This window comes from Lactuca sativa, chromosome 9, assembly GCF_002870075.4.
Source record: "Lactuca sativa cultivar Salinas chromosome 9, Lsat_Salinas_v11, whole genome shotgun sequence".
Lineage (NCBI taxonomy): Eukaryota > Viridiplantae > Streptophyta > Magnoliopsida > Asterales > Asteraceae > Lactuca > Lactuca sativa.
In genome coordinates, this window is record NC_056631.2 from 130,549,017 (window position 1) to 130,693,195 (window position 144,179).

The window sequence follows — 144,179 nt, forward strand, 5'->3', positions numbered from 1 at the left end:
TAATTCATGGCCTTAAGGTAACGGTATTTCACCAGCAATTTACACTGTATGCTGGAAACCCACTCTCAGAGTCACACTGTTTTTAGACCTTGCTAGATGTATCTTTCATTTGATACTGCATGGTGTCTGTATTCTATGTTTTTAGACCTTGCTAGCTGTATCTTTCATTTGATACTGCCTGGGGTCTGTATTCTCTGTTTTTAGACCTTGCTAGCTGTATCTTTCATTTGATACTACCTGCGGTCTGTATTCTCTGTTTTTAGACCTTGCTAGCTGTATCTTTCAATTGATACTGCCTGCGGTCTGTATTCTATGTTTATACCTTACTAGTTGTATCTTTCATTTGATACTGTCTGGGGTTTGTATTCTCTGTTTTAGACCTTACTAGCTGTATCTTTCATTTAATACTTTCTGGGGTCTGTGCCTCCTCTTGTTAGACTGAGCTAGGTGTACCGTTCATTCGATACTCCCCTGGAGTCTATGATTCTTTTTGCCTTAGTCAGCAGTCCTCACTGCCGAGGCATATGTTATTTCCCTGATATTCTCCGACTTTCTAAAAAGGCAAATCCCGTATTTTGATAATGAAAGTGTTTAAGGGAAAACTACTTTTTACCACATAACTCTGACCAGTCTTGGTAGAAGACTGCTTTTAAATAGAAAATATAGGATTTTCTGGAAAGGACTCCATTTCACTGTATACTTGAAAACTACCACTTATATATAGTTAGTTGTATAAAATGTCACTAAATGCTTATGAACTCACCAGCATTTGTAAAAAATGTAGATACTCGCTTTTCAAATAACTTGTATTCTCAGGTAAGCATTAGACTGGTACATCTCAGGAGCTTTTGATGAAGATAGCTTAGTACCAAGATGCACTTATATTATTGCTTGTATTAGTATGATGTATTGCAATGTAGACCATGTAAAACTATTACTATTAATGCAATGGTTGTTGTACTTTGATTTACTATACTACATATGTTGTGATACTTGACATGACGTCATCCACCCCAGAACGTTTCCGCCGTTCCGGTTTTGGGGTGTGACAATTGCCCTCGGGGTGAAATTCAGAAGCTAGAGCATGAACTCTAGAACCTGAAGATGAAAGGTTCCGATATTGCCACTTACACTTCAATATTCGATGACCTGGCATTACACTGTGCGGGAATGGTTACCCCGGAGAGTAAAAAGATTGAGAGGTTCATCTGGGGGCTGACCTAGCCAACAATAGGAAATGTCTTAGTTGTGAGGCCGGACACATATGACAGTGCTAAATGTCTTGCACAAACTCTGATCGATCACGAAGACAACCCTGATGAGGAGGCTACCACTCCTGAGCCAGTCACAAGTGGAGGAGGAAGTAAAAAGAAATTCTGGAACAAGCGGAAGGCCCAAAGTATGCAAGGATCCTCTAAGAAACAACAAACGGTAGCAGTCCATGCTGCTACTGCCCCTGTTGCTGTTTCTGCTGTAGGATCCACGGCTCAGACTCCTACCAGTGGATACACTGGTACCCTTCCTTGGTGCACAAAGTGCAGCTACCATCACCGTACTCCTGGTCCATGTCGCGAAAGAATCTGCAACAACTGTGGCAAGAAGGGCCACCTTGCTTGAACCTACAGAAAACCAGCCAAATCAACAAATCAATCTTCCAGAGCGGGCGACGGTCAGGCCTGTTATAATAGTGGTGAAGTTGGACACTTCAAGAGGAACTACCCCAAGGCAGCAACAACTGGCAACACAGGAAGAGTTCTAGCAATAGGACAAGAGGAGACAACCGCTTATCCCACTGTCGCCGCAAGTATATTCCTCTTTGACAACTCTTATGCCTGCAATTCTTTTCGATTCTAATGCTAAAAGAGAAACCTGTTAACTATCCATTCAAACATCTTTCTAAACTCAATCCTTCGTTAGTAATCGAAAATCTGTACCGTCAAGATGGCTAACCAGTGAGAAGGAGAACGCTAACGTCATACCCATAGATTGTATCCTCAATCCAGACGATTATTCTGTTCCATTCGATTTAATGGCAAACTTTTCACGAAAAGCTTTGATGCTATTTTTGACATGTAATGACCGAGTCTCATTCATGTTGTTATTCTTGGTTCCGAAAGGGTCGCCCGTCTAAATCTTTCCCCCGACCCGACTCTCGTGATCTTCGGCATCAAACCTAAATCCAACCTTCGCATCATTTCGTGCATCAAGGCTTAAAAAGTTTTCCTGATAGGAGTGTTATGCATTTTTGTCCGTGTGATCATCCAAAAAAGGGAAGTCTGCAACTCTTTCCCTAATGTCTTTCCAGAAGAATTCCCGAGAATTCATTCCGAACGTCTAATCAAGTCTCGCACCGACCTAATCCCTGGAACTACCTCGTAACCAAACCTCAGTAAGGATGATGTGTCCAAGATAGTAACCAGGGCTTGATATGATCACTATGAGCCAGTAGTGGTGCCCTTCGGTCAAACCATTTTCCTGGTCATGTAGTTAAGCAAAGCAGACATACTAGTGGACCTTTCCAAAAACTAAGACGATAATGAATTAGTCGGCACCGGAGATACCCATAGAAACCCGTCAATTCTTGGGTCCCCCCGGCTATTATTCGCAGACCCATCTAGAAATTTCCTTTAGAACCATCACACCCTTAGCTACTCTGCCACATGAAGATGTACCCTCTTGTTGGAAGTCTTACTCTGGAAAGACATAGTACGCCTTGGGAAGTGCGGAAAACTTAACTCGTGGTACATTAGACCCTTCGAGATCCTCGTTAGGAATCAATTCCGTAGCCCTCTCCGAGCTATCCTCAGAACTCAGCAGCAACCATCTGGTATTCCACATCTTTGTTCATAAGGAGTGCTGGCTCGACGAAACCCTAGTAATCCCTTTGATGAGATCGAAATCAACGGAAACCCGAACCTCCATGGAAGATTCAATTGAGATCATAGATCAAAAGGTTAAACATATGAAACAAGCCGTATCACGAAAAGTGAAAGGCTACCCGGAATGCCATGCGAGAATCTGAATTCACTTGGAAGCATGATGACCCAATAAAACAGAAGTATCTATATTCTCCTTCCAAATCAGCGAGTCGCATCTAAAGTTTGAATTTCTGGACGAAATTCCCTCTAACAGGGGGATAATGTAACAACCCGAAGTTGTTCATCGCCGAAACCTATTCCGTACATAAAATCCGTCTATAGTGGTTCGTTCCGTTTTCGTTTTTGGGCTAAGTTATTTAAACTTATATGTTTATTATAATCTCATGAGTGTTCAAACCCGTTAGAAACTCATGAAAATGGCCCAAAATCATTAATGTGAAAATTTCTAAATTCAATCCCGCCGGATTACGATAACTTAATCCGGTGCGACCAAAAGCCCCGTTTAATGTCGGTATCGGGTAGAATTCCACCGTGTCCAAATCTTAGACCCTATTTAAAGATGATTAAGCTTCCATTTGAAGCTTTTGCCCTCTTTCACTACTCTCTCTCTAACCTCTTTCCTCAAATCAAGTTTAAGGGTCCAAAATCACAAAATTCAAGCTTCAAATCATCAAGGTATCTTCCCTAAATCCTTGTATATCATCTTTGGCCTTCAAATTCGCGATTTATCTATGATTTAGGACCATGTTTATGTGTTTACGGCCCTTGGGCCGTAAACACACATAAAGGGGTCTTTTATGCCTTAAAACCCTTCCAAAACACCATTGAGGCTTAGATATGGCTTATAGTGTAACAATTAGTAAAAATAGGAACGATCGTACAATGCTATGTTTTGATTATTAAGCAATATGAGTATTTTATCAAGAATGGTTGAAGGAATTTAACCTCTTTTATTTAAATAAGTTCTTGTGAAATATAAAACAAGTAACTAATGATAATTTCGTTATGATGTATGACTATGAACCATCACCGGTTTGTGAAAACTAGCATATAACATCATTTGAACGCAACAAACTTAATTTTTTTATCAACATGTATCTAGTTGATGACCTGAGAATACAAGTTATTTTGAAAGAGTTTATCAACATTAAGCTGGTGAGTTCATAAGTATTTTAGTGTCGGTGTTTGTTATCAAAAACGTTTGAACGTGTCTCAAGTATAAGTTTGTAAAATGTATGTAAGTGTTTGTACAAGTTTGAATCTCTCAGAAAAACCTATATTTTCTATTAAAGTAGCCTTCTACCAAGGCTTCACTGTTTTGTATGTTCGTTTGTTGTAAAGGTGTGTAATTTCCCAAGTGCAACTATCTTTTAACAAAATATAGTTTGTACATTAAAGTTCAAGTGAGGTTATCACTAAAAATATGTAATGGGTAAATCATTGTAGTACTATAGCTTAGTTTTATAGTAACTACTGCTGTACTAACTACCTTAATCCGGATTTATATTAAGGTAAAATGTGATAATTGCACCATGCTATCGACTGGTAACAACGACATACGAATGGTCGTAATAACGGAATGACGTTTGGCACCCGCGGACCTGCAGGTCTGGCTATAGCTAGCAGCAAGGTGTAGGATAGTCAATCCAGTATAGATCTATACACAAACTCACGCTCTCCCTCCAAGAGAATTATGGCTACAACTCGGGCCATGACATTTAAGGCATGCTCCGATACAGTGGATCACAATTGTTAACGTATTAATGTAAGGGTAATGTTTCTCGTTCTAGTATAGTTGTATATGTTATCTTCCTTGTATAGTTGTATATGTTCTCATTGTATAGTTGTATATGTTCTCTTCCTAGTATAGTTGTATATGGAACTCATGAATGAACTGACTCATTGATCTAGCAGTTGTAATAGTATGATCCTGTGTTACCCCGATGGTAAATTACTAATGGTGTGACTAGTACGTATGAATATGGAAGTACTTTTATGTCTATATATGTATATTTGATATATAATTAATATTGAAACGACCTTCGGATGGTCACCCGAAATCTCACCAGACCACATCCAAATCGAGAAAAAGGAAATAGGGCGGATGGCCTTCCTAAGCCCTTTAAACATTATTTATACATCTATACATATATGGGCATGCAATTTATAATATAAAAGCATAAATAAGTTTTATAAAACATTTGAAACATAAGTATTATTTTAAGAAAAGATCGACTTGATATCAATCTATAAAACAATTTGAAGGCATAGGTTTGATAAAACAGTTTAAGTATAAGGAACATTTGTTTGAATCACAGTTGTAAATAAGTTTGAAAAGTAAAAGGGTTTGTAAAACATTTTGAAGTAAAATAGTTTGATAGACAATTTGAACAGTGATAAAATCACTGGTTTCCCTAGTTATTAATCACATGTGATTAATGCAATCACATGTGATTGAAGCAATAACTATATGTATTTAACTTGTATTCCCCCCCCCCCCCATAAAGTATTTAAACATTTAAAATCATTTCAAAGGTTGATTTAAGGGGTATGAACTCACTTGATTGAAGTGGTTGATTTGAAATAGTCTATAGAAGAATCGAGCAGAACTTCGACAGGAAGAGTTGAAAGCGGGGGAAAAATCTCGGGATTCTCGGGAATCTCGGGAATCTCGGGAACACAAAACCATCCTTCGGGACTTGAAGGTGAAAACCAGGGCTTCGGGAGGGCTTCGACAGCTTAACCGCAGAGTTTCAGCACGAGAGATGGAAGAATGGAGCACCTAAACCCGGCACCCCAAGAGTTCTATTTATAGGGGCATTTCTGGTGTGCCACGTCGTGGGGAGCAAGCCTTATCCCCTTCCATTGATTGGATGCCCTCAGTCACTTTCCGGGTCGCGGCCAAGCTGTGCCACGTCGTGAGGGCCTGATAGCCTCAGATTTTGGACCCCGAACTTGTAAAATCCGTAACTTTCGCATACGAGCTCCGTTTTTGACGTTCTTTATATGCACGCGTAGCCCAAAATGTTATCTAAAACTCTCATTTAGACTTCATCGGCAAATTTTGACTTTATTTTTAATTATTTATTTTTAACGGGCCGGGACACGAAAAGTCTGTTAAAAATCCATAACTTCTTCATCCGGTGTCCGTTTTCGACAGACTTTTCGCCGTTGCGCTACTAATGTTGAGACCTTAGATTCTCATTTAGGTTGTTTCGGTCAAAAGTATCTCGAGCTCTATTTTGAGTTTTTAGCTGTCTACTGCTATACCCGAATCTTGGAAAAATCATAACTTCCTCATCCGAAGTCAGATTTGGACGTTCTTTTTATGTACGCTCACGGTTTGAGGTTATCTATAACTTTCATTTAGCTACTTAAGGCTAAAAACTATTGTATTGAAACTTCGCGTTTTTCGTTTAACCGGTGTTGCCGGTTTTGCCGAGAATCTTCGGTTGGTCATAACTTCTTCGTTATAACTCGGATTATAGGGTTCTTTATATGTACGGAAACCTTGATACGATTCCTACTACTTTATTTAACCCAAATACGATTTTAGGAACGTTATATTTTGACCTAAATTTGATTGGTTTTACATTACATTGTCTCGAAATATCGGGTTGTCACATCATCCCCCCGTTAGAAGGAATTTCGTCCCGAAATTAGAATTTAAGCAAGTAAGAAATTACAAATAAATAAGCAAAAAGGTGAGGGTATTTCAGTTTCATCTGATCCTCACGTTCCCAAGTGAATTCCGGTCCTCGTTTGGCGTTCCAGCGAACCTTCACGATAGGGATACGGTTTTGCTTTGTCTGCTTGACCTCACGGTCCATGATCTCTACAGATTCTTCCACGAAGTTTAGGCTCTCGTTGATCTCGATCTCGTCGAGTGGGATTACAAGAGTCTCGTCGGATAGACACTTTTTCAAGTTAGATACGTGGAATGTAGAATGGACGTTAAGAAGTGCGTCTGGTAGGTCGAGTTTGTAAGCTACGGGGCCGACTCTTGCAAGAATCTCGAAAGGCCCTATGTACCTCGGATTAAGCTTCCCACGCTTGCCGAAGCGTATCAAGCCCTTCCAGGGTGAGACATTGAGAAGGACTCAGTCTCCCACCTGAAATTCTAAAAGGTTTTCTTCGTTTATCAGCGTAGCTCTTCTGTCGGTCTCTAGAGGCTTTCAATCGTTCACGGATCTGAACGATTTTCTTTGTCGTTTCCCGAATGATCTCTGGACCAGTGAGAGCATTGTCGGAAGCTTGCCGCCTGGCTAATTGGGTATCACCCATCTCAGCCCAGCATAGAGGGGATCTGCACTTTCGGCCGTAGAGAGCTTCAAATGGAGCAGCCTTGATGCTCGTGTGATAACTGTTATTATAGGAAAACTCGACAAGTGGTAAATGAGTATCCCATGCCTTCCCAAAGTCAATCACACAGGCTCGCAACATATCTTCCAGTGTTTGGATGGTCCTCTCACTCTGTCCGTCGGTCTGAGGATGGTAGGCTGTGCTCATGTCCAGCCTTGTTCCTAGGGAATGTTGTAGTGATTGCCAAAATCTTGAGGTGAACCTACTATCTCTATCGGAGATAATGGACATAGGTACACCATGTAGCCATACGATTTCCCTAATGTATGTTCTCGTAAGTTTCTCCATCTTGTCGGTTTCTATGATAGGCAGGAAGTGTGCAGACTTGGTCAATCTATCAACGATGACCCATATGGTGTCAAGTCCACCCGTTGTCTTGGGCAACTTGGTTATGAAATCCATAGTGATCCGCTCCCACTTCCATTTCGGGATCTCTGGTTATTGCAATAAACTAGAGGGCTTCTGGTACTCGACCTTAACCTTTGCGCAAGTAAGGCATTTACTTACGAAGGTAGCAATCTCTGGGTGGACGGAATACCGAGTATTGTGCGCCTCGGTCATGACCAAGTCTCGGAAACCACTGTGTTTCGGTGTCCAGATCCGGTTCATGAAATATAAGGCTCCGTCACCCTTGGCTTCTAAATTCTTGTCCATTCCTCTAAGGGATTCATTTGTCACATTTTCAGGTTTCATGGCTTCAAGTTGAGCCTCCTGAATTTGCTTAGACAAGTGTGAATGGATGGTTATTGACAATGACTTGACTTTGCGACCAGAATATTCCTTCCAACTTAGGGCGTCTGCTACTACGTTGGCTTTACCTGGATGATAACCAATATCGCATTCGTAATCACTGAGTAGCTCGACCCACCGTCGTTGTCTCATGTTGAGCTCCTTTTGATCGAAAATGTGTTGTAAACTCTTGTGGTCGGTAAAGATAGTGCTCTTCGTTCAATACAAGTAATGTCTCCAGATCTTCAGAGCAAACACTACTGCTCCTAGTTCAAGATCGTGGGTCGTGTAGTTAACCTCGTGTGTCTTCAACTGTCTCGAGGCGTAGGCGATGACCTTACCTCGCTGCATCAGGACACATCCGAGCCCTTGATTCGATGCATCGCAATAGGCTACAAAGTCTTCTATTCCTTCGGGAAGGGATAGTATTGGTGCGGTGCACAAGGCTCGTTTGAGCGTTTGGAACGCTCTTTCTTGTTTCTCTTCCCAGTCAAAGGCCACGCCTTTCTGGGTTAGGGTTGTAAGAGGTTTCGCTATTCGAGAGAAGTTCTGAATGAATATGTGGTAGTAGCTCGCGAGACCTAGAAATTGACGAATTTCTGTAGGCGTCTTAGGTGCTGAACTTTTCTCAATGGCTTTAATTTTGGATGGGTCCACGTGGATTCCCTCTTCGCTTACCACGTGTCCTAAGAATTCGACTCTCTGGATCCAAAATTCACATTTCGAGAACTTCGCATAAAGCTTCTCTTTTCGTAATGTCTCTAGAACTTGTCGCAGGTGATCACCATGCTCTTTCTTACTTCGGGAGTAGATCAGGACGTCGTCAATGAAAACGATGACGAATTGATCCAAGTAAGGTCGGCATACTCTATTCATCAGATCCATGAAGACTGCGGGCGCATTGGTCAATCCGAATGGCATCACCACGAACTCGTAATGTCCGTAACGAGTTCGGAAGGCTGTCTTCGGCACATCCTCCTCTAGCACTCGTAACTGGTGATATCCGGATCTCAGATCAATCTTAGAAAAAAAGTTCGCCCCTTGCAGTTGGTCGAATAGATCATCTATGCGAGGCAGAGGGTAACGATTCTTGACCGTCAGTTTATTGAGTTCTCTGTAGTCAATACACATACAGAATGATCCGTCTTTCTTCTTAACGAACAAGACCGGTGCTCCCCAAGGTGAGAAACTCGGTCTTATAAAGCCCTTGCTGAGCAGTTCGTTAAGTTGACTAGAGAGTTCCTGCATCTTAGCTGGTGCTAAGCGGTAGGGCGACTTGGCTACTGGGGTAGCTCCTGGGACTAAGTCGATTATGAACTCGACCTGTCGTTACGCAGGTAACCCGGGTAGTTCTTCTGGGAAAATGTCGGGGAAGTCGCTCACTACAGGGATGTTCTATAGTTTTTTTGTTTCGAGGCTCGTGTCGACGACGTGAGTAAGGAATGCATGGTATTCCTTACGCAGATACTTCTGTGCTTGAATACTTGATATAATACAAAGACTTGCACCGGGTTTGTCGCCGTAGACTATAAGGGTTTCGTTAGACGGAAGGTTTAGACAGACTGCTTTCTCGTAGCACATGATGTCGGCGCGATGAAGGCTTAACCAATCCATGCCAATGATAACGTCGAAACTCTTTATTGAGACTGGCATGAGGTCGATTGGGAATGAATGGTTATCTAGAGTTAGGGTACAACCTAAGTATATGCTACTCGTACTTTCAGTTTTTCCATTAGCCATTTCTACTGTGAATAGTTCTTTGAGTGCGTGCAGTGGTTGATTAAGCATGCGAGCAAATTTATGGTTTATGAAGCTTCACTCCGCTCCACTATCGAACAGAATGCATGCATAGGAGTTATCAAGGAGGAACGTACCAGTCACCATGGTCGGGTCAGCAACTGCTTCCCCGTGGCCTATAGCTAGTACCCTCCCTGCTCCTCCAGCATTCCTTGCTTTGGGGCAGTCCCTCTTAAAGTGGCCTGCTTCGCCACATCCATAGCAGGTTGGGCTCGCGCCAGAGCCAGGGACTTGGTTGATAGGTTGTGCCGGGAACTTATAGAAACGGACGGTGTGTCCTTTTTTGTTGCAGTTTGAGCACTGCATTTTGTGGCAGGGGCCGTTGTGGTGGTAGTTGCATTTGTTGCACTTGGGCAAACTTCCAGCATACCGACCAACCGGAGCAGTTGTAGCAGCAGCAGGGGTTATTACGGCATGTATTGCCACAATTTGCCGCTTTTTGGCAGCCGGTTGCTTCTTCTTTTCATCCCATAATTTCTGCTTAGTATCAGTGGGTTTGGAGGGTTCCGGGATGGCTAGGGTGGTTGTGGTTGCAGGGGTTTTGACTCCATGGTCAATGAGTCGTTGTGCCAATCGTTTGGCACTGTCGAAGGTAGCGGGGTTTGATGCTAGAACATTCCCATGATACGAAGGCACTAGCCCCCATATGTAACTCTCGATCTTCTTCCCCTTGGTGGTAACCATATTGGGGCAGAGGGCCACTAGCTCGCTAAATCGGGAAATATAAGCGACCACGTTGGTGCCCTTCATTGTCAGGTTCCAAAGTTCCTGCTCCAGTTTCTGGATCTCGCCCCTCAGGCAGTATTCCTCAGTCATGAGGTCTTTCATTGTTTCCCAGCGTATGTCGTTGGCTACAACGAGAGTTAGTGCCTTAACATGGCCGTTCCACCATGTCAGGGCCTTTCCTTCAAAGGTGAATGCGGCGTACTTGACTTTACTCGCCGCAGGGCATGAAAAGATTTCGAATATTGATTCAGTCTTCTCGAGCCATTGCGAGAGGGCAATGACTCCACCGGTGCCGTAAAAAGGCTTTGGTTTGCAATTTGTGAAATCCTTGTATGAGCACTCTCTCGAGCGCACAAGGGTTTCAACCGGGGTTGACTCCACAGGGGTTCCACCTCTGCTGGCATCAGAAGAGTGATACTAAGCCATGGCAGTTGCCACTGCTGCAGCTACGGTAGCATTCAGGGCTATAGTATCGATGACCGGAGGCGGAGGAGGTGGTGGTGCAGGATTATTCCTAGGAGATTTGCGAGGAGGCATCTTTTAGCTATAAGTTTATAAAGATAAGAAAAATGGTAAGAATCAATTTGTAAGCAACGTGAGAGTGACACATGGACTAACTAACCATAGCCTAATAGTTGAATGAGTGTTTGAAATCACAATAAGAATATTAGTAGGAAAGCACAAGTGTATAGATTTTTCCCACAGATTAGATAGATTTCAATAACACTGGTATTACTGATGTAATAAGTTCAGGGAAAATCGACCTAACAGTAGGTCTTACATCATACCATATAGAAAAGTTTGACAGTTCTTAGATTCCTAATTAGAGTACTGAAAGTTAGGAATATTTTACAGACAAGTGCTACTTAGAGCACAAATGTTAAAGGCTATTCTTTAATCAAAAGACAGAGATGTACTAGACATCATCTAACGGCGATGGGAATTCCCCGGGCGAGCCCTGAGGTCGGACACTTGACGAAACACCTCTTGAAGGTGTCGATCCTGAGCCCTCTGACGAGCTCGAAGTTCCAAGATTTCAGCTTGTGAGGCAGCCAACTGCTGCTGCAGAGTTTCATTGGTTCTCGGGGTCCGTTCCATGTCTTCTTCAAGACGGTGGATGCGGATTGTGTTGACACCTGAGTTGGCATCAATCTCCATGACCCGGTCGATGGCTGCTCGACCTTGCTCGACATTACGAGCTATTCTGCGGATAATGACAGGCAGAGCTCGGTCAGCAGAGCCACCATCACTGACATTGTAAAAGCTTCGGTCCCCAAAGTATGGTAAGGGTTGACCTTGTTCATCACTCCAGCGATTCAAGTTGTTTGCCTACAAGGGAGTAGGACCTGGAAACGCTGGTCGAGGGTTGTTGTTCGGGGCTTGACCTACGAGCGGTAGGTTGTTGACTTCAGGCTCGGAGTCGGATCCATCAGAAAAGCCTTCTGCGAGGTGATCATCCAAAGGGATTGGATGCTCATATTCGGGCTCTTCATCGATCCACCCGGCATTGCCTTCATTTGGAAAGTACGGGTCGCCGTGATGGAATCCAGCCATTTATATCTATGCGAGAAGAGAGGTATAAGAATATAGTATACGTGTAACTAGTAGTACAAAATACACCTAGTATTTTAAGTTTAAGTTCTACTGATCTTCTTGTGGTATTGTTGGTAAGTTTTTAGACTTGTTAACCTATCACAACCATTCTAGGGCATATGCTAATCACTCCTAGGACCAGCATAGTTAATCAGGCTATGCCATTCCCAGGACTGACCAAACATCCCCGAGCTCACTTGTGATATTTAACAATCGTAATACTTTTGTTCTTGTCATTGTGACACTGATTTTAGTATGAATGCAGACTAGTATACTTAATTAAATATTTAAATATTTAAAGTATAGAATCTTGGTCAGAGTTTAATCCCTAATGGGTTTATAGTTTAGTATATCTTTTATGGGTTGATTTACTTGATACACTATAAACAATGCTCTGATACCAATATGTCACACCCCAAAACCAAGAACGGCAGAAACATTCTGGGGCGGAGGACGTCATGTAAAGTATCACAACACAGTAAATGTAAATAAGCAAACAACATCATCCATTGCATTAAATATATAATTTTAATACAAGCGTGTTCTGTACAGTTTTAGACACCAAAAATATAAGGTAAATCAAAATAATAATATGATGAGTCTTGAATGCACTCCATCCTCTCAAAAGCTGGCATCGGTACCTGTCTACTGATGACCTGAGAATACAAGTTATTTTGAAAGAGTTTATCAGCATTAAGCTGGTGAGTTCATAAGTATTTTAGTGTCGGTGTTTGTTATCAAAAACGTTTGAACGTGTCTCAAGTATAAGTTTGTAAAATGTATGTAAGTGTTTGTAAAAGTTTGAATCTCTCAGAAAAACCTATATTTTCTAGTAAAGTAGCCTTCTACCAAGGCTTAACTGTTTTGTATGTTCGTTTGTTGTAAAGGTGTGTAATTTCCCAAGTGCAACTATCTTTTAACAAAATATAGTTTGTACATTAAAGTTCAAGTGAGGTTATCACTAAAAATATGTAATGGGTAAATCATTGTAGTACTGTAGCTTAGTTTTATAGTAACTATTGATGTACTAACTACTTTAAACCGGATTTATATTAAGGTAAAATGTGATTATTGAACCATGCTATCGACTGGTAACAACGACATACGAATGGTCGTAATAACGGAATGACGTTTGGCACCCGCAGACCTGCAGGTCCGGTTGTAGCTAGCAGCAAGGTGTAGGATAGTCAATCCAGTATAGATCTATACGCAAACTCATGCTCTCCCTCCAAGAGAATTCTGGCTACAACTCGAGCCATGACATTTAAGCCATGCTCTGATACAGTGGATCACAATTGTTAACGTATTAATGTAAGGGTAATGTTTCTCGTTGTAATATAGTTGTATATGTTCTCTTCCTAGTATAGTTGTATATGTTCTCATAGTATAGTTGTATATGTTCTCTTCCTAGTATAGTTGTATATGGAACTCATGAATGAACTGACTCATTGATCTAGCAGTTGTAATAGTATGATCCTGTGTTACCCCGATGTTAACTTACTAATGGTGTGACTAGTACGTATGAATATGGAAGTACTTTTATGTCTATATATGTATATTTTATATATAATTAATATTGAAACGACCTTCGGATGGTCACCCGAAATCCCACCAGACCACATCCAAATCGAGAAAAAGGAAATAGGGTGGATGGCCTTCCTAAGCCCTTTAAACATTATTTATACATCTATACATATATGGGCATGCAATTTATAATATAAAAGCATAAATAAGTTTTTTAAGACATTTGAAACATAAGTATTATTTTAAGAAAAGATCGACTTGATATCAATCTATAAAACAATTTGAAGGCATAGGTTTGATAAAACAGTTTAAGTATAAGGAACATTTGTTTGAATCATAGTTGTAAATAAGTTTGAAAAGTAAAAGGGTTTGTAAAACATTTTGAAGTAAAATAGTTTGATAGACAGTTTGAACAGTGATAAAATCACTGGTTTCCCTAGTTATTAATCACATGTGATTAATGCAATCACATGTGATTGAAGCAATAACTATATGTATTTAACTTGTATTCCCCCCCCCCCCCCCCCCATAAAGTATTTAAACATTTAAAATCATTTCAAAGGTTGATTTAAGGGGTATGAACTCACTTGATTGAAGTGGTTGATTTGAAATAGTCTATAGAAGAATCGAGCAGAACTTCGATAGGAAGAGTTGAAAGCAGGGGAAAAATCTCGGGATTCTCGGGAATCTCGGGAATCTCGGGAACACAAAACCTTCCTTCGGGACTTGAAGGTGAAAACCGAGGCTTTGGGAGCTTAACCGCAGAGTTTCAGCACGAGAGATGGAAGAATGGAGCACCTAAACCCGGCACCCCAAGAGTTCTATTTATAGGGGCATTTCTGGTGTGCCACGTCGTGGCTAAGGTTGGCCACGTCGTGGGGAGCAAGCCTTATCCCCTTCCGTTGATTGGACGCCCTCAGTCACTTGCCGGGTCGCGGCCAAGCTGTGCCACATCGTGGGGGCCTGACAGCCTCGGATTTTGGACCCCGAACTTGTAAAATCCGTAACTTTCGCATACGAGCTCCGTTTTCGATGTTCTTTATATGCACGCGTAGCCCAAAATTTTATCTACAACTCTCGTTTAGACTTCATCGGCAAATTTTGACCTTATTTATATGCACGCGTAGCTGAAAATTTTATCGACGTTCTTTATGCCTTAAAACACTTCCGAAACACCATTGAGGCTTAGATATGGCTTATACTGTAACAATTGGTAAAAATAGGAACGATCGTACGATGCTATGTTTTGATTATTAGGCAATATGAGTATTTTATCAAGAATGGTTGAAGGAATTTAACCTCTTTTATTTAAATAAGTTCTTGTGAAATATAAAACAAGTAACTAATGATAATTTCGTTATGATGTATGACTATGAACCATCACCGGTTTGTGAAAATTAGCATATAACATCATTTGAATGCAACAAACTTAATTTTTTTTATCAACATGTATCTACTTGATAATTAAGTTAGTTTCTATGTAAAACGTGTGCTTAATAGTTGTGGAGGATCTAAATTTGACAAATATACGAACCAAAGTGACAAAACGTGTTTAACGATATGGTTAACCAGTTAAATGTCACGAAATTATACACTGGTCAATAAATTTTATATTTAAATAAACTAAAATATAAAATGAATAATTATAAGGTATAATTAGAATGTATTTAAGTGTTTTTGAATAAAAAGAATAAAACATAAACATTAAAGTTCAAATACACAAAAACTACATTGTTATTTTATACTAAGTATACATGTATGTATTTGTATATATGTATTATTATCTAGTGAATGACTAGTTATGGGTCATGACTTAAAGTGATTTCATGTATGTTTTATGATGTATAAATGAATTAAGATAAGAGAATTGGTGGAGATAAGTGCCAACTTAATTAATAAGTGCTTAATCACTTAAGACATTTTACTAAAAATGCTTCTTAATCCCTCTTCTAATTTTCGAGAATAAGACCTTCCCTCTCCTTAACTAGAACTCCTAACTAACTAAATAACTAGTAGTTAGTTAGTTAACTAACCCTATCTCTAAGCAACCACCCAAGCAAGTGGCTAGACAAGATCACATCACTTAAACTAACATCCCATCACAAGCTAGTCAAGGTTTTGTCCCCTTATCCTCTTCCACTCTTTCCTCCTTCATATCCACGAAATTTTCTCTTCATTTTACCCTCATTTGACCAGCCAATACTCCAGGGAACTACTCTCAACCTTCATCTCATTTTCAAGCACAAGAACTTCCTTCCAAAGCCATCAAAACCATGAACTGAAGAGCTGCTGTCCCTTTTGTGTTTCAGCCACCATTTCACCTATCTACACCTTCCTTTTGCTTGATATTTTTACCACCAAATACCCCTGGAAGTTACTTGTTATGATACACAAAATTATTGATTCAAAACGGTGAGTAAACTACCATTTTTCTTGCTCTTTTGCTGTGAAATTTTCATGACAGCAACATAGCCAAAAGAGTGGCTGTTTTGGAGCATCAAACCAACAACCAAAAGTTCATCTTCAACCTTCCATTCTTCAAGTATTCACATAAGGTGAGTTCATACCCCTACATTTTCATGTTTTCTTCAAGTTTTAAGGGGGGGGGGGGGGGGGGGGGAATACAAGTTAGAACACTAAACATAACTTAAATTTAAATGACAGCTTTCTATAGAAAAGTTGAGTCCTGTTCACGGACTGTTTTAACCATCTTAAACTTAATATCTTTCAAAACTGTACAATATGCAAATATTTCAAGTTTATACCTTTCCAAGGACTACTCGCACGCATTCATATGATTTTTCTACAATTTATGGCGATTTTTATAAAACTGTCTGTCATTTCAGAAGTGATTTCGGACCAGTCTTTGAATATGTTCATTTTCACACTAGTTTGAGACCACTAAAAATCATAACAAAAATTAGGAACAAAGTAGACTCATTTTATAAACTCTCAGAGGTGATGGATTCAGTTTTTGACTTATGATGATTTTTCTAAAAACAGGGACAGTAAAGGGTAAAACTGTCAAAAGTGGTTTATAGATTTATTAACACCTTCTAACATTTTTGAGCAATGTTTATACATTAAGGAAGTTAAAAACAAAATCATTTAAATATGTTTAATTACAATTTTTACAAAAGTGATAAGTACAAAAAGGTCTTAGTATCAAACTTATGGATTATTTCATGCAGAGTTTCTAATAAAAATGTAAGAATATGAACAACAATTACGAAACATACCGAATCATCTTTTAAAATTTATACATATATATAACCATTTGCATATATATGTTTTGTTTACAAACTTGTCTTCTACATCAAAAATATACATATATAGTTTACGAAACTCTACTCCATTTGTATCCTGTTGAGCAAAGGGTAAAATATTGTCAAATGCATATCTAAAGATTTCACGTCATTTTTCATAGTTATCCCAGTCTTAGGGGATGATCATTTATACAAACATTTTCACACGTAAATCTGTTTTTTTATACTAAGTTTTGTGAGACATCAACTTCACGTACGTTCGAGTACGCATTTCAAGTCCCATATTATATACCAGAATCCCTTGGAGGGGAGCATGGTGTTTGTGTATAGATCTATACGGGCTTGACAACCCGCGCCCTGACTGTTAGCTACAGTCCACCATTTGGGGTGACAAACGTCAGAACATTCCAACGCCTGAAGAACGTTGTGTATAGGCATTTCTAGTCAATAGCATGGTTATAAAACTCACATGGAGTATTGAAAACACATTGATTTACGGGGTTTTTCAGACATATTGGAAATTTTATACTTACATTTTTAGAAACAAACATTGGTCTTGAGAGAAGGCTACATTTATACTAGTAGAAAATATAGGATTTTCTAGAAGCAAACAAACAAGAACAAAACATTTCATTTCATACAAACATTGTCATTTAATACTTATGAAACTCACAAGCTTAAATGTTGATCTACTCTTTCAAAACTACTTGTATGTCCCAGGGATTCAGTAATTACAGGAAACAAAGAGCTTTTGAAGAAAGGACGCTGCGGCGCCAGTTTAAATTCATATTTTGGCATCATATTGTAATTGGTTTTGAACATGTACCTTGTAACTACTTGTATGTGCCTTAAACTCATTCCATGGTTTTTTTGAATTAGCTAGAAAACTCTTGTAAAGGCCTATGACAAACAAAACATCAAAGAAATGTGTGTGGGGGAGTTTACGGCCGTAAACTCCATGTTTACTGCTGTAAACTCCAATAAATGGTCCATAAGTGAGAGTAATCCATTCCAAGGCCCTAGATTTGATCCTAGCTAATTTTCCCAAGTGATATAAGGCCATTTAGCATCATAAAACACCCCACCATGAGTTTACGGCTGTAAACTCATGGGGAATGGTACATTAGGGCCGAAAACTCTTGTGTGATTTTGACTCTTGAAGAGTAAACTCCATATCCAAGCTTTATGTGTCCTTAAATGCCACCCAGGTCCTTCCAAACACTTGTAATGGAGTTTTTCCGCAACTAGAAGTGTTTGTCCCAAACTAATAAATGATTCAAGTCCTAATTAGATACAAATGTGTATCTTTTCATAATCCATAGGAACCTCGTGCATTTGTGTCACACCCCAAAACCACGAACGGCGGAAACGTTCAGGGGTGGAGCACGTCATGTACAGTATCACAACAGTGTAATATAATAAACAAGAAACAACATCATCCATTTCATTATAAGTAAAGGTTTAATACATGTGTGTTCTTTCATTGTAATAAGACACCAAAAATATACAATCAAAATAAAAGACGAGACTTGTCTGCTCCGTCTTCTCAAAACCTGGCCATCGTACCTGTCTACTGCTGAACTGAGAATACAAGTTATTTTGAAAACGAGTATCAACTTTAAAGCTGGTGAATTCATAAGAAATTAAGTGTCGTTGTCTTGCTTATGAAAATCTGTTATGAAGTCCTTGTAAGCCTTTAAATGAAAATGTTGATGTAAGTATGAAATCCCTAGAAAAACCCTTATTTTCTATAAGTATGAAATGTAGTCTTCTACCAAGACCCAAATGTTTTGTTTGTAAAATGATAGTTTTCCTCTAATTGTTTAGTACTAAAGTACTTAGTCTAACTCATCGTTCATGTGAAAGTATCACAAAATAAAGTAAACAGGAAAATGTACTAATGTAAGTGTTGTCACTGGGTACTAGGAGTAACACAACATCACAATAAGCGAAAGATATAACCTAATGAACATCCGAAGATTGTTCAATTTAACCTCTGTGGCGAACAGTAGATTCCAGGAGTGGTTAGTCCCGTAACTGACTTTACATTGATGTAGTCGAAGTAAATAACCTAATGAACATCCGAAGATTGTTCAATTAACCTCTGTAGCGAACGGTAGGTTCCAGGAATGGTTAGTCCCGTAACTGTCTCCTAATATATATAATAACAACCCAATGAACATCCGAAGATTGTCCAATTAACCTCTGTGGCGAACAGTAGGTTCCAGGAATGGTTAGTCCCGTAACTGACTCTACCTTGCTATAAGCGAAATAGATAACCTAATGAACATTCGAAGATTGTCCAATTAACCTCTGTAGCGAACAATAGGTTCCAGGAATGGTTAATCCCATAACTGTCTCTTAATATATGTAATAACAACCCAATGAACATCCGAAGATTGTCCAATTAACCTCTGTGGCGAAAAGTAGGTTCCAGGAATGGTTAGTCCCGTAACTGACTCCCGTTGAACTGGGATGGGCAAGACGATTTACTGAAGATACTAATAATTCATCCTAATGAACCGAGGTTCAAGTGTTCATGTAAGTATGCACAGGTCGATGTATCTACGTAAAGGTATTCATGTAATGTGATCATGTAAGCATGTTCATGTATCATGTAAGCATATGCAAAGGTACTCATGTACCAGGCAATGTACTAGTAAAGACTCATGAATGAACTGACTATTGTGCGATTCGTTGTAATAGGAATAATGTTTGATATCTTCAGATTATCCCTATGATAATTTACTGAAAGGTAATTAGTTGTTCAAGTATGTTTATACACTCTTACTACTCAAGGGTGTGAGAAACTAAATGAAAGATGTAAACTATAACATTAATACATATATAAGAAAATATAAGTGTATATGCATAGTTAGTTCAAGAATGTAAAATGGTTTCGTAAGACATCATATGGATTTTGAAGAATAATTAACAATGACTTGATGTCATTTTAATAAACATTTCAAAGGTAAAACATTTGATAACAATGTGTTTTTAAGATTTAAAACCATTTCATGCATCACATTTTGTAGCATGTGAAATCTGTTAAATGATAAACATAGTTATAAAATACATACCAGTGATTCAATAACATGTTTGTTTCTACTTGTATTCCCCCCCATTAAAGCATTTAAAATCATTTAAAATATTGATTAGGGGTATGAACTCACCTGTGGTTGGTGATTGGGATGAACTGAACGGTATAGGATTGCTAGGTGTCAAGCGAGGACTTGTACACACACTACATTCCTAATGAACATATAATCACACATATATGCACTCAATTAGTCTCAAATCACTAATTGATAATGTTAAGACATCCTAGACATAATAAACACTTTATATAAGTGTTTTAAGCCCTAAGGATTGCATCTAAGCTATTGTGGGACAAGGTACTTGTGTTGAGGGTTCCAAAGGACCCCATATATGAGTTTACTCCTCATATACTAACACACATGGAGCTTACGGTTGTAAAGTCTTGAGTTTACGGCCGTAAACTCCCAACCATGGAGTATTTGTGTGTTTTGAAGTCCCAAATGCTATCTATAATTGTTCTAACTTGGTGGTTCCATCCTTGAAGGGGTTTAAGGTCTAGAAACACTCCATTTAGGAGTTTACGGACCTGAGGCCATTCCCCTTAGAGTTTACGGCCGTAAACTCTATGTATGGTGTGTTTTTGATGCTTTCAAGTCCTTTGCACTTGTGGTATATGTTCTAGACTTTTATTCCAAGCATATGAAGGCATTAGGCACACCTTGGTGCCCCTTTTAGGAGTTTATGGCCCAAGAACCATGTCTTGGCCGTAAACTCACTTTGTTAAGTGATTTTGATGTGGTTCAAGCCCTTGATTAAATGGGAACAAGTCTAGGTAATTGTCTAAGGCTTTAGGAGCCTTAAAAGTCCCATTTTGAGTTTGAATTTGGAGTTTACGGCCTATGATAATCTTGGGCCGTAAACTCCCAAACTTGGGTGGATTTTGGTTGTTTTCTTGTCCTTAATACACCTACAATTTAGTCTAAGGCAGTTGTATAACACAAGTGTCGGTTTTGGCTTTGTTTCGGGAGTTTACCGCCCAAGAACACCTTGGGGAGTAAACTCCTAGATCTAATGATTTAGCCATCTAAATCATGTTATAAGCACATAATAAGCATTCTAACACTACTAGAAAGAGTTACTCACGTTTTGGTATAAAAACTCGAAGATCCGTGAGAGAGAAAATGGCTTTTCTCTAGTTGGAAATGTGAATAATGAATAAATTTGGTTCAAAAACTATTTATAGTCCTGAGATATTTTGGCAGAAAATATTTTTATTCCTGTAATGATCTCTAATATAATAGAGTGTTGGAATAACAGTGTTGCACAAAACCCTAGTGCACCCACTCTCCTGATATTTCCTGAAGTGTAAACCCTGAATTACTCAAACTTATGCGAAAAGTCAGAAAATTAACTGTGACCGCTATAACTTCTATTAAAGTGATATAGTTTGTACAGAATGGAAATTTCGGATTGTCATAGTTTGCAAACCCAGAACTGACATTTAGGATCCAAGCAGACACGTTCCTTGTCCGGTGAGTTCATACCCCTACCCTTTTTCAATGGTTTTTCAATGTTTTCAGGGGGGGGGGGGGAATACAAGCATAATAGAAATGTTTTCAAAACCTTAAATTGATGTATTTCAATAAATATATGGCAAACTTATAAATATCCTTACCCCTTATGTATTATGTTGAGCATAAGGGATGTTTTAAGAATATATAAATTATTATGGGATCCTTAGCTCTTGTTTAACTCGTACTGATATATGTAAAGTTATTAGATAAACTATGTCTGATTCAGTTTATCTCTGTTTAATTTAGAATATATTGCTAGATAATTTCATCATATATAACTGTATTCACTGTATTATGTTTCATAACGTTTAGTATGTTTGATATCGTCTGAGAACACCGTGAATAATTTAGTACTAGCTTGTCAGTTTCGTCATTACCCTTTGGGTTATCAGTAAATCCTCCCCGGAAGTGTAACCAGAGTCTCCTGGAGGGAGAGCGTGGAATTTATGAATAGATCTATTTGGGACTGACAATCCCACACATTAACTGCTAGCTACAGTTAGGCGGGCACGTCTGGGGTGACAAATTCTGGATATCGTCCAACGTCTGACAAGCATCAAGGAGGTCTCGTTGTCGTATCAGCATGGTTACCCGGCTCACAATACGTATTAATATAAGTTTATTCACCGTTTCGTTTTTTGATTTGATTTTATATCTATTTTCTATCTATAGTTCCTATATCTAGTACGGGATGATAGTCCCAATGGTTTTCAGTCTATAGATTTTGTATCTAGTGCGGGATGATAATCCCATGATTTTCAATCTATATCTAGTACGGGATGATAATCCCATGATTTTCAATCTATATCCAGTACGGGATGATAGTCCCATGGTTTTCAATACATATCTACTTCGGGATAGTAATCCCATGCTTTTCAATATATAGTTTTATGTATTAAACTATACACTTTGATATTCAACCAAACTTACACTTAGGAAAATATGGGATTTTCCTAATGTGACAATCCGAAACTTTCATCCTATGTAATTGGTCCGTGTATTGTCTTTAAATCTTGAACTCATCACCCTTTTTAAATCTTGTGGTTCCGAATGCGTGTTTTGGACACAATATAGTCTAGTTATGGGTCTTAGGAGGTGTTGGAAAGTGTTTTGCATCATGAAATTGGATTAAACACACCAAAAGAGGTGTGTGCAGCCGCACTATTGTGAGTACGGCCACACACCCATGTTTGCGGCCGCACATCCAACCGCACACCCTCCAGCCTCACACACACTTCTAGCCGCACACACACACTGAACGGCCGAACACACTTGTGTGCAGCCTCACACACACTTTTGGCCGCACACCTCAGCCGCACACTCAATTTCTAGGCCATGCACTCACTCAAATGCCCACTTTTGGCCCTAAACTTGCATGAATCATTAAGTATGGATCATGAGACACTTGTATTCAGTAATGCCGAACCCTAAGAGTGTTTATCCATCATGTTTAAGCATGAAACATCCTAGTTCTAACCTAATTGTGTGTCATCACATGAATTATAGGAACCATTGGCATTTAGGGCATCCGTTGACACTCGAACCCTGCGATAAACTGTGAGTTCATACCCCTTTAATGAACCTTTCAAATGCTTTTATATGTTTTAAGGGGGGGATACAAGTCAAATATACATGTTTATGAAAATTAATCACATGTGATTCACTATCCTTAACTCAAATCACATGTGATTTATCACTATGCCTTATAAAAAGAACTTTACGTTTTAAAAACTATTTTGGATAAATAAACTATTTTCTAAATGTTCCCTTTGACAAGATTTTCCTTAAATATATTTTCTTATAAAATGTAACCACACTAATATATTTATATAAGTAAGACTTGAAGGACTTAGGACCGATAGCTCGCCTTATTTTCTGTTCTTGTTTGATTGTGGGCTTAGGGTAGTTGTTATCCGTCCGACTGTCGTTGATTTCTTAGTTATATATCATGTATATTGGTTTTGGATACGGGCCTTTTCATTTCAATCAACTTCTACACTACATAATTGCCAAGAATTACACCCACTAAGTTAACTATAATGGGTATAGTTAAGGTCACTACTACTCGTTACTGCTACTATCTTACATACTATAATACACACTAACACGAGACGACTCACTAGTAAGAGAACTCACTATGAACTATACAAAAGACTACTTCACTATAATACAAGAGAAAGAACTAATCAGGGGATAACACACTAACTCACTATGAGATACGCTATTCGCTACATACTATGCCCAGAGTTTTCCGGCAGGAAGACGACGCTACATGTATAGATCTATATGGGGCAAACACTATTACATCTCGACTGTTAACTTCAGTCCGAGCCGTGCAGGCCTTGGGATACCGCTACTTCTCTACACTATGCATGACCGGGAAGGTCATGGGGTACTCTATTACTCACACTATCAGTAGCATACAAGGAATACACTACATTCACACTAAAATACTAATACTAAAGAATAAGTTTAAAATGCCAAAGTAAATAAGTATCTAATACTAATGAGAGTTTGCACCACTATTACTGATATCAGGCATAACTTTCTTATTACACTACTTATTGGGGGTTCACTAATATACTTTTATTACAAACGATCTCTTTAAAATAATGAGACTTACATGCAAGTTACAGGTTTTTCAGTTACAATGTATTTCTGGAAAAATATAGGATTTTCTAGAGTTTCCGATTACTTACGAATGCATGTAAACTACAGCCCTCACACTATCTATACTAATGCATTTTATACTAAAACTCACACTAAACTCTTATGAACTCCCCAACTTTATGTTGATACTCGTTTTCAAAATAACTTGTATCCTCAGGTCAAAGATAGACAGGTACAGGTGCTACATTTTGGAGAAGGTGGAGCATACAAGATCCATCTCTTATTTTTGCATACTTTTGGTGTTTGTGGAACTTTACATAACACACTTGTAATTACACTCACTATGTAAATGTAATGGCTGCATGTTTCTTGTTTTTACTATTATGCAATTGTGATGATACTGTACATGACGTCCTTCACCCCGAAACGTATTCCGCCGTTATCGATTTTGGGGTGTGACAGATTGGTATAAGAGCTAGGTTTATAGTGAATCAAGTATATCAACCTATAAAAGATATATGAACTATAAACACTTCGGGACTAAAACACTCTGACCAAGAATATATACTGTTAAGTATCTAAAAGATTTAACTAAGTATATATATATATATATATATATATATATATATATATATATATATATATATACGCATAAAACACAAGAGCCAGTATCACCCTAGAACAGAACAAAAGTATTAAGATTGTTGGATAGCATAATTGGGCTTAGAGACATATAGTCACATTTGGGGGAATGTAGCCTGATCAACTACATTTTCATGAGAGTGACTAGCATGTGATTAAGCTTGGTTGTGATGTTGCAACAAGTCTAAAACTTACCAACACTACCATAATACCGCTAGCATAACAATACTATATGAGTATTGTGTATCTCTAAAACATACATATGTGATAACTAAAAGGGTCGTTACTGGTGGGACAATAGTTGCTAAGTGAATACACCAAGGTTACATGTGACTAGGGCGCTATAGACTCAAAATCTATAGCCTTTGCTTCATTTCCTGTTCTTGTTTGATTGGGGATCTAGAGTTAGGGTTGCTTATTCGAAGGACTATCTTGCTTCGGTTGCATGTAATTGGTATGCACTACGCAAGTATTGGGTCGACTGGTAACGATTCATCTTATAAGTAATTTAGGTTAGTACGTCTATTAATCTTCTTTTCCCCTTTCTCGCATAGATAGCATGGCTGGCTTCCACCTACCCGACGATCCGTACTATCCAAACCAGGGCAATGGAGGATGGCTCGATGAGGAGTCAGACAATGATCACCCGATCCCTTTGGATGATCATCATGATAAAGGCTTCTCGGATAGCTCGAGCTCCGAACCAGAAGTTAACAACCAACCTCCTGAAGCTCCGAACCCCAACCCCCGTTCGGCATTTCAGGGTCGCACTCCTATGTGGGCCATATCCTTGCACGGATGGAGCGAGGAGTAGGGTCAGCCCTTACCTTACAATGGAGACCGAAGCTTCTACAACGTAAGCGAAGGAGGATCAGCGAATCGGGTTCTGCCCATCAGGATCCGAAGGATTGCCAGGAATGTCGAGCAGGGTCAAGCTGCTATTGGTTGAGTTGTAGAAGTGGATGCTAACTCGAATCTCAACACGGTTCGCATCCGCCAACTCAAAGAAGCCATGGACAGGACAAGGAGGACCAACGAGGCTCTGCAGCATCAGCTGGCTGCATCCCGAGCTGAAGTTAGGGAACTCCGAGCACGTCAAAGGATTCATGATCGACACCTTCAGGAAATTATGCGTCGACTAGCGGATCTGAGGGTTCGCCCAACAAGTAACCGTCGCCAGTAGAAGACATCTAATTACCTCACTCTTTTGTCTAAAGGACTAGCCTTTTCTCTCAATGTTCCGTAGATCTCTTGTCTGTAAATAATCCTAGCTCTAGAAATCACTCTAACCAGATCTCTAAACTGCCAACATTTTCCCTATGGTTTGATGTGAGACCTTCTGTTAGGTCAATTTTTCCTGAACTTGTATTACATCATCAATACAGTATATTGGCAACTAACTATTCTATTGCTATGACTCTCATTCTGATTTTTGGATTATGTCGAATTAATCCATGAAACACCCCATTCCTATTTCACAATAGACTCTTACTATTGCTATCATTCCTGTGATCTTCCAGTAAAAGATGTCTCCACGAAAGCGTCCAAGCAGAGGAAGACCAACAACTCAAACCTCTCCTCCTCCACCACCTCCTCCTCCGTAGTTCGACCCAGTGCTGTTCCAAACAGCTATGACCGCGGCTGTGACAGCAGCCATGGCTCAAATGAACTCCGGGGACGCGAGCGGTGGTAACTCTAGATTTGGTGAAGTCCATCAAAGAGTGCAGGGATGCACTTATAAGGACTTCATGAACTGTAAAACTACCTTCTTCGATGGTACCGGAGGAATTCTAGCATTATCCCAATGGTTCGAAAGAACTGAAGCTGTCTTTGAAATATGCTCTTGTCCCGAAGAGGGAAAAATCAAGTTCGCTACTGCCACCCTCACTAACAGGGCCCTGACATGGTGGAACGGCCATGTCAGTGCACTCTCCTTGGTAATAGCCAATGCCATGGGTTGGGACACTCTAAAGGACCTCATGAGAAAGGAGTACTGCCGGAGGGGCGAAATTAAGAAACTTGAGGAGGAACTATGGAACCTCAAAATGATAGGGACTGACATAATAGCTTACACGGCCAGGTTCTGCGACTTGGCGGCTATGTGTCCCAACATGATCCCTTCTGAAAGCAAGAAGATTGAACGATACATATGAGGTCTAATGCCTCCGTATCAAGGAAACGTTCTAGCCTCACGCCCTACCACCTTCGACAGTGCCAAGGAATTGGCCTAGAGTCTGATCAACCATGAAGTCTCTTGCACTCCAACAACAGCAACCAAAACTACCACTGCACCACCCGATTCATCTAACAAAAAGAGGAAGCGATGGGATAAAAAGAAAGGCAAGAAAGCTCAAACCTCCTCCAAGGACCAGCAAATCGTGGCGGTCCATGTTGCCACTACTCCAGCCACTCCTGCACCGCCAAAAGCTTATAGTGGGAATCTGCCCAAGTGTTCCAAGTGCCTTTTCCACCACAATGGCCCCTACTGTGAATTGCAGTGTTCCAACTGCGGTCGGAAGGGCCATACGGTGCGATTCTGCAAGGCCCCTCCCAAACCTATCTCGCAAGTTTCCGGTTCGGGAGTGACCCCGACGTGTTATGGCTGCGGTGAAGCTGGTTATTTCAAGAAGAACTGTCCGAAGACTGCAAATGCTGGGGGAACTGGTAGGCTACTCGCTATTGGTCACAATGAGGCGGTAGCGGATCCCACAATAGTCACGGGTACGTTTCTTCTCAACAACTCTTATGCCTGTGTCTTATTCGATAGTGGTGTAGAAAGAAGCTTCATAGATCAAAACTTTAAACACTTACTCAAACAATCCCCTCAACCACTAAAAGAAACATTCGTCATAGAAATGGCTAACGGGAAGACCGAAAGCTCTAACGAAATCTACATAGGTTGTACCCTCACGTTAGACGACCACTCATTTCCAATCGATCTCTTACCAGTCTCTATCAAGAATTTCGATGTCATTATCGGTATGGACTGGTGGAGTCTCCATCATGCCGATATCCTATGCTCCGACAAAGCCATTCGCCTGAATCTTCCGAACCACGAAACTCTATTGATCTATGGAGATAAACCCGATACGAGCCTACCTATCATCTCCAATATTCAGGCTCAGAAATACTTGCGTAAGGAATACCGCGCCTTTCTTGCTCACATTGTCGACATTAGCCAGAAAACGAAAGATCCGAAGGACATTCCTGTTGTATGCGATTTCCCCGATGTCTTTTCGGAGGACCTTCCGGGTCTACCTCCCAAACGTCAGGTTGAGTTCAGAATTGACCTAGTCCCAGGATCTACCCCCGTAGAGTCTCCCTATCGGTTAGCGCCTGCCGAGATGCAAGAACTATTCGGTCAACTTAACGAGCTACTCAGCAAGGGCTTTATAAGACCGAGTTTCTCACCTTGGGGAGCTCCGGTCTTGTTTGTGAAGAAGAAGGACGGATCGTTCCGTATGTGCATCGATTATAGGGAACTCAATAAACTCACGGTCAAAAACCACTACCCTCTCCCTCGTATCGACGACCTATTCGATCAACTACAAGGAGCGAGTTACTTCTCCAAGATTGATCTTCGGTCCGGGTATCACCAGTTATGGGTGCTTGAGGAAGATGTTCCGAAGACAGCTTTTCGAACCCGTTACGGGCACTTCGAGTTCGTAGTGGTGCCCTTTGGACTGACTAACGCTCCCGCAGTATTCATGGACTTAATGAATAGGGTATGTCGTCCGTATCTAGATCAATTCGTCATCGTATTTATTGATGATATAGTCGTCTACTCTCGGAGCGAGGAAGAACATAAGGATCACCTGCGACGAGTCCTAGAAACACTGCGATCAGAGAAGTTATATGCGAAGTTCTCTAAGTGCGAGTTTTGGATCTGAAGAGTTGAATTCTTAGGACACGTGGTTAGTAAAGAAGGAATCCACGTGGATCACTCCAAAATTAAAGCTATTGAGAACTGGTCAGCACCGAAGACGCCCACGGAGATTCGTCAATTTCTAGGCCTCACTGGCTACTACCGCAGATTCATCCAAAACTTCTCTCGGATTACGAAACCTCTCACTATGTTGACACAGAAGGGCATATCCTTCAACTGGGAAGAGAAACAGGAGAAGGCATTCGAGACCCTGAAGCGAGCCCTATGCACCGCACCAGTAGTATCCCTTCCCGAAGGAACCGAAGACTTCGTGGTATACTGCGATACATCGAATCAGGGACTCGGCTGTGTCTTGATGCAACGAGGTAAAGTCATCGCTGATGCCTCAAGACAGCTAAAGACGCATGAGGTGAACTACACTACACACGACCTCGAACTAGGAGCGGTCGTCTTCGCACTAAAAATCTGGAGACACTACTTGTATGGGACGAAGAGTGTAGTGTATACCGACCATAAAAGCCTCCAACACATATTGAACCAGAAAGAACTCAACACGAGATAGCGCCGATGGGTTGAGCTACTCAACGATTTCGACTGCGAAATTCGATATCACCCGGGGAAAGCCAACGTGGTAGCAGATGCCCTGAGTAGGAAAGAGTATTTAGGTCGAAGAACCAAGTCATTAACAATGAATATCCATTCAAATCTATCCGCACAGATCAAGGAGGCTCAGCTTGAAGCATTAAAGCCTGAGAATGTGACGGGAGAATCTCTGCACGGAATGGATAAAAGTTTGGAAATCAAAGGTGACGGAGCTTACTACCTTATGGACCGAATCTGGACTCCGTGCCACGGAGGTTTCAGAGAGGTAGTCACGAAGGAAGCTCACAACACTCGATACTCCGTCCACCCAGGTTCGGATAAGATGTATCTGGATCTCAAGAAGCTATACTGGTGGCCTAACATGAAAGCAGAGATCGCTACCTTCGTGAGTAAGTGCCTTACGTGCGCGAAGGTCAAGGTCGAATATCAAAAGCCATTGGGACTCCTCCAACAACCCGACATACCTGAATGGAAATGGGAGCGGATTACAATGGACTTTATAACCAAACTGCCCAAGACAACGGGTGGGTTGGATACCATTTGGGTCATCGTCGACAGATTGACCAAGTCTGCACACTTCCTACCCATCAAAGAAACGGACAAAATGGAGAAGCTCATGAGAACATATCTTAAGGAGATAGTACGGCTGCATGGCGTCCCTATATCTATTATCTCGGACAGAGATAGTAGATTTTCCTCGAGATTTTGGAAATCACTAGAAAAGGCTCTAGGGACGAGGCTGGACATGAGCACAGCTTACCATCCGCAGACCGACGGACAAAGTGAGAGAACGATCCAAACTGTAGAAGATATGTTGCGAGCTTGTGTGATCGACTTTGGTAAATCGTGGGATACACACTTACCTCTTGTGGAATTTTCCTACAATAATAGTTATCATATGAGCATCAAGGCAGCTCCATTCGAAGCCCTCTACGGCCGAAAGTGCAGATCACCTCTGTGCTGGGCTGAGGTGGGTGACACTTAGTCGGCTAAAGGACGAGTTCCTGACAGCGCTCTCACTGGTCTGGAGATCATTCGAGAAACGACCAAGAAGATTGTGCAGATTCGTGAACGGTTAAAAGCCGCTAGGGATCGACAGAAAAGCTACGCGGACAAACGAAGGAAACCCTTGGAGTTTCAGGTAGGAGACCGAGTCCTTTTGAAGGTCTCGCCTTGGAAGGGCACGATACGCTTCGGAAAGCATGGAAAGCTGAACCCAAGGTACATAGGACCATTCGAGATTCTTGCTAGAATCGGCCCTGTAGCTTACAAACTCAACTTACCCCATGAGCTAAGTAACATACATTCTACCTTCCATGTCTCGAACTTGAAGAAATGCCTATCCGACGAAACTCTCGTGATTCGCCTCGACGAGATTGAGGTCAATGAAAACCTCAACTTTGTGGAAGAGCCTGCGGAAATTATGGATCGAGAAGTGAAACGAACGAAACAAAGCCGCATCCCAATTGTGAAGGTTCGGTGGAACGGTAAGCGGGGACCGGAATTCACTTGGGAGCGCGAGGATCAAATGAAACTCAAATATCCCCATCATTTTGCCTAATAGTTCCGTAACTACCCTCAGTAGGAATTCTAAATTTCGGGACGAAATTCCCTCTAACGGGGGGATAATGTGACAATCCGAAACTTTCATCCTATGTAATTGGTCCGCGTATTGTCTTTAAATCTTGAATTCATCACCCTTTGTAAATCTTGTGGTTTCGAATGCATGTTTTGGATACAATATAGTCTAGTTATGGGTCTTAGGAGGTGTTGGAAAGTGTTTTGAATCATGAAATTGGATTAAACACACCAAAAGAGGTGTGTGCGGCCACACTTTTGTGAGTACGGCCACACACCCATGTGTGCGGCCGCACATCCAACCGCACACCCTCCAGCCTCACACACACTTCTGGCCGCACACACACACTGAACGGCTGCACACACTTGTGTGCAGCCTCACACACACTTCTGGCCGCACACCTCAGCCGTACACTCAATTTCTAGGCCATGCACTCACTCAAATGCCCACTTTTGGCCCTAAACTTGCATGAATCATTAAGTATGGATCATGAGACACTTGTATTCAGTAATGCCGAACCCTAAGAGTGTTTATCCATCATGTTTAAGCATGAAACATCCTAGTTCTAACCTAATTGTGTGTCATCACATGAATTATAGGAACCATTGGCATTTAGGGCATCCGTTGACACTCGAACCCTGCGATAAACTGTGAGTTCATACCCCTTTAATGAACCTTTCAAATGCTTTTATATGTTTTAAGGGGGGGGGGATACAAGTCAAATATACATGTTTATGAAAATTAATCACATGTGATTCACTATCCTTAACTCAAATCACATGTGATTTATCACTATGCCTTATAAAAAGAACTTTACGTTTTAAAAACTATTTTGGATAAATAAACTATTTTCTAAATGTTCCCTTTGACAAGATTTTCCTTAAATATATTTTCTTATAAAATGTAACCACACTAATATATTTATATAAGTAAGACTTGAAGGACTTAGGACCGATAGCTCGCCTTATTTTCTGTTCTTGTTTGATTGTGGGCTTAGGGTAGTTGTTATCCGTCCGACTGTCGTTGATTTCTTAGTTATATATCATGTATATTGGTTTTGGATACGGGCCTTTTCATTTCAATCAACGTCTACACTACATAATTGCCAAGAATTACACCCACTAAGTTAACTATAATGGGTATAGTTAAGGCCACTACTACTCGTTACTGCTACTATCTTACATACTATAATACACACTAACACGAGATGACTCACTAGTAAGAGAACTCACTATGAACTATACAAAAGACTACTTCACTATAATACAAGAGAAAGAACTAATCAGGGGATAACACACTAACTCACTATGAGATACGCTATTCGCTACATACTATGCCCAGAGTTTTCCGGCAGGAAGACGACGCTACATGTATAGATCTATATGGGGCAGACACTATTACATCTCGACTGTTAACTTCAGTCCGAGCCGTGCAGGCCTTGGGATACCGCTACTTCTCTACACTATGCATGACCGGGAAGGTCGTGGGGTACTCTATTACTCACACTATCAGTAGCATACAAGGAATACACTACATTCACACTAAAATACTAATACTAAAGAATAAGTTTAAAATCCTGAAGTAAATAAGTATCTAATACTAATGAGAGTTTGCACCACTATTACTGATATCAGGTATAACTTTCTTATTACACTACTTATTGGGGGTTCACTAACATACTTTTATTACAAACAATCTCTTTAAAATAATGAGGCTTACATGCAAGTTACAGGTTTTTCAGTTACAATGTATTTCTAGAAAATATAGGATTTTCTAGAGTTTCCTATTACTTACGAATGTAAACTACAACCCTCACACTATCTGTACTAATGCATTTTATACTAAAACTCACACTAAACTCTTATGAACTCACCAGCTTTATGCTGATACTCGTTTTCAAAATAACTTGTATCTTCAGGTCAAAGATAGACAGGTACATGTGCTACATTTTGGAGAAGGTGGAGCATACAAGATCCATCTCTTATTTTTGCATACTTTTGGTGTTTGTTGAACTTTACAGAACACACTTGTAATTACACTCACTATGTAAATGTAATGGTTGCATGTTTCTTGTTTTTACTATTATGCAATTGTGATGATACTGTACATGACGTCCTCCACCCCGAAACGTATTCCGCCGTTATCGGTTTTGGGGTGTGACACCTGGGATAACATAACAACTCGTAAACGAATTAAGAAACTAATGGATAACTAAACTATTAGGAAAATATGGGATTTTCCTGGGATAACATAACAACTCGTAAACGAATTAACAAACTAATGGATAACTAAACTATTAGGAAAATATGGGATTTTCCTGGGGTAACATACAACACGTAATCGAATTGGTAACAAATGATAACTAAACTGTTTTGCACAAGAAAATATGGGATTTTCTTGGATAACAAACCTTTTTAGAAAACTAAAGGAAAGTGGTACATTTTTCAGAAAACAAACATCTTATGAACTCACCAGCTTTATGCTGATTTTCAAACTGCTTATATTCTCAAGTCCATATTAGACAGGTACCCGATGATCCCTTTTGGCGAAGACAGAGTGCATAGAAGACACTTCTTACTTTTGTTCATATATACTATTTATCACACTTGTACAACTTTACTTTTGAAAAAATGTAAACTTTTATATATGTAATGTAATGGTTGTTTACTTTGCTTACTATGTGCATTGGATTTGATACTCAACGTGGAGTCAACCCCGGAAATGTTTCCGCCTTCGGTTTTCGGGGTGTGACAGATTGGTATCAGAGCCCTTGTTTATAGTGAACTGAGTATACCAAACGTTACATGGTATAAGACTATAAACACTAAAGGGCCTAAGTGCTCTGAACTAAAAGTATACCTTAAAGTATAAGTATTTTCAAAAGTATACAAGTATACCTAACCGTCAAAATCCGTAACTACAAGTAGAACAAAACATAAGTAAATGGGTGTTGTACGTTGCAGTTAAACCTGGGCAGTTATGTAGTCGTGTCTAGGATCAATATAGCCTGTCCAACTATATTCATTCGAGACACGGCCAACATGTGCTTGGGAGTAACTGTGGTATGTGGCATGCCTAAACTTACCCATTGCCCAAACAACGAGCCGTCGTTGCAGCGAATCATGAAATACTATGAGAGTATTTTACGAGCCAAATCCGTTATAGAGATCCTTAGCCCAGCGTTGCTCCTGAATCATTCCTTTAACGATAATTTATCTGTTTTGAGGACTTTTCACCCTCTCTTTCCCGATATTTTTAGATCAAGATGCCTCCAAGAAAGAGAACCAACTCCAAGACCAACAACCCTCCACCACCACCTCCTCCTCAAATCGATTTGGTAACACTTCAGGCAGCCATTACTACCGCAGTGAGAGCCACCATGTCACAAATGAACCCTAGTAGTTCAGGAGGTGGTCCCCAGCCCCAAAACCAGGAAGGTAACCAGGGACACCGGAAGGAGTGTTCCTATAAGGAATTTATGAGTGTGAAGCCTACGTTCTTCGATGGCACAGGATGTGCCATTGCTCTAACTAGGTGGTTAGAGCAAATCGAATCTATCTTCGAGATCTGTGCTTGTTCAGAATCCGACAAAGTAAAATTTGCCGCCTGCACTCTCACCGATAAAGCTCCGACTTGGTGGAACGGTCGAGTCAAATCCAAAACTCTACATGTAGCCAATGCTATGGGTTGGGAAGTTATGAAGGAACTTCTGCGCGCAGAGTATTGTTGTGACAACCCAAGTTTATTCCGTTACATTACCCCGTTACCGTTAACGGAATATTCCATTTTATAAAAGTTCCGTTAATTAGAGGTCGCCAAATAAATAAATGTTATATATATATATATATATATATATATATATATATATATATATATATATATATATTTCTATGTCGTTAAAGTCGTAATGAAATAAATAAAACAACTACTTTACATTTCCATATCAATTTTGGAAAAAGTAAAATTTTATTACGACCACTAAATCGAGCACGACCAAAAGCCCCGTTTAACGGCAGTATCGGGTAGATTCCCACTGAGCTCCAACTCTAACCCATATATAAGGGGGAATGGACTTCATTCCACTCCTTTTCACTCTCTCTCTCTCTATACTCTCTCTCATAAAGCTTGTTTTAGCCTCAAATTCGCGAATTTCCGCCTCCAAAACGTAAGATCTTAAACCCTAACTTGTTCTAAACATGCATTGTTGTCTTTATAGCTCAAAAATCACATGATTGGGACATGAAAAAGGAGTTTATGGTCTAAGAGCCTCCTTAGGCCGTAAACACCCCAAAAGTGGCCAAAAGTCCCGATTCTTTCTTATGTGAGCTTGGATACTAGTTAGGGAATTTATCTAGGAGTGTTTAACCATCAGAACACAAAGTTTTAGGGCATTAAAGAGAGTTTACGGCCCAAGCACATGCTTAGGCCGTAAACACCCCTTATCCTTGCAAAAATGCCCCAAAAAGCCTTCCAATTAATATTTGGACTTAAGATATGATTTAAGGAAATTCCAATCCGAGTTTTGGACATTAGAACAACATGATATGAGGGGTAAAAAGGAGTTTATGACCCAAGAACATGCTTAGGCCGTAAACACCTCCAAACCATGGCAAATGTTGGTTTAAACCTCCCCAAATGGCCTTATACTTCATTATAAATCACTAGGATTAAATCAAAGGCTTAAACTTCCATAAAATCAAGAGGATAGGAGTTCACGACCGTGAACTCCCATAGGGGTGATTCATGGGCCGTAAACTCCCATTTGGTCCCTTTAAAATACTTAAACCCATTCATACCTTTTGGAGTTGGACTTAGCAAAATTCCACGATCAAGATAAGCCTTTAAACATCCTAGAAACCCCTCACCATGAGTTTACAGCCGTAAACTCAAGGGGAGTTGTCCCAGGGCCATAAACACTATGTATAGAGTTTACTCTTGGAGAGTAAACTCCATTCCTAAGTCATTCATGCCCTTAAATGTTACCCGGGAAACCCCAAACACTTAACCAAAGTGTTTTCCGCTCCTTAGAGTGCGTATACTTGTTTAATTAGTATTAAATGTACTAATTATATGTGAACATATGTTATCATATGTTAAATAGGTCACTAAGTGTGTCCAAGTCTTTACTTGACACCGAGCACCCAATCGGCACCTTCGTCGGATCCACTTACATCAGGTGAGTTCATACCCCTGAATGAACCTTTTAAATGTTTTTACATCTTTTATAGGGGGGGGGGAATACAAGTTAAACATGCTAGTTATCATATCAATCACATGTGATTGATAACCCGCATGCACACGGATTTACCACACTGTTCTATAAATGGTTTTCTAAAATGTTTTCACTTTTTCAAAACTCTTACTTATGATGTTTTACCAAAGTTCATTTTAAACTAGTTTATGAAAGGTTTCCAAAGAATTTCCAAAGGTTTTCAAACTTATTTTACAAAAGAATACCCTGTCGTGATTTTCTCAAGAATAAAGTATTTCTTCCATTTTTTGATACCCCACTCGTCATATACTACTGCCTTGTTATCCTTTTACTTAGTTGATACTTCTACTTGGTTAAACGCTTATACTTGTTTACACTCTTACTTAGTGATACGCTTCTACTTCACTTATACTTGATGTCGCTTCTACTTCACTTATACTCGATACGCTCCTACTTCACTTGTTGTCTTTCTACCTCGTAATACGCTTAGCTCCTACTTCACTCGTTAGTTGCTTCTACTTCACTTATTGACGCTTCTACTTAAAGAACCACTCCTGCTTGTTAAACACTCACACGTATTTAGACGTATGTCTGTGCTTGTATAGATACATATAAATAATGATTGAAAGACTTTGGAAGGGTCGTCCGCCGTATTTCCTTTTTTTCGTTGAGATGTGGTCTGGTGGGATCGGATGGCCGTCCGAAGGTCGTTTGATTCATTAGTTATATATATTATGTATATGAGTGTATACATATAGGTTTACTCTAGTCAGTTCAGTTATGAGTCTCTACCTCTAGTTCAACACTTATATTGGAAACACACTACCCACTATTTGGGATGCATCTTCGGGACACGGCCTTCTCCGTCGTCTAGTTGGAAACCAGAGTCTCCTGTAGGGAGAGCGGACATTGTGTGTATAGATCTATACGGGATTGACACCCCCACACCCTGATTGCTAGCTACAGTCCACGGCCTACCAAGCAAAGGGGTGACAAATGTCACATTTTATAGACGCTTGTAGGGTGTCAAGTACTCTAGTGTCGGTTAGTATGGTTACGAGTATCCCAAGTTACCTTATAATTCATGGCCTTAAGGTAACGGTATTTCACCAGCAATTTACACTGTATGCTGGAAAACCACTCGCAGAGTCACATTGTTTTTAGACTTTTCTAGCTGTATCTTTCATTTGATACTGCATGGGGTCTGTATTCTCTGTTTTTAGACCTTGCTAGCTGTATCTTTCATTTGATACTGCCTGGGGTCTGTATTCTCTGTTTTTAGACCTTGCTCACTATATATTTCATTTGATACTACCTACGGTCTGTATTCTCTGTTTTTAGACCTTGCTAGCTGTATCTTTCATTTGATACTGCCTGCGGTCTGTATTCTCTGTTTACACCTTACTAGCTGTATCTTTCATTTGATGTTGTCTGGGGTCTGTATTCTCTGTTTTAGACCTTACTAGCTGTATCTTTCATTTGATACTGTCTGGGGTCTGTGCCTCCTCTTGTTAGACTGAGCTAGGCGTACCGTTCATTCGATACTCCCCTGGAGTCTATGATTCTTTTTTCCTTAGTCAGTAGTCCTCACTGCTGAGGTATATGTTATTTTCCTTATATTCTCCGACTTTCTAAAAAGGCAAATCACGTATTTTGATAATGAAAGTGTTTAAGGGAAAACTACTTTTTACCACATAACTCTGACCAGTCTTGGTAGAAGACTGCTTTTATATAGAAAATATAGGATTTTCTGGAAAGGACTCTATTTCACTGTATACTTGAAAACTACCACTTATATATAGTTATTTGTATAAAATGTCACTAAATGCTTATGAACTCACCAACATTTGTAAAAGATGCTGATACTCGCTTTTCAAATAACTTGTATTTTCTAGTAAGCATTAGACAGGTATATCTCAGGAGCTTTTGATGAAGATAGCTTAGTACCAAGATGCACTTATATTATTGCTTGTATTACTATGATGTATTGAAATGTAAACTATGTAAAACTATTACTATTAATGCAATGGTTGTTGTACTTTGATTTACTATACTACATATGTTGTGATACTTGACATGACGTCATCCACCCCAGAACGTTTCCGCCGTTCCGGTTTTGGGGTGTGACAAATTGGTATCAGAGCATTATTTATAGTGAGCTAATTATATAAATTCATAAAAGATATATAGCCTATAAATACAAAGGGATAAAACACTCTGACCAAGAATTATACTTTAAAATATAACCATATTTTATCAAAGTATAAGAACATCCAGAACCTAAACACTCGAATGAAAGTATCACAAGAAGAACAATAATAAAAGTCTTCGGATGTTGAGCACTACAGTCAAACCTAGGAAGTTATGTAATCGTAAGCTGGAATAAATGTAACCTGATCAACTACATTTATTCGAGATGCGATGAACGTGTGCTTGGGAGTGATAGTGGTGTTGCAACAGGTCTGAAACTTACCAACTAGGAATGTTAGAGCCAAACATAAAGTTAAAATACTATAGGAGTATTTTGGAACACTAAAAGATTCACACTAATCACATAATCATATTCAGAAGATAAGAAACAAACAAGAAATTAAAATACCATAGGGGTATTTTAGGATCCATAACTAACCTTGTGTGAAGAACTTAAAAGATCCTTATTGATATACCTACAATTACAGAGAGTATACTCCCAAGGTTATATATAATAAGGATCCCATAATCTAAGAATGTGTGGTTTTGCTCTACTTCCTTTTCCTTGTTTGGATGTGGATCTAGAGTAGTATCACATATTCGAAGGCCTATCGGATCTAAGCTATATATGATTTGTATACCCTGTGTAATCCTAGCAAGACTCGATATGGATCACCCAGTGAAATGTTAATAATCTCTTAGGATTCTTTAGACATTTCCATTCTCGCACGAACCCTATAGAAAACCCTATCCACTTCAGTGCTTGACAGAAGAGTTGATGCAGACCCAAAAGAGGTTCATTGAGAAGATTTCCTGTTCGGAAATAAATGAACTGGGTTGAGACTATTGAATTCACCAAGTGCCTATATCTTTTTAGGGACCTCGGTGAGAAATTCGCCTAAACTTCCGAGATTCCCAGTCATCCACCATGAAGTGATGACACCCAGAGTCGGAATCAGAAGGAAGGCGGAGTAGAAATTCAATATGTCCATACGAGGAGAGAACCCTAGGTAACTACCCGAAGGAAGCCAACACCGATTCCAGTCAAAGATACGAGGCAGACAGAGGGAGCCAGTACATGGAACCCAAGAAGTGTCTTACCCTCGTGTTCGTCACGCTAATACACCCTTAAAAGAATACAATTTAGTGAGTTAGTGTGTAACACCGTGAATTTCAAAATAATTTTTCACAAAATGTAAAAACATTTTTCATTTAAATTTCATAAAACATCAAGTTTAAATCTCCAATTCACATCATACAAAATCCCAAGCACATATAAAAATCCCATGCGTGTGTACAGATCAAGCCGACGCCTTCCCACGGTCATCACTAGTACCTGAAACAAACAACACTAACACTGTAAGCACAAAGCTTAGTGAGTTCCCCAAAATACCACATATAACACATATTGGCCACTCGAGGCTATAACTCTGTGGGTCCGTGCACCCAAACTCTGTGAACCCTCAGGTTCTAACTCTGGGAACCTTCCGGTTCCAACTCTATAAACATGCACATCGTAAATCACATAGACATCATGCAGTAAAGCACATATCATACATATAACATACACATGCTCTATCACATGACTCTGATTACCTACTCAAGGTAAAGTATAGTGAGAAGACTCACCTCGTATATCTCGATAACTCGCGAATCCTGGAAATCACTCGTGCTCGATCCTCCGAGCTATAATCCTCCTATAACATCATATATCTCTAATTAACACTTTTACCACTAAGGTTGACTACCCTTAACAAGTCAACTCTGGTCAACGGTTAACTTTTACCGGACTCGGTGAGTGCACTTAAGCGACTCGGTGAGTCTAAGATTTTTCACCAACTCTCTAGGATTCCCTTTTGACACGTCGAGTACTCCCATGACTCGACGAGTTCCACCTGGCATGAATCGTGGGGCCACCACGACTTAACTCGCCGAGTCTCAAGAACAACTCGGCGATTTCCAGCTCGACTCAGTCCACCTGTCAACCCTCTCTAACTCGCCCTGACTCACTGAGTCAACCCATAACTCGGCAGGACCACTCGCTGAATGGTTAAGGACAATATTCATGCTACTCGCCGAGTCTGTTCTTCAGACTCGGCGAGTCCATGCCATGCATCAACTCAATCTAGCTTCTGAGGTCAGATCCACTCCATCCACTCATAGATCTGGCCCTCCTAAGCTCATTCATCACGTAAAGTTCGTATCTTGGTTACCATGCAACACCTACAAGGCTCTATTTGGAGAAATGACCTCTAAGATGGCAACCCTAGTCTCCAACCCAAAAGGAAGGACATAAAGCATGACATTAGGGACTCTCTGGACCTACTAAGGTCTAGATCTAAGCACCATATCCCCATGGGACCTCTCACACTTTAAATACAAAGCAATTAAGGCTCGAAGAAACCCTAGATTTAACCATATCAACAAAAACAAGAGAATAAGCTCTGAATGATACCTCAAGAAGCCTCCTCTGATGAAATGAAAGTAGATCCAAGCTCCCCAACTCTTCTAGCTTGACTTTCGTCTTCCTTTCTTGCAAAAACACATAAATTTGGTGAACAATGGCCTCTTAGCTCACTCACAGGAACCCTCAGCTGCTTTATTTCTCTCAAGATCAAGGTAGCCGCAATGCAGAGCCATAAGGTCCTTTAAATAGGGTTTAGGACCGGGAAATTAGGGTTTCATTAAACAGCGACGACTCACCGAGTCCGTTCCTTGGACTCGCCGAGTCCAGGCGCAAACCCGCGTCCTGAATCGCGATCCTACTCGGCGAGTTTGAGCTCCAACTCGTCGAGTCCCCTCACAAAATTCCAATAATATAAGCATAAAAGATACCTGGAAAGCTGGGCTGTTACAATTCTCCCCCACTAGAACTAGAATTCGCCCTCGAAGTCTCGCTCTACAAATAGCTCCGGATGCTGCTCACACATCTCATGCTCCGGCTCCCAGGTCATCTCCGATCCCTTTCGATGCTGCCACTGAACCAACACCAGGGGTACCTCCTTGTTCCTTAAAACCTTGATCTTCCAATCTCTGATAGCCACTGGTCTCTCGGAAAAATTCAGGCTCGCATGCACCTGAATATCCTCTAATGGAACCACTGCCGACTCGTCGGCAATACACTTCCTCAGCAGCGACACATGAAAAGTGTCGTGAATCTGCCCCAACTCTGCTGGCAAATCCAAACGATAGGCTACCTGGCCTACCCTCGCGGTCACACGGAAAGGACCAATATATCGGGGTCCCAACTTGCCCCTCTTCCTGAATCGAATCACTCCTTTCCAAGGAGAGACCTTCAGGAGTACAAGGTTGCCAACCTGAAACTCAAGCTCGGACCGGCGTCTGTCTACATAACTCTTCTGTCGGCTCTGAGCGGTCAACATCCTCTGTCTGACCTGCTGAATCTGCTCTGTCGTCCGAAGCATGATCTCTGTACTGCCCATCACCCTCTGACCAACCTCTCCCCAACAAATAGGGGTTCAACACCTCCTCCCATACAACAGCTCAAAGGGTGGCATACCAATGCTCGAATGATGGCTTTTGTTGTAGGAAAACTCTGCCAAGGAAAAATATGCATCCCAGCTACCCCCGAAATCCAACACACATGCTCGGAGCATGTCCTCGAGCGTCTGAATCGTCCGTTCACTCTGACCGTCTGTCTGGGGATGATATGCGGTACTAAAATGCAGTCTAGTACCTAACTCCTCATGAAACTTCTTCCATAATCTGGAAGTGAAGCACACATCACGGTCTGAAACAATCGAGATCGGCACCCCATGCCGAGATACCACTTCCCTCACATACACCTCCGCCAATTTCTCTGCTGAAGAACTCTCACTGATGGCAAGGAAGTGAGCGCTCTTCGTCAATCTGTCCACAATCACCCAAATTGCATCAACTCCCCTGGCAGTCCTTGGCAATTTGGTGATGAAACCCATAGTGATCTGTTTCCACTTCCGTTCGGGAACCTCCAATGGCTGTAACTTACCATCCGGCCTCTATTACTCGGCCTTAACCCTACAGCAGGTAAAGCACCTCTCAACAAACCACGCAACATCCCTCTTCATACAGGGCCACCAATACTCCTTCCACAGATCCAAATACATCTTAGTGGCCCCCGGATGGATCGAAAATTTCGACCAATGAGCCTCCTCCATCAAAATGGTAGGCGTTCCTCCCACAAACAGCACCCAGATACGCCCCTGAAATGTCATAAGCCCCCGACCATCGGTAACGAACTCTAAAACCAAACCAACAACTCGTTCCCTCTTCTGCATCTTGGGTTGCACAGCCTCAGCCTGTGCCCCACGAATGGCATCCAACACTGGAGCTATCACGGTCAGTCTCAAACATACATCCCGCAGCGGGGCACTCTCCGCCTTACGGCTCAATGCATCAGCTACCACATTAGCCTTGCCTGGGTGGTACAGGATCTCACAATCATAATCCTTGACCACATTCAACCACCTTATCTGACGCATATTTAGGTTGGGCTGATCCATCAAATACTTCAAACTCTTATGGTCCGTGTATATCGTACACCGAACCCCATACAAGTAGTGACGCCAAATCCTGAGGGCGAACACCACTGCCCCCAACTCTAAATCATGGGTGGGATATCTCGTCTCATGAGGCTTCAACTGCCTCGATGCGTACGTTATCACATGCCCTCTCTGCATCAGCACCGCTCCCAACCCCAAGATCGATGCATCACAGTATACCACAAAGTCCTCCATCCCTTCCGGGAGAGCTAACACCGGGGCTTCGCACAACCTTTGGCGAAGTGTCTCAAAGGAGGCCTGCTGCTCGGGGTCCCATGAAAAAGCAACACCCTTCCGGGTCAATCTGGTGAGTGGCACTGCGATCTTAGAGAAATCCTTGATAGACCTCCGATAATACCTGTCACACCCCAAAACCAAGAACGGCGGAAACGTTCTGGGGCGGAGGACGTCATGTATAGTATCACAACACAGTAAATGTAAATAAGCAAACAACATCATCCATTGCATTAAATATATAATTTCAATACAAGTGTTCTGTACAGTTATAGACACCAAAAATAATGTATAACAAAATAATGCGAGATGAGTCTTGAATGCACTCCATCTTCTCAAAAGCTGGCATTGGTACCTGTCTACTGATGACCTGAGAATACAAGTTATTTTGAAAGAGTTTATCAGCATTAAGCTGGTGAGTTCATAAGTATTTTAGTGTCAGTGTTTCTTGTAAAAACGTTTGAACCTGTCTCAATGTATAAGTTTGTAAAAATGTAAGTAAATGTTTGAAAGTGTTTGTAACAGTTTGAATCACTCAGAAAATCCTATATTTTCTATAAAAGTAACCTTCTACCAAGGCTAGGCTGTTTTGTAAACTTTTCTGTTGTAAAAGTGTGTGATTACCCAAATATAACTATCATTTGTTAAAAATATAGTTTGTACATTAATGCTTAAGTGAGGTTATCACTAAAATATGTAATGGGTAAATCATTGTAGTACTGTAGCTTTGTATAATAAGACTACTGCTGTACTAAATACTACTACCTTAAATCGGATTTATATTAAGGCATAATGTGATAAATTGCACCATGCTATCGACTGGTAACAACGACATAATGAATGGTCGTAATAAAAGAAATTACGTTTGGCACCCGCAGACCTGCAGGTCCGGCTGTAGCTAGCAGCAAGATGTAGGATAGTCAATCCAGTATAGATCTATACGCAAACTCACGCTCTCCCTCCAGGAGAATTCTGGCTACAACTCGGGCCATGACAATTAAGGCATGCCCGATACAGTGGATCACAATTATTATGTATTTATGTATATGTATTGTTTCTCGTATATCTGTATATGTATTGTTTCTCGTATCTCTGTATATGTATTGTTTCTAGTATATCTGTATATGTATTGTTTCTCGTATTTCTGTATATGTATTGTTTCTAGTATATCTGTATATGTATTGTTTCTAGTATATCTGTATATGTATTGTTTCTCGTATTTCTGTATATGTATTGTTTCTAGTATATCTGTATATGTATTGTTTCTCGTATTTCTGTATATGTATTGTTTCTAGTATATATGTATATGTATTGATCCTGCGTTACCCCGATGGTAACCAGCTAATGATGTACTGATGAGCATGAATATGGAAGTACTTTTATGTCTATACATGTATATATGATATATAAGTAATATGGAAACGACCTTCGGATGGTCACCCGAAATCCCACCAGACCACATCCAAATCGAGGAAAAGGAAATAGGGCGGATGGCATTCCTAAGCCTTTTGAACATTATTTATATATCTATACCTATATGGGCATGCAATTGTATATGTAAAGCATAAATAAGTTTTCATAAAACATTTTGAAGCATAATTATAATTTCAAGAGAAGATTGATTTGATGTCGATCCATAATTCATTTTGAAAGCATAAGTTGATAAAACAGTTTAAGTAAAAGAAGCATTTGATTGAATCACAGTCTATAAGTAAGTTTGGATAGTAAAACAGTTTGTAAAACATTTCAAAGTAAGGCATTTTGATAAACAGCTTGAACAGTGGTAAAAATCGTTGTTTTCCTAGTTATTAATCACATGTGATTAAACACAATCACATGCGATTGAAGCAATAACTTATAAGTATTTGACTTGTATTCCCCCCCCCCCCCCCATAAAGTATTTAAAACACTTAAAATCATTTCAAAGGTTGATTCAAGGGGTATGAACTCACTTGTGGTGAGTCGTTTGAATTGCAGTTTCGGCTACCGTGCTAGGTGACAAACGGAGACTGGTTTACACGCACGAGCCTAGTTATCATATAATAAACATATATATAACTAATTAGACATATAATAACTTAAATAAATAAGTTAAGGCACTTATAAAACATTTAAACACTTTTATGAGTGTTTAGGGTTCAAATGGTTGCATCTAAGTTGCTACGGGACAAGGCAAAAGGGTTTGAAACATCAAAGGGCCTTGTATAGGAGTTCACCATCCAACAAACCCCACACCTTGGAGTTTACGGCTGTAAACTCATAGGCTTATGGCCGTGAACTCCTCAAATGGTGTTTTTGGGTGTTTTGTGGTGTTATCTTGCATCTAGAACACTTCTATCTTTATTGGAATAATGCATGAAGTAGTTTTAAGGCTCTAGAACACTCCATAAGGGAGTTTACGGCCTAAGGTCCTTCACCTTAGAGTTTACGGCCGTAAACTCTAGGAAATTAATTGATTTGAGGCACCTAAACATCAAGAATGGCATCCATGAATTTATCTAAGGCTAATGGGGACAAGAGGCACACTTTGGTGCCTTCACTTGGAGTTTACGGCCCAAGTCATGTTCCTTGGCCGTAAACTCCTTTCAAGGAGTGATTTCAATGTGTTCTACTCTCCATTCTAGTCCCAAAGGTGCAAGGTAAATTGTCTAAAGGCTTAAGGGTAGCTTGGAATGATTTTTGTCCCACAAAAAGGGGTTTACGGCCCAAGAAGGGTTCTTGGCCGTAAACTCCTACTAACTTGTGATTTTGATGAGCTTTTGGTGTTCTAAATAAGCACAAGTACTAGTAGTTAAAGTCCTTAAGCATTTGGGGAAGATTTGGGGCACTTTAAGCCCTTGAAAAGGGGTTTACGGCCCAAGGGAGTTCCTTGGCCGTAAACTCCTAGAACTTATGTTTCTTGGATGATTTCTAGGCTATAAAGATCATACACAATGTCCTAGATAAGTCCCCTAACATGTGGATGGGTCTAGAAAGCATTAAAGTTTCATTTTGGAGTTTACTCCCCAAGAACGTTCTTGGGCGGTAAACTCCCGGATCTTGATATCTAGACAAGTAATTGTTGTTAATATGCATTAAACAAGTATTGAAACACATATAGAAAAGTAGACTCACAATCTGGGATGAAAACCCGAAGATCCGTCAGAGAGAATATGGCTTTTCTCTATTTGGAATTGTGAATAATGAATTAATTTAATTCAGAAAACTATTTATAGTCCTGGAATATTTTGACAGAAAATATTTTTATTCCTGACGTTGGACTGTAACAGTATGAAACTTGAAATGCCCAAGTTTCACAAAACCAGGAGTATCCACTCTCCTGATATCATCTAAAACATGAACCCTAATGTACACAAACTTGTTCTGAAAAGCTTGAAAATCACTGAAACTGAACTAGCTTCTATTGAATAGATGATGTTCGTACAATGGAAATTTCGGGTTGTCACATCATCCCCCTGTTAGAGGGAATTTTGTCCCGAAATTAGAATTTAAGCAAATAAAAGTTACAAACAATTAAGCGAACAGATGAGGGTATTTCAACTTCATCTGATCCTCGCGTTCCCAAGTGAATTCCGGTCCTCGCTTGGCGTTCCAGCGAACCTTCACGATAGGGATACGACTTTGTTTCGTCTGCTTGACCTCACGGTCCATGATCTCTACAGGTTCTTCCACGAAGTTGAGGCTCTCGTTGATCTCGATCTCGTCGAGTGGGATTACGAGAGTCTCGTCAGACAGACACTTTTTCAAGTTAGACACGTGGAATGTAGAATGTACGTTACGCAGTGTGTCGGGTAGATCTAGTTTGTAAGCTATGGGGCCGACTCTGGCAAGAATCTCGAAAGGCCCTATGTACCTCGGATTAAGCTTCCCACGCTTGCCGAAGCGTATCAAGCCTTTCCAGGGTGAGACTTTGAGAAGGACTCGGTCTCCTACCTGAAACTCCAAAGGTTTTCTTCGTTTATCGGCGTAGCTCTTCTGTCGGTCTCTAGAGGCTTTCAATCGTTCACGGATTTGAACGATTTTCTCTGTCGTTTCCCGAATGATTTCTGGACCAGTGAGAGTACTGTCGGAAGCTTGCCCTCTCGCTAGTTGGGTATCACCAACCTCAGCCCAGCACAGAGGGGATCTGCACTTGCGGCCGTAGAGAGCTTCGAATGGAGCAGCCTTGATGCTCGTGTGATAACTGTTATTATAGGAAAATTCGACAAGGGGTAAATGAGTATCCCATGCCTTCCCAAAATCAATCACACAGGCTCGCAACATGTCTTCCAATGTTTGAATGGTCCTCTCACTCTGTCCGTCGGTCTGTGGATGGTAGGCTGTGCTCATATCCAGCCTTGTTCCCAGGGAACGTTGTAGGGATTGCCAAAATCTTGTAGTGAACCTACTATCTCTATCGGAGATAATGGAAATAGGTACACCATGCAACCGTACAATTCCCCTAATGTATGTTCTTGTAAGTTTCTCCATCTTGTCGGTTTCTTTGATAGGCAGGAAGTGTGCAGACTTGGTCAATCTATCAACGATGACCCATATGGTGTCAAGTCCACCCGTCGTCTTGGGTAACTTGGTTATGAAATCCATAATGATCCGCTCCCACTTCCACTTTGGGATCTCTGGTTGTTGCAGTAAGCCAGAGGGCTTCTGGTACTCGACCTTAACCTTTGCGCAAGTAAGGCATTTACTCACGAAGGTAGCAATCTCTGCTTTCATATTAGGCCACCAGTATAGCTTTTTAAGATCCAGATACATCTTATCTGAACCTGGGTGGACGGAATACCGAGTGTTGTGCGCCTCGGTCATGACCAAGTCTCGGAAACCACCGTGTTTCGGTGTCCAGATCCGGTTCATGAAATATAAAACTCCGTCACCCTTGGCTTCGAAGTTCTTGTCCATTCCCCTAAGGGATTCACTCGACACATTTTTAGGTTTCATGGCCTCTAGTTGAGCCGCCTGAATTTGCTTAGTCATGTGTGAATGGATGGTTATGGATAATGACTTAACCTTGCGACCAGAATATTCTTTCCGACTTAGGGCGTCTGCTACTACGTTGGCTTTACCCGGATGATAACGAATATCGCATTCGTAGTCACTGAGTAGCTCGACCCACCGTCGTTGTCTCATGTTGAGCTCCTTCTGATCGAAAATGTGTTGCAAACTCTTATGGTCGGTAAAGATAGTGCTCTTCGTTCCATACAAGTAATGTCTCCAGATCTTCAGAGCAAACACTACTGCTCCTAGTTCAAGATCGTGGGTCGTGTAGTTAACCTCATGTGTCTTCAACTGTCTCGAGGCGTAGGCGATGACCTTACCTCGCTGCATCAGAACACATCCGAGTCCTTGATTGGATGCATCGCAATAGACAACGAAGTCTTCTATTCCTTCGGGAAGGGATAGTATTGGTGCGGTGCACAAGGCTCGTTTGAGAGTTTGGAACGCTCTTTCTTGCTTCTCTTCCCAGTCAAAGGCCACGCCTTTCTGGGTCAGGGTCGTAAGAGGCTTCGCTATTCGGGAGAAGTTCTGAATGAACCTGCGGTAGTAGCCAGCGAGACCTAGAAATTGACGAATTTCTGTAGGTGTCTTTGGTGCTGACCAGTTCTCAATGGCTTTTATTTTGGATGGGTCCACGTGAATTCCTTCTTCGCTAACCACGTGTCCTAAGAATTCGACTCTTCGGATCCAAAATTCACATTTCGAGAACTTCGCATAAAGTTTCTCCTTTCGTAGTGTCTCTAGAACTTGTCATAGATGATCACCATGCTCTTCCTTACTTCGGGAGTAGATCAGGATGTCGTCAATGAAAATGATGACGAACTGATCTAAGTAAGGTCGGCATACTCTATTCATCAGATCCATGAAGACTGCGGGCGCATTGGTCAATCCGAATGGCATCACCACGAATTCGTAGTGTCCGTAACGAGTTCGGAAGGCTGTCTTCGGCACATCCTCCTCGAGCACTCGTAACTGGTGATATCCGGATCTCAGATCAATCTTGGAAAAATAGTTCGCCCCTTGCAGTTGGTCGAATAGATCATCTATGCGTGGCAGAGGGTAACGATTTTTGATCGTCAATTTGTTGAGTTCTCTGTAGTCAATACACATACGGAATGATCCGTCTTTCTTCTTAACGAACAAGACCGGTGCTCCCCAAGGTGAGAAACTTGGTCTTATAAAGCCCTTGCTGAGCAGTTCGTTAAGTTGACCAGAGAGTTCTTGCATCTCGGCTGGTGCTAAACGGTAGGGCGACTTGGCTAATGGGGTAGCTCCTGGGACCAAGTCGATTCTGAACTCGACTTGTCGTTGCGGAGGTAACCCGGGTAGTTCTTCTGGGAAAATGTCGGGGAAGTCGCTCACTACTGGGAGGTTCTTTAGTTCTTTCGTTTCTAGGTTCGTGTCGACGACGTGAGCAAGGAATGCGTGGTATTCTTTGCGCAGATATTTCTGTGCTTGAATACTAGATATAATGCGAAGACTCGCACCAGGTTTATCGCCGTAGATTATAAGAGTTTCGTTAGACGGGAGGTTTAGACGGACTGCTTTCTCGTAGCACATGATGTCGGCGCGATGAAGACTTAGCCAATCCATGCCGATAATAACGTCGAAACTTTTTATTGAGACCGGCATAAGGTCGATTGGGAATGAATGGTTATCTAAGGTTAGAAGACAACCTAAGTATATGCTATTAGTACTTTCAGTTTTCCCATTGGCCATTTCTACTGTGAATTGTTCATTAAGTGCGTGTGGTTGTTGCTTAAGCATGCGAGCAAATTTGTGGTTTACGAAGCTTCGCTCCGCTCCACTATCGAACAGAATGCATGCATAGGAGTTATCAAGGAGGAACGTACCAGTCACCACTGTCGGGTCAGCAACTGCTTCCCCGTGGCCTATTGCTAGTACCCTCCCTGCTCCTCCAGTATTCCTCGCCTTTGGGCAGTCCCTTTTAAAGTGGCCTGTTTCGCCACATCCATAGCAAGTTGGGCTCACGCCAGAGCCAGGAACTTGGGAGATCGGTTGCGCCGGGAACCTACAGAATCGGACGGTGTGTCCTTTCCTGTGGCAGTTAGTACACTGCATTTCACGGCAGGCGCCGTTGTGGTGGAAGTTGCATTTGTTGCACTTCGGCAAACTTCCAGAATACTGCTTCCCCGGAGCAGTAACAGCAGTAGGGGCTACCGCAGCATGTACTGCTACGATTTGCTGTTTCTTTGAAGCTCGCTGTTTCTTCTTCTCATCCCAAAACTTCCGCTTGTTGCCAGCGGGTTTAGAGGGTTCTGGGATGGCTAGGGTGGTTGTAGTTGCAGGGGTCTTGACTCCATGGTCAATAAGTCTTTGTGCCAATCGCTTGGCACTGTCGAAAGTAGCAGGGTTGGATGCTAAGACGTTCCCCTGGTACGGGGGCACTAGCCCCCATACATACCGCTCAATCTTTTTCCCTTCAGTGGGAACCATGTTGGGGCATAGGGCCACCAGTTCGCTAAAGCGGGCAGTGTAAGCGATCACGTTGGTTCCCTTCATAGTCAGATTCCAGAGTTCATGTTCTAACTTCTGGACTTCGCCCCTAGGGCAGTACTCCTCAGTCATGAGGTCTTTCATCGTTGCCCAGCCCATGTCGTTAGCCACGACGAGAGTTAGGGCTTTGACGTGGCTGTTCCACCACGTTAGGGCTTTATCCTCGAAGGTGCACGCGGCATATTTCACTTTAAATGCAGCCGGGCACGAACATATTTCGAAGACTGATTCAGTCTTCTCGAACCATTGCGAGAGAGCAATGACTCCGCCGGTGCCATAGAAAGGCTTCGGCTTGCAGTTTGTGAAATCCTTGTAAGAGCACTCCCTGGAGCGCACTGGGATTTCAACTGGAATAGATTCAACAGGGGTTCCACCTCTGCTAGCATCAGACGAGTGATACTGAGCCATGGCAGTTGCCACTGCTGCAGCTACGGCAGCATTCAGGGCTGCAGTATCGATGACTGCAGGTGGTGGAGGCGGTGGAGGTACAGGATTATTCCTATTTCTGGGAGACTTGCGAGGAGGCATCCTTCAGCTATAAGTTTATAAAAACAAGAAGGATGATAAGAATCAATTTGTAAGCAACGTGAGAGTGACCCATGGACTAACTAACCATAGCCCCACAGTTTGAATGAGTGTTTGAAATCACAATAAGGAATATTAGTAGGAATACACAAGTGTACAAATTTTTCCCACAATTTAGATAGATTTCAATAGTACGGGTATTACTGATGTAATAAGTTCAAGGAAAATCGACCTAACAGTAGGTCTTACATCATACCATAAGGACAATACTGACAGTCCTAGATTCCTAATTAGAGTACCGAAAGTTAGGAATATTTTACAGACAAGTGCAACTTAGAGCACATAAGTTCAAGGCTATCCCTAAATCAAAAGACAGAGATGTACTAGACATCATCTAATGGCGATGGGAATTCCTCGGGCGATCCCTGAGGTCGGACATTTGACGAAACACCTCTTGAAGGTGTCGGTCCTGAGCTCTCTGACGAGCTCGAAGTTCCAAGACTTCAGCACGGGAGGCAGCCAGCTGTTGCTGCAGAGTTTCGTTGGTTGTCCGGGTCCGTTCCATGTCTTCTTCGAGACGGCGAATGCAGACTGTATTGACGCCTGAATTGGCATCAATCTCCATGACCCGGTCGATGGCTGCTCGACCTTGCTCGACATTACGAGCTATTCTGCGGATGATCACCGGCAGAGCTCTGTCAGCAGAGCCACCATCGCTAACATTGTAAAAGGTTCGGTCCCCAAAGTATGGTAAGGGCTAACCCTGCTCATCACTCCAGCGATTCAGATTGTTTGCCCACATGGGTGTAGGACCTGGAAACGCTGGTCGAGGGTTGTTGTTCGGGGCTTGAACTACTAGCGGTAGGTTGTTGACTTCAGGCTCGGAGTCAGATCCATCTGAAAAACCTTCTGCGAGGTGATCATCCAAAGGGATTGGATGATCATCTTCGGGCTCTTCATCGATCCACCCGGCATTGCCTTCATTGGGAAAGTACGGGTCGCCATGATGGAATCCAGCCATTTAGATCTACGCGAGAAGAGAGGTATAAGAATATAGTATACGTGTAACTAATAGCACAAAATACTCCTATAGTATTTTAAGTTTACGTTCTACTGATCTTCTTGTGGTATTGTTGGTAAGTTTTTAGACTTGTTAACATATCACAACCATTCTAGGGCATATGCTAATCACTCCTAGGACCAGCATAGTTGATCAGGCTATGCCATTCCCAGGACTGACCATACATCCCCGAGCTCACTTGTGATATTCAACAATCGTAATACCTTTGTTCTTGTCATTGTGACACTGATTTTAGTATGAATGCAGACTAGTATACTTAATTAAATATTTTATTATTTAAAGTATAGACACTTGGTCAGAGTGTTTTAGTCCCTTTTTGGGTTTATAGATTAGTATATCTTTTATGGGTTGATATACTTGATTCACTATAAACAATGCTCTGATACCAATCTGTCACACCCCAAAACCAAGAACGGCGGAAACGTTCTGGGGCGGAGGACGTCATGTATAGTATCACAACACAGTAAATGTAAATAAGCAAACAACATCATCCATTGCATTAAATATATAATTTCAATACAAGTGTTCTGTACAGTTATAGACACCAAAAATAATGTATAACAAAATAATGCGAGATGAGTCTTGAATGCACTCCATCTTCTCAAAAGCTGGCATTGGTACGTGTCTACTGATGACCTGAGAATACAAGTTATTTTGAAAGAGTTTATCAGCATTAAGCTGGTGAGTTCATAAGTATTTTAGTGTCAGTGTTTCTTGTAAAAACGTTTGAACCTGTCTCAATGTATAAGTTTGTAAAAATGTAAGTAAATGTTTGAAAGTGTTTGTAACAGTTTGAATCACTCAGAAAATCCTATATTTTCTATAAAAGTAACCTTCTACCAAGGCTAGGCTGTTTTGTAAACTTTTCTGTTGTAAAAGTGTGTGATTACCCAAATATAACTATCATTTGTTAAAAATATAGTTTGTACATTAATGCTTAAGTGAGGTTATCACTAAAATATGTAATGGGTAAATCATTGTAGTACTGTAGCTTTGTATAATAAGACTACTGTTGTACTAAATACTACTACCTTACCGGATTTATATTAAGGCATAATGTGATAAATTGCACCATGCTATCGACTGGTAACAACGACATAATGAATGGTCGTAATAAAAGAAATGACGTTTGGCACCCGCAGACCTGCAGGTCCGGCTGTAGCTAGCAGCAAGGTGTAGGATAGTCAATCCAGTATAGATCTATACGCAAACTCAAGCTCTCCCTCCAGGAGAATTCTGGCTACAACTCGGGCCATGACAATTAAGGCATGCCCGATACAGTGGATCACAATTATTACGTATTTATGTATATGTATTGTTTCTCGTATATCTGTATATGTATTGTTTCTCGTATCTCTGTATATGTATTGTTTCTAGTATATCTGTATATGTATTGTTTCTCGTATTTCTGTATATGTATTGTTTCTAGTATATCTGTATATGTATTGTTTCTAGTATATCTGTATATGTATTGTTTCTCGTATTTCTGTATATGTATTGTTTCTAGTATATCTGTATATGTATTGTTTCTCGTATTTCTGTATATGTATTGTTTCTAGTATATCTGTATATGTATTGATCCTGCGTTACCCCGATGGTAACCAGCTAATGATGTACTGATGAGCATGAATATGGAAGTACTTTTATGTCTATACATGTATATATGATATATAAGTAATATGGAAACGACCTTCGGATGGTCACCCGAAATCCCACCAGACCACATCCAAATCGAGGAAAAGGAAATAGGGCGGATGGCATTCCTAAGCCTTTTGAACATTATTTATATATCTATACCTATATGGGCATGCAATTGTATATGTAAAGCATAAATAAGTTTTCATAAAACATTTTGAAGCATATTTATAATTTCAAGAGAAGATTGATTTGATGTCGATCCATAATTCATTTTGAAAGCATAAGTTGATAAAACAGTTTAAGTAAAAGAAGCATTTGATTGAATCACAGTCTATAAGTAAGTTTGGATAGTAAAACAGTTTGTAAAACATTTCAAAGTAAGGCATTTTGATAAACAGCTTGAACAGTGGTAAAAATCGTTGTTTTCCTAGTTATTAATCACATGTGATTAAACACAATCACATGCGATTGAAGCAATAACTTATAAGTATTTGACTTGTATTCCCCCCCCCCCCCCATAAAGTATTTAAAACACTTAAAATCATTTCAAAGGTTGATTCAAGGGGTATGAACTCACTTGTGGTGAGTCGTTTGAATTGCAGTTTCGGCTACCGTGCTAGGTGACAAACGGAGACTGGTTTACACGCACGAGCCTAGTTATCATATAATAAACATATATATAACTAATTAGACATATAATAACTTAAATAAATAAGTTAAGGCACTTATAAAACATTTAAACACTTTTATGAGTGTTTAGGGTTCAAATGGTTGCATCTAAGTTGCTACGGGACAAGGCAAAAGGGTTTGAAACATCAAAGGGCCTTGTATAGGAGTTCACCATCCAACAAACCCCACACCTTGGAGTTTACGGCTGTAAACTCATAGGCTTATGGCCGTGAACTCCTCAAATGGTGTTTTTGGGTGTTTTGTGGTGTTATCTTGCATCTAGAACACTTCTATCTTTATTGGAATAATGCATGAAGTAGTTTTAAGGCTCTAGAACACTCCATAAGGGAGTTTACGGCCTAAGGTCCTTCACCTTATAGTTTACGGCCGTAAACTCTAGGAAATTAATTGATTTGAGGCACCTAAACATCAAGAATGGCATCCATGAATTTATCTAAGGCTAATGGGGACAAGAGGCACACTTTGGTGCCTTCACTTGGAGTTTACGGCCCAAGTCATGTTCCTTGGCCGTAAACTCCTTTCAAGGAGTGATTTCAATGTGTTCTACTCTCCATTCTAGTCCCAAAGCTGCAAGGTAAATTGTCTAAAGGCTTAAGGGTAGCTTGGAATGATTTTTGTCCCACAAAAAGGGGTTTACGGCCCAAGAAGGGTTCTTGGCCGTAAACTCCTACTAACTTGTGATTTTGATGAGCTTTTGGTGTTCTAAATAAGCAAAAGTACTAGTAGTTAAAGTCCTTAAGCATTTGGGGAAGATTTGGGGCACTTTAAGCCCTTGAAAAGGGGTTTACGGCCCAAGGGAGTTCCTTGGCCGTAAACTCCTAGAACTTATGTTTCTTGGATGATTTCTAGGCTATAAAGATCATACACAATGTCCTAGATAAGTCCCCTAACATGTGGATGGGTCTAGAAAGCATTAAAGTTTCATTTTGGAGTTTACTCCCCAAGAACGTTCTTGGGCGGTAAACTCCCGGATCTTGATATCTAGACAAGTAATTGTTGTTAATATGCATTAAACAAGTATTGAAACACATATAGAAAAGTAGACTCACAATCTGGGATGAAAACCCGAAGATCCGTCAGAGAGAATATGGCTTTTCTCTATTTGGAATTGTGAATAATGAATTAATTTAATTCAGAAAACTATTTATAGTCCTGGAATATTTTGACAGAAAATATTTTTATTCCTGACGTTGGACTGTAAAACATGAACCCTAATGTACACAAACTTGTTCTGAAAAGCTTGAAAATCACTGAAACTGAACTAGCTTCTATTGAATAGATGATGTTCGTACAATGGAAATTTCGGGTTGTCACAATACCCTACCAATCCTAGGAAACTCCTGATCTCGGAGGGTGACTTCGGCACCTCCCAACTCATCACCGCCTCAACCTTGGCCGGATCGACCAATATCCCTTCCTGGTTAACGAGATGTCCTAAGAACCGGACCTCCCACAACTAGAAATCACACTTGGAGAATTTGGCATAAAGCCTCTCCGATCTCAGAACTCCGAGAACCTCTCTCAGATGCTCCTCATGTTGCTCTCTAGATCTCGAATATACCAGAATGTCGTCGATAAACACAATCACCGACCGATCCAGCATCGGCCTACACACTCGGTTCATGAGATCCATGAACACCACCGGGGCATTGGTGAGCCCAAAAGGCATCACCACAAACTCATAATGCCCATAACGCGTCCTGAACGTTGTCTTCTGGACGTCCTCATCCTGCACCCTCACCTGATGATATCCAGACCTCAAATCGATCTTGGAGAACCAAGATGCTCCCTACAACTGATCGAACAAATCGTCGATCCTCGGCAATGGGTAATAGTTCTTGAACTTCAGCTTGTTCAACTCCCGGTAATCAATGCACATCCGGTGTGAACCATCCTTCTTCTTGACGAACAGGATATGCGCTCCCCACGGCGAGCTGCTCGGCCGAATAAACCCCTTCCCCAGCAGCTCCTGAAACTGTGAGGATAACTTTTGCATCTCTGGAGGTGCAAGGTGATAAGGCACCTTAGCGATAGGCGCGGCCCCGGGAACCAAATCGATACTGAACTCCACTTGCCTCACAGGAGGCACACCCGACAACTCCTCGGGAAATACATCCGGGAACTCACGCACCACCGGAACCTCCTCAACTGAACTCGGCCTCTCGGAAACCACCCGTGTATCCATCACATATGCCACGAAACCCTTACAGCCCTGCTGTAGACACTGCCTCGCCTTAGCGGCCGAACAAAACGTTGATCCGGAACGTGTACCCTCACCGTACTCCGAAAGAACTCCCCCACTAGGGTCTCGTATGGTCACCAGCTAACGCTTGCAGTCGATAACCGCACCGAATCTGCTCAACCAGTCCATGCCCACAATGACACAGACATCACCCATCGCAATAGGAACCAGATCAATCGGGAACTCAACACCAAAAATCTCGACTACGCAACCTCGGAGAACCTCCGTGGCATATATCACCCTCTCATCAGCTATGGAAACTCTTAGAGGCTGACTCAACGCCTCACGACTAACACTAATATGCTGACTAAAAGCCAAAGATACAAAAGACCGACTCGCACCCGAGTCAAATAACACCAAGGCAGGTACAAAATTCACAAGAAAAGTACCTATGCATAACATAACATAAGCATAATATCTCAACATCAAAATAAATACATGAAAGAATACATACCAGCCACGACATCGGGCGCTGCGCGGACCTCCTCCACGGTCAGCTGAAAAGCTCTCCCTCGTGCCCTCGGCGCCTCGGCCTTCACTGGCCGACTCTCTATAGCTCTGATGGCAGCAGGGGCGGATCCCTGAGGTGCTCCCTGAGCTGATCCCCAGAACTGCGGACACTCCGCCTTCCGGTGTCCGGTCTGATTGCAGTGAAAACACACCGCAAACCCCTTGGGGCAGTCCTTGGCCATATGGCCCTCCTTGCCACACTTGTAGCAAGATCCAGCTCTGCAGACTCCATCACGACCCTTGCCACACTTCCCACAAGTGCGGCCCTTCTGGCTCCCTAGTTTGGGATCAGCGGGCTTGGCCCGCTTGGCTGCCGGTTGAGACTGTGCCGGTCGCCGATCCCTCCCCTGAGACTCCGCCTCCTCCCTGGCCTGAGTCTCTAGCTCAATCTCCTTCTTCCGGGCATTTTCCTGAAGCTCAGCAAATGTCCGGTACGAGGAGTTCGCCGCGAACTCCCGAATATCCCGCCTCAAAATGCTCAAATAACGGCTCATAAGTGCCTGCTCAGTAGACACGTGCTCAGGGCAGAACATCTCCCTCTCATGGAATATCCTGGTAATCGCTGTAACTGACTCAGTACACTGCTTGAGGGTCAAAAACTCCTAGGCCAAACGCTCCCTCTCCACCTGGGGAACGTACTCATCTCGGAACATGGCAGTGAACCTCTCCCAGGTCACTGCCGCAAGCTCAGCAGGCATAAAATGCGCCGTCACAAACTTCCACCAGTCCTTCGCTCCCAAGCGAAACTGGTTCAGCGGGAACCGAACCTTCAAATGCTCAGGAGATGAGCAAGTGAAGAAACACCCCTCTATATCAGAAATCCACCTCATAGCTACCACCGGATCCTAGGTCCCATCCAACTCTGGTGGTTTTGTGTTGCTGAACTCCCGGAACAGCAACGCATCACCACCTTGTGGCCTCGCGGCAGTAATAGCCGCGGTGGCTGCTATAACAGCAGCCTCAGAAAGAGCGGCATAACGCTCGTCAAATGTCTCAATCAGTGTGGTCTTAAGAGACCCGAACATCTCTGGTATCTCTGCCTTGATGGCCACAACCACCTCCTCATGGATGATCCGGCGTATCTCCTCATCACTGGTATCACTGCTCTCAGGCATCAAACATGTCCTCACCATGATCTACCTCTGAAATACAACATACGATAAATTAGAACCCATTCGAGCATACTCACACTCGACAACTCATTCCTCCTTGATCCTTGGTATTCCAAAGATTCTTACTTGGGCTGTACACCACTCCAGTGCTTTCAGTAGTACGGGCCCAGCACTACTGTCTGCACCGTATCAGAATACACCCTAAGTCCTCCTCTTCGGATCCCAAATTCCAAGTACTCTATCATGCATAGACCACTCTCTAATAGATCTCTCATAAGCCCCTCGCTGCTACCTACTCACTCTCAAGCATCTCATAGCAGCTCACATCTTCCTAGGCTAAGGCATCACAAATCAGGCCACTCTAGTCCGAATAGGAATACCTAGCCTACTCTTGCATGCGAATACATCATATCGGTATCAATATCACATAACATAAGGGTATTTTGGGAAATCACCGTTCGGGCGCGGACTGATCGTACACACAACTCTGCTCTGCAATTTTTTTTTTCAAAAATCTTTACTCTTTTTGAAAATACTTCTCAAATCCTTAGTTTGAGTTCAAATACGCCCGAAGGTGTACTCGAATCCCTCAAACCAAGGCTCTGATACCAACTTGTAACACCGTGAATTTCAAAATAATTTTTCGCAAAAATATAAAAACATTTTTCATTTAAATTTCATAAAACATCAAGTTTAAATCTCCAATTCACATCATACAAAATCCCAAGATCACATATAAAAATCCCATGCGTGTGTACAGATCAAGTCGGCGCCTTCCCATGGTCATCACTAGTACCTGAAACAAACAACACTAACACTGTAAGCACAAAGCTTAGTGAGTTCCCCAAAATACCACATATAACACATATTGGCCACTCGAGGCTATAACTCTGTGGGTCCGTGCACCCAAACTCTATGAACCCTCAGGTTCTAACTCTGGGAACCTTCTGGTTCCAACTCTATAAACATGCACAACATAAATCACATAGACATCATGCAGTACAACACATATCATACATATAACATACACATGCTCTATCACATGACTCTGATTACCTACTCAAGGTAAAGTATAGTGAGAAGACTCACCTCGTATATCTCGATAACTCACGAATCCTGGAAATCACTCCTGCTCGATCCTCCGAGCTATAATCCTCCCTCCGAGCTATAATCCTCCTATAACATCATATATCTCTAATTAACACTTTTACCACTAAGGTTGACTACCCTTAACAAGTCAACTCTGGTCAACGGTCAACGGTCAACTTTGACCGGAATCGGCGAGTGCACTTAAGCGACTCGGTGAGTCTAAGCTTTTTCACCAACTCTCTAGGATTCCCTTTTGACACGTCGAGTACTCCCATGACTCGACGAGTTCCACCTGGCATGAATCGTGGGGCCACCACGACTTAACTCGCCGAGTCTCAAGAACAACTCGGCGATTTCCAGCTCGACTCAGTCCACCTGTCAACCCTCTCTAACTCGCCCTGACTCACTGAGTCAACCCATAACTCGGCAGGACCACTCGCTGAATGGTTAAGGACAATATTCATGCTACTCGCCGAGTCTGTTCTTCAGACTCGGCGAGTCCTTGCCATGCAACAATTCAATCTAGCTTCTGAGGTCAGATCCACTCCATTCACTCATAGATCTGGCCCTCCTAAGCTCATTCATCACGTAAAGTTCATATCTTGGTTACCATGCAACACCTACAAGGCTCTATTTGGAGAAATGACCTCTAAGATGGCAACCCTAGTCTCCAACCCAAAAGGAAGGACATAAAGCATGACATTAGGGACTCTCTGGACCTACTAAGGTCAAGATCTAAGCACCATATCCCCATGGGACCTCTCACACTTCAAATACAAAGCAATTAAGGCTCAAAGAAACCCTAGATTTAACCATATCAACAAAAACACGAGAATAAGCTCTGAATGATACCTCAAGAAGCCTCCTCTGATGAAATGAAAGTAGATCCAAGCTCCCCAACTCTTCTAGCTTGACTTTCCTCTTCCTTTCCTGCAAAAACACACAAATTTGGTGAACAATGGCCTCTTAGCTCACTCACAAGAACCATCAGCTGCTTTATTGCTCTCAAGATCAAGGTAGCCGCAATGCAAGGCCATAAGGTCCTTTAAATAGGGCTTAGGACCGGGAAATTAGGGTTTCATTAAACAGCGAGGACTCAACGAGTCCATTCCTTGGACTCGCCGATTCCAGGCGCGAACCCACATCCTGAATCACGATCCTACTCGGCGAGTTTGAGCTCCAACTCGCCGAGTCCCCTCACAAAATTCCAATAATATAAGCATAAAAGATACCTGGAAATTCGGGCTGTTACAATTCTCCCCCACTAGAACTAGACTTCGCCCTCGAAGTCTCGGTCTGCAAATAGCTCCGGATGCTGCTCACACATCTCACGCTCCGGCTCCCAGGTCATCTCCGATCCCTTTCGATGCTGCCACTGGACCAACACCAGGGGTACCTCCTTGTTCCTCAAAACCTTGATCTTCCAATCTCTGATGGCCACTGGTCTCTCGGCAAAATTCAGGCTCGCATGCACCAGAATATCCTCTAATGGAACCACTGCCGACTCGTCGGCAATACACTTCCTCAGCAGCGACACATGAAAAGTGTCGTGAATCTGCCCCAAATCTGCTGGCAAATCCAAACGATAGGCTACCCGGCCTACCCTCGTGGTCACACGGAAAGGACCAATATATTGGGGTCCCGACTTTACCCTCTTCCTGAATCGAATCACTCCTTTCCAAGGAGAGACCTTCAGGAGTACAAGGTCGCCAACCTGAAACTCAAGCTCGGACCGGCGTCTGTCTACATAACTCTTCTGTCGGCTCTGAGCGGTCAACATCCTCTGTCTGACCTGCTGAATCTGCTCTGTCGTCCGACACCTCCTCCCATACAACAGCTCAAAGGGTGGCATACCAATGCTCGAATGATGGCTGTTATTGTAGGAAAACTCTGCCAAGGGCAAATATGCATCCCGCCTACCCACAAAATCCAACACACATGCTCGGAGCATGTCCTCGAGCGTTTGAATTGTCCGCTAACTCAGACTGTCTGTCTGGGGATGATATGCGGTACTAAAATGCAGTCTAGTACCTAACTCCTCATGAAACTTCTTCCAGAATCTGGAAGTGAAGCACACATCACGGTCTGAAACAATCGAGATCGGCACCCCATGCCGAGATACCACTTCCCTCACATACACCTCCGCCAATTTCTCTGCTGAAGAACTCTCACTGATGGCAAGGAAGTGAGCACTCTTCTTCAATCTGTCCACAATCACCCAAATTGCATCAACTCCCCTGGCAGTCCTTGGCAATTTGGTGATGAAACCCATAGTGATCTGTTCCCACTTCCGTTCGGGAACCTCCAATGGCTGTAACTTACCATGCGGCCTCTAGTACTCGGCCTTAACCCTACGGCAGGTCAAGCACCTTTCAACAAACCACACAACATCCCTCTTCATACAGGGCCACCAATACTCCTTCCACAGATCCAAATAAATCTTAGTGGCCCCCGGATGGATCGAAAATTTCGACCGATGAGCCTCCTCCATCAAAATGGTAGGCGTTCCTCCCACAAACAGCACCCAGATACGCCCCTGAAATGTCATAAGCCCCCGACCATCGGTAACGAACTCTGAAACCAAACCAACAACTCGTTCCCTCTTCTGCATCTCGGGTTGCACAGCCTCGGCCTGTGCCCCACGAATGGCGTCCAACACTGGAGCTATCACGGTCAGTCTCAAACATACATCCCGCAGCGGGGCACTCTCTGCCCTACGGCTCAATGCATCGGCTACCACATTAGCCTTGCCTGGGTGGTATAGGATCTCACAATCATAATCCTTGACCACATCCAACCACCTTATCTAACGCATATTTAGGTTGGGCTGATCCATCAAATACTTCAAACTCTTATGGTCCGTGTATATCGTACACCAAACCCCATACAAGTAGTGACGCCAAATCTTGAGGGCGAACACCACTGCCCCCAACTCTAAATCATGGGTGGGATATCTCGTCTCATGTGGCTTCAACTGCCTCGATGCATATGCTATCATAGCCCTCTCTACATCAGCACCGCTCCCAACCCCAAGATCGATGCATCACAGTATACCACAAAGTCCTCCATCCCTTCCGGGAGAGCTAACACCGGGGCTTCACACAACCTTTGGCGAAGTGTCTCAAAGGAGGCCTGCTGCTCGGGGCCCCATGAAAAAGCAACACCCTTCCGGGTCAATCTGGTGAGTGGCACTGCGATCTTAGAGAAATCCCTGATAGACCTCCGATAATACCCTGCCAATCCTAGGAAACTCCTGATCTTGGAGGGTGACTTCGGCACCTCCCAACTCATCACCGCCTCAACCTTGGCCAGATCGACCAATATCCCTTCCTGGTTAACGAGATGTCCTAAGAACTGGACCTCCCGCAACTAGAAATCACACTTGGAGAATTTGGCATAAAGCCTCTCCGATCTCAGAACTCCGAGAACCTCTCTCAGATGCTCCTCATGCTTCTCTCTAGATCTTGAATATACCAGAATGTCGTCGATAAACACAATCACCGACCGATCCAGCATCAGCCTACACACTCGGTTCATGAGATTCATGAACACCACCGGGGCATTGGTGAGCCCAAAAGGCATCACCACAAACTCATAATGCCCATAACGCATCCTAAACGCTGTCTTCTGGACGTCCTCATCCCGCACCCTAACCTGATGATATCCAGACCTCAAATCGATCTTGGAGAACTAAGATGCTCCCTACAACTGATCGAAAAAATCGTCGATCCTCGACAACGGGTAACAGTTCATGACCGTCAGCTTGTTCAACTCCCGGTAATCAATGCACATCCGGTGTGAACCATCCATCTTCTTGACGAACAGGATAGGCGCTCCCCACGGCGAGCTGCTCGGCCGAATAAACCCCTTCCCCAGCACTTCCTAAAGCTGTGAGGATAACTCTTGCATCTCTGGAGGTGCAAGGCGATAAGGCACCTTAGCGATAGGCGCGGCCCCCAGAACCAAATCGATACTGAACTCGACTTGCCTCACAGGAGGCACACCCGACAACTCCTCGGGAAATACAACCGGGAACTCACGCACCACCGGAACCTCCTCAACTGAACTCGGCCTCTCGGAAACCACCCATGTATCCATCACATATGCCACGAAACCCTTACAGCCCTGCTGTAGACACTGCCTCGCCCTAGCGGCCGAACTAAACGTTGATTCGGAACGTGTACCCTCACCGTACTCCGAAAGAACTCCCCCACTAGGGTCTCGTATGGTCACCAGCTGACGCTCGCAGTCGATAACTGCACCGAATCTGCTCAACCAGTCCATGCCCACAATAACACAGACATCACCCATCGCAATAGGAACCAGATCAATCGGGAACTCAACACCGAAAATCTCGACTACACAACCTCGGAGAACCTCCGTGGCATATATCACCCTCTCATCAGCTATGGAAACTCCCAGAGGCTGACTCCACGCCTCACGACCAACATTAATATGCTGACTAAAAGCCAAAGATAAAAAAGACCGACTCGCACCCGAGTCAAATAACACCAAGGCAGGTACAAAATTCACAAGAAAAGTACCTATGCATAACATAACATAAGCATAATATCTCAACATCAAAATAAATACATGAAAGAATACATACCAGCCACGACATCGGGCGCTGCGTGGACCTCCTCCGCGGTCAGCTGAAAAGCTCTCCCTCGTGCCCTCGGCGCCTCGGCCTTCACTGGCCGACTCTCTATAGCTCTGATGGCGGCATGGGCGGATCCCTGAGGTGCTCCCTGAGCTGATCCCCGCAACTGCGGACACTCCACCTTCCGGTGTCCGGTATGATTGCAGTGAAAACACACCGCAAACCCCTTAGGGCAGTCCTTGGCCATATTGCCCTCCTTGCCACACTTGTAGCAAGATCTCGCTCTACAGACTCTATCATGACCCTTGCCACACTTCCCACAAGTGCGGCCCTTCTGGCTCCCTGGTTTGGGATCAGCGGGCTTGGCCCGCTTGGCTGCCGGCTGAGACTGTGCCGGTCGCCGATCCCTCCCCTGAGACTCCGCCTCCTCACTGGCCTGAGTCTCTAGCTCAATCTCCTTCTTCCGGGCATTTTCCTGAAGCTCAGCAAATGTCCGGTACGAGGAGTTCGCCGCGAACTCCCGAATATCCCGCCTCAAAATGCTCAAATAACGGCTCATAAGTGCCTGCTCAGTGGACACGTGCTCAGGGCAGAACATCGCCCTCTCATGGAATATCCTGGTAATCGCTGTAACTGACTCAGTGCACTGCTTGAGGGTCAGAAACTCCTGGGCCAAACGCTCCCTCTCCACCTGGGGAATGTACTCATCTCGGAACATGGCAGTGAACCTCTCCCAGGTCACTGCCGCAAGCTCAGCAGGCATAAAATGCGCCGTGACAAACTTCCACCAGTCCTTCGCTCCCAAGCGAAGCTGGTTCAGCGCGAACCGAACCTTCAAATGCTCAGGAGATGAGCAAGTGAAGAAACACCCCTCTATATCAGAAATCCACCCCATAGCTGCCACCGGATCCTGGGTCCCATCAAACTCTGGTGGTTTTGTGTTGCTGAACTCCCGGAACAGCAACGCATCACCACCTTGCGGCCTCGGGGCAGCAATAGCCGCGGTGGCCGCTACAACAGCAGCCTCAGAAAGAGCGGCATAACGCTCGTCAAATGTCTCAATCAGCGTGGTCTTAATAGACCCAAACATCTCTGGTATCTCTGCCCTGATGGCCGCAGCCACCTCCTCATAGATGATCTGGCGGATCTCCTAATCACTGGTATCACTGCTCTCAGGCATCAAACATGTCCTCATCATGATCTACCTCTGAAATACAACATACGATAAATTAGAACCCATTCGAGCATACTCACACTCGACAACTCATTCCTCCTTGATCCTTGGTATTCCAAAGATTCTTACTTGGGCTGTACACCGCTCCAGTGCTTTCAGTAGTACGGGCCCAATACTACTGTCTGCACCGTATCAGAATACACCCCAAGTCCTCCTCTTCGGATCCCAAATTCCAAGTACTCTATCATGCATAGACCACTCTCTAATAGATCTCTCATAAGCCCCTCGCTGCTACCTACTCACTCTCAAGCATCTCATAGCAGCTCACCTCTTCCTAGGCTAAGGCATCACAAATCAGGCCACTCTAGTCCTAATAGGAATACCTAGCCTACTCTTGCATGCGAATACATCATATCAGTATCAATATCACATAACATAAGGGTATTTTGGGAAATCACCGTTCGGGCGCGGACTGATCGTACACACAACTCTGCTCTGCAATTTTTTTTTTCAAAAATCTTTACTCTTTTTGAAAATACTTCTCAAATCCTCAGTTTGAGTTCAAATACGCCCGAAGGTGTACTCGAATCCCTCAAACCAAGGCTTTGATACCAACTTGTAACACCGTGAATGTCAAAATAATTTTTCGCAAAATATAAAAACCTTTTTCATTTAAATTTCATAAAACATCAAGTTTAAATCTCCAATTCACATAATACAAAATCCCAAGATCACATATAAAAATCCCATGCATGTGTACAGATCAAGCCGGCGCCTTCTCACGATCATCACTAGTACCTGAAACAAACAACACTAACACTGTAAGCACAAAGCTTAGTGAGTTCCCGAAAATACCACATATAACACATATTGGCCACTCGAGGCTATAACTCTGTGGGTCCGTGCACCCAAACTCTGTGAACCCTCAAGTTCTAACTCTGGGAACCTTCCAGTTCCAACTCTATAAACATGCACAACATAAATCACATAGACATCATGCAGTACAACACATATCATACATATAACATACACATGCTCTATCACATGACTCTGATTACCTACTCAAGGTAAAGTATAGTGAGAAGACTCACCTCGTATATCTCGATAACTCGTGAATCCTGGAAATCACTCCTGCTCGATCCTCCGAGCTATAATCCTCCTATAACATCATATATCTCTAATTAACACTTTTACCACTAAGGTTGACTACGCTTAACAAGTCAACTCTGGTCAACGGTCAACGGTCAACTTTGACCGGACTCGGCGAGTGCACTTAAGCGACTCGGCGAGTCTAAGCGGTTTCACCAACTCTCTAGGATTCCCTTTTGACATGTCGAGTACTCCCATGACTCGACGAGTTCCACCTGGCAAGAATCGCGGGGCCACCACGACTCAAGTCGCTGAGTCTCAAGAACAACTCGGTGAGTTCCAGCTCGACTCAGTCCACCTGTCAACCCTCTGTAACTCGCCCTGACTAACGAGTCAACCCATAACTCGGCAGGACCACTCGCTGAGTGGTTAAGGACAATCTTCATGATACTCGCCGAGTCTGTTCTTCAGACTCGGTGAGTCCATGCCATGCATCAACTCATTCTAGCTTCAGAGGTCAGATCCGCTCCATCCACTCATAGATCTGGCCCCCCTAAGCTCATTCATCACGTAAAGTTCATATCTTGGTTACCATGCAACACCTACAAGGCTCTATTTGGAGAAATGACCTCTAAGATGGCAACCCTAGTCTCCAACCCAAAAGGAAGGACATAAAGCATGACATTAGGGACTCTCTGGACCTACTAAGGTCCAAATCTAAGCACCATATCCCCATGGGACCTCTCACACTACAAATACAAAGCAATTAAGGCATGAAGAAACGCTAGATTTAACCATATCAACAAAAACACGAGAATAAGCTCTGAATGATACCTCAAGAAGCCTCCTCTGATGAAATGAAAGTAGATCCAAGCTCCCCAACTCTTCTAGCTTGACTTTCCTCTTCCTTTCTTGCAAAAACACACAAATTTGGTGAATAATGGCCTCTTAGCTCACTCACAAGAACCCTCAGCCGCTTTGGTGCTCTCAAGATCAAGGTAGCCGCAATGAAGGGCCATAAGGTCCTTTAAATAGGGCTTAGGACCAGGAAATTAGGGTTTCATTAAACAACGAGGACTTGCCAAGTCCATTTCTTGGACTCGCCGAGTCCAGGCGCGAACCCGCGTCCTGAATCGTGATCCTACTCGGTGAGTTTGAGCTCCAACTCGCCGAGTCCCCTAACAAAATTCCAATAATATAAGCATAAAAGATACCTGGAAATCCGGGCTGTTATATAGTGTTTACACTACTCACGCTATGTGTCAGGTAAATCATCGTTTCCTGTTGCCAGTTACACGATTTGAGCAGATCCCCGCACCTCTATTGATAACATTTAGCCATAAGTCTTTATAAGCCTCGCTTTCTACGGGGTTCGTTCCGAACTATTCTCAAATCTTTCCAGGCCGGAGAGTGAAACCTTCCCAGTATAAAGGTAACGTAGTAGGAACGACTCGCATCTTATGGCCTTTTCCGATACTCATACTCCTAGCTTGATTACCAGGACTACATCATAGGGATGTAGGTCGACACTCAGACAACCAATACCCAAGGCACGGGAAAAATTTATACCTAATACATTCAGGACAGATATGTCCAGGGTTAGCCATCGTCTCTCATTATCTTGTATTCCTTTCCGTGTAGGAAAAACCATGCCACCGAAGAAGCGTAACCAGTCCACAAGCAAGAAACCTACTCTCTTATTTGATGAAGCTACGTTTCAAGCTGCAGTCTCAGCAGTCGTAGCAGCTGTCATGGCTCAACTAAATGCTAACAACGCCATTGTTAGTAAGAGCCCTATCGGAAATTCCGATCCTAGTAGTGGACAGCAGCAACCAACCTCTGCATACCCAGCCGCCCAAGAACCTCACTCAAATCCACTGAAGAGAAAGATCAAGATCGAGGAGGGAAGTACCTCGGTTCAGGGACCTTCCGAAGGGCAACGAGCTGAGATGGTCAAATTCCCTACCAACCCTTCCATCCCTACACCTAGGAGACCATACTTAGGAAACCTTCCCCATTGCAGCAAGTGCAGCTACAATCATCATGGTGTCTGCCGGGAGCTCTATTGTGCTAGGTGCCACATGTTGGGGAATACTGCTCGCGTCTGTAGAACCCCAGTTGAATTCATTACATCAATCACCAATGTGGTGACCCGTACAGTTTGCCACCTATGTGGTGAAGTGGGGCACTTCAAGAAGGACTGCCTAACCGAAGGGAAAGACATAGACACATGAGGAGTCTAACTCTAATGCTTAGGGAGAAGCATCAAGGAACCTGGTAGATTTTGGTACGTCACTCGATCCCAAATAACTAACGCAAAACATTAAAAGGCTAATTCAAATGTAAATACTTCCCCATTAAGGCGAAAGTCGCAACACTGTTATAAAATTTAAAATTCATCAGGTAGAACTATAATGGCTAAACATATATGTTACGGTCATGTATAGTTAAGATGGATACACCAAGAGTGAGTGAATGCCGCCTCATTTCCTATTCCTCGTTTGGTTGTGGATTTAGGGCGGAGTCACTTAGTCAACAGTCCTCCCCACCTTAATTATAGATGACTAGTATATGTTAGGCGATTATAGAAATGCCTCGTGAGAATCCATTCATAAAAAGGTACTCTACTCGGAAACACTTAGAACACTTTATAGTTCCACGTCGACTCTATCGGTCCAAGTATCAGCGGCAGTGGTACATAGGATGAAACCCGAGACGCCTAGAACGTATGTGCCTGTTCGGCGCATGACTCTATCGATCTTCATTTTATATTATGTCGAGGTATGCCAACTTCGATGACTCTATTGATCATTTTTTGACGTAGTGCAACCATGTGTACATCCTTAGTGCTGTGTAAAAAGAACTTTCTCTGTAGCCATGTCGGCAAAATAAAGGTTTTTCCGAACCTAAACATAATACAAATAATCAAACCTAATACGATCTGTCAGTCGTCCCTCTTATCTCAAACCTTCCGAAGTACCCAAGAGAAGGGTACCGCGCGCTGTTGACCGACCTCTCTTAGTCATATAGAAACCGAAGCGAAAGACACTGCAAGATACTCCAGAAGACAATAACCATCCGAAGCATATTTCGTAGATTCCCCAGAAAGTCCCTTCGCACCTCGAACATCAGCTTCAAGAACCTAGAGGATAGAACTCATGGTACTAACCACTATAACCAGGTATATGCATAAAGGTGGTATATAGTTGAGATAAAAAAGATTTAAGATGTGTGCTTCCTCCCTACTCCTTGTTCCTCGTTGGGTTGTGGGTCTGGGGTGGAGCCGCACAACTAAACATCCTGCCGACCTCAATTAAATACGGCCTGCATACACCAAGTATTAGTGGTTAAGCCATGTATGAGCTCTACCACAAACCTCATAGTAAAGTCCTTCATCCTATTCCATAAAATAGGAGTTGGAGTCAAGAGAACCACTATGGGTTGAGCTACTATAATGACCAGAAATCCGAAATTTGTGGTCATACCGGTTAAGCCCACATAGTAGCTAACACCCTCAGTTAGTAAAGGGATTGAAATTCAGAGTAATGGAACCTATACTCACTAGATTTGACCTAGACCGAGAAAACTAAGAACCTTCGGAAGAGTAGTTGCAGTAGATGCCCACACTACTCAGGCACTTCGTCCACCCTGTTACAGACAAGTAGTGCCTATAACCCTCCACCCTCTCGTACGGAGGAAATCATCGTCGCCCCGTAGACGATAGACTTCATTCTCCGAAGTAAACACTAGAATACCGAGAACCACAGGATAACCTCCACAGCCAGGAATACGTGATCAAAGTGCGAAAGTAGTTGCTTTAAGCCTCATGACCCAGATCCCGAAGAGATTATAGGCTTGACACCGGCCTTGGTATTAGTCGAGGGGTTATGCAGGAGCATGCACTTTCCGCACAAGGATAAACCAAAGTCTTAGAGATTCATTGGACTATTAGGTGTTGCACGAATACTATCTCACACAGAAATAGTAGAACCACCTCCCGAGATAGTCCAACACTCGTCTGGTGAAACCCTATCTCCCCGACCCTGAGGGTTTCCGTGTCTCAAGAATCGTTAGTACAGGTTCATTATGCACGAGCATGAGATAGACACTCTACAGCAAACAGATACCCGTAGATACGCAACCCCTCCGATGATCTAGAAAGTCTCTAAAAGCCAATTGGCAGGAAACGCGAGACCAAGGACAACCCGAGCTTCCTAAGAACCAACCTAAAGGACTACACTACCAATATTAGAGAGAATGTTAGGAACTTCGGAATGGCGATCACGCCAGTGATGATCTTGCCATAGAAGTACCCTATGTTTTAGGTACTGAAAAGCTCTACCCTTCTGAGAGCTTAGGACCACCCGAAATCCTTTACGGAGATTAGTCCAACCCTCGTCAGACCACTACTACTTCCGGATATTCCACAAGTTTCACACCCGATCGAACCACCTCCTAGACTTGATCAGTGTTGCCCGACGTCACTCTTCGTATCCCACTTATCCAGATAGAAACCGTTGAGAACCCTAACCTCGAAGATACACCAATCGGAACCCGCTAACTACACGAGACGGAAATCCACATCCCGTAGGTGAAGGTTTGTTGGAATGACAAATACAGACCAGAGTTCACTTGGGAATGCGAGGACAAACAAAATAGGAAGTACCCTCCTTCCTCTATCATTCATACCTACTTCCTTGCCTAGACCTGAATTTCGGGACGAAATTCCCTCTAACGGGGGGATGATGTGACAACCCAAGTTTATTCCGTTACATTACCCCGTTACTGTTAACGGAATATTCCATTTTATAAAAGTTCCGTTAATTAGAGGTCGCCAAATAAATAAATGTTTTATTTATTTATATTTTTATGTCGTTAAAGTCGTAATAAAATAAATAAAACAATTACTTTACATTTCTATATCAATTTGGGAAAAAGTACAATTTTATTATGACCACTAAATCGGGCGCGACCAAAAGCCCCGTTTAACGGCAGTATCGGGTAGATTCCCACTGAGCTCCAACTCTAACCCATATATAAGCAGGAATGGACTTCATTCCTCCCCTTTGCACTCTCTCTCTATACTCTCTCTCATAAAGCTCGTTTTAGCCTCAAATCCGCGAATTTTCGCCTCCAAAACGTAAGATCTTCAACCCTAACTTGTTCTAAACATGCATTATTGTCTTTATAGCTCAAAAATCACATGATTGGGACATGAAAAAGGAGTTTACGGCCTAAGAGCCTCCTTAGGCCGTAAACACCCCAAATGTGGCCAAAAGTCCCGATTCTTCCTTATGTGAGCTTGGATACTAGTTAGGGAATTTATCTAGGAGTGTTTAAACATCAGAACACAAAGTTTTAGGGTATAAAAGAGATTTTACGGCCCAAGCACATGCTTAGGCCGTAAACACCCCTTATCCTTGCAAAAATGCCCCCAAAAGCCTTCCAACGCATATTTGGACTTAAGATGTGATTTTGGGAAATTCCAATCCAAGTTTTGGACATTAAAACTACTTGATATGAGGGCTAAAAAGGAGTTTATGGCTCAAGCACATGCTAAGGCCGTAAACACCCCCAAACCATGCCAAATGTTGGTTTAAACCTCCCCAAATGGCCTTATACTTCATTATAAGTCACTAGGATTAAATCAAGGGCTTAAACTTCCATAAAATCAAGAGGATAGGAGTTCACGGCCGTGAACTCCCATAGGGGTGGTTCATGGGCCATAAACTCCCATTTGGTCCTTTTAAACTACTTAAACCCATTCATACCTTTTGGATTTGGATTAGCAGAATTCCACGATCAAGATAAGCCTTTAAACATCCTAGAAACCCTCACCATGAGTTTACGGTCGTAAACTCATGGGGAGTTGTCCCAGGGCCGTAAACACTATGTATAGAGTTTACTCTTGGAGAGTAAACTCCATTCCTAAGTCATTCAAGCCCTTAAATGTTACCCGGGACACCCCAAACACTTAACCAAAGTGTTTTCCGCTCCTTAGAGTGCATATACTTGTTTAATTGGTATTAAATGTACTAATTGTATGTGAACATATGTTATCATATGTTAAATAGGTTGCTAAGTGTGTCCAAGTCTTTACTTGACACCGAGCACCCAACCGGCACCTACGTCGGATCCACTTACACTAGGTGAGTTCATACCCCTTAATGAACCTTTTAAATGTTTTTATATGTTTTATAGGGGGGGATATAAGATAAACATGCTAGTTATCATATCAATCACATGTGATTGATAACCCGCATGCACAAGGATTTACCACACTGTAGACTGTTTTACCAAGTAGGATACTATAAATGGTTTTCTAAAATGTTTTCACTTGTTCAAAACTCTTACTTATGTTGTTTTACCAAAGTTCATTTTAAATTGGTTTATGAAAGGTTTCCAAAGAATTTTCAATCATTTTCAAACTTATTTTACAAAAGAATACCCTGTCGTGATTTACTCAAGAATAAAGTTTTTCTTCCATGTTTTGATACCCCACTCATTATATACCACTGCCTTGTTATCCTTTTACTTAGTTGATACTTCTACTTAGTTAAATGCTTATACTTGTTTACACTCTTACTTAGTGATACGCTTCTACTTCACTTATACTTGATATCGCTTGTACTTCACTTATAGTCGATACGCTCCTACTTCACATGTTGTCTTTCTACCTCGTAATACGCTTATACTTGTTAGACACTCCTACTTCACTCGTTAGTTGCTTCTACTTCACTTATTGACGCCTCTACTTGAAGAACCACTTCTGCTTGTTAAACACTCACACGTAGTTAGACGTATGCCTGTGCTCGTATAGACGCATATAAATAATGATTGAAAGACTTAGGAAGGCTCGTCCGCCCTATTTCCTTTTCTTCGTTGAGATGTGGTCTGGTGGGATCGGATGGCCATCCGAAGGTCGTTTGATTCATTACTTATATATTATGTATACGAGTATAGACATATAGGTTTACTCTAGTCAGTTTAGTTATGAGTCTCTACCTCTAGTTCAACACTTATATTGGAAACACACTACCCACTATTTGGGATGCATCTTCGGGACACGGCCTTCTCCGTCGTCAAGTTGGTAACCAGAGTCTCCTGTAGGGAGAGTAGACATTGTGTATATAGATATATACGGGATTGACACCCCCTCACCCTGACTGCTAGCTACAGGCCACGGCCTACCAAGCCAAGGGGTGACAAATGTCACATTTTATAGACGCTTGTAGGGTGTCAGGTACTCTAGTGTCGGTTAGTATGGTTACGAGTATCCCAGGTTACCTTATAATTCATGCCCTTAAGGTAACGGTATTTCACCAGCAATTTACACTGTATGCTGGAAACCCACTCTCAGAGTCACACTGTTTTTAGACCTTGCTAGCTGTATCTTTCATTTGATACTGCATGGGGTCTGTATTCTCTGTTTTTTAGACGTTGCTAGCTGTATCTTTCATTTGATACTGCCTGGGGTATGTATTCTCTGTTTTTAGACCTTGTTAGCTGTATATTTCAGTTGATACTACCTGCAGTCTGTATTCTGTGTTTTTAGACCTTGCTAGCTGTATCTTTCATTTGATACTGCCTGCGGTCTGTATTCTCTGTTTAGACTTTACTAGCTGTAGTTTTCATTTGATATTGTCTGGGGTCTGTATTCTCTGTTTTAGACCATACTAGCTGTATCTTTCATTTGATACTGTCTGGGGTCTGTGCCTCCTCTTGTTAGACTGAGCTAGGCATACCGTTCATTCGATACTCCCCTAGAGTCTATGATTATTTTTGCCTTAGTCAGCAGTCCTCACTGTTGAGGCATATGTTATTTCCCTGATATTCTCCGACTTTCTAAAAAGGCAAATCCCGTATTTTGATAATGAAAGTGTTTAAGGGAAAACTACTTTTTACCACATAACTCTGACCAGTCTTGGTAGAAGACTACTTTTAAATAGAAAATATAGGATTTTCGGGAAAGGCCTCTATTTCACTATATACTTGAAAACTACCACTTATATATAGTTATTTGTATAAAATGTCACTAAATGCTGATGAACTCACCAGCATTTGTAAAAAATGCTGATACTCACTTTTCAAATAACTTGTATTCTCAGGTAAGCATTAGACAGGTACATCTCAGGAGCTTTTGATGAAGATAGCTTAGTACCAAGATGCACTTATACTATTGCTTGTATTACTATGATGTATTGAAATGTAAACCATGTAAAAATATTACTATTAATGCAATGGTTGTTCTACTTTGATTTACTATACTACATATGTTGTGATACTTGACATGACGTCATCCACCCTAGAACGTTTCTGCCGTTCTGATTTTGGGGTGTGACAATTGCCCTCGGGGTGAAATTCAGAAGCTAGAGCATGAACTCTGGAACCTGAAGATGAAAGGTTCCAATATCGCCGCTTACACTTCAAGATTCGATGACCTGGCGTTACTCTGTCCGGGAATGGTTACCCCGGAGAGTAAAAAGATTGAGAGGTTCATCTGGGGGCTGACCTAGCCAACAAAAGGAAACGTCTTAGTTGCGAGGCCGAACACATATGACAGTGCTAAATGTCTTGCACAAACTCTGATCGATCATGAAGACAACCCTGATGAGGAGGCTACCACTCCTGAGCTAGTCACAAGTGGAGAAGGAAGTAAAAAGAAATTCTGGAACAAGCGGAAGGCCCAAAGTACGCAAGGATCCTCTAAGAAACAGCAAACGGTAGCAGTCCATGCTGCTACTGCCCCTGTTGCTCTTTCTGCTATCGGATCCACGGCTCAGACTCCTACCAGTGGATACACTAGTACCCTTCCTTGGTGCACAAAGTTTAGCTACCATCACCGTACTCCTGGTCCATTTCGCGAAAGAATCTGTGACGACTGTGGCAAGAAGGGCCACCTTGCTTGAACCTGCAGAAAACCAGCAAAATCAACAAATCAATCTTCTGGAGCAGGCGTCGGTCAGGCCTGTTATAATTGTGGTGAAGTTGGACACTTCAAGAGGAACTGCCCCAAGGCAGCAACAACTGGCAACACAGGAAGAGTTCTAGAAATAGGACAAGAGGAGACAACCGCTTATCCCACTGTCGTCGCAGGTATATTCCTCTTTGACAACACTTATGCCTGCAATTCTTTTCGATTCTAATGCTAAAAGAGAAACCTGTTAACTATCCATTAAAACATCTTTCTAAACTCAATCCTTCGTTACTAATCGAAAATGTGTACCGTCAAGATGGCTAACCAGTGTGAAGGAGAACGCTAACGTCATACCCATAGATTGTATCCTCAATCCGGATGATTATTCTGTTCCATTCGATTTAATGGAAAACTTTTCACGAAATGCTTTGATGCTATTTTTGACATGTAATGACCGAGTCTCATTCATGTTGTTATTCTTGGTTCCGAAAGGGTCGCCCGTCTAAATCTTTCTCCCGAAACGACTCTTGTGATCTTCGGCATCAAACCTAAATCCAACCTTCGCATCATTTCGTGCATCAAGGCTTAAAAAGTTTTCCTGATAGGAGTGCTATGCATTTTTGTCCGTGTGATCATTGGGAAAAGGGAAGTCTACAACTCTTTCCCTAATGTCTTTCCAGAAGAATTCCCGAGAATTCCTTCTGAACGTCTAATCAAGTCTCGCACCGGCCTAATCCTCGAAACTACCTTGTAACCAAACCTCAGTATGGATGATGTGTCCAAGATAGTAACCAGGGCTTGATATGATCACTACGAGCTAGTAGTGGTGCCCTTTGGTCAAACCATTTTCCTGGTAATGTAGATAAGCAAAGCAGTCATACTAGTGGACCTTTCTGAAAACTATGGTGATAAAGAATTAGTTGGCACCAGAGATACCCATAGAAACCCGTTAATTCTTGGGTCCCGCCGGCTATTATTCGCAGACCCACCTAGAAATTTCATTTAGAACCATCATACCCTTAGCTACTCTGCCACATGAAGGTGTACCCTCTTTTTGGAAGTCTTACTTTGGAAAGACATAGTACACCTTGGGAAGTTCGGAAAACTTTTAGACCCTTCGAGATCCTTGTTAGGAGTCAATTCCGTAGCCGTCGCCGAGCTATCTTCAGAACTCAGCAGCGACCATCTGGTATTCCACATCTTTGTTCATAAGGAGTGCTGACTCGACAAAACCCTAGTAATCCCTTTGATGAGATCGAAATCAACGGAAACCCGAACCTCCATGGAAGAATCAATTGAGATCATAGATCAAAAGGTTAAACATATGAAACAAGCCGTATCCCGAAAAGTGAAAGGTTTCCCGGAATGCCATGCGAGAATCTAAATTCACTTGGAAGCATGATGACCCAATAAAACAGAAGTATCCATATTCTCCTTCCAAATCAGCGAGTCGCATCTAAAGTTTGAATTTTGGGATGAAATTCCCTCTAACAGGGGGATAATGTAACAACCCGAAATTGTTCACCGCCGAAACCTATTCCGTACATAAAATCCGTCTATAGTGGTTCGTTTTGTTTTCGTTTTTGGGTTATGTTATTTAAACTTATATGTTTATTATAATATCATGAGTGTTCAAACCCCTTAGAAACTCATGAAAATGGCCCAAAATCATTAATGTGAAAATTTCTAAATTCAATCCCGCCGGATTACGATAACTTAATCCGGTGCGACCAAAAGCCCCGTTTAATGCCGGTATCGGATAGAATTCCACCGTGTCCAAATCTTAGACCCAATTTAAAGATGATTAAGCTTCCATTTGAAGCTTTTTCCCTCTCTCACTACTCTCTCTCTCTCTCTCTAACCTCTCTCCTAAAATCAAGTTTAAGGGTCCAAAATCACAAAATTCAAGCTTCAAATCATCAAGGTATCTTCCCTAACTCCTTGTATATCATCCTTGGCCTTCAAATTCGTGATTTATCTATGATTTAGGACCATGTTTATGTGTTTACGACACTGGAACATGCTTGGGTCGTAAACACACATAAAAGGGTCTTTTATGCCTTAAAACCCTTCCAAAACACCATTAAGCCTTAGATATGGCTTATAGAATTATGGAATTGGACTTGGAACACCTTGAACATCAATTTAGAGGAGTAAACATAAGTTTACTGCCCAAGAACATGCTTGGGCCGTAAACTCATCTCCATGGGGAGTAAACTCCTTCTAATGTGTTAAGATGCCACTTAAACACACCATAAGCATTGGGATAAATTCTAGAAGTAACCACAATCAAGTTAAGGATCTTAAAACATGTTAGAGCAACCCCTAAGGAGTTCACGGCCATCAGATGGAGTCTTGGGCCGTAAACTCCTAAAACATGGTCAAAAAGTGCCTTAAGCTCATTCCATGGTTTTTTGAATTAGCTAGAAAACTCTTGTAAAGGCCTATGACGAACAAAACATCAAAGAAATGTGCGTGGGGTAGTTTATGGCCATAAAATCCATGTTTATCAGATGTAAACTCCAATAAATGGTCCATAAGTGAGAGTAATCCATTCCAAGGCCCTAGATTTGATCCTAGCTAATTTTCCCAAGTGATATAAGGCCATTTAGCATCATAAAACACCCCATCATGAGTTTACAGCCGTAAACTTATGGGGAATGGTACATTAGGGACGAAAACTCTTGTGTGATTTTACTCTTGAAGAGTACACTCCATATCCAAGCTTTATGTGTCCTTAAATGCCACCCGGGTCCTTCCAAACACTTGTAATGGAGTGTTTCCGCAACTAGAAGTGTTTGTCCCAAACTAATAAATGATTCAAGTCCTAATTAGATACAAATGTGTATCTTTTCATAATCCATAGGAACCTCATGCGTTTGCAAACCCAGAACTGAGGTTTAGGATCCAAGCAGACACGTTCCTTGTCCGGTGAGTTCATACCCCTACCCTTTTTCAATGGTTTTTCAATGTTTTCAGGGGGGGGGGGGGGAATACAAGCAAAATAGAAATGTTTTCAAAACCTTAAATTGATGTATTTCAATAAATATCTGGAAAACTTATAAATATGTTTACCCCTTATGTATTATGTTGAGCATAAGGGATGTTTTATCAATTATAACTATATGAATTTCAGTAAAGGAAACAATCAAACCAATCAAATTATTATGGGAATAATTTGGGATCCTTAGCTCATGTTTAACTCGTACTGATGTATGTAAAGTTATTAGATAAACTATGTCTGATTCAGTTTATCTCTGTTTAATTTAGAATATATTGCCAGATAATTTCATCATATATAACTGTATTCACTGTATTAGGTTTCATAACGTTTAGTATGTTTGATATCGTCTGAGAACACCGTGAATAATTTAGTACTAGCTTGTCAGTTTCGTCATTATCCTTTGGGTTATCAGTAATTCCTCCCCGGAAGTGTAACCAGAGTCTGCTGGAGGGAGAGCGTGGAATTTGTGAATAGATCTATTCGGGACTGTCAATCTTACACCTTAACTGCTAGCTACAGTTAGGCGGGCACGCCTGGGGTGACAAATTTTGGATATCATTCGACGTCTGACAAGCGTCAAGGAGGTCTCGTTGTCGTATCAGCATGGTTACCCGGCTCACAATATGTATTAATATAAGTTTATTCACCGTTTCGGGTTTTGATTTGATTTTATATCTATTTTCTATCTATAGTTCCTATATCTAGTACGTGATGATAGTCCCAATGGTTTTCAGTCTATAGATTTTGTATCTAGTGTGGGATGATAATCCCATGATTTTCAATCTATATCTAGTACGGGATGATAATCCCATGATTTTCAATCTATATCTACTACGGGATGATAGTCCCATGGTTTTCAATATATATATCTAGTTCGGGATGATAGTCCCATGGTTTTCAATCTATATCTATCTATAGTTTCATGTATATCAAACTATCTTATATCTAGTTCGGGATAGTAATCCCATGCTTTTCAATATATAGTTTTATGTATCAAAATATACACTGTGATATTCAACCAAACTTACACTTAGGAAAATATGGGATTTTCCTGGGATAACATAACAACTCGTAAACGAATTAAGAAACTAATAGATAAGTAAACTATTAGGAAAATATGGGATTTTCCTGGGATATCATAACAACTCGTAAACGAATTAAGAAACTAATGGATAACTAAACTATTAGGAAAATATGGGATTTTCCTGGGGTAACATACAACACGTAATCGAATTGGTAACAAATGATAACTAAACTGTTTTACATAAGAAAATATGGGATTTTCTTGGATAACAAACCTTTTTAGAAAACTAAAGGAAACTGGTACATTTTTCAGAAAACAAACATCTTATGAACTCACCAGCTTTATGCTGATTTTCAAACTGCTTGTATTCTCAGGTCAACATTAGACAGGTACCCGGTGATCCCTTTTGGCGAAGACGGAGTGCGTAGAAGACACGTCTTACTTTTGTTCATATATACTATTTATCACACTTGTACAACTTTACTTTTGAACAAATGTAAACTTTTATATATGTAAAGTTGTTTACATTGCTTACTATGTGTATTGGATTTGATACACAACGTGGAGTCAACCCCGGAAATGTTTCCGCCTTCGGTTTTTGGGGTGTGACAGATTGGTATCAGAGCCCTTGTTTATAGTGAACTGAGTATACCAAACCTTATATGGTATAAGACTATAAACACTAAAGGGCATAAGTGCTCTGAATTAAAAGTATACCTTAAAGTATGAGTATTATCAAAAGTATACAAGTATACCTAACCGTCGAAATCCGTAACTACAAGTAGAACAAAACATAAGTAAACGGGTGTTGTACGCTGCGGTTAAACCTGGGCAATTATGTAGTCGTGTCTAGGATCAATATAGCCTAGCCAACTATATTCATTCGAGACACGGCCAACATGTGCTTGGTAGTAACTGTGGTATGCGGCATGCCTAAAGCTTACCCAATACCCAAACAACGAGCCGTCGTTGCAGCGAATCATGAAATACTATGGGAGTATTTTGCGTGCCAAATCCGTTATAGAGATCCTTTGCCCATCGTTGTTCCTCAATCATTCCTTTGGCGATAATTTATCTGTTTTGATAATTCATTCCTGCTTTATCGCTTAATAGAATTCTATATCTGTCATAATGAGATATCCCTTGTATTATATCTCTTAATTCAATTCGGAGGACTTATCACCCTCTCTTTCCCGATCTTTATAGATCAAGATGCCTCCAAGAAAGAGACCCAGCTCAAAGACCAACAACCCTCCACCACCACCTCCTCCTTAAATCGATCTGGTAACACTTCAGGCAGCCATTACTGCCGCAGTGAGAGCCGCCATGTCACAAATGAACCCTGGTAGTTCAGGAGGTGATCCCCAGCCCCAAAACCAGGAAGGTAACCAGGAACACCGAAAGGAGTATTCCTATAAGGACTTTATGAGTGCGAAACCTACATTCTTCGATGGCACAGGATGTGTCATTGCTCTAACTAGGGGGTTAGAGAAAATCGAATCTATCTTCAAGATATGTGCTTATTCAAAATCCGACAAAGTAAAATTTGCCGCCTGCACTCTCACCGATAAAGCTCAGACTTGGTGGAACGGCGAGTCAAATCCCTAACTCTACCTGTAGCCAATGCTATGGGTTGGGAAGTTATGAAGGAACTTCTGCGCGCGGAGTATTGCCCTCGGGGTGAAATTCAGAAGCTAGAGCATTAACTCTGGAACCTAAAGAAGAAAGGTTCTGATATCGCCGCTTACACTTCAAGATTCGATGACCTGGCGTTACTCTGTCCGGGAATGGTTACCCCGGAGAGTAAAAAGATTGAGAGGTTCATCTGGGGGCTGACCCAGCCAACAAAAGGAAACATCTTAGTTGCGAGGGCGGACACATATGACAGTGCAAAATGTCTTGCACAAACTCTGATCGATCACGAAGACGACCCTGATGAGGAGGCTACCACTCCTAAGCCAGTCACAGCTGGAGGAGGAAGTAAAAAGAAATTCTGGAACAAACGGAAGACCCAAAGTATGCAAGGATCCTCTAAGAAACAACAAACGATAGCAGTCCATGCTGCTACTGCCCCTGTTGCTGTTTCTGCAGTCGGATCCACGGCTCAGACTCCTACCAGTGGATACACTGGTACCCTTCCTTGGTGCACAAAGTGCAGCTACCATCACTGTACTCCTGGTCCATGTCGTGAAAGAATCTGCGACAACTATGGCAAGAAGGGCCACCTTGCTTGAACCTGCAGAAAACCAGCCAAATCAACAAATCAATCTTCCAGAGCGGGCGTCGGTCAGGCCTGTTATAACTGTGGTGAAGTTGGACACTTCAAGAGGAACTGCCCCTAGGCAGCAACAACTGGCAACACAGGAAGAGTTCTAGCAATAGGACAAGAGGAGACAACCGCTTATCCCACTGTCGCCGTAGGTATATTCCTCTTTGACAACTCTTATGCCTGCAATTCTTTTCGATTCTAATGCTATAAGAGAAACCTGTTAACTATCCATTCAAACATCTTTCTAAACTCAATCCTTTGTTAGTAATCGTAAATGTATACCATCAAGATGGCTAACCAGTGAGAAGGAGAACGCTAACGTCATACCCATAGATTGTATCCTCAATCCGGCCGATTATTCTGTTCCATTCGATTTAATGGCAAACTTTTCACGAAATGCTTTGATGCTATTTTTGACATGTAATGACCGAGTCTTATTCATGTTGTTATTCTTGGTTTCGAAAGGGTTGCCCGTCTAAATCTTTCCCCCGACCCGACTCTCGTGATCTTCGACATCAAATCTAAATCCAACCTTCGCATCATTTCATTCATCAAGGCTTAAAAAGTTTTCCCGATAGGAGTGTTATGCATTTTTGTCCGTGTGATCATCGGAAAAAGGGAAGTCTGCAACTCTTTGCCTAATGTCTTTCTAGAAGAATTCCCGAGAATTCCTTCCGAATGTCTAATCAAGTCTCGCACCGGCCTAATCCCTGGAACTACCTCGTTACCAAACCTCAGTAAGGATGATGTGTCCAAGATAGTAACCAGGGCTTGATATGATCACTACGAGTTAGTAGTGGTGCCCTTCAGTCAAACCATTTTCCTGGTCATGTAGATAAGCAAAGCAGTCATACTAGTGGACCTTTCCAAAAACTAAGGCGATAAAGAATTAGTCGGCACCGGAGATACCCATAGAAACGCGTCAATTCTTGGGTCCTGTCGGCTATTATTCGCAGACCCACCTAGAAATTTCCTTTAGAACCATCAGACCCTTAGCTACTCTGCCACATGAAGATGTACCCTCTTGTTGGAAGTCTTACTCTGGAAAGACATAGTACGCCTTGGGAAGTGTGGAAAACTTAACTCGTGGTACATTAGACCCTTCGAGATCCTCGTTAGGAATCAATTCCGTAGCCCTCTCCGAGCTATCTTCAAAACTCAGCAGCAACCATCTGGTATTCCACATCTTTGTTCATAAGGAGTGCTGACTCGACGAAACCCTAGTAATCCCTTTGATGAGATCGAAATCAACGGAAACCCGAACCTCCATGGAAGAATCAATTGAGATCATAGATCAAGAGGTTAAACATATGAAACAAGCCGTATCCCGAAAAGTGAAAGGTTTCCCAGATTGCCATGCGAGAATCTGAATTCACTTGGAAGCATGATGAACAAATGTAAAATTTTATATATGTAATGTAATGGTTGTTTACTTTGCTTACTATGTGCATTGGATTTGATACTCAACGTGGAGTCAACCCCGGAAATGTGTCCGCCTTCGGTTTTCGGAGTGTGACATAGCAGCACCACGTCATGGTCTCCTTCTGCCACGACGTGGGGATCTTCAGATATGTGTTTTTTTTTCATTCTTCCATGACGTAGCAATTGTATGCCACGACATGGTGAACCACTGTTCAGCGAATTTGTTTGCTTAATTTAAAATTTATTAGGATAACTACTCTAGTGAATATTATCTTAACTGTTTAAAACCTGAATATTCAACTTGGTAATCTGATACCCTATATTATCTTAAATGATTATTTAACAGAGAGTTAATAAATCCATAAATTAGTTTCAATTTAATTTAATAAAGAGGTTTTAATTTATATAATTAAAAGATTGAACCTTGTATTTTTAAGTATTTTAAAATACACCTTATATTATATGTATAATTAAAAGTTTAATATATATATATATATATATATATATATATATATATATATATATATATATATATATATATATATATATTCTATGTATATATATGTTTAGGTTCATTTGATACCATTCTAATTTTGTGAGACCGTGAGACCAAATCTAAAAATAACTTTAAAATGCAAAATAAATTGAAACATCCAAAAATTCTTTTTTTAAATATTATTTTCAGAACTTGAATTAACTAAAAAAAATAAGAAAAAATAAAAAAAATAAAAAAAATCCCGTTTTTTTTTTTAAAATACGTGAAATATTCTAAATAGAATATTATACTGACATATTCTAAAAAATAATTTTAAAATGCAAAATAAATGGAAAAATCTAAAAATTCTTTTTTTAAATATTATTTTCGGAACTTGAATTAATTAAAAAAATAAACAAATAAAAAAATAAAAAAAAATCTTTTTTTTTTTTGAAAAATACGTAAAATATTCTAAATAGAATATTACACTGTACATATTCTAAAAATAATTTTAAAATGCAAAATAAATGGAAAAATCACAAAATTCTTTTTTTAAATATTGTTTTCGAAACTTGAATGAACTAAAAAAATAAAATAAAGAAATAAAAAAATAAAAAAATGCGTCTCACGGTCTCACAAAATTAGGCCGTCTCACATGAACGTAACCATGTATATATATATATATATATATATATATATATATATATATATATATATATATATATATATATATATATATATATATATATATAAGACCAAGTCAGTCAAATCAATAGTAAGCCTTATTCACGAAGCCGTATATAAGGGGAGTTTAAGGAAACTACCCATACAATGGTTGGGATTGGGTGGCTACTCTCACCAACCGCTCTCTTGTATGGTGGAGGGTCGTTAGCTGAACGGATTTGATAGGACATAATATCATTAATGAGTATAATGATAAAAATTAACTAAACTTTTTATAAAATCTCACTCTTAGTTACTTTAGGAAAATGTGAAAAAGTATGCTAATCCATGAAAACCCACATCATGTTTTATATGTCGTTAGTGGAAAGTGTGTTGTTAACTGGCACACTAATAGGGACTATAAAGAGATATGATGGACATCTTGAATATTATCATTGTTGATGGAGTGTATGTGGTTAACCGGCACATCAATGTGAGATGGTAAATGACATTAAGGTTGTCAAGTGGGTTTGCATGGTTATTCGCATCTCGTTTGTGATTCTAGGCATCTCAGTCACAAAAGAGAGAGCATAATCCAAGATTAAACATGTCATTTGTCACACCCCCGAACCAGATGGTGGAAACGTCCGGGGGCTGTTGTGACTCAATTGAATACCATCACAATGAATATACATGAATCATAACATCATTCATCACCAACATTTGAATATTACAACTGATAGTGTTTACATCCATTACATTGTCTCAAAACGTTACATTCTCAAAAGTAGATTGTTCGATACTAATTAACACACAGCAAAACATCATAGAGTACAATTCTTCCATCACTTTATCTGTTACCTGAGAATACAAGTATTTTGAAAAACGTCAACATATGAAATGTTGGTGAGTTAATAAGTAGTGTTTGAAATCTAATGTTTTGTATTGTTTGAAAACCACCAGAAAATCCGATATTTTCTGAAAATAGTATAGTCAAAATGGTGTGAAGATCCATAAGTATGCTTGTTTGTTTTCTATAGATGTAAGCGTACGATTTGTAAAACTCGTTATGTAGTTCGTAGGTGTAATAGTTGAAAACCCTAGGAAAACCCGACGTTTTCCTAATACTTTGCTTTAAATTAGTTCATGCGTTGTTATTTCGTTACGACAGGTGTATTCGTTGAGCTCCGGAGGCGTTGGATAAACAGTGGGTTGTGAATTGTTGTAACGTACGTTAATGAAAACGACCAGTTGACAACCGTACAAACGATTCCTTAGGCGTCGCTCGCACTTATTCACATAACCCAACCCCCCGGACTCATGTAGCCCCACGACTGAGGGGAAAAAGAAGGTGCGAAGCCCCCGGTAATTCCCTACATCGTTCAAGGCTATAGTGAATGCGAAGGGCCCTTAGCCCAACTCGCATTGGAGAAATCTCAACTTTGCTAGCAGTACCGAAGGACCCTTGGGGACCAGCAGCACGTTTGCCATTGAAAGCCCTTTTACGCTGTGTTGGATCATGTAAGACCCAACAACTCGTAAGGTTGATGTCTTCGGGCCTAAAGATCAGGTCATTGGGCTAGCTAGGCCCAACAAACAAGATTTTACACTTTTGGGTCCAAAGATGGTGTATCGACGTCTGTGCACTCTCACGTGTGTATTGAATTCCCAAATTTTCCGTGTATGAATCGAGTTGTCGTCGTGTTAGTAGTTTCGGATTTGTTATTGATTCGAGACCGAATCAATTCGTTTGATAACGATTTTTGGTGTTGTTTTATATTGTAATTCGTCGGTAGTCGCAGTGTCAATATTTGATCACAACGGATGTATTGAATTAACATTGAAATTTTTCTGTTTACAGCCCCTCTTTACTTTGTAAACTTACTTTTTCAACCCTTTGAATAAATTAATTTCCGGTTTAGTCCTTAAACCATTTTTCTTGGCATTCTAACACCAAAACTTATTGAAATTGATATTTTTCAGCACATTTTTAGTTGAATACAGTTTTACTCCCTCAAAATACAGTTTTCTCGGTTAAAACCCCTCTTTTCGCAATTTTTACACTTTTGGCACAAATTGGAAAATTTTTGCAACTTTGGTCCTTTTTAACTATGGAAAGCATTTTTGACCTTTGAAAAGTACTTAGAACACTACTAACCCACTTTTTTACAGAAAAACACGGTTCAGCCCCTCAAGTTTGGGAAATTTCGCATAATGGGCCCTATTGGGCCGAAAATGTCATTTTTAGCCCATTAAGCTTGAAATTTATGTTTTTAATCCTCCAAAAGAGTATATTTTCAGAAAATACATTATGGAAACTGTTTGACTCATCTCAACCATCAGAATTCGAAATATTTCATTTTGGGCCCTTCAACTTTGTATTTTTAACATTTTATGTCCAAAAAAATGAGTTTTTAGCCCAAAGTATGTGTTGTTAAGCCACTTAGCTATTTTTCTTGGTATACTTTGTATGTAGTAGTATAATTTATGCTAGTATCATTTAACATAAAGTATATCTCGATTTTTAGGGGCTTATGACTAGATCCAACATCATAATCACACAAAAACACACATATAAGCATAGAAATCATACAAGGCATATAAATACATATAGATCTACACATTTGCTTGTATTCCCCCCCCCCCCACAAAACATATAAAAACAGAAAAATAGGGAGTATGAAGCTCACCTTGTTTGAAGATTTCGGTTTTTGGATGAAGAATTGAAGAGATTTCGGCCTAGCTTGCTTCTTGAGAGGACCCTCAAAACTATGATGTTTCTTGTAGTATAATCAAGAGATTTGTGATGTTTCTAGGAGGATTCAATCATAGATGAATTTATACAACTTGAGGGTGAAGTAACTTACCTAGTATGTGAGTTTGATGAACTTTCTTGTGCACACACACCCACTCACGGGTTTATGGAGAAAATGGAAGAGTTCTTGAGGTTTTTGGGAGTGAAAGGAAACATGAATGATTTTTGGTGAGGGAGAATGGCCTTAGGCCGAGATTAAGAAGAGAGAGGGAGAGGAGAGAAGTGAGGTGACATTGCATGGATGTCCACCATGCAATAAGAAGGTGGCATCCTCACAAATTTCCCATAATTTCAAATTTTGTTTTTATTTCCTTCACCATTCTTATCTCTTTTCTTCTCTTTCTTTTTTTTATTATTAAACATGGGCCGATTTGGGCTAAAGAGAGAGGAAAGAAATCATCTTGGGCCCATACTCGAATTTATGAAGCCCAAAAAAAATAAATTTCCGGCCCATTGGGGCAAATGAAATCTTTTATGGCCCAACAAGGCTCATTAGAGGTAAGATGGATTATTTTAGGCCCACATGGCCCAAAATGCTAAAGTTTTATGAATGTGGTCTATTTAGAGCCCAATTAGGGCTTCTAGGCCCAATAGGAAAATTTTTAGTTCATAAGGAACTTGGACCGGGATTACTAAGGTTTCCAACCCTTAGTTGAACATATGAGGTGTATTTTGAACAAGGATAGAGTATTGTATTCACTTAGAGTACATGCTTTTACAATGGATGATGTTTATATATAGAATTTCCTAGCTAAAATGCTAGTTGTGACATCATCCCCCCGTTAGAGGGAATTTCGTCCCGAAATTCTTTCTAAGGATAGGTTCGTGAATGAGAGAATAGGCACTTCATCTGATCTTCACGTCTCCCATGTGAATTTCGGTCCACGCTTAGCGTCCCATGGAACCTTCACAATCATAATGGGGCTTTGTTTTGTATGTTCTACTTCCCTATCCAATACCTTGACTGGTTCTTTGACGAACATGAGATTCTCGCTTACTCTGATTTCTCGTAACGGAATGATAAGAGTCTCATCTGATATGCATCTTTTCATATTCAAGACACAGAACACAGGGTTCACGTTGCTGAGCTCTACAGGCAGCTACAGCCTATATGTCTTTGGACCAATCCGAGCAAAAATCTCAAACAGCCCGATGTATCGTGGGTTTAGTTTTCTCGTTTCCTAAAGCGAATCATTCCTTTCCAAGGAGATTCTTTTAATAACACGCGATCCCCGACTTGACATCCTAATGGCTTACGCCGCTTTTCAGAATAGCTCTTCTGTCGGTCTCGCGATGCTTGAAGTCAAGCTTTGATTTGGATTATTTTCTCTGTTGTTTCACAAATGGTTTCTGGTCTCATAAGAATACTGGCGAGTGATCGGCATTTATGATTATAATGAGTTTCGAAAGGAGCAATCTTAACGCTCGTGCGATAGTTGTTATTGTATGAGAATTCAGTCAAGGGCAACCGGGTATCCCATGACTTGCTGAATTCAAACACTCAGGCTCGGAGCATGACTTCGAGTGGTCGAATGGTTCGTTCACTTTGGCTATTGGTTTGAAGGTGGTAAGCAACGCTTATATCTAGTTATGTTCCCATAGCCCTATGAAGTGACTGTGAAAGTCTTGAAGTAATCTCGTTACATCGATTCGAGATAGTGGACACTGATACTTCATGGAGTCTCACGATCTGTATTAGCTGGAAATGGGCAGATTGGGTTAACCTATCGACGATCAGCCATATAGCGCCCAACTCAACTCTTATAATAATAAGCTTTTTTTGGACTTCGAGGGTTTTATCCATCCCTGCAGTGCTTTCATCGCGATATTCTCCATCTTTGATGCTTTCAAGGCTGGTAGTAGGTGTTGACAGTGTTTTGTTCTTGCTTCGTGGGCAGACGAGTATGTTATTGATGAAAATAATGAAAAGGCTAACTAGGAATGGTTGGGAAAACTTGGTTCGTAGAGCCCATGAATAGTGTGGGAGCGTTCGTTAGACCGAAGGGTATCACAATGAATTTGAAATGGTTGTGACGAGTTCGGAAGGCAGTTTTTTTTTTAAATGTCGCCTTCTCGGACTCGAAGTTGATGATAACCGATTCTTAGATCTATTTTTAAGGAGTAACGAGCTCCTTGGAACTGGCCAAATAGATCGTTAGTCCGTGGAAGTAGGTATCGATTTTTAATAGGGAGATTATTCAATTTCCTAAAATCGTTGTACCTTCGGAAAGATCTGTCTTCTTGAAGAACAAGATCGGAGCTCTTCTGGAAGAGAAGTCTGGTCTGATGCATCCTTTGCGCAACAATTCTACTCAGTTGACCGGATCACTTGTGAATTTTCGGCGGGAGTCACCCTATAGGGTGAATTGGCAATTGATGTGGTTCCCGATATGAGGTTGATTCGAAATTCGACCTGTCTCTCTGGGATATTCCCGAAAGTTCTTTGGGGAACACATTTGAAAAAAAAAATCACATGTTACTGGAATACCTTGTATGCCTACCTCTTCTTTGGTCTTGCCCACAACATGAGTGAGGAAAACATAGTTCTTCTAGTGCAGGCACTTCTGTGCCTTGATGCACGAGATAGAAAAAGGATTGGCGCCAGGTTTATCATCATGGATTATTAGAGTTTTCGTGATTAGGAAGGTGAAGGCAAATGGCCTTCTCGCGACACATAGTATCAGCACGGTGGGGGCTTAACCCAACCATGACGATTATCACGTTAAAACTCCTAATATTTACTGGCATGAAATCTATTTCTAATGAATGGTTGTTTAGTGTTAAGGTGTACTCCACATAAGTACCCTAGGTTAAATCATTTTTCCCCATTGGCCATGTCCATTGAAAAGGCTTAGCTTAGCTTTGGGGATGTGGTTTTAGTAAGTATTTGAATATGTTACTAATCGAAATTTCGCTAGGATTTACCATTGAATAAGAGGTAAGTGAAAGAGTTGTCAAGTGGGAACGTACCAGTAACAACTGTCGGGTCTTGGTCTGCTTTGCCTTAACCCAAGGTTAGGACCATTTTCTGATCCTTCTGCTCCTCGATTGTTATCTCTGGGGCAATTGCGCCTGATGTGACCAGTTCCTCCACACCTATAGCAGGTGCGACTGGTCTCATCATTGGTGTTGTTGTTAGGGTTGTTGCGATTGTTGTCGTTTTCAATTGGCTGACGATTCTTGCATGGATAAGTTCTACAGAATTTGGCGATGTGATTCTTTCGGTTGCATTTGTTACAATGCATCTCCCTGCAGGCTCCATTATGATGGAATTTGCACTGGTTGCATTTTGGAAGGTTTCCAGCATATGGTCTCCTGGTTGCTGGTGTAATAGGGGTCATGGTCGTATGAACAGCAACAACATGTTGCTCCCTTGAGAACCCTTGAGTGTGTTGTCCCTTTCTCTTACCTCCAGACCTCAGCTTCCTGCTCTTAAGCTTGGGGTTTGGAGTTCCTTGACAGGTTGTCACTTGTTGGTTTCCATGTTTGTTCCTTTGACTGGAGTTGTCAATGCTATTCCCGCCTCCATTAGGGTTGTTTGCATTGATCTGTGCCATAGCTGCGGTTACTGCTGCCATTACAGCAACTTGAAACGTAGCAGAGTCCATTTGCAGGAGCGGTGTCTTGCGGGTGCGCTTGTTATTCTTGCGGGATGGCATTTTCCTGATTCACGTTGATAATCCAGATCGTAAGTAATGATCGTCATTCCTGGTTGTACTCTATAAATTTTGCATCTTGTTGTATAATTCTTACTGCCTCCATCTACATCCCTATGATGTATTTGCGGTAGTAGGTAATCACAGATTTGGCACAATTGTTACGTCTATCCTTAGATTATATAGGTTGTTTTGGTTTCGAGATCCTTAAGTATCTAGTGGTTTCGAGGGTTCGCTTGTGCATATTATTGATTCTATGCAGTAATATGAAATAAATATAACACATAATTGTTTCAGGGGTAAGTACCATCTTAGTACACGAAAGAGAGTCATGTCGGATAGTGAGGGGGAAAAGAAAAGGTTGATCCTAATTGTGGTGGAAAGTGTCTGGTGGTGGTGCTGATGAAGTGGATGCAACTCGGAGACGAGCTACTTGTTGCTCGGTATCTCGTAGTCGTACTTCTCACACTAACTGTCTCGCTCGGGAGTCTCCGTTCACTTCCAATGTTTGCCTCTCATCTCTTAATAGCAAACTGCATTTGTTCCGTTCGATTTGGGGTGCCTTGAGCTTGGTTATCAATACCTCAGGTGCGTCGGGCCATGACTGGGAGGGCCCGGTAAGCTGGTACCCTATGGCTAATGGTCAGAGAGACCTCGGTTCCTACCCTGGTGTGGTCGTATCCCCTGCTGGCGACTCTATCTCCAAATATCGTGTGCCTAAGGGGGCATGGGGCCACCGGGGCCCACACGATGTCACACCCCCGAACCAGATGGCGGAAACGTCCGGGGGCTGTCGTGACTCAATTGAATACCATAACATTGAATATATATGAAACATAACAACATTCGTCACCATGCATTAATATAGTACAACCGGTAGCGTTTACATGTCCAACATTGTTTAAACATTACATTCCCAAAAAAAATAAATTGTTCGATTCGTTCATAATCAAACTGCAAGCCATCACTGAATATGTTTTCCTTTAGTTCACTGGTTCCCTGAGAATACAAGTATTTTGAAAAACGTCAACATATGAAATGTTGGTGAGTTCATAAGTAGTGTTTGAAATCCAATGTTTGTATTGTTTGAAAACTACTAGAAAATCCGACATTTTCTGAAAAGAAAAGCTTTTGAAAATGTTGTGAAGATCCATAGGTATGCTTGTTTGTTTCTATGCTTGTAAAAAATTGTTCATTTAAAATTGTATGCATTTCAAATCTGTATGTATTGAAAACCCTAGGAAAACCCGATGTTTTCCTAATTCCTTGAATTCCATGAAGTCACATTGAAAACATTGCATAGCGTATAGTGTCAGTCCCAGGCGACGTTGGATTATTTTTGAGCATGATTATTTGCTACAAACACGCGTTACACAAACGACTAGTTTGTAGCTATACTAACGATCCCGTAGGCGTCGTCCGTACTAATCACGTTATCCAATCGCCCTGACTATGTGTAGTCCCACATCCGAAGAGAAAGAGGTCACGAAGACCCCGATGACTCCATTAACCGGTTGGGAATAAAAATATACGAGGGGTCCCCGACCCGCCTCGCATAAAATGTAGACTTTACTAGCTATACCAAAGGACCCTTGGGGACCAGTAGTATACAAGCCATTGAAAGTCCATTTACGTTGTGTCGGATCGGTAAAACCCAACACTCCGTAAAAAAATGTCTTCGGGCCTTAAGATCAGGTCATTGGGCTAGCTAGGCTCAACGAACAAGATTTTACACTTTTGGGGCCCAAAGATGGTGCGTAGATGTCTGTGCACACTCGTATGTATAATGAATTACCAAACGTTACTTGTATGAATCGTAGTATCGTAGTGTTAGTAGTTGTAGATTTCTATTGGTTCGAGACCGAGCCAATTCGTTTAACAACGACTTTTGATATTGTAATGTATTGTATTTCGTCGATAGTCGTGGTACCATTGTTTGCATGTATTGAAATAGCCTTGAAAGTTTTCTGTTTCAGCCCCTCATTGATTGTAAAATTTACTTTTTCAACCCTTTTGTAAAATAATTTCCGGTTTGGTCCTTGAATCGATTTTCTTGACATTTTAACACCAAAAATTATTGAAATTAATATTTTTCTGCATATTTTTCAATGAAAACAGTTTAAGTCCCTGAAATTTCAGTTTTCTCGGTTATAACCCTTCTTTTTCGCAACTTTGACAATTTTGGCCCAAATTGTAATATTTTTGCAATTTTGGTCCTTTTTAAATTTAAAAAGCATTTTAAACCTTTGAATGGTATTTGGAACACTTATAGTCCACTGTTTTACAGAAAAATACAGTTTTGGCCCTCCAACACAGAAAATCTCGCATAATGGGCCTCATTGGGCCAAAAATGTCATTTTTAGCCCATTAAGCTTGGAATTTATGTTTTTAATCCCCTAAATGAGTATATTTCCAGAAATTGTTTTATTGAAACTGTTTTGGCACACCTCATCCATCAGAATTCGTGATATGCCAATTTGGACCCTTAATTTTGTATTTTTCACATTTTAGGCCCAAAATTTGTGTTTTTAACCCAAAGAAAATTGTTACTACACCACTTAACCATTTTTCTTGAAACACTTTGTATTTAGAAATATATTTGAAGCTAAAATCATTTAACACAAGATATATCTCGGTTTGGAGGGGTTTTATGGCTAGATCCAACATTATAACACACAAATGCATACATATAAGCATGGAAATCATACAAGGCATACAAAACACATATAGATCTACACTTTCACTTGTATTCCCCCCCACAAAACTCATAAAAACAGAAAATAGGGGGTATGAAGCTCACCTTGGGTGTGGTTTCGGTTTTTGGAAGAAAAGATGGAAGAAAACTTCATGATTTTTGGCCTTAGCACCTTTCCTTGGTAGATCTCGAGTTTGAGATGGTTCTAGGATGCAAGATCACGATTTTTGCATGGATTAGGAAAGGATTTTGATAACAAAAAGAATCTAAACCATAGATCCAAGCATAATCTTACCTTAGATGATGATTAACTTGCAAGATCCTCTTGAAAGCCCCTAATTTTCGAGATTTTTGGAGAGGGGAGGAAGGAGTGTTCTTGAGAGTGTTTGAGAGATTTGTGTGAGTGTGTGTGGGTGTATGGCCAAGAGTGAGAGAGATAGGAAGAAGAGATGTGATCTTTGAAGTGATATGCATGGAAGAATGAGAAATAATGCATGGATGTCCAATGGATAAAAATGAGGTGGCATGGGAAAGTCAAACCCTCCTCTTGGGCTTGATTTGGGCCGAAAACATGGAAGGAAAAAGGAAATTTGGGCTTTTTGCTCCCAAGCCCAATATTAGAGTTAATGTGGGTATGTTTTAAGCCTAAAAGAATGTGGTAGCATCTTTATATTTTTATTGGACTAGTTTAGGTTATTCATGTATCAAGGCTTTTAGTTCATTTCATTCTAGGTCCAACATGACCTAAAATGTTGAATTAAATAAATGTGGGTCCAATTTGAGTCCAATTAGGGTTCTAAGCCCTTGATAGTCAAATTGGAAGCTTATTGGTCCATTTGGATCCAATAAGGGAGTCCTAGCCCAAAATGGACTTAAACAAGGACTTATAAGGTTTCCAATTGCTTGATGACTATTTGTAGTACTTGTATGATGTATTTGATTGAAGTTTTTGATTCACATTAGCTTGAATGTATAGATTACATGACACAAAATTTCCAGTTGTGACATCATCCCCCCGTTAGAGGGAATTTCGTCCCGAAATTCTGTTTGAAAGCTAGATTTGAGAATGCTAGAATAGGTGAGGGTACTTCTGCTTCATTTGATCCTCGCGTTCCCACGTGAATTCTGGCCCACGCTTTGCGTTCCACCGTACCTTCACGATCGGGATGCGACTTTGCTTAGTACGCTTCACTTCCCTGTCCATGATTTCGATTGGTTCTTCGACGAACAGGAGGTTCTCATTGATTTCAATTTCGTCAAGAGGAATGACAAGGGTTTCATCTGATAGACACTTTTTCAGATTAGAGACATGAAACACGGGGTGTACACCGTTTAGCTCCGCGGGTAGTTGTAGTCTGTATGCTACCGGACCTATTCGGGCGACGATCTCAAAAGGTCCAATGTACCGTGGGTTTAGCTTTCCCCGTTTTCCGAAACGTATAACCCCTTTCCAGGGTGAGACTTTTAACAGTACTCGATCGCCGACCTGCAATTCTAAGGGCTTTCGCCGTTTATCGGCGTAGCTCTTTTGTCGGTCACGCGACGCTTGCAATCGAGCTCTGATCTGAACGATCTTTTCTGTGGTTTCGCGAATGATTTCCGGTCCTGTTAGTGCTTTGTCCGACGTATGTGTTCTTGCTAGCTGGGTATCACCTACTTCAGCCCAACATAATGGGGATCTACATTTACGCCCGTACAGTGCTTCGAAAGGAGCCACCTTGATGCTTGAATGGTAACTATTGTTATATGAGAACTCAATCAACGGCAGGTGGGTATCCCAAGACTTTCCAAAGTCTATTACACATGCACAGAGCATGTCTTCAAGCGTCTGAATGGTTCGTTCGCTTTGACCGTCCGTTTGTGGGTGATACGCGGTGCTCATATCAAGATGAGTTCCCATTGCCTTGTGGAGTGATTGCCAAAAGCGCGATGTGAACCTACTGTCCCTATCCGAGATGATAGATTTTGGCACTCCGTGGAGTCTTACGATTTCTCGTAGGTACAAACGCGTCAGTCTCTCCATCTTGTAGGATTCTTTGATTGGCAGGAAATGGGCAGATTTCGTCAGTCGGTCGATTATTACCCATATGGTGTCCAATCCGTCCGACGTCTTGGGCAGCTTGGTCACGAAATCCATAGAAATCCCCTCCCATTTCCACTCAGGGATTGCCGGTTGCTGTAACAATCCGGAAGGTTTCTGGTACTCCACTTTTACTTTGGCGCACGTAAGGCACTTACCAACATAAGTCGCGATTTCTGCCTTCATGTTAGGCCACCAATCGTGTTGCTTAATGTCCAAATACATCTTGTCCGAACCAGGGTGAATGGAGTATCGTGTCTTGTGGGCTTCCTTCATAATGGTCTCTCTAAATCCTCCGATTTTTGGGACCCAAATACGGTTCATGAAGTAGTATACCCCATTCTCCTTGACTTCTAGGTTCTTCTCCATCCCGCGTAACGCCTCGCTAGTTCTATTTTCCGCTTTCATAGCCTCTGCCTGGACTGGTGCAATTTGAGTGGCCAGATGAGACTGAATGGTTATCGAGTGCGTTTTCGTACGGCGATTAGAGTATTCCTTCCGACTTAATGCATCGGCTACCATGTTGGCCTTGCCTGGATGGTACTTGATCTCGCATTCATAGTCGTTTAGCAATTCCATGTTGGGTTTTGAGCAATCTAACACTTCCTAAGTGTGCATGCAACCCTAATAAACCTTGGATCTATGTTTGTCTAAATACATGCAAAATAATAATTTTCCAAGGTTTATAACCTATCTAACATGGCATGGGGAACATTTCAACATAAAAGAGTTAGAAGAGATTACATACCTTTGTTGTGTTGGGTTCTTAGGAGTTTGAGGGCCAAGCACCAATAGTGTGAATGCCTCAAATGGAATCACAAACACCACAAACTCTTGGAAAACTTTGAGAGAGTATACACACTCTTGTATTTTCGGCCACACACATGCACACACACACTAGAACACTAGCTTTCTCTTAGGCTATCTTAGGCTCTCTTTCATGCTCCATAAGCATGCTTATATAGTATGCATGGTTAGGGTGAAACCCTAATAACCCATGTCTTTTCCTATTCCAAGGATCCATGGGTTAAAAGCTCCATGGATCATCCATGGACTTCCACATAAGCCTAGCCCATTAACAAATGAGTATTAGCCCACACTATATAAAACAAATAGCCCATAATTTAATTAGTATTCCCTTTAATCTCTAAATTAATCCATAATTAATTTAAGACTAAAACTAATTAAATAACGTAACTCCATATTAATATATTATAACTCATAATATATTAATAAACATATGTGTATAACTCTCATAAAATTATCCATAATAGTTTGGATGAGATGCAACCCAAATGGACCATGCCGGTCGGGTCAAGTATATACCAAATAAGTTATGGACTTAGACACCTTATCCAACAGACTCCCACTTGGATAAGTCTAATAACTATATTTGCCTATAACTTCAGGAACCAACCAACAATCGTAGCTCTCGAAAACTCCCTCGAACAATGAAGACTCTGTCGAACTATGAAGCGCCATTTTAGATAAGTGATCACATAATCCTCTGTTCTCATGATATCAGCCGGACAAACACATGGAACTATGTCTTGCTTATTGTCTAGCAGTTGTTTCTCGATTATCCGATTTGTTTGACGAAGAACTTCACTGAACACATCGGTTTAGTTCTGACCAGGCCTGGTATATGGGTCAACACAAAATCATCGAGGGGCCTGGATATCGCTTCTACTTCTAGAAGGAACAGATAAACTTCGACTGATATGCTTGTTCTACTACTTATTAAATTGTACACAAAGGCACGTTTTATAACATCAAGTTACTGATGCGTTTACGTGCAATCAATGCACAACCAACTCATAGGTAACAACTCATATCTCTAGGTTTAAAGATTTATATGATGTTATCGTCTCACGATCACTCGAGATAAATTCCATGAAGTGATACAAGTGAGCGTGGGTTTATACCAATACTCATAACTTATGAGTACTCATGAATGTTGCAGCAACCATTGCCATGCCTAAACACCTTTAAGGCATCTACAAACCCAATTCATGACAATCTTGATTCATACCTACTTCCGACGTATGATCGATTGTGGAGGTTTGAACAAATTAATTATTCTGGAAGTCAAAACATGCAAAACTGAAACAATAGTAAATAATTGACAATGATAGTAACACTTTACTCATAAATAAATCACAAATTTTATTCATCATCAAACGTCGATTACATTTTACAAGTTTCAGGAAAACTATCTAATCTGTAAAACTAATATCGTCCCTCAGCCCGATGCGTCTCGCATGCTGAAAATGCTTAACCCTCGTCAGTCCCTTCGTAAGGGGATCTGCAGGATTCTCATCTGACGATATCCTCCTTGTCACAAGGAGTCCTTCTTCAATCTTGTGCCTTATGAAGTGATATTTTCTGTCAATGTGTCGGGATCTGCCATGATCTCTTGGTTCCTTGGCTAAGATAACCGCAGCATTGTTGTCACAGAAAATTTCTATAGGCTCCTTAATAGCTGGTACAACTCCAAGGTCTCCGATGAAGTTCTTTAGCCATATCGCCTCCTTCGCTGCTTCACTCGCTGCTATATACTCTGATTCACAAGTCGAATCAGCCACCGTCTCCTGCTTGGAACTCTTCCAAGAAATTGCCCCTCCATTTAAGGTAAAGATCCAGCCCGACTGAGAGCGGAAATTATCCCTATCAGTCTGAAAACCAGCATCACTATACCCTAATATTCTCAAGTCATCACTGCCACCAAGGGTAAGGACCCAATCCTTAGTCCTCCGCAGGTACTTGAGAATGTTCTTTACCGCGGTCCAATGAGCCTTGCCAGGGTTCCCCTGATACCTGCTGACCATGCTCAAAGCAAATGCCACATCAGGACGGGTACAAGTCATAGCATACATGATCGAGCCAACTGCGGAAGCATATGGTAATTGGCTCATCTCAGCTATCTCAGCCTCTGTACTCGGACTCTGAGTCTTACTCAGTTTGGTATTGCTTTGGATCGGTAAATCTCCTTTCTTGGAATTCTCCATGTTGAACCTTTTCAACACCTTATCCAAGTAGATACTCTGACTAAGTCCAATTAGTCTCCTACTCCTTTCTCTTAATATCCTTATCCCTAGGATATAGGTAGCCTCCCCTAGGTCCTTCATAGCAAAGCACTTCCCAAGCCAGGACTTAACCTCCTGCAAGGTTGGGATGTCATTTCCTATGAGTAGTATGTCATCCACATACAGTACCAAGAAGCTAACTATACTCCCACTAGCTCTGACATACACGCAAGACTCATCTTCGCTTCTCAAGAAGCCAAACTCTTTTACCTTCTCATCAAAACAAAGATTCCAGCTACGAGATGCTTGTTTTAATCCATAAATGGATTTCTTAAGCTTGCATACTCTATTAGGGTACTCTGCATTGACAAAACCCTCTGGCTGATTCATGTACACATCCTCAGCCAACTTTCCATTAAGGAAAGCGGTTTTGACATCCATTTTCCATATTTCATAATCATGAAATGTTGCAATGGCTAACATAACCCTAATAGACTTAATCTTGGCCACCGGCGAGAAGGTTTCATCATAATCAATACCTTGAGTTTGAGTAAAACCCTTCGCAACCAGTCGAGCCTTATAAGTATGCACTTTTCCTTCCATGTCGGTCTTCTTTTTGAAGATCCATTTGCACCCGACTGTTTTACGGCCTGGTACATTGTCAACCAAGTTCCAAACTTGATTGTCATACATGGACTGTATCTCGCTGTCCATAGCCTCCTTCCATTTAGCAGACTCCGGGCCTGCCATGGCTTCCTTAACACTGCTAGGTTCATCCAAATTTACTAGTGTACTATCACTAATAAACGTATCACCTTCCGTAGTAATATGAAAACCATAATAAAACGAAGGTGTGTTCCTAACCCGTGTGGAACGTCTCGGAGGTACAGACTCGTCAGCTGGATCAACAGGAGTTTCTACCTCAGGTTGATTGCTAGTGTCTGAGGTTCCTTCACCAATTGATTCTTGAATTTCTTCAAGATCAATCTGCCTCCCACTGTCTCCTTGGCTTATAAATTCTTTCTCGCGAAAGATCCCTCTTCGTGCTACAAAGACCACATTCTCACTGGGTCTGTAGAAAAGGTAACCGAAGGATTTCTGTGGGTAGCCGATGAAAATACACCTTTCACTTCGGGGTTCAAGCTTATCATGAGTTTCACGCCTCACGAAGGCTTCGCAACCCCAAATTTTGATGTGGTCCAAATTGGGAACCTTCCCAGTCCACATCTCATGAGGTGTTTTGGTAACCTTCTTTGTAGGGACTAGATTAAGGATATGGGCGGCAGTCTCTAAGGCATACCCCCAAAAGGAGATTGGTAACGAAACTCGACTCATCATAGAGCGAACCATGTCCAACAAGGTACGATTACGCCTCTCAGCTACACCATTCAGCTGTGGTGTCCTGGGAGGAGTCAATTGTGAGACAATCCCACACTCCTTAAGATAGTCAAGGAACTCGGTACTAAGATACTCACCACCTCGATCGGATCGAAGCATCTTAATGTTCCTGCCCAATTGATTTTCTACTTCCTGTTTGAATTCCCTAAACCTTTCAAAGGTTTCGGACTTGTGTTTGATCAAGTAGACATACCCATATCTACTATAATCATCAATAAAAGTCACATAGTACCGATTAGCGTCCCTTGTGGCGGTTTTGAATGGCCCACATACATCAGTATGTATTAGGTCCAACAAACCTTCACCCCTCTCACAAGTTCCAGTGAAGGGTGATTTTGTCATTTTTCCAAGTAGACAAGATTCACAACTATCATCTGATTTGAGGTCAAATGATTCCAAGACTCCACTCTTTTGGAGTTGGTCTATGCGTTTCTTGTTTACATGTCCAAGACGACAATGCCACAATGATGCTTTATCTAGGCTAGTAGAAGAATCAATATACAACACATTATTTCCTAAGTTGTCTACAATCGACACAGTTTCATACACGCCATCACAAGGTAATGCTTTAAAATAAAACACATTATTAAAGAAAGCATTAATACCACCACATTCATTATCAAACGAAAAGGTAAAACCTTGTTTGTACAAAGCATGAAAAGAAATAATATTCCTCGCCATTTCAGACGAGTATACACATTTATTCAAATCTAATTTTAACCCATTATTAAGCAACAAAGTATAAACTCCAATCTTGGAAACAGGTGAAGCCTTCCTATTCCCCATGATTAAGTTTATCTTCCCGTGCTCCACATCCTCACTTCTTCTTAGGCCCTGCAAATCAGAACATATGTGAATACCACATCCTGTATCAAGCACCCAAGAGTTAGAATATGTTGAGTAATTAGACAATATAGTGTAAATACCTGCATAGGTGGGTTTCACTTTCCCATCCTTTAGATCCTGCAAGTACTTAGGGCAGTTTCGCTTCCAGTGTGCCTTTTCATGGCAATAAAAGCATTCAGCATCCTTTGGAATGGCAGAAGGAGTGACAGAACCGTTCTTAGTCTTGGATGAGGAGCCTTCAAGAGACTTTCCCTTGGTACCCTTCGAAGGGTGTTTCCTCTTTTTCCCTTTGCCTTGCCCAATAGCTAAAACAGGGGTAGAAGTTGGAGTAGGAGTAGTAGAGGTAACAACCGCTTTACCCTTAAGACCGGTTTCAGCGGTCTTCAAGAGTCCTTGAAGCTTGCTGAGGGTAACTTCCTCCTTGTTCATATGATATGTCATTCGAAAATGATCATAACAAGAAGGCAAGGAGTGCAAAATGATGTCAATTGCTAACTCCTCGGGGATGTTAACATTCAGCTTCAGCAAACGGTCCACATACCTTTGCATCTTTTGCATGTGGCCCGTGACGGATTCACCGTCCTTCATGCGGGTAGTTATTATGGAGGAGATTATTTCATACCGCTCCTGACGAGCACTCTGATGGTACCTTTCCATCAAGTCTTGGTGCATCTCAAAAGGGTAGAAATCTTCATATGACTTTTGGAGCTCGGCTGTCATCGTGGCCATCATGATACATGCCACCTTAGTAGCATCTCTCTCATGAGTCCTGAATTCAGCGATCTCCTCAGGAGTAGCAGTAGACTCATCAAGTTCTTTTAACTCCTTATCGAGGACATATTCCTTGTCCTCGTAACGAGTAACCATCCTGATGTTCCTAATCCAATCCATGAAGTTGGAACCATCAAAGATGACCCTCCCACAAAGATTCATGAGAGAGAAAGAACCAGTTGGGTTAGAGCCTGAAGCATTAGTGTTGGAAGACATCTGAAAGAAGAAAGTAAGTTTAGATTAGATATTTAGGATCCTTAATAAGACACCCAAATGTAATATTAAGGCTAGGATCCAATCACAATATATTACACTTAGAAGAGGGATGCCGTAATCTAAGTAATAATATATTTGAAAGGTAGGCGAATGACGATTCACCAATTTCCACCATGAAAACGAAATGATTAATTAGGTTTAATTGGATTTGAAATTCCTAGATTCTTTTGAGATTCATTGAACTTTTCAATGGCATGTTTCAATCTCGATTGTGCCCTTCAAGTTTTGTGACTGGGATGCCGAGGATCACAAAACAAGGTGTGAATAACCATGCTAACTCACTTGGTACTCCTAATATTATCACCTAATCAATGTGCCGGTTAACCACACACGCTCCATTGATCTATGACAACATTAAGTTACCCTTCGTGATCCTTACTAGTCTAATTAGTGTGCCGGTTAACCACACACGCTCCACTAACGACTTGGTAAGGTACAAAGTGTGAATTCCATGGATTAGCACCATGTTCACATTTTCCTAAAATAACTAAGATTGGGAATTAAAAGAGTTTAGTTATTTTATAATATTCATTATACTTTTAATGAGGATTTAAAGTCGTTGTTCTACCCGTTCGGCTAACGACCCTCCACCGATCAAGCAAGCGGTGGGTGAGAGTATACACCCATTAAGTCGCCATTTTATAGGCAACAACCTTATACCCACCTTATAGACCGGCTTCGTGAATGAGGCCTACTAACGGTAAAACGACTTCTTCTTATACATATATATAATAATTAACCATTAATGTTATAAATAGTATAAGGGTTGAATTTTAACTATTAAAACTCTAAGGTTTGGAATTAAAGTTTATTAAAGTGTGTGAAACTTTACAAATTCCAAAACTTGAGGACAAGTTTTGTAACTTTGCAAAACTCTTCATTTCATAACTTATGAATTAAAGGTTCATAAAATGAAGACTCTTCATTTTCATGTAACTTATGTGTTTTAAGTGTGTGTTAAATGAAAGTGACCTTTGGTAATCCATAACTTGAGGACAAATTATGGACTCCATTAAAACACATAAATGATTAAGAATTAATTCTAAACAATTCAGCAAATAATTCCTATCATTTTCTAAATTCATAAGAACATGAACATGATCATCAAAAATTCAAGAATTATATGAACACATAAAATCATGGATTTTTGATATATGCTATTGTAAATGGATTAGAACAACCATTACACCAACTAAAATAAGTTTTACAACACCAAAACAATTTAGGGTAATGTTTCCAGTCCATTTCCAGCAGCAAAAGTCGAGATTCTGCATTCTTTCGATCCTACTCGCCGAGTGCACGAACGGACTCGTCGAGTAGGTTGAAGTTTGCCTTGGACTCGGCGAGTCCCCCCAATGGACTCGGCGAGTCTAGCATGCAGACAGCAACGATTTCGACTTTTTTTCACTATTTTGCATCAAGTATCAAACAAGCAAGCCTAGGCTCTGATACCACTGTTGGGTTTTGAGCAATCTAACACTTCCTAAGTGTGCATGCAACCCTAATAAACCTTGGATCTATGTTTGTCTAAATACATGCAAAATAATAATTTTCCAAGGTTTATAACCTATCTAACATGGCATGGGGAACATTTCAACATAAAAGAGTTAGAAGAGATTACATACCTTTGTTGTGTTGGGTTCTTAGGAGTTTGAGGGCCAAGCACCAATAGTGTGAATGCCTCAAATGGAATCACAAACACCACAAACTCTTGGAAAACTTTGAGAGAGTATACACACTCTTGTATTTTCAGCCACACACATGCACACACACACTAGAACACTAGCTTTCTCTTAGGCTATCTTAGGCTCTCTTTCATGCTCCATAAGCATGCTTATATAGTATGCATGGTTAGGGTGAAACCCTAATAACCCATGTCTTTTCCTATTCCAAGGATCCATGGGTTAAAAGCTCCATGGATCATCCATGGACTTCCACATAAGCCTAGCCCATTAACAAATGAGTATTAGCCCACACTATATAAAACAAATAGCCCATAATTTAATTAGTATTCCCTTTAATCTCTAAATTAATCCATAATTAATTTAAGACTAAAACTAATTAAATAACGTAACTCCATATTAATATATTATAACTCATAATATATTAATAAACATATGTGTATAACTCTCATAAAATTATCCATAATAGTTTGGATGAGATGCAACCCAAATGGACCATGCCGGTCGGGTCAAGTATATACCAAATAAGTTATGGACTTAGACACCTTATCCAACATTCCACCCATCTTCGTTGTCTCATGTTCAGCTCCTTCTGATTCAAGATGTGCTGGAGGCTCTTGTGGTCCGTGAAGATGGTGCACTTTGTGCCATACAGGTAGTGCCTCCAAATTTTTAGGGCGAAGACCACGGCTCCCAGTTCTAGGTCATGGGTCGTGTAATTTACTTCGTGCATCTTTAGTTGGCGGGACGCATATGCTATCACTCTTCCACGTTGCATGAGAACGCAACCTAAGCCCTGATTTGACGCGTCACAGTAGACTACAAAATCTTCCGTTCCTTCGGGTAGAGATAGCACAGGAGCGCTACAGAGAGCTTGCTTCAAGGTTCGAAACGCAATTTCTTGTTGGTCTGTCCATTTGAATGGCACGCCCTTTTGCGTGAGCAAGGTAAGCGGCTTGGCGATCTTAGAGAAGTTTTGGATGAACCTCCTATAGTAGCCTGCTAGGACTAAGAACTGACGAATTTCTATGGGTGTAGTCGGAGTTGCCCATCCTTCCACAGCTTTGACCTTAGAGGGATCCACATGAATTCCATCTTGACTAACTACGTGGCCTAGGAAATTCACACTCCGGAGCCAGAACTCGCACTTGGAGAGTTTGGCGTAAAGCTTTTCCGTTCGCAGAGTCTCTAAGATTTGTCGGAGATGTTGGCCATGCTCCTCTTTGCTTCGAGAATAGACGAGGATGTCATCGATAAACACAATGACGAAGTTGTCCAGGAATGGTCGACAGATTCGATTCATTAGGTCCATGAATGCGGCAGGTGCATTTGTTAGACCGAAGGGCATTACGACGAATTCATAATGTCCGTAGCGGGTTCAGAAAGTGGTTTTAGGAATATCCTCTTCTCGGACTTTGAGTTGGTGGTATCCGGACCGTAAATCTATTTTAGAAAAATAGCTAGCTCCTTGGAGCTGGTCGAATAGATCATCGATTCGCGGGAGTGGGTAGCGGTTTTTAATAGTGAGCTTATTTAACTCTCTGTAATCGATACACATTCTGAAAGATCCGTCCTTCTTTTTGACGAAGAGCACCGGAGCTCCCCATGGCGAGTAGCTAGGTCGGATAAATCCCTTGTCCAGAAGCTCACTGAGTTGGCTGGACAATTCCTGCATTTCAGCATGAGCCAATCGATATGGTGATTTAGCGAGAGGAGTTGCTCCTGGAACGAGGTCGATTCGGAACTCAACCTGTCTCTCTGGGGGTACTCCTGGAAGATCTTCGGGAAACACGTCCGGAAATTCACACGCTACTGGAATGTCTTGGATGTTAGTTTCTTCTTTGGCCTTGTCCACTATGTGAGCCAAGAACGCCAAATTGTTCTTTCGCAAGTGTTTTTGTGATCTGATGCACGAGATGAGACGAAGATTCATACTGGGTTTGTCTCCGTAAATTACTAGGGTTTCGTGATTTGGGAGACGAAGGCGAATGGCCTTCTCATGGCACATAATCTCAGCACGGTGGGGGCTTAACCAATCCATGCCGATAATCACATCGAAACTCCTAATTGATACTGGCATTAGATCTATTCGTAAGACGTGTTGGTTGAGGGTTAGGGTACATCCGATGTAGATCTCCCTAGTGGATTCGGTTTTCCCATTGGCCATTTCCACCATATAGGTTTCATTTAGCTTCTGGGGTTGTTGTTTTAGTAAATGTTTAAACTTCTCACTTACGAAACTTCGCTCCGCTCCGGTGTCAAATAAGATGCATGCATAAGTGTGGTTTAGGTGGAACGTACCGGTCACAACTGCGGGGTCCTGAACTGCATCACTCTGACCCATAGTCAGCATTCTTCCTGCTCCTCTGTTTCCTGAGTTGTTGTTGTTAGGGCAATCTCGACGGAAGTGTCCCGTCCTTCCGCACCCGAAACAGGTGTGGCTAGGCCCTGTATTGTTGCTGCCGGCATTGGTGTTGTTGTTATTGCGGTGGTTGTTGTTGTTCTGGTTGTTTCCCTGACTCTGGTTCTGAGAAGGATAAGTCCTGTAGAACCTTGCAGTGTGTCCCCTTCGGTTGCAACTGGTGCAATGGAACTCCCTACATTCTCCTTGGTGATGGAAACCGCACTTGTTGCATTTGGGAAGATTACCGGAATAGGGTCTTGAAGCATTTGAAGCAGCTGAGGCTGGAGCATGTGGTGTGGCTGGAACCTGCGCAGTGATAGCGTTAACTGCCACTGTTTGCTACTTTTTAGAGGTCTCGGGGCCCTGACGCCCCTTTCTCTTGTTGTTCAATCCTTTCTTACCATCACTCTCTTCTTCTTCTCAGTCTCCACTGGCTTCTCGCCCTTCTTGTTGTTATGATCATATAGCCTCTTTGCCAATCTCTTCGCACTGTCAAACGTTTCAGGGTTCGCAGCTATCACATTCCCCTGAATGGGGGGTGTCAGTCCCCAGATGAATCGTTCGATCTTCTTTCCTTCTGATGTGATCATACCAGGGCACAACAGAGATAGTTCGCTGAATCTCGATATGTAAGCATCGATGTTCCCATTCTGCACCGCGAGATTCCATAGTTCCTGTTCCATCTTCTGTATTTCGCCTCGGGGGCAGTACTCCGCCATTAACATTTCTTTCATTTCTGCCCAGGGAATAGAGTTGGCGACAGGGAGCATCATAGCTTCTACGTGTCCATTCCACCAAGTAAGTGCTTGGTCCACAAAAGTGCAGGCCGCGAACTTCACCTTCATCTGCTCGGGGCACTCGCATATCTCGAATACCGACTCTACCTTCTCGATCCATCGCTTCAGAGCGATCACTCCTCCAGTGTCGTTGAAAGTTCGGGGTTTAGCGTTCGCAAAGTCCTTGTAGGTGCACGTTTTAGTGGGTCCTTGGTTCGTCCCGTTGTTCGAACTTCCGGATCCTTGCCCGTTACCTCCTCCGTTGTTCCCTCGGTGAAGTTGTGCCATAGCTGCTGTGACCGCAGCAGACACGGCTGCCTGGAAAGCAGTGGAGTCAACTTCGGGCGCAGTTGGTCCTGGGTTTCCGCGAGTAGGTCGGAGAGGCATCTTCTTGTCACGAAACGGAAAGATGTTGGGTGTACGTGGTTTCCGTGAGGTTGTGGTCCTACTGACTAGGTGTATGGCACGAACTTAAGTACTTCTATCATTTAGCATACAATCATAGATTCGCAACACATAGCAAAACACGTAAAAGTTCACTAATATTATCCTATGCCTCTTCCACTATTGAAGACTAAACAGACGTTCTCTTTTTGGTGATAAGGGTATAGTTTTAGGTTCCCTAGCTATCTCGATCTCATCAAGACGTGTGTTAGTTTTACCTTGGAGAGAATGTAGTTGATCAGGCTACATTCACTCCTTGGTATCACTAAGAACAGTCCCGAATTAACCGAGATACCAGTGTTATTGTGTTTGATTCAGCGTTAGGTCCTTATCCCTAATGTAAGCAAGTGTGTTTTATTTACTTGTTTTGTTCAGAGCTATGTTAGTCCTTCTTTTTGGTTTATAGTTGCATATCAATGTGTGGCTCGACATGCTAGTTCACTATAAACAAAGCTCTGATACCAACCTGTCACACCCCCGAACCAGACGGCAGAAACGTCCGGGGGCTGTCGTGACTCAATTGAATACCATAACATTGAATATATAAGAAACATAACAACATTCGTCACCATGCATTAATATAGTACAACCGGTAGCGTTTACATGTCCAACATTGTTTAAACATTACATTCCCAAAAAAAATAAATTGTTCGATTCGTTCATAATAAAACTGCAAGCCATCACCGAATATGTTTTCCTTTAGTTCACTGGTTCCCTGAGAATACAAGTATTTTGAAAAACGTCAACATATGAAATGTTGGTGAGTTCATAAGTAGTGTTTGAAATCCAATGTTTGTATTGTTTGAAAACTACCAGAAAATCCGACATTTTCTGAAAAGAAAAGCTTTTGAAAATGTTGTGAAGATCCATAGGTATGCTTGTTTGTTTCTATGCTTGTAAAAAATTGTTCATTTAAAATTGTATGCATTTCAAATCTGTATGTATTGAAAACCCTAGGAAAACCCGATGTTTTCCTAATTCCTTGAATTCCATGAAGTCACATTGAAAACATTGCATAGCGTATAGTGTCAGTCCCAGGCGACGTTGGATTATTTTTGAGCATGATTATTTGCTACAAACACGCGTTACACAAACGACTAGTTTGTAGCTATACTAACGATCCCATAGGCGTCGTCCGTACTAATCACGTTATCCAATCGCCCTGACTATGTGTAGTCCCACATCCGAAGAGAAAGAGGTCACGAAGACCCCGATGACTCCATTAACCGGTTGGGAATAAAAATGTACGAGGGGTCCCCGACCCGCCTCGCATAAAATGTAGACTTTACTAGCTATACCAAAGGACCCTTGGGGACCAGTAGTATACAAGCCATTGAAAGTCCATTTACGTTGTGTCGGATCGGTAAAACCCAACACTCCGTAAAAAAATGTCTTCGGGCCTTAAGATCAGGTCATTGGGCTAGCTAGGCTCAACGAACAAGATTTTACACTTTTGGGGCCCAAAGATGGTGCGTAGACGTCTGTGCACACTCGTATGTATAATGAATTACCAAACGTTACTTGTATGAATCGTAGTATCGTAGTGTTAGTAGTTGTAGATTTCTATTGGTTCGAGACCGAGCCAATTCGTTTAACAACGACTTTTGGTATTGTAATGTATTGTATTTCGTCGATAGTCGTGGTACCATTGTTTGCATGTATTGAAATAGCCTTGAAAGTTTTCTGTTTCAGCCCCTCATTGATTGTAAAATTTACTTTTTCAACCCTTTTGTAAAATAATTTCCGGTTTGGTCCTTGAATCAATTTTCTTGACATTTTAACACCAAAAATTATTGAAATTAATATTTTTCTGCATATTTTTCAATGAAAACAGTTTAAGTCCCTGAAATTTCAGTTTTCTCGGTTATAACCCTTCTTTTTCGCAACTTTGACAATTTTGGCCCAAATTGTAATATTTTTGCAATTTTGGTCCTTTTTAAATTTAAAAAGCATTTTAAACCTTTGAATGGTATTTGGAACACTTATAGTCCACTGTTTTACAGAAAAATACAGTTTTGGCCCTCCAAAACAGAAAATCTCGCATAATGGGCCTCATTGGGCCAAAAATGTCATTTTTAGCCCATTAAGCTTGGAATTTATGTTTTTAATCCCCTAAATGAGTATATTTCCAGAAATTGTTTTATTGAAACTGTTTTGGCACACCTCATCCATCAGAATTCGTGATATGCCAATTTGGACCCTTAATTTTGTATTTTTCACATTTTAGGCCCAAAATTTGTGTTTTTAACCCAAAGAAAATTGTTACTACACCACTTAACCATTTTTCTTGAAACACTTTGTATGTAGAAATATATTTGAAGCTAAAATCATTTAACACAAGATATATCTCGGTTTGGAGGGGTTTTATGGCTAGATCCAACATTATAACACACAAATGCATACATATAAGCATGGAAATCATACAAGGCATACAAAACACATATAGATCTACACTTTCACTTGTATTCCCCTCCACAAAACTCATAAAAACAGAAAATAGGGGGTATGAAGCTCACCTTGGGTGTGGTTTCGGTTTTTGGAAGAAAAGATGGAAGAAAACTTGATGATTTTTGGCCTTAGCACCTTTCCTTGGTAGATCTCGAGTTTGAGATGGTTCTAGGATGCAAGATCACGATTTTTGCATGGATTAGGAAAGGATTTTGATAACAAAAAGAATCTAAACCATAGATCCAAGCATAATCTTACCTTAGATGATGATTAACTTGCAAGATCCTCTTGAAAGCCCCTAATTTTCGAGATTTTTGGAGAGGGGAGGAAGGAGTGTTCTTGAGAGTGTTTGAGAGATTTTTGTGAGTGTGTGTGGGTGTATGGCCAAGAGTGAGAGAGATAGGAAGAAGAGATGTGATCTTTGAAGTGATATGCATGGAAGAATGAGAAATAATGCATGGATGTCCAATGGATAAAAATGAGGTGGCATGGGAAAGTCAAACCCTCCTCTTGGGCTTGATTTGGGCCGAAAACATGGAAGGAAAAAGGAAATTTGGGCTTTTTGCTCCCAAGCCCAATATTAGAGTTAATGTGGGTATGTTTTAAGCCTAAAAGAATGTGGTAGCATCTTTATATTTTTATTGGACTAGTTTAGGTTATTCATGTATCAAGGCTTTTAGTTCATTTCATTCTAGGTCCAACATGACCTAAAATGTTGAATTAAATAAATGTGGGTCCAATTTGAGTCCAATTAGGGTTCTAAGCCCTTGATAGTCAAATTGGAAGCTTATTGGTCCATTTGGATCCAATAAGGGAGTCCTAGCCCAAAATGGACTTAAACAAGGACTTATAAGGTTTCCAATTGCTTGATGACTATTTGTAGTACTTGTATGATGTATTTGATTGAAGTTTTTGATTCACATTAGCTTGAATGTATAGATTACATGACACAAAATTTCCAGTTGTGACACACGATATGTCGGTACTCTGGCTTTACATGGAGGATTGAGGTCATCGGATTCTACATCTGAGTCATGATCATCATTGCCCTCTGGCTCTTCCTCTTCGAGGTCCACTTACTGACTCGGCGGGTTCGCCTGCGAGTTCTACTTCGTGTTCCTCCTGGGGTTCTTCCTCTGGGTCGAGCCACCCTACTATTCCTCGACTAGGGAGATAAGGTTTCCTGGCTAATGATAATCGTCCATAGCGTATTGCACGAAGGACTATGAATACTAGAATCAAATAGCATACCAATTACTCCTATAATTCTACAACTATTGCATAGATTTAGTTGAGGTTCCTTTCTTGGAGATTAAGGGGTATGTTTTTAGATTCCCTAGCTATCACGATTTCTTCAAGACATGTGATGGTCGTACCTTGGAGGGAATGTAGTTGATCAGGCTACATCTGCTCCTTGATACAACTAAGAACAGTCTTGGGTCAACCGAGATACTAGCATTATCTTGTTTGGTTCGGTGTTAAGTTCTCGTTCCTAATACAAGCAAGGGTGTTTTATTGTTATGCTTTACTTGTTTTGTTCAGAGTTATGTTAGTCCCTCTTTTGGTTTATAGTTACATATCAATGTATGGTTAGATATGCTAGTTCACTATAAACAGAGCTCTGATACCAACCAAGATGTCACAACTAGCATTTTAGCTAGGAAATTCTATATATAAACATCATCCATTGTAAAAGCATGTACTCTAAGTGAATACAATACTCTATCCTCGTTCAAAATACACCTCATATGTTCAACTAAGGGTTGGAAACCTTAGTAATCCCGGTCCAAGTTCCTTATGAACTAAAAATTCTCCTATTGAGCCTAGAAGCCCTAATTGGGCTCTAAATAGACCACATTCATAAAACTTTAGCATTTTGGGCCATGTGGGCCTAAAATAATCCATCTTACCTCTAATGAGCCTTGTTGGGCCATAAAAGATTTCATTTGCCCCAATGGGCCGAAAATTTATTTTTTTGGGGCTTCATAAATTCAAGTATGGGCCCAAGATGATTTCTTTCCTCTCTCTTTAGCCCAAATCGGCCCATGTTTAATAAAAAAAAAAGAAAGAGAAGAAAAGAGATAAGAATGGTGAAGGAAATAAAAACAAAATTTGAAATTATGGGAAATTTGTGAGGATGCCACCTTCTTATTGCATGGAGGACATCCATGCAATGTCACCTCACTTCTCTCCTCTCTCTTTCTTCTTAATCTCGGCCTAAGGCCATTCTCCCCCACCAAAAATCATTCATGTTTCCTTTCACTCCCAAAAACCTCAAGAACACTTCCATTTTCTCCATAAACCCGTGAGTGGGTGTGTGTGCACAAGAAAGTTCATCAAACTCACATACTAGGTAAGTTACTTCACCCTCAAGTTGTATAAATTCATCTATGATTGAATCCTCCTAGAAACATCACAAATCTCTTGATTATACTACAAGAAACATCATAGTTTTGAGGGTCCTCTCAAGAAGCAAGCTAGGCCGAAATCTCTTCAATTCTTCATCCAAAAACCGAAATCTTCAAACAAGGTGAGCTTCACACTCCCTATTTTTCTGTTTTTATAAGTTTTGTGGGGGGGGGGGGGGGGGGAATACAAGCAAATGTGTAGATCTATATGTATTTGTATGCCTTGTATGATTTCTAGGCTTATATGTGTGTTTTTGTGTGATTATGATGTTGGATCTAGTCATAAGCCCCTAAAAATCGAGATATACTTTATGTTAAATGATACTAGCATAAATTATACTACTACATACAAAGTATACCAAGAAAAATAGCTAAGTGGCTTAACAACACATACTTTGGGCTAAAAACTCATTTTTTTGGACATAAAATGTTAAAAATACAAAGTTGAAGGGCCCAAAATGAAATATTTCGAATTCTGATGGTTGAGATGAGTCAAAACAGTTTCCATAATGTATTTTCTGAAAATATACTCTTTTGGAGGATTAAAAACATAAATTTCAAGCTTAATGGGCTAAAAATGACATTTTCGGCCCAATAGGGCCCATTATGCGAAATTTCCCAAACTTGAGGGGCTGAACCGTGTTTTTCTGTAAAAAAGTGGGTTATTAGTGTTCTAAGTACTTTTCAAAGGTCAAAAATGCTTTCCATAGTTAAAAAGGACCAAAGTTGCAAAAATTTTCCAATTTGTGCCAAAAGTGTAAAAATTGCGAAAAGAGGGGTTTTAACCGAGAAAACTGTATTTTGAGGGAGTAAAACTGTTTTCAACTAAAAATGTGCTGAAAAATATCAATTTCAATAAGTTTTGGTGTTAGAATGCCAAGAAAAATGGTTTAAGGACTAAACCGGAAATTAATTTATTCAAATGGTTGAAAAAGTAAATTTACAAAGTAAAGAGGGGCTGTAAACAGAAAAATTTCCATGTTAATTCAATACATCCGTTGTGATCAAATATTGACACTGCGACTACCGACGAATTACAATACACAACAACACCAAAAATCGTTATCAAACGAATTGATTCGGTCTCGAATCAATAACAAATCCGAAACTACTAACACGACGACAACTCGATTCATACACGGAAAATTTGGGAATTCAATACACACGTGAGAGTGCACAGATGTCGATACACCATCTTTGGACCCAAAAGTGTAAAATCTTGTTTGTTGGGCCTAGCTAGCCCAATGACCTGATCTTTAGGCCCGAAGACATCAACCTTACGAGTTGTTGGGTCTTACATGATCCAACACAGCGTAAAAGGGCTTTCAATGGCAAACGTGCTGCTGGTCCCCAAGGGTCCTTCGATACTGCTAGCAAAGTCAAGATTTCTCCAATGCGAGTTGGGCTAAGGGCCCTTCGCATTCACTATAGCCTTGAACGACGTAGGGAATTACCGGGGGCTTCGCACCTTCTTTTTCCCCTCGGTCGTGGGGCTACATGAGTCCGGGGGGTTGGGTTATGTGAATAAGTGCGAGCGACGCCTAAGGAATCGTTTGTACGGTTGTCAACTGGTCGTTTTCATTAACGTACGTTACAACAATTCACAACCCACTGTTTATCCAACGCCTCCGGAGCTCAACGAATACGCCTGTCGTAACGATATAACAACGCATGAACTAATTTAAAGCAAAGTATTAGGAAAACGTCGGGTTTTCCTAGGGTTTTCAACTATTACACCTACGAACTACATAACGAGTTTTACAAATCGTACGCTTACATCTATAGAAAACAACCAAGCATACTTATGGATCTTCACACCTTTTTGACTATACTATTTTCAGAAAATATCGGATTTTCTGGTGGTTTTCAAACGATACAAAACATTGTATTTCAAACACTACTTATGAACTCACCAACATTTCATATGTTGACGTTTTTCAAAATACTTGTATTCTTAGGTAACAGATAAAGTGATGGAAGGATTGTACTCTATGATGTTTTGCTGTGTGTTAATTAGTATCGAACAATCTACTTTTGAGAATGTAACGTTTTGAGACAATGTAATGGATGTAAACACTATCAGTTGTAATATTCAAATCTTGGTGATGAATGATGTTATGATTCATGTATATTCATTGTGATGGTATTCAATTGAGTCACAACAGCCCCCGAACGTTTCCGCCGTCTGGTTCGGGGGTGTGACATCATTGATAAGATTCGATGAATTTAAAAAGATCTAGGAGTTTCATAATATTAGAATTGGTAAAAGCCTTACCTACCTGTTAACGTATCCCTTTAGGAATACGTCAAAGATAACAAGACGGTTATTTAAAGTACGACCTAGGTACTGGACGGCAGAAACGTCCGAGGGCTCGACTATCAATTGAATACCATTACAATGAATATACATGAACAAACACATACATCACCAACATTACATAGTACAACTATCATTGTTCACATCAAGTACATTGTCTAAATATTACATATCCATAGCATAAATTGTTTGAGAGTCACAAAACATAACATCCTAACACACTTGGTAATTTTCATCAGCATATCTAATATTGGTGAGTTCATAAACATGTTTGTTATAAACCAGTTTGTATTGTTTGTAAAACCCAGATTATCCGATATTTTCTATACAAAAACTATTTACGAAAAAGATGTGATGATCCCATAAGTGCATATGTATGTGATTTCAAAACAAGTAAAAGTGATTGTTATTCAAAATTGATTCTTTTGTTATAGTTGTTGTATGTAGGAGTGAATAATGTTGTTCCCCCGGAAAACCCGATGTTTTCCGATATAAATAATATGATAGTTTTGTATTATTGTATCACCACAACGAATGAATATGATTTCCCATGATTACTTGGATGGTAATGGATCTCTATGTGAGTCGTTATAACCATGCATAATAATGACTAATTCGCCTGTCTTGGCATTTTTCCAAATGCCAGTTTTGATAAAGATTTTGTCACCCTAGACTGGCCGAGTCTAACTATAGCGAACAACTCAGGTGTGGGGGATTCACCCCCGTATAGATCTATACACAAACTCTCACTATCCCTCCAGGAGTCTCTGGTTATAACTACAGACTACGACCGATACTTATTGGTGCCACCCATTATTTCTCACTAAATCCCATGAAAATGAATAACCTTGTTTTACAATCCGAATGATGATTACGTGAATATGAAGTAAGCCTAACAGACATGAAAGAGGACAACGGTGGCCCACTAATTATGTATGTTATTATAGGCTGTCGAGTATGCGACGGACATGTTAGCCCGTCACGCATATGATTGATTTGGACCATACTAGCAATGCAAATAGGCCACTAAGGCCCAATAGCATGTAAAAGCCATTGGAAGCCCGTTAGCTATGTAATTGGATCACCAAGACCCAATAAAATGTTTGGATACATTGGGCCCAATAATCATGATATTGGGCCACAAAGACCTAATAGCACGAACAGAAGATTTTGGGCCCAATTATTAAATCATTTATGGTTTATCGAGTTTAAGCTTGTAGTGTAGGTATTTGTTGTATGCTAAATGTTTATTCGCAATGTTAAAAAAAATATCTTAACGTTTGATTCATAACGAAGATTTGGTTATATATATATATATATATATATATATATATATATATATATATATATATATATATATATATATATATATATATGTATATACACACACACATACTAGCCGTTTACCCTCGCAAAGCAACGGGTGCGGATCAACAAAATGACATAAAAAATTTGTTAAACAAAAAGACGAACAGATAGAGATTTCTTATACCTGGGCTACGATTAAATGTAAGACATTTTTGGGCTTATTCGATTTTAATAGAAAGAAAAACAAAGGAGGAGGTAGCGAGCACGAGAGAGAACCAAGGTTTTGCGATCAATGGCAAGACATTCATGATAGACGAATGCTAAATCAATGCGCCTCTTCCAGTTTATATGAAATGTTTTATAACGTGTACATTGTATTAGACCGATTCAAATGGATATGAAGAACACTTGGTCAAAGTTTGACCCATTCAAAATCTTATCATCATCATCTTATTTGACTTTTTCATAAATGTTGACCGGATAAGATTTAGTATTTACCGATTCAATTGGATATGAGGAACACTTGGTCAAACTTTGACCCATTCAAAATCTTATCATCATCATCTTATTTGACTTTTTCATAAAAGTTGACTGGATAAGATTTAGTATTTACCGATTCAATTTGATATGATTCAGTATTTGCCGATTCAATTGGATATGAGGAACACTTGGTCAAAGTTTGACCCATTCAAAATCTTATCATCATCATCTTATTTGACTTTTTCATAAATGTTGACCGGATAAGATTTAGTATTTACCGATTCAATTGGATATGAAGAACACTTGGTCAAACTTTGACCCATTCAAAATCTTATCATCATCATCTTATTTGACTTTTTCATAAAAGTTGACCGGATAAGATTTAGTATTTACTGATTCAATTGGATATGAGGAACACTTGGTCAAACTTTGACCCATTCAAAATCTTATCATCATCATCTTATTTGACTTTTTCATTATTATTGACAGATTCAGCATTTAGCGATTCAATTGGATATGAGGAACACTTGGTTAAATTTTGACCCATTCAAAATCATATCATCATCATCTTATTTGACTTTTTCATAAATGTTGACTGGATAAGATTTAGTATTTACAGATTCAATTGAATATAAGGAACACTTGGTCAAACTTTGACCCATTCAAAATCTTATCATCATCATCTTATTTGACTTTTTCATAAATGTTGACCGGATAAGATTTAGTATTTACAGATTCAATTGGATATGAGGAACACTTGGTCAAACTTTGACCCATTCAAAATCTTATCATCATCATCTTATTTGACCTTTTCATATTTAACCCATTCAATTTGAAGATAAGCTTAGAAGACATATTCAAAATCTCTCTTTGACCGGATAAGATTTATTATTCTCCGATGCATAAAATTATTGTATATGATGCTTAAAAGCTTGTACCTCTTAAAATTCAGCAAAATCTTGTAAATGCTTTTTATCATCATCTTATTTGACTTTTTCATTATTATTGACAGATTCAGTATTTAGCAATTCAATTGGATATGAGGAACACTTGGTCAAAGTTTGACCCATTTAAAATCTAATCATCATCATCTTATTTGACTATTTCATAAATGTTGACCGGATAAGATTTATTATTTACCGATTCAATTGGATATGAGGAACACTTGGTCAAACTTTGACTCATTCAAAATCTTATCATCATCAGCTTATTTTACTTTTTCATAAATGTTGACCGGATAAGATTTAATATTTACCGATTCAATTGGATATGAGGAACACTTGGTCAAACTTTGACACATTCAAAATCTTATCATCATCATCTTATTTGACTTTTTCATATTTAACCCATTCAATTTGAAGATAAGCTTAGAAGACCTATTCAAAATCTGTCTTTGACCGGATAAGATTTATTATTCTCCGATGCATAAAATTATTGTATATGATGCTTTAAATCTTGTACCTCTTAAAATTCAGCAAAATCTTGTAAATGCTTTCTAAGGTATATATATATATATATATATATATATATATATATATATATATATATATATATATATATATATATATATATATAACCATGCGTTATAAACTTGATATTTTTAACCCAAAAAATTATATTTGTGTATCTGGCCCAAAACATTTAGTTTGACCATTGCAGCCCCTTCATCTATAAAAATGGCACTTTTAGTCCCTTTTTATGATAATTGACATTTTTGGTCCTTAAACCATTTTTCTTGACATTTTTGACGCAAACTTTATTTAGATAATAATTTCAACCCAAAACTATTGTATTTGTCATTTCCATCCTTTATTTGTAAAAAGTTTACATTTTTGGCTTAATTTCCGTAAGTTTTACAATTTTGACCCCAAAATCAAAAGCTTTGCATTTTTAGTCCAATTTTTGCATGAAAGTCATTTTCAGCCCCTGAAATAGTTTATTTACATTTAGAATCATAGTTTGTTAATTTTTCCAATTCAGCCCCTCAAAATTTTCATTTTTCGCAACTTTGGGCCCAAAACTCGTGAGGCCCAAATTTAAATCCCATTAAGCTAAAATTTATGCTTTTGACCCCTAGAGAAGTGTTATCTTCATAAAAGTTAGATTTCTATGTAAATAATACTATTTGGTCCTTATAAAACCAAAAATACCATATTTTACCCCAAACTTTGATTATTTTGGCAAAAATGACAGTTATAAGGATTTTGATTTTGTTTTCACTTCTTAGGCCTAAAGATCCTTAGATCTTTGAAGTAAGTTGTTTAATATGTACATTGTTTATGTATTCTACACACTTTATGTCACACCCCCAAACCAGAACGGCGGAAACGTTCGGGGGCGGAGGACGTCATATTCAGTATCATAACAGTTCATAGAAAGGAAAGTACACACCACCATATATATATTAAAGTTTCCCAAAATGTTGACATAATTGTATTCGTTACATGTTCAAAAGATAAACACATAAACATCTTTCAAAGAAGTAATTAACGTTAGCACGTTAATCCCCAAAAGTTGATTTCCAAATCTGCTTAGCGGTTCCCTGAGAATAATTGCACCAGGAAAATCCCTTATTTTCCTATTAGTTGTTTGGTTTGTATACAGGAAAAACCCTTATTTTCCTAACATAACAGGCAGTCTCTAAGACCGAAAATTGCAAGCAACCGACGTGCTTAAAAGTTGTGTCATAGTTTTATATAATAAAGCTATACGAAGATCGCACTTATTAGATGAAGAATAGTTTTAATAGCTACTCGTTCATAAAATCATAATACCATAATAATTGTATATCCGGTGAGTTTTGTAACCATACTAAAAATAATATGCCTGTAGCGACGTTCTTCAGGCGTCGTAGCATTATGACAAACTGTCACCCCAAAGGACGGACTGTAGCTAACAGTCAGGGCGTGGGATCATGACTTCCTGTATAGATCTATACACATTTGACACGTTCTCCGAACGGGAGACTCTGGTTATAGACAGGACTTGAAGCGGTACCTTTTAGCAAAAAGGTATGATTTGAAGATGTACACGTCTCACGGATTCTCAACTAAGTCTGTATTAAAGTAGTAGTTTTGTATGCAAAGTTTATCCTTTTTCAAAATGTTTGACAAAGCATAAATCATAAGTTCTTTGAATGCATAAAATGGTTTAGCAAAGATGGTTACCCTTGATATGATGTATTTGTATGTATACGTATAAATAAAACATATTTCTATTTATAAAATATTGTATCCCAAGAGGGTAAAGTTGTGTTGTGAGGTGTTTTGCATGAAAAGTATATCAAAAGATCGATGTTTCACACCATTTTAGTCGTGTGTTTACTTGTATTCCCCCCCTAAAAGAGTATAAAAAGCATTTAAAAACATATTTAAAGTGTGTTTGCAGGGGTATGAACTCACCTGATAGACTGAAGAAAGTGTGACGAAAACCGAGCAGAACTTTGACTTGAAAAAGCGGATTTTCTTGGGATTCTCGGGAATCTCGGGAGCGTAAAACTTCCTTCGGGGCTCGAGTATGGGAACCGGGGCTTCGAGATAATTATTGCACGGAAAACGAGGCAAAACGCAAGAAAAACGAGAGAAAATGAGCAAGTTTCCCCGGAACCCTCGCATTCCTTTTATAGGGGTGCTGAACCGCCTCGGTACGCTGGGCGTACGAGGGTACGCGGGGCGTACTGGGGCGTCATCGCTTACGTACTTTGGATGGGAGGGCATAGAGGAGTAGGGGCGACGTGGACGAACCGGGGCCCTTGATTTGAGTATGCAGGGCGTACGAGGGTACGCAGGGCGTACCTCGGTCCTATCTGCTGACTCCTCTTCGGATATTACCAAGAGTTTATATTTAAATTTATATTTATTTTAAATAAACTTCTAAAATTCATATCTCCTTCATACGAACTCCGTTTTCGACGTTCTTTATATCCCCGCGTAGGTGAGACTAGTTTCTACAACTTTCGTTTAGATTCCGTCGGCAAATTCCGAAATTATTTTTTTGTTATTTATTTTTAAAAGGTCGGGGTAAGAAAATTCGTTAATAATTCATAACTCTTTCAAACGATGTCCGTTTTGGGCGTTCCTTTTATGTGCGTTTGCAGTTTAACGATATCTATGACTTTCATTTAGACACCTAAGGTCAAAAAGTATTTTATTGAAACTTTGCGTTTTTATGTAACTTCGTATTGCCGGTTTTTGTCGGAAAACTTAGAATGGTTATAACTTCTTCGTTATAACTCGGATTTTAGTGTTCTTTATATGCTTGGAAACCTTAAGACGATATTTACTACATAGTGTACTCCAAACAGAGCTTTAGAACACTTCATTTTTCGATGATATTCTACTTAGTTTTTCAAAGAGGTTACAAGACTCGATTTTCAATGACCTGAAATGACGGGCTGTTACATCATCCCCCCGTTAGAGGGAATTTCATCTCGAAATTAGAGTTCATGCTACGGATAGATGTTTTATTTGCTCCTTATATTCTTAATTGAACTCGGTTCCTCGCTTGGCATTCCAACGAACCTTTCACTATCGGGATACAACTTTCCTTCCTTCGTTTGACTTCACTGGCATGATAACTCGTCTTGGTCGAACGTATGTTGAATGTTTTTATGGACTGTGAGAGTAGTACATCTTGTACCCTACAAGTAGTGTCTCCAGATCTTCGAAGTAATTACCGATGCTCCTGACTCAAGATCATGTGTTGTATAGTTAACTTCCTGTGTCTTAAGCTGTCTTGAGGTATAGGCAGTGACCTTTCCTTTTGCATGAGAACACAGCCAATTCATACTGATTATGATGTCAAAATCTTGGAAGTGGATTAGATGTCATGAAGACCTAAAAGAAAGTATGATTACTCCCGAATTAAGGAAAAAGGATGGGTATTTTTGTTCTATCTGTCTCTCTTGTACCAATCGACAGAAAGGGCATGTGTTGCGCTTCTAAGTTTATTTGTATGGCAGCACGATCACTCATAGTCTTAGGCAGTCTCCGTTCTGAAGTTCATATTAGAAATTCATACATGGTTCAACGATCATAATCTCGTGTATACGAGTTGTATATAATTAAGATTGAAAAGGTAGTCAAATAACTGATTCTTCTTTAAGCTCACATCTCATCTAGGAAAAAGAAGTTAAAGTGGAATCGTCAATTCTAAACCTATAGAACCTTGATTATATATCACCCCTACGTATACATTCATCAGTGACAGATCAACCGTATGGATCTTTGGATTTGGACTTGACGTACTGTACGTGTGGCACTTCAGGGACTTCTTCGGAAAGGAAAAGAATTATGAGGTACTCCATTCATGAGTAATTGGTATTCTGATATGACGGTTTCGCTGGAAAGGCGATTTCGAAGAAAGAGATGTACGTATGAAACTGTTTTTGTGAGAATCAAATTGAATCAAGTCGTATGATAATGTCGGAATCATAAGGAAACTTAAAGACATTAGATTTGAACATAAGACGTTTACCGACAAAACACAACCGTGCAACCATCAACAGAGTTACAGTACTTTAGACTACTACAAGACTATTGTTGCGAATAAGGTATACTACAAAGGCAAGTATACGCAGCATGAGCATCCCTATACCGACGGGATCCCGCAACAGACAAGGCTCTGGTTGCACTAGTTTTGGATCAACAAAATGACATAAAAAATTTGTTAAACAAAAAGACGAACAGATAGAGATTTCTTATACCTGGGCTATGATTAAATGTAAGACATTTTTGGGCTTATTCGATTTTAATAGAAAGAAAAACAAAGGAGGAGGTAGCGAGCACGAGAGAGAACCAAGGTTTTGCGATCAATGGCAAGACATTCATGATAGACGAATGCTAAATCAATGCGCCTCTTCCAGTTTATATAAAATGTTTTATAACGTGTACATTGTATTAGACCGATTCAAATGGATATGAAGAACACTTGGTCAAAGTTTGACCCATTCAAAATCTTATCATCATCATCTTATTTGACTTTTTCATAAATGTTGACCGGATAAGATTTAGTATTTACCGATTCAATTGGATATGAGGAACACTTGGTCAAACTTTGACCCATTCAAAATCTTATCATCATCATCTTATTTGACTTTTTCATAAAAGTTGACTGGATAAGATTTAGTATTTACCGATTCAATTTGATATGATTCAGTATTTGCCGATTCAATTAGATATGAGGAACACTTGGTCAAAGTTTGACCGATTCAAAATCTTATCATCATCATCTTATTTGACTTTTTCATAAATGTTGACCGGATAAGATTTAGTATTTATCGATTCAATTGGATATGAGGAACACTTGGTCAAACTTTGACCCATTCAAAATCTTATCATCATCATCTTATTTGACTTTTTCATAAAAGTTGACCGGATAAGATTTAGTATTTACCGATTCAATTGGATATGAGGAACACTTGGTCAAACTTTGACCCATTCAAAATCTTATCATCATCATCTTATTTGACCTTTTCATTATTATTGACAGATTCAGTATTTAGCGATTCAATTGGATATGAGGAACACTTGGTCAAATTTTGACCCATTCAAAATCATATCATCATCATCTTATTTGACTTTTTCATAAATGTTGACCGGATAAGATTTAGTATTTACAGATTCAATTGAATATAAGGAACACTTAGTCAAACTTTGACCCATTCAAAATCTTATCATCATCATCTTATTTGACTTTTTCATAAATGTTGACCGGATAAGATTTAGTATTTACAGATTCAATTGGATATGAGGAACACTTGGTCAAACTTTGACCCATTCAAAATCTTATCATCATCATCTTATTTGACCTTTTCATATTTAACCCATTCAATTTGAAGATAAGCTTAGAAGACATATTCAAAATCTCTATTTGACCTGATAAGATTTATTATTCTCCGATGCATAAAATTATTGTATATGATGCTTAAAAGCTTGTACCTCTTAAAATTCAGCAAAATCTTGTAAATGCTTTTTATCATCATCTTATTTGACTTTTTCATTATTATTGACAGATTCAGTATTTAGCAATTCAATTGGATATGAGGAACACTTGGTCAAAGTTTGACCCATTTAAAATCTAATCATCATCATCTTATTTGACTATTTCATAAATGTTGACCGGATAAGATTTATTATTTACCGATTCAATTGGATATGAGGAACACTTGGTCAAACTTTGACTCATTCAAAATCTTATCATCATCATCTTATTTTACTTTTTCATAAATGTTGACCGGATAAGATTTAGTATTTACCGATTCAATTGGATATGAGGAACACTTGGTCAAACTTTGACACATTCAAAATCTTATCATCATCATCTTATTTGACTTTTTCATATTTAACCCATTCAATTTGAAGATAAGCTTAGAAGACCTATTCAAAATCTGTCTTTGACCGGATAAGATTTATTATTCTCCGATGCATAAAATTATTCTATATGATGCTTAAAATCTTGTACCTCTTAAAATTCAGCAAAATCTTGTAAATGCTTTCTAAGGTATATATATATATATATATATATATATATATATATATATATATATATATATATATATATATATATATATATATATATATATAGGCAGTGACCTTTCCTTTTGCATGAGAACACAACCAATTCATACTGATTATGATGTCAAAATCTTGGAAGTGGATTAGATGTCATGAAGACCTAAAAGAAAGTATGATTACTCCCGAATTAAGGAAAAAGGATGGGTATTTTTGTTCTATCTGTCTCTCTTGTACCAATCGACAGAAAGGGCATGTGTTGTGCTTCTAAGTTTATTTGTATGGCAGCACGATCACTCGTAGTCTTAGGCAGTCTCCGTCCTGAAGTTCATATTAGAAATTCATACATGGTTCAACGATCATAATCTCGTGTATACGAGTTGTATATAATTAAGATTGAAAAGGTAGTCAAATAACTGATTCTTCTTTAAGCTCACGTCTCATCTAGGAAAAAGAAGTTAAAGTGGAATCGTCAATTCTAAACCTATAGAACCTTGATTATATATCACCCCTACGTATACATTCATCAGTGACAGATCAACCGTATGGATCTTTGGATTTGGACTTGACGTACTGTACGTGTGGCACTTCAGGGACTTCTTCGGAAAGGAAAAGAATTATGAGGTACTCCATTCATGAGTAATTGGTATTCTGATATGACGGTTTCGCTGGAAAGGCGATTTCGAAGAAAGAGATGTACGTATGAAACTGTTTTTGTGAGAATCAAATTGAATCAAGTCGTATGATAATGTCAGAATCATAAGGAAACTTAAAGACATTAGATTTGAACATAAGACGTTTACCGACAAAACACAACCGTGCAACCATCAACAGAGTTACAGTACTTTAGACTACTACAAGACTATTGTTGCGAATAAGGTATACTACAAAGGCAAGTATACGCAGCATGAGCATCCCTGTACCGACGGGATCCCGCAAAAGACAAGGCTCTGGTTGCACTAGTTTTGGATGGTTTATAAGTATGTTACAACGAAACGCCTAAATTACATTAATGTGGGTTCGAAGTAGGTTCTCCTGCAACTGTGGTCCTGAGAATCCTACCGTCTATGCCAAAAATTTTTGTGATAGGGCAATCCTTCTTGAGGTGCCCTTATCTCCTCGCATTGGTGGCATGACTGGCTAGTGCTAGCCTTAGTGGCGGGAGTGAGGTGTTTAGCCAGTGTTATGTGGACACGAGTTCCTTCCTCACTACCCCACCTTTGAAATTGCTTCCTAAAGCGTTCTGCAGGAGTTGCCACTTGTTGTGACATGGCAAGTCTTTGGGATCTCTTGGGCTCCTTTAGGGCTTGACGATATCGTCACTTCCTTTCGGTCTTATGGCTTCGCAAGTCTATGATTGTTGCCATTTGTTGGTTTCCCGGTTTGGTACTACCATCGGAACTCTCGACTCCTTTGTCGGTCTTGCTTGTGTTGCCTGAGTTGATGTGTGTAAGGAAAGTTGTCACAGCAGCTGCTACTGCAGCTTGTAATGTAGCGGCGTCGATATGGAGGATGGGGGTTTCGTTGCTTGGCTGATTGTTTCCGGAGTGAGTGCTTCTGGTCCATTTGTTCCTCTTGTTCCTTTATGAATCCAGATCCTAATGTGCGTGTTTCAGCGGAACTTCATTACTCCGCCTATCACTTCGACCGATCGGGATCGTGTGGTTTTGGGTTTAATTACTTATGTTCTTCTAAATGTTAGCATATTCACTCGATGTATTAGGGCAGCTACGTTTTGAAGTTCATGGTTGAATTCACTACTAGTTTCTGAGCTTGGGTTTGACTTGTTGTATGCATGGTATTTCTAAATGATCTGTTGGGGGATACTACGGGAAGGTTGTAAAGATTCCTCATATGAGTACTTCGGGGTTTTGAAAGTAGAAACCAATTGGGGTTTGTGTTGGGTTTGTCATTATGAATCGATCGTGTTTCATTAGTCGATGGTTAAAGTGAAAGGGTCTTTTATAACACATTGAACTGGTATGGGTAGGGCCACACCAATCCACATCGAATGCCGATGTCGGTACTTCTCATTGTAAGATGCTTGTTAGTGGGATAGTGAAATATACATTTGTGTTTTTAGTGCTTTTTAGTCTATCTCTATTATTACTGCTATGAAAGTTTTGTTGAATGATTGGGGTGTTTGTTCAAGTAGATTTTTAAACTTGTGACTCACGGAACTCCTCTGCGTCCCTAGTATCAATTGGAATGTATGCAAATAAGTTATCGAGGAGAAATGTACCCAGAATAACCGTGGGGTCTGCAATAGCCTTCCCTTGGCCCATTGCGAATACTCGGTCTCCTTCACCAGCATTCATGACCTTTGACTCCGGGAAGTCCCTTCGGAAGTGTCATGTTACTCCGCACTCATAACAAGCACGGTCTACTCCTACATTTGTGGCTGGAGCAGTTGGTTGGGCTAGTTCTCTGCAGTAGCGGATGGTGTGTCCCTTTCTATTGCACCTAACACAATGCATTTCACGGTAGGGTCCGTGATGATGAAAGTTGCATCGGTTGCACTTAGGCTGGTTGCCGTTGTACGACCTTTTGGGTGTAGGGGTATGGTTTGTTGATTGATTTTTGGCGTTTCTTTGAGTTGATTGGCCTCCCCTCTTGCTCCAGGGTTTTCGTTTCATGTTCCTGTGTTCACACCTTGCGGTATTCTTGTAGGTATCTACTGGTAGGTGGTTTCGATTGTTTCTTTGATTAGGATTTTTGATATCGTTTCCTTCCCTGCTTGAGTTGACAGAGTTATTGTGACATTCCCATTTTCACGGCCAGAAAAGACCGATGTTGTTTATGCTTTATAAAAATCAGAGTACTTCATTTTATAAAAATGTTGCGGAATTTATTCCCAGAAAAACATGGTAAATACGTTATTAAAACATTTTCGAAGAAACGTATTTATTTCATTTTAAAACGTTTGGGATGTCATCGTTAATACAGAAACATAAGCATAAACAGAACTTACAATTATTTACACTAGTGATCTACATCTCTTTAAATCTCTCAGTGTAATGTCACTTCATATCAACACCTGTGATATAAATAAACTGAGTGGGTCAGGTTGGGAAACCTGGTGAGTACATAGGGTTTTCAACCCACAATAATATAATTATTATGTTTAAACAATCAAACAATCAACCCAATTACCCATCCCCATTATCTTCTTTATTCTTAAGGATCTACCCTAAGAATCAGCTATTTCTCATTCATTCATTCCTAAGGAACATCCTAAGGAAACAACATGAAGTCCATTGTTGCCAATGACACATTGGTCAAGCGCAGCTGCTAATATTGTCACTTAGGCTCAACTGCCAGAATTAGGACATTTTCTATGAGGCGCTTCTGCCGGTATTGACCTTTAAACACTACTGTCATGGTCATAAGGCTCCCTATTAGGCGCAACTGTCGATACTATCCTTAGAGCGCAACTGATAGGACGTTTACCGTAGATCTAAATCATCTACGGGTTGTGGCGCAGCTGCCAGTGCTCATCTATAGGGTACTAGGTCCACTGCTGCCAATGTATACCTATAGGGCACTAGGTCCGTACTACTAATGTTCCTCTATTTCAGCTTTTATCCATCATCATTCATCTACCCATGTTTTACCCAACATATTTTGTAGATATAAAATACTTTATACAGTTTACATCATTTAAAACATGTATAAAAATCTTTCACCAGCATAGACAACAAGTATTCAGACAATATGCACACATAACACGTAATTTATATTAAAATACTTCATATCTATGTGTAAGATGAAAGAGACCATGCACTCACCTGATTAGGTGGTGATTCCGAACTCAGACAGCACTTCGTTATCTCAAAACAATTTTCCTCGACAAAACCTAGTATCAATACCATTAGGGTTTAGTTTTTAACGTTAACCACGACTAATTAATAGTCTAGCTATTATTACTATTATATAAGCGTTAAATAACACTCAATATAACTCATAATAATAGCCCAAATAATTATTTTAAGGTCCTAATAATGTTACTATAATTAAATAAAATCTATATTAAATATAGTATAGGCGTAGCTCACTTACAGCGAGTTTTTATTAAAAACCGGGCTTCGCTGGAGCAGCGTTTCCAAGCCGAAAGCTTTTCTTCTCGGAGCCGTCGGGCGCTCCGGGGCTTTCTTCTCATGCTAGGGAGGTTCCGTAGACTTGGGAGGGGTTTAGGGAGGCTAGAGAGAAGTTAGAGAGAGAAAGAGAGGCTTATGGTGTGAAGAAAATATGAGGAGTTTACCCTTGTATTTATAGGAGTTTTATAGTAAAGTAGTCTCTAAGCTTCGTCCGTAACTTTTGCATACGAGCTCCGTTTTTGTCTGTCTTTTTACCGTTGAGTTCCTATTAATGAGATCTTCAACTTTCATTTAGACCTCGTTGGCTAATTCTCATTCTATCTCGGATTTACAAAACTGTATCGAATTCGTCGCGCTCGAAAAGTAGGGACTAAGCTTCGTCCATAACTTTCGCATACGAGTTCCGATTTTGTCTGTCTTTTTACCGTTGAGTTCCTATTAATGAGATCTTCAACTCTCATTTAGACCTCGTTGGCTAATTCTCATTCTATCTCGTATTTACAAAACTGTATCGATTTCGCCGCGCTCGAAAAGTAGGGACTAAGCTTCGTCCATAACTTTTGCATACGAGCTCTATTATCGACGTTCTTTATATCCACGCGTTGGTATTTACGAGTACTACAACTTTCATTTAGATCCCGTCGGCTAAAAATCGACCGATCTAAAATTCAGATTTTGGGCTATGTACTGCTATGCTAAATCTTAGAAAAATCATAATTTCCTCATACGAAGTCAGATTTGGGCGTTCTTTTTATCGATGTTCTTAGTTTAACATATTCTACGACTTTCGTTTAGATCGCTAAGGCTAAATCTCTCTCTATCGTAAATTCACTATTTACGCTTCCCGGTATCGTACCGGTTCCGTCGCGAAACTTCAACGGGTCATAACTTCTTCGTTATAACTCGGTTTTCGGCGTTCTTTATATGTACGAAAACCTTGTAATATACTCTACAACTTGATTAAGATTATTTATTCTAAATAATCTTTTGTCGAAAAGTCGTTTTCGACCCCTATTGCCTCTAATTTGACTAGCCCAGATTTGCGGGCGTTACAATTATCTCCCCCTTAGGATGATTACGTCCCGGAATCATCAACGAAACAGGGTCGTATAATGACTCCATACGTCATCTCTTCATCCTAGGTAATAATTATAACTTCTACATTCCTTCGATTCTATCTCTTAAACTCATTGACTGTAAGAGTACTCGATCGTGCACCTGCTCTCTACCTCAGGTTAGACTCCAAATTATGACCTTCAAGTCACAATCTCGATCCTTGCTGGATACGGACTTGAGATAAGTTCTTTTATTACTACTATAGATCGATGTGTCATATTCTGATGACCTATCATCGTATGTTGCAACACTTAGACTTAGGTCTCTTAGAGTTAAATTCTAAAACAGACTATGCCTTCCTTCATGTTCTAATGTGATATAATCACACTTTAACATTAGGCATTTCTAGCCACCAACTTCTTTAACAACGAGTGTGATACTTCTATTGATCGCTTTGATTTCAACCGTTTGGTTTAAGTCGGACGCTACATCAAACTTGGTTCTCTGAACCACACAACATACTCATCGTAGTCGGACTTAATTCAATATGACCACTAGGGTCAGAATATCAACAATCTTCTTAGTCATTACCGAAACGATGGTAACAACACACTTGAATAAAACGAAATCAATTACTAGCTTCTTGGTAACCTTGTGACTTTCCCTGATCCAAGTGTGAGTCCTGTGCTTCCGGTAGTATAGGCCTCTACTACCATCCACACCTACTCATACCCGTCCCAAGTATTGTCTCGCAGTTTTCCAAGTCACCATACAAGAAAATCACATAACAGTTTAACACATCAAATATCAAAACGAAGGTTTTATATTATTCCTTAAAATGTTTACATAGGTGTTCAAGTTCACCCTAAACTATGCCCCTAACAGGCTACATCGCGAGGTACTATCTACACGATTACTCCATAACTCGATCCTTGGATGTCAAGCGTTAACTCCTGAATCTTCGCATTGTCATCTGCTTCGTCAAGGATCATTTGAAATGTTCTCGCCTTTTGCTTTGGCGGCACATATGGCTTTGTAGCCCCCTCTCTCTTTGGGTAGTCTTGCTTTCCTTTTTGGACCTTGAAGATCCTTCAAACTTCCGCTTCTCTCCTGACTTATCTTTTTCTAGACCCTTTTCTCTTACCTGGGCCTCTACATTCTTAGCTGCCCTAACAGCTGTTTTCAAGGTAGTTGCCATTTTGACCATTGGGCCAAAGTCAGTGGGCAGTCCGTTAGCAAACCTATCAATCTTGGAGAGTTTAGAAGGCACCAAGTAGGGGAATAGCTTCATCCTCTTGGTGAATGCGGTGGCATACTCATCAACACTCATCTTCCCTTTCTTCAGGTTCTGAAACTCGTTGTTTAGGTCTATCAGATCTATCTCCGAGCAGTACTGCATTTTCAACTGTTCCAAGAACTCTTCCCATGACATCCTTAAGGCTTCTCCTCGTGGCATCGTATCTGCCAATAGCTTCCACCAACTCAAGACTCCAGTTTCCAGTTGTCTTACGGCGAAGACATTCTTCTGTTTCTCGCTACAGTCGCAGCTCTCAAACACCATTTCCATCTCGGAGATCCAATCCATAATCTCAACAGGCTTTGGGCTTCCTGAGAGACTTGGTGGTTTCGCACCCAAGAAATTCTTGTACATTCGCCCATCCTTGTCGTTTCTCCTCTCCAGGCCATCTTGAGTCCCCACTTGACTCACTTGGCGACTGTAGTTCCCTTCCTCCGATTGCTCGGGAATCAGCTCGGGTTGCTCAGTGGGCATAGTAGGTTCGTCCCTATTCGGCATCCTCCTCATTTCTTCCCTTTATTCAGTTAGCATAGCCCGAATCATGGCTTGAACTCTAGCCATCGTGACTGGCTCAGGTGCAACTTCTTCTACAACAGGTATTTGCTGAACCACTAGGGGTTGGTTCCTATTCTCATTTGCATTCACGTTTCCGCTACGGGTCCTTGCCATCTTGATCTATACACCGAATAAGGTGAATCTAGACCTTTACTTAGGATTGACGTTTAAATCATCCTTATCACTCCGAAACGTTTACATGCTAGTTCTAATATCGTAGTCGTACGTTTAGAATCCTAAACATATAAGGTTTCCAGATCCGGTCGGCAACAGACCATAGATCCGAATAAATAACAGCATATAAGGCATAAAGCATTTAGCACATAAAAGAATTTTAGGCATAATTCCTAAAATAAGCTAGTGCTCACACCTCACAATCATCGCTTAGCATTCTAAGTTTAAGTCTAGAAATAAATCCATATTCCTAGTTCGCTTAAACTAGTGCTCTGATACCAACTGTGACATCCCCATTTTCACGGCCAGAAAAGACCGATGTTGTTTATGCTTTATAAAAATCAGAGTACTTCATTTTATAAAAATGTTGCGGAATTTGTTACCAGAAAAACATGGTAAATACGTTATTAAAACATTTTCGAAGAAACGTATTTATTTCATTTTAAAACGTTTGGGATGTCATCGTTAATACAGAAACATAAGCATAAACAGAACTTACAATTATTTACACTAGTGATCTACATCTCTTTAAATCTCTCAGTGTAATGTCACTTCATATCAACACCTGTGATATAAATAAACTGAGTGGGTCAGGTTGGGAAACCTGGTGAGTACATAGGGTTTTCAACCCACAATAATATAATTATTATGTTTAAACAATCAAACAATCAACCCAATTACCCATCCCCATTATCTTCTTTATTCTTAAGGATCTACCCTAAGAATCAGCTATTTCTCATTTATTCATTTCTAAGGATCATCCTAAGGAAACAACATGAAGTCCATTGTTGCCAATGACACATTGGTCAAGCGCAGCTGCTAATATTGTCACTTAGGCTCAGCTGCCAGAATTAGGACATTTTCTATGAGGCGCTTCTGCCGGTATTGACCTTTAAACACTGCTGTCATGGTCATAAGGCTCCCTATTAGGCGCAACTGCCGATACTATCCTTAGAGCGTAACTGATAGGACGTTTACCGTAGATCTAAATCATCTACGGGTTGTGGCGCAGCTGCCAGTGCTCATCTATAGGGTACTAGGTCCACTGCTGCCAATGTATACCTATAGGGCACTAGGTCCGTACTACTAATGTTCCTCTATTTCAGCTTTTATCCATCATCATTCATCTACCCATGTTTTACCCAACATATTTTGTAGATATAAAATACTTTATACAATTTACATCATTTAAAACATGTATAAAAATCTTTCACCAGCATAGACAACAAGTATTCAGACAATATGCACACATAACACGTAATTTATATTAAAATACTTCATATCTATGTGTAAGATGAAAGAGACCATGCACTCACCTGATTAGGTGGTGATTCCGAACTCAGACAGCACTTCGTTATCTCAAAACAATTTTCCTCGACAAAACCTAGTATCAATACCATTAGGGTTTAGTTTTTAACGTTAACCACGACTAATTAATAGTCTAGCTATTATTACTATTATATAAGCGTTAAATAACACTCAATATAACTCATAATAATAGCCCAAATAATTATTTTAAGGTCCTAATAATGTTACTATAATTAAATAAAATCTATATTAAATATAGTATAGGCGTAGCTCACTTACAGCGAGTTTTTATTAAAAACCGGGCTTCGCTGGAGCAGCGTTTCCAAGCCGAAAGCTTTTCTTCTCGGAGCCGTCGGGCGCTCCGGGGCTTTCTTCTCGTGCTAGGGAGGTTCCGTAGACTTGGGAGGGGTTTAGGGAGGCTAGAGAGAAGTTAGAGAGAGAAAGAGAGGCTTATGGTGTGAAGAAAATATGAGGAGTTTACCCTTGTATTTATAGGAGTTTTATAGTAAAGTAGTCTCTAAGCTTCGTCCGTAACTTTTGCATACGAGCTCCGTTTTTGTCTGTCTTTTTACCGTTGAGTTCCTATTAATGAGATCTTCAACTTTCATTTAGACCTCGTTGGCTAATTCTCATTCTATCTCGGATTTACAAAATTGTATCGAATTCGTCGCGCTCGAAAAGTAGGGACTAAGCTTCGTCCATAACTTTTGCATACGAGTTCCGATTTTGTCTGTGTTTTTACCGTTGAGTTCCTATTAATGAGATCTTCAACTCTCATTTAGACCTCGTTGGCTAATTCTCATTCTATCTCGTATTTACAAAACTGTATCGATTTCGCCGCGCTCGAAAAGTAGGGACTAAGCTTCGTCCATAACTTTTGCATACGAGCTCTATTATCGACGTTCTTTATATCCACGCGTTGGTATTTACGAGTACTACAACTTTCATTTAGATCCCGTCGGCTAAAAATCGACCGATCTAAAATTCAGATTTCGGGCTGTGCACTGCTATGCTAAATCTTAGAAAAATCATAACTTCCTCATACGAAGTCAGATTTGGGCGTTCTTTTTATCGATGTTCTTAGTTTAACATATTCTACGACTTTCGTTTAGATCGCTAAGGCTAAATCTCGCTCTATCGTAAATTCACTATTTACGCTTCCCGGTATCGTGCCGGTTCCGTCGCGAAACTTCAACGGGTCATAACTTCTTCGTTATAACTCGGTTTTCGGCGTTCTTTATATGTACGAAAACCTTGTAACATACTCTACAACTTGATTAAGATTATTTATTCTAAATAATCTTTTGTCGAAAAGTCGTTTTCGACCCCTATTGCCTCTAATTTGACTAGCCCAGATTTGCGGGCGTTACAGTTATTGTATGCTATAATGGCTGCCACTGTGGCTATAACTGTAGGTTGCAAAGTGGCGGTGTCCAATCGTAGGAATGGGGTTGCGTTGGTAAGTTTATTATTTCCAGTCCTTGCTGCACCGCTAAAGTTTGCTTGAGACAGTGCAGCTATTACTGCCGCAGCGATAGCAGATTGCACTATGTTGGGGTCATATTGGGGAGGTGGTGGTGGGGTTGCGTTTCTACGTGCTGATCTACGAGGAGACATTGTTCTGATAAGGAAATAACATGATAAACTATAAGTTTTAATGATTCGAAAGTCGCGCATTAGTGATTTGTTATATCAGAAGTTTGGTTTACCCCTGAATAGGGTTTTGAGTTCCACTTATAAGGAGAATAGATAAACTCATGAATTGGAGGGATATGCAAAGGGTTTAATAAAGGAAATACATCATATATTATAAAACATGGTGCGTTACATTTTGTAGTTAGGAAAATTTGACCTATCTAAAGGTCTCCAATTACAAGGTTAAGAAAAGTAAGGACTTTATCCGAGGTCTTATGCTATGACAAAATTTTGGAAGTCTGACAGGTGTTATTTGTTACGCGAGCTAGCCACAGGGTCCTTAGATTCTGCCAACTGACGCTCCATCTCGAGCATACGTAGTTCATGTCTTGCCTGGCGTGCCCCAAGTTCTATCACTTCGGTTTGAGTTGCCGTTAGCTCTCTCTGCAATGCTTCATTTCGATTTACGATTCTCCCGTGAGCTAATCCTAACTGTCGGATGCGAACTGTGTTGACTCCAGTGTTCGCATCATTTTCCTTAATTCGATGGATGGTCGTCCGTCCTTGTTCACCAATGCGAGAAATCCGACGAACCAATATAGGAAGGGCTCTGTCTGCTGAGCCTCCCTCGCTTAGGTTGTAGAAGCTTCGGTCTTCGTCGAATGGAAGGGGGTGATCCTGTTCGCGTCTCCACCTATTCAGGTTAGTTGCCCAAAGGGGCGTCGAGCCATGAAATTTCGGTCGAGGGTTAGGATTTTGAATTGGAGTCGTTAAGGGTAGGTTATTGTTCTCTGGATCTGAGTTTGATTCTCCTTGTATTCCTTCTTCAGGATCATTCTCTATCCATTCTCCATTACCTTGGTTGGGGTAGTAGGGGTCACCGGGGTGATGGAATCCAGCCATTTGAGTCTATACGAGAATAGGGTTAAGAATTGACTATAAGCTAAAGCACATGGAGTTTACTCTTAAGTTTAATGGTTGAAGGCACTCGAATACTCCCTTAGTATTCTTTAACGATATGCTTTTGGTAAGTTTTAAATTTCTTGTCCATTGCAGACACTCCTTGGCATACGTTAGTCGGCTCTTGGACAAATATAGTTGATCAGGCTACATTCCTCCCAGTTCCGATTACATGTCCCAAGGCATACCCGCACTACACAACTTATTTATAATACTTCTATATTGTTTTAATTATGATACTGATCATGTTATTAATATGAAATGAATGCATGCCTACTTTACAAAAACTAAATAAATTTAATTTTAAAAGTATGACTCTTACTCAGAGTGTTTTTTCCCAGTTGTGTTTATAGCTGTATACCAAAAATGGTTTTGATATACTTAATTCACTATAAACAAAGCTCTGATACCAATCTGTCACACCCCCAAACCAGAACGGCGGAAACGTTCGGGGGCGGAGGACGTCATATTCAGTATCATAACAGTTCATAGAAAGGAAAGTACACACCACCATATATATTAAAGTTTCCCAAAATGTTTACATAATTGTATTCGTTACATGTTCAAAAGATAAATACATAAACATCTTTCAAAGAAGTAATTAACGTCAGCACGTTAATCCCCAAAAGTTGATTTCCAAATCTGCTTAGCGGTTCCCTGAGAATACAAGTTATTTCAAAGAAAAAGTGTCAACAATTAAGTTGGTGAGTTCATGAGTAGTGTTTTGAGAAAATGTACGCCATTCGAAAGTTCGTGTATGTTTTCCAGAAAACGTAGTATTTCAAATGTAAAGAGTTATGATTCGTTGTGTTGAAAATGAATGTATTAGATCCAGAAAATCCCATATTTTCCCTAATAGTTGAGATATGAATTGTTGTGTTTTCCAAGAAAAACCCTTATTTTCTTATAAAAGTATGAAATGTATATGAATGTTCGTGTTATAAGTTGTAAATAATTGCACCAGGAAAATCCCTTATTTTCCTATTAGTTGTTTGGTTTGTATACAGGAAAAACCCTTATTTTCCTAACATAACAGGCAGTGTCTAAGACCGAAAATCGCAAGCAACCGACGTGCTTAAAAGTTGTGTCATAGTTTTATATAATAAAGCTATACGAAGATCTCACTTATTAGATGAAGAATAGTTTTAATAGCCACTCGTTCATAAAATCATAATACCATAATAATTGTATATCCGGTGAGTTTTATAACCATACTAAACATAATATGCCTGTAGCGATGTTCTTCAGGCGTCGTAGCGTTATGACAAACTGTCACCCCAAAGGACGGAGTGTAGCTAACAGTCAGGGCGCGGGATCATGACTTCCTGTATAGATCTATACACATTTGACACGTTCTCCGAACGGGAGACTCTGGTTATAGATAGGACTTGAAGCGGTACCTTTTAGCAAAAAGGTATGATTTGAAGATGTACACGTCTCACGGATTCTCAACTAAGTCTGTATTAAAGTAGTAGTTTTGTATGCAAAGTTTATCCTATTTCACAATGTGTGACAAAGCATAAATCATAAGTTCTTTGAATGCATAAAATGGTTTAGCAAAGATGGTTACCCTTGATATGATGTATTTGTATGTATACGTATAAATAAAACATATTCCTATTTATAAACATATTGTACCCCAAGAGGGTAAAGTTGTGTTGTGAGGTGTTTTGCATGATAATAACTTCATAAGATAGTTAAAACAACAGTATGAAAAGTATATCAAAAGATCGATGTTTCACACGATTTTAGTCGTGTGTTTACTTGTATTCCCCCCCTAAAAGAGTATAAAAAGCATTTAAAAACGTATTTAAAGTGTGTTTGTAGGGGTATGAACTCACCTGATAGACTGAAGAAAGTGTGACGAAAACCGAGCAGAACTTTGACTTGAAAAAGCAAATTTTCTCAGGATTCTCGGGAATCTCGGGAGCGTAAAACTTCCTTCGGGGCTCGAGTATGGGAACCGAGGCTTCGGGATAATTATTGCACGGAAAAGGAGGCAAAACACAAGAAAAACAAGAGAAAATGAGCAAGTTTCCCCGGAACCCTCGCATTCCTTTTATAGGGGTGCTAAACCGCCTCGGTACGCTGGGCGTACGAGGGTACGCGGGGCGTACTGGGGCGTCATCGCTTACGTACTACGGATGGGAGGGCATAGAGGAGTAGGGGCGACGTGGACGAACCGGGGCCCTTGATTTGAGTACGCGCGGCGTACGAGGGTACGCAGGGCGTACCTCGGTCCTATCTGCCGACTCCTCTTCGGATATTACCAAGAGTTTATATTTAAATTTATATTTATTTTAAATAAACTTCTAAAATTAATATCTCCTTCATATGAACTCCGTTTTCGACGTTCTTTATATCCCCGCGTAGGTGAGACTAAGTTCTACAACTTTCGTTTAGATTCCGTCGGCAAATTCCAAAATTATTTTATTATTATTTATTTTTAAAAGGTCGGGGTAAGAAAATTCGTTAATAATTCATAACTCTTTCATACGATGTCCGTTTTGGGCGTTCTTTTTATGTGCGTTTGCAGTTTAACGATATCTATGACTTTCATTTAGACACCTAAGGTAAAAAAGTATTTTATCGAAACTTTGCGTTTTTACGTAACTTCGTATTGCTAGTTTTTGTCGGAAAACTTAGAATGGTCATAACTTCTTGGTTATAACTCGGATTTTAGTGTTCTTTATATGCTTGGAAACCTTAAGACGATATTTACTACATAGTGTACTCCAAATAGAGCTTTAGAACACTTCATTTTTTGATGATATTCTACTTACTTTTTCAAAGAGGTTACAAGACTCGATTTTCAATGACCTGAAATGACGGGTTGTTACACTTTAGCCATAGATTTCAAGATTTAGCAAATAACATCACATAATCACAACATAAACAATAGAAATCACATATAACAAGCATACACACATAGATCAACACATAGTACTTGTATTCTCCCCCAAAAACAATTAAAAACCGAAAACATGGGGGTATGAACTCACCTTGATTGTTTGCTCACAGTTTTGAAGAAGAAATGGAGAGATTTTTGGTCCTAGCAACAACTTGGAGCGACTTTTGAACTTAGAGGAGTTCTAGGAGATTAGATCATGAAACAAAGCTATGTAAGAAGGAGTTTTAGTATTAAGATGGAAGTAGATGTTTGTGTTTGATGCCAACTTACCAAAGGTTGAAAAACTTGATGAAGATCCTTAAAAACTCAAGCAATGTTCGAGATATCTTGATGGAAGATGGAGGGTGATCTTGAAGGTGGTTTGGAGAGGATTTGAAAATGTGTGTGTGTGTTGTGATCTTCAACCGAAGATAAGAAGAAGAGATAAGAAGAGAGAGAGAGAGAGAGAGTGAAGTGATAGATGCATGGGGAGGTGAGAAATGTGTATTGATATCCCACATATAATTTTGAGGTGTCACGCCCCCCTAATCACCCATTAATCTCATTTCTCTTTTTTTTTATCTTGGGCCGAAATTTTGGGCTAGGAGGAAGCAGGTAAATTACTTTGGCCCACTTCTTATCTTAGTTCAAAATTATGAGGCTCATAAAGAAGTTTTCGGCCCATTGGGCCTTTAGGGTAGTTCACGGCCCAATTTTGTATAAAAGAATGGATTTATGGTCCATGAAAGCTAATTGAATCAATTAAGGCCCATTAAGGTAAACCAATTCATTTTGGATCCATTATGGCCCAAAATGTTAAGTTTCATGAAAGTAGGTCCAATTAGCGCCCATTTAAGGGTCCTAAGCCCAAAATAGTCAAATTGGAAGCTTATTGGTCCATTAGGCCCAATAAGGAAATCCTTGTTTATAATGGACTTAAACCGGGATTTTTAGGGTTTCCAATCTTTTGTTGACCATTTAAAGTGTTTGTATAGAGTGTTTGATGAAATTTTGTTGTCATTGAATAAACATCATGCATGCTTTCAAGTTTTAGTCACAAATGTCATCATTATTAATGTTTATAAAAGCATTAGAATTCCTAGTTGTTACATCATCCCCCCGTTAGAGGGAATTTCGTGCTGAAATTCTTTTTGAAGCTAGATTTGAGAATGCGAGAATATGTGAGGGTACTTCTGCTTCATTTGGTCTTCATGTTCCCATGTAAATTCCAGTCTACGCCTAGTATTCCACCAAACTTTCACAATCAGAATGTGACGTTGCTTAGTACGCTTCACTTCCCTGTCCATGATTTCAACCGGTTCCTCGACGAACAGTAGATTCTCATTGATTTCGATTTCTTCGAATGGGATGAAAAGAGTTTTTTCGGATAAGCACTTCTTCAAATTGGAAACCTGGAAAACGGGGTGTACACTGCCGAGCTCAATAGGTAGCTGCAGCCTATAAGCCACTGGACCGATTCAGGCAAGAACCTCGATTGACCCAATGTATCGTGGGTTTAGTTTTTCCCATTTCCCGAAATGAACTACCCCTTTCCAGGGAGATACTCTTAACAACACCAGATCCCTAACTTGAAATTCCAAAGGCTTTTGCCATTTATTAGCGTAGCTATTCTACCGGTCTTGTGATGCTTTAAGTCGAGCTTTTATTTGAACTATCTTCTCTGTCATTTCACGTATGATTACTGGCCCTGTTAATGCATTGTTTGGTGTCTATCCTCTTGCTAGCTGAGTGTCTCTTACCTTAGCCCAACATAACTGTGACAACCCGAAATTTTCATTCTGAACAAACCATATCAAGTCAATAGAAGTTAGAACAGTTAAAGTGAAATTCCAGACTTTTGGGTATAAGTTGGAGTATTTCAGGATTTACACTTAAGGAGATATCAGGAGAGTGGATGCACTAGGGTTTTGTGCAACACTATTATTCCAAAACTCTATGATATTAGAGTTCATTCCGGGAATAAAATATTTTCTGCCAAAAATCCCAGGACTATATATAGAAATTTGAACCATATTCATTCATTAGTTACATTTCCAACTAGAGAAAAGCCAAATTCTCTCTCACGGATCTTTGGGTTTTCATCCCAAATTGTGAGTACTTCCATCTAGTTGTATTATATATCTTAGATTGTGCTTAATAACATCAAAATCGGATCAAAACCCCAAGATTTGAGAGCTTACCGCCCAAGAACAGTTGGAGAGTAAACTCTTTTATAAGGGCCAAAGTGTGCCCAATGTCCCTCCAAACCTTGGAAATGAACCTTGAGACTACCCATAGCTAGTTTAGACATCCAAAACATTAAGAATCAAGGGTTGAAAGTGAGTTCACGGCCAAGGATGTTCTTGGGCCGTGAACTCCATTTTAAGGTATCAAAATGCCCCAAATGTGTTCCTTAAGCCAAGAGACTAGCATAGCACTTTACCCTAATGTGTTTAGGACTAGCAAACACCATTAGAATAGCAAGAGTAAGGTGTTCACGGCCCAAGAAGTTCCAGATCCGTGAACTCCAAACAATAGTGCCAAATGGTGCTATAAAATCTTCTAAAGCCTTGTACACTAGCTTAGTTTAGTTCCTAGTTGAATTAAGAACTTGAAAACACCAAAAACACCCATCCAAGGGAGATTACGACCGTCATCTCCATGGGATTTGGTCCCAGGGCCGTAAAATCCTAAAAGGAGTTATATAATGCCCTAAACTCTTGCATAGACCAAGCCATTAAGTAGAAATGCTTCTTAGGGTCTTGTAGAGCATCAAACACAAAATGGACATATAAGTGCGAGCTTACAGCCGTAAACTCATGAGTTTACGACCGTAAACTCTATTGGTAGTGTCATTAGGGCCGTGAGCTTCATGGTGGAGTTTTCCTTGAGCCCTACACACAATAGCTTCCCCTAGAAACACTTAGATGCAATCCTAGAGGCTAATAACACTTGATAAAGGTGTTTAGCATGTCCTAGAGTGTCTTGACTTGTTTAATAGTTGTTTAAAGACTAATTTGTTACATGTATGTGATATTATATGTTAACTAGGATCATAGAGTGTGTTCAAGACTTCACTTGACACTCAGCAATCCTACCTCTTCAGTTCATCCGTATCACCCACAACAGGTGAGTTCATACCCCATAATCAATGTTTTAAATGATTTTAAATGCTTTAAATGGGGGGGGGGGAATACAGGTAGAAAACAGCATGTTATTAAATCAATCATATGTATTTATAACTATGTTTTGATTCAGCAGATTTCACATACTACAAAATGTGATGCATGAAATGGTTTTATATCTTAAAAATACCTTGATAGCAAAAGTATTACGTTTTAAATGTTTATTAAAATGACATCAATTCATTGTTAATTATTGTTCAAAACTCTTAGATGTCTTACAAAACCATTTTTTTTACCTTCTTGAACAAAACTATATCTATACACTTATGTTCTTTTATATGTATTGATGTTATAGTTTTCATCCTTCATTCAGTTTCCCACTCTTGTGTAGCAAGGGTGTATAAACCTGTTTGGACAATCAATTACCTTCCAGTTAACTATTATAGGGATAGTTAGGAGATACATAACGTTATTCCTATTACAAGGAATTACATCAGAGTCAGTTCATTCATGAGTCTACACTATACATTAAATGAGTACCTTACATGAATACATTACATGAGTACCTTACATGAATACATTAAATCAGTACCTTACATGAATACATTACATGAGTACCTTACATGAATACATTACATGAGTACTTTTACGTAGATACATTTTCCTGTATACATTTACATGGATACTTGTACCTCGATTCATTATGATGATTTATTAGTACCTTATGTGTAAATTGTCCTGCCTATCCCAGTTCAACGGGATATCTAGATGGGACTTACCATTCCGAAGCCCAGCTGTTAGCACCAGTGGTTGATGAACATCTACAGATGCCTACAGTTGATTCTTATATTAGAATACTTTTACGGGACTAACCATTCCTTAGGCCTACTGTACGCTACAGAGGTTGATGAACATCTACGGATGGCTACGGTTAATACTTATATTAGTAACATCGATTATGGGACTAACCCTTCCTCCCCCCTGCTATAGCTACAGAGGACAATTGAACCATCTACGAATGTTCAAAGGTTATACATTTCGCAAATCGCGATGTCGTGTTATCCTAATACAAAAGGATAACACTTACATGATTATATTTTTCCTATTACTTTATTTTGTGACACATTCACATAAACGATGAGTTAGACTAAGTACTGTTTGTAATAGCCAAAAAGAAGGAAAAACTATCATTATCATAGCAAAACATTCGGGTCTTGGTAGAAGACTATTATATTCTTTTCCTATTTACTTTATTTTTTGACACATTCACATAAACGCTGAGTTAGACTAAGTATTGTTTGTAATAGTCAAAAATAAGGAAAAACTATTATTATTTTAGCAAAACATTCGGGTCTTGGTAGAAGACTATTATATTCTTTTCCGATTTATCTTATTTTGTGATACATTCACATAAACGATGAGTTAGACTAAGTACTGTTTGTAATAGTCAAATGGAAGGAAAAACTATCGTTATCATAGAAAAACATTCGGGTCTTGGTAGAAGACTACATTGTCATAACAAAACATTCGGGTCTTGGTAGAAGACTACATTTCATACTAGTAGGAAACATGGGATTTTCTAGGGTTTTTCATACTTATATCAACTGTTTCATTTAAAGATTTACATGGCATTCATAACAGCATTCCAAAACAAGACAATGACACTTAAATACTTATGAATTCACCAGCTTTAGGCTGATACTCGCTTTCAAAATAACTTGTATTCTCAGGTCACCGGTTAGACAGGTACGATGGCCAGGTTTTGAGAAGACGGAGCACATACAAGACTCGTCTTATTTTGATTACTCATTTTATTGTTGTACATTATGAAAAAACACACATGTATTAAAACTTTACTTTTAACGCAATGGATGATGTTGTTGCTTGTTTACTACTTCACACTGTTATGATACTTCACATGACGTCCTCCACCCCGGAACGTTTCCGCCGTTATTGGTTTTGGGGTGTGACAGATTGGTATTAGAGCACTGTTTATAGTGAATTAAGTATATCAACCCATAAAAGATATACTAACTATAAATACATTGGGATTAAAACAATCTGTCTAAGAGTTTATACTTCTAAAATAATAGAATATTTAAGTAAGTATACGTGCCTGCATTCATACTAAAATCGGTGTCACAATGACAAGAACAAAAGTATTGCAATTGTTGAATATCACAGGTAAGCTCGGGGATGTATGGTCAGTCTTGGGAGTGGCATAGCCTGATCAACTATGCTATTCCGAGGAGTGATTAGCAGATGCCCATGAATGGTTGTGATATGGCAACAAGTCTAACAACTTACCAACATTACCACAATGAGAACATTATGTCAAAAACTAAGTCTAAAATACCATAGGGGCGTTTTCTGTTACTATAAGTACTTTATACTTGAGAACTAAAATGGGATCTTCATTACTAAGTTGATAGTTGCTAAGTGGATACACTAAAGTTATATGTAACTAGGATGTTATAGACTTAGAATCGGTGAAATTTTTGCTTTACCCCTATTCCTTGTGAATTTGGAGTTGAGGTCACTTATTTGAAGGCCTATCCTGTGTTGATTGCATATAACTGGTATGCACTTTACAAATAGCGATATAACTAATGAAGATTTTCTAATAATTATCTAGATAGTTCGTCTAATAATTATTTCCTTACTCAAACTCTCGCGTAGATAACATGGCTGGACTCCATCCCCACGGCAACCCGTACCTCCCAAATGAGGTCATTGCTGGATGGTTTGGAGAAGAATGGAGAATGATCATCCTATCCTTTTGAATGATCACCATGATGAAGACCTTTCAGACGGTGCTAACTCCGAAACCGAGGTTGAGAACCTACCCAAGGCAGCTCCCTTTCCAGTTCCTGACCCTCGTCCGGCCTTTCATGGCCCGACGCCTGAGTGGGTGGAATGCTTGGAAACATGGAGCCAAGGACAAGATCAGCCCATGCCATTTAATGGTGACCGAAGCTTCTATGACCTGAGCAATGGGGGCTCAGCAGACAGAATCTTGCCAATCTTGGTCCGCGGAGTGGCCCGAAATGAGATTCAAGGCAGGACAGCCCTACATCAGATCACTGAAGTTGTCGTCGGTGCGAGAATGCATACCCTCCGCACCATTCGTCTAGAAGATGCTCGTGAGAGATCTGAGAGAAACCATGAAACCTTGCTGCAAGTACTGGCTGAATCACGAGCCGAAATCATAGAACTTCGAGTACGCCAGAGGGTGTATGAAAGACACCTACCTGATGTGGAACGCCAATTGGCTGAACTGAGAATTCACCAGAGGGATGACCATCGCCAGTAGTAGATGCTTTACTTTATTTTCCTTGTTAGAAAGGAATCATTTTATGTCTATTCCCGATGTGGCAGTTTCTATGAAACTATCTTGTACTGTAAGTACTTTTGGTTAGGTCTTTATGCTGTCAAGAACTATCTTCTCTGGATATGATGTAAGACCTTTTTACAAGGTCGTTTTCCCCAACTTGTACGTTGTGAATATCAAAGATATTGACAGTCGTCTAACTTCTGTGTCATTTTCCTTATTCGAGTAGTATTATCATACTTCCATTAGAGTTTATCTGAAACATGCTCTAGTCAAGTCATTGGACTATTGCAATTTAACTTTGGAGATATCTTCAAGTCTCTTTTAAGGGTTGGATCATGTTATTCACCAACCAACGATACCTCGGCTAGAACGACAAACATCTTGAGAC

General features: G+C 40.4%; 1 long non-coding RNA gene across 1 annotated transcript; it reads right to left on the reverse strand.

Annotated features, from left to right (window-relative positions):
- Positions 1 to 126,284: 126,284 nt before the first annotated feature.
- LOC128128381 (uncharacterized) lies at positions 126,285 to 127,582 on the reverse strand. The gene is made up of 3 exons (XR_008226225.1): positions 127,420 to 127,582; positions 127,149 to 127,216; positions 126,285 to 126,397 (listed from the first exon to the last, which is right to left on the reverse strand). It is a non-coding gene; the product is annotated as an uncharacterized LOC128128381 (long non-coding RNA).
- Between the last annotated feature and the right edge of the window lie 16,597 nt (positions 127,583 to 144,179).